Source organism: Lytechinus pictus, chromosome 6, assembly GCF_037042905.1.
Source record: "Lytechinus pictus isolate F3 Inbred chromosome 6, Lp3.0, whole genome shotgun sequence".
Taxonomy (NCBI): domain Eukaryota; kingdom Metazoa; phylum Echinodermata; class Echinoidea; order Temnopleuroida; family Toxopneustidae; genus Lytechinus; species Lytechinus pictus.
The window spans coordinates 12561008-12705186 of record NC_087250.1 but is presented as its reverse complement, the minus strand read 5'-3'; the positions used below and the strand labels follow the sequence as shown (position 1 = coordinate 12705186).

The following is a 144179-nucleotide window of genomic DNA, read 5'->3' as shown; positions in this document are numbered from 1 at the left end:
CTAAACTTTGAAATTCAATAACTTTGTTATTTATTATCCGAAATTTTCGGCATTTTGCTCAGTAAAATCTACTCTATTTATTAAGCTATAAATACTTTCAGCCCGGATCATCCCTTTAATGGAACTTCCAAGCAGGAGACGAAAACTTGCGCCAAACAATCTCTTGTATCTATTTTTCTTATCAACATTACATCTTCATTTTTTACAGTATAAAGAAGACGAAAGTCTTCTTCAGATAAATTGATTTTTAGATTTAGACTTTTTGAAGACAAATTTACTATTTTGGCTATTACAAAAACCTTCCTTGGCGACTTATTTGTGGTTTAGGGTTATGCGAATTTTAAGTCAGGTTAATTTTCGACACCATACTGACGGCCTCTTTTATTCAAACAAATGGGTGAGGGGGCTTCAGCCCCCCACTTTTTTTCCAAAACCATTTACAAAAACATAAAAATGACCATATGATTCTGATTATTTGCATGGTGCAGCCCCCCTCCCTCCCACTTTGAAAACCGTTCCGCGGCCCCTGTTTAGAGTGAAGGAGGTAGGCTGATATTTTTAAATAATAGAACCTTCCTACATTTTCGGGGAGCGGTTATTTCGGAATAACAAATATAATTATTTCGTTTTCGGAATATCAACTATTAGGAGTATTCGAATCTTATAGGTATATCGAACTTAAACGCGAGCTGCAGCCGTTATGTGGAGATTGGGTATCTACTAGATAAAAATATTTACCTCGAAGGTGCACCTATTATTACGTCACCATCTGAAAGACAACATTGTGATCCTCAGGCAAACTTGAAGTTGATCCTCGTTCCTAGCTGTACATGAATCCTAACTGTCATACGATGTTTTCGCAACCTCAATGTGGCGCGGACGGTCAATTTGAGGTTCGTGTGCAGAATTCAAGGTGCTACCATATAGTAACAGCGTATAGGCCATATTTTATTCACGTCCGTCCTATAAAATTTCAGCAGTAAGAGTCGTGGAAGCAACAGCCAATTAACGCGCTATACACGAACGTGTTTATGGAGCGCAACTCTTTGTGGTCCCATAGTTGTTGGTTTTTTCAGTCTTCGGTTATTCTGACATGACTTATTGAACCTGACTCCTACGAAGTACACGCTTTGTGCACTTGTCCGTATACAATACCCGTATGGGTAAAAATTAGCAATGCTCGATTGTCTTAAATCAACTGTACTTATGATAAAAGCTTCTTTACGAGCTCAGCCGAATGGCTTTCTTAAAACATTTTTTTAAATTGACAATAGGGAGTTTTAGCTTCCACGGCGCGCTACGTATTCAGAACATAAAAAATGTTTTTTTTTCCCCAGCTCCGAAACTTCCTAGAGGGGTTTCACACGCTCGCATTTCGCGTGATTTGAATGCTTAATTGCAATGCCGAATTGTAATGACGTTCACACGGCTCAGCTAGGAGGATTCGGAAATTCTGCGGCTTTACGTTGCACCAAGAAGAGGTGTGGCTTCTTTTTGGTACCCCGTCAATCACTCGTGCAATGGTAAAATTTTCCAGCAGAGCAGAAAATAGCTGGGGTTTTTTTTCTGCGGAAGTGGTTGAAATGTCACCGTAAGCTAGCTTCTCCCCCACAATGACGTTTTGGAGGTCAAAGCATTCACACGGCTGTTTTGCTCCGTCATTTTGGAATATCGTCACTGGAAAACACCTCGATACCATCACTTGATGCGCATTTCAAATTACGCTAGCTATTATGCATTCACACGCTCAAACTGCATCCTTCGGCTGATCATTCGAGTGACGCAAAATGCGAGCGTGTGAATCCCCTCTTACATCCCTACCGTCCATTATTTGTAATTTGACGGGTATTTTTAATATATTACTGTGTTCTTGAATACGTCGACCGTACTGCGTCTTGCAAGCAAAATTACTCCCTATTTTCACGTAAACAAAGCAATCTTCAATAACCAGAACCAAGTTTCGTGATATTTTTCTTCATGATTGTCATATTTATTTATTCATGTTTTATTTAACACAATTAATCGGGAAAAAAAGTAGAGGGTAGTCCGATTTCATTTGAAAAACTACTTTACAACGGAGCCCCCCACCAATAAAACAAGATTAACGTGATAGAATAAATAAATAACAGAACATAAACATGATGGAAGGGAAATAGATAAATAAATAAATAGAGAACATTAACATGATTGGAATAAATAACAGAACATAAATCAAAGCTGAAAACGTAAACTATAAGTAAGTGCAGTTACATGTAGTAAAGGACTACCCCTCCCCCTCCAAACCGGGCCATGTTAGAGAATGTTTTGAAAAGTTTTTAGGAGTTAAGAGTTTGGTACAGACAATAGTTATTGAAAACATAATTTTGCAGTGAATGATAATCGCTTTTTGTATTCAGATTTAGGGTAAGGTTCAGTGGACGATCGGATTCGGGGCGGAATGTCTGGTCTTGTTACAATGGGTCGTATGAAAATAATGGTTTAAAGTACTTTGGTGCAGAATTATTCCAAATTTTGTAAATTAGAATACATTTTTGGTAATTCGTCTTGTGCCAGTCAAATGTACTTCAACAAAGAATATTGTGAAGTAATTAGCAGTTGCGGATCCAGGATTTTCAAAAAGGGGGGGGGGCACATTTTTCCCGATGAAAAATTGACAAGCAAAAAAAAAAAAAAAAAAAAAAAAAAAAAAATTGAAACTCATCTCATCCGCGGAAAAAAATTACAAGCAAAAAAAAGGGTCCCCACTTTTAAAAGGGAGAGGGGCACAGTTGAGTAAAAACGGTAAAGGGGGAAAGCGGGGCGAGTCAGCCCCATTTTTTCCCGCTCTTCTCATTTCTCATTTTATTCTCATTTTATAATTTTAACTCCTCAAAATCAGTTCAGTTCATTTTATTTGTCTTCCAACTTTGAGTTTGAATACATGACAAACATACAAGTGTGTATAAAACAATAAGCAGAGTACATGATAAAACATACAGGTATATATAAAACAGAGTATGCAGAAAACATTGTTTTTAAATACATTATACAGCTTAAGACAGAAAATAAATAATTTTAAAGGAAGACGAGGAGACATAAGTGAAGCAATGCTTGTAAATTAAGGTTCCTCATTACGAATTCAAAGAACATTGGATAAACAACAAAGAAATGGCAATATAATATAATATGATAACTAAAGAGAGAGGCAGGGAGAGAAGAGGGACACATTTATGTACAAAAGGGCCGTCCTTACTTTAGCAGGAAGGTCGGGTCTTATCAGTTATAAAAGGCCTAGGTAATGTCTACATATATTTATCCTATTTTCATCGAGGACATACACACGGTTTTGAAAAAAAAGGCCGTAAAGAAAATCTTCGCTACAGGGCGAACCTGCCCCACCCCGGGGCAAGTTGGCCAGATGGGCGGGGCGAGTTCGCCCATAACAAAACAGTGATATATAAAACGATTAAAATGATGTATATAAAGGTAACAAACATTTATTTAATAGCAGCCAACAAGAAACAAGATAAAGTTATAACACACATGTATATTATGGGAACAAATGAATGAACTCAGATAAGTTGCAGGGCGTAGAAGAGTAGGCCCTAATACGCCTACTTGTAATTTTATCTTCAACAAGATTTTTTCCGGAGGTAGAAGAAGCTTTTTACCCATCAACGCAGTGAAAGCATCTAGGCCCTATATAGTTTGATTTCAGTGCTACTTTGTGCACTGCCTGATAATTTCTCTGCTTGTGTATTAATGCTATTTTTTTTCTCTGTCTAATGTCTTCACTGTGTATGAAATTATGTGATTTAGTCTAATGATTATCTACAAAGTACATATTGAGAGAAAACGAAGATATCTGCTTCCTTATTCAGTCATATCAGTGATTAAGGTTTCGAGTAACTCGAAGAGAAGAAAAACATGAAAAAAGGAAAATAGGCCTATATGTTGCAACTAGTTTAAATTAACATGGCGCCAATTTACAAAATATTGTAGTAGACAAAACTGCCAACGAAACTAGTACAATACCTTTAGATCATAATTATTCGAACATTTCTTTCAATTAGAAATCATTGTGAGCACAATAGGCCTACTCTTTAATAACACGATTAGATTAAAAATAAAAGAAATGCTCTCTGGGGCATTTTATTAAAAACAATCGTAACTGTCAAAACGTAAACTGGGTAAATGTCCCAGGGTAAAAAGTATCCAAATGGTCTCATGAGAAATCCTAATGACAACAGACAACCTACTTTTGCCATTACAAAGTGTCATTTCCTTCCAACCACATTTTCAACGATTTGATTAAATTCACTGAAGTGGAAAGATCATGTGAAACAAGCAACTTGAAAACATTCTTGTTTATACACTATACAATTCAACTGAGTTTCTTTTCTTTAAGTTCTTTTACGAAACCTTCCATTCCAAATCCTGATCATTTGTAACTCTGAAAATTTATCTTGACTAAAATGAATATCATCTGTGTCCTGATTGATCTGATAACACTAAAGACAGCACAAAACAAAAACTGATTTTTGCCAGTCAAATAATTATATTTAATTGCCTTCGAAAGCAATTTCACTTTAAATTATTAGTAACACTAGCGTGAACATAAGATTTTAAAAAATCAGATGTTATGTAAAAATAAAGCTATTTTGTTTGGCAGGTGGATCTGTTAAAATATATCTGAGAGCATTTTGTAGCTTCTTTAATCATAATTATGAAAGTAAAAACAACACTGTACTTAAGATTAGCACTAAATATTAAATGATCCTACCAACCTTAACGTAGTAGCATTGTTTTTCCACCCCAAAAAAGTTATTTATATACTGAATTCTATTTATAAAGTTTGAGGTACTTTTAAAAAGCATATAGATCGTTTGTATGTGCTAAATTTAAACTTCATGAGTATGCCTGCAGAAATATTTGATCATAAACCAAAATTGACTTTCTCAGATGACCGTTCGCTCTCCGGCAAGCGTTTAACTTTCTTGATATTGTTCCTCAATGTTGTTCGAGGTATTTGAAATATATCGGATATCTTTCTGGTGCCATCCTCTGTTGACAGATAATGATCTACTGCTAGACTCATTACATGTTGCGGAACGTGCGTGGTGCGGTCAGTTTTCCGTTGGCAATTTCGTATCATTCTGCAAACATAGGAAAAGAAACAGGCATTTTCAGTAATGGGTTTTTATTTAAACAAAAGAACTTACTAAAATTGGATAGACAAACCTGAAATCTACCATCTTTTCTGATACAGACAATATATGATATTATTCTTTCAATAACATTTAATAAACTAGCAACAAACGTATGAATTCGTTTTTACCAATGTTAATGATTATGTAAAGAAATAAACTCAAATTCATATTTGTCGTCCAGATAGAATACACAAAAATTCAGTAAATCGCTAGGCACCAAATAAAAAAGATTAAATTTAAAAAATCCATGGACAATTTTTCATCGTGAACTCTGATGAGCCCTAAAAAAATTGCCTGTTCACTTAAAAATGAGATGAAAAACTGAAATTCTGTTATAAATTGTGGTTTTCACATGAGATTCCGTGTGTTTCAAACGTATTTTAACATTATTAACCAACATCTGAAGGATGAACGTCAAATTTCCAAAAACAAATGCATATGGGTAGAAATAGCCATACTGAGTGGGGCGAGTTCGCCCCCCTGTGGCAAGTCCGCCCCCGGGCGAACCTGCCCCGTCGCAAAGTAGGCGAACTCGCCCCAAGGGCAGCCATTTTCTTTTCTCTTGTTCTACGCAAAATGTACAACGTATTTTAATGTATCAACGGCATATTTCAGTAGCTAAATATCACACCTTTCGAACAACAAAACTTACTAAAACTGCATTCATAAGTGCCCATAGGGAAAAAAATCTGATTTTTTTTTACTTACGTGGCCTCGAAATGTTTGATTCGTTGTAAGTTTCTCAGATTCCAAGCATGTGAGCTCTCGTTAACGTGTATTGTTACTTATGGATAGGCTGTCATTACATATAAGCAAAACTTATATCCAATCACAGCAAAGGGGCAAATCACGTGATGGGCGGACTCGCCCCGAGGGCCAACTCGCCCCGCTCTCGTTACATTACACAATGAGTGATTTCAAGTTCGGTGTTCGGTGTTGGTGTTGGTGTTGAGAGCGTAAAAAGGCCGCTGAACCGTCCTCCAACACCGAGCTGGGTTCAGCGGAATGATACCGATTGCGTTATCGATAGCACATGACGTCACGCCTCTGCGCTGCGCTGCTAAATCATCTCAACTTCACGCGAGAAGTCTCGACGACGAAAATGAAATCGGAGAGAAATGCATTATATTCTCATCGTACAGAATATCAATGTTTTAATTAATTCGAGAATTCGAAAGAGTGAACATTATTCTTCATCAAAATATATACAGCTCAAATGATTTGTACTCATCTTAACTGTAAAAGCTAATTTTACGGGGATGTTTCATCGTGTTCGCCGCCTGTTCACGAGCTTGAGATTGCCAACACCAACACCAACACCGAACTTGAAATCATGATTTTCCCAATCCCTTGGGGTTGGTGTTGGTGAATGGGGAAATTGCACGTAGATCGTCAACACCAGCCACAGTGCTGGGTTCAGCAGACGACATTCAACAGCAGCATTCAACACGAACTGCCGGAAATACGTCATACTTTCCGAGGTCAATTCCAACACCAACCTGATTTCAAGTACGGTGTTGTGGCTGGTGTTGGTGTTGTCACAACACCAACACCAGATTTCAACACCGTACTTGTAATCACCCATTTTGTTTGTGGCTCTCAAGGGGGGGGGGGGGGGGGGGGCACAGCCAGACCGTTGATCCGCCACTGAAGTTGAGTACTAGTATTCTGTTTTTAAAACCAATCGGATTTTTAATGGTTTTCCAGTTCGTACCATATTAAGGGCCCCACATGTATATAGGTTAAGCCACACCTCTTATAGAGTCCACTTCCAAGGGTAATGGACACGGTTATTGGTGAGTGACCCCGGGGTGCGAGGTAGGTCGATTGGTTTATAAATATTGCATTATAATTTTTTTTTCTATTAAAATGACAAATTATGTCAGTTCTACAACCCGACCTTCAATTTCCACTTTTCCCCGTTCCCTCAAATTTCTAAATGTTTAAGTTCATGATTGGTGCGCGTGCCCCCCCCCCCCCCCCCCGTCCCCCGACCCCAAATTCTGCAGCCTTACTTTATAGGCCTACACTTTACCCGAAAACATCCCAGGTCAGATTGAGCCGAAAAATCAGGTCTGATATTACCTCGTTCGGGGTTAAGATAAGTAAATTCCAAATCCGTTGGATCTGACTTTTCAACGAGCAATTATTTTATTTATATTATTGTTGATTTATTAAGACATTCATTCTTTATTCATTTATTTATGTATTTACTCATTGTTTGTTTGTTTCTTTATCTCTCTCTCTCTCTTTTTAACTAGGAACGAGATGTGAGACCGACAGGCTAACCTTGGTGTTCAATCAGACTCGGCATATTTTGTGTGATATGTCCTCATCACTGTCTTGTATTAAAAAGTATGGTTTATTTTCACTTGGTCCAATGCCATTTGGTCCAATTACCAACACGTCTACTAATTTTGGTCTACCAACAGTTCGTTCACTATCTACATGGTCTAATTGCCATTTCGTTCACTTTCCAGTTGGTCCAATAGACATTTAGTCCGTATGACCATTTGGTCTAATTAGACTAAGTGTTAATTGAGCGAAATGAATGAAAATAAAATGGATATTAGACCAACTGGTTATGAGACGAAATTGTCGCAGGCGAACTGGGGATTAGACGAAGTGAGGATTGGACCAAATGTTTATTGGACCAAATGGTTGTTAGACGGAATGGCATTAGACTATATGAAGGTACACCATGTGGTGAGTGGACCAGTGGTCAGTAGATGAATTGACAATTAAAGGGATGGTCCAGGCTGGAGATATTTCTATCTCAATAAATAGAATGAAATTCACAAAGCAAAATGCTGAAAATTCATCAAAATCGGATAACAAATAACGAATTTATTGAATTTTAAACTTTATCAATATTTTGTGAAAACAGTTATATGCACATCGTCATGAATATTTATTAGGAGGGCTGATGATGTCACATCCCCACTTTCCTTTTTCTTATGTCATTACCCGGTATATAACCTACATGAAATCATAAATGTTTCATATTTTCATACCTGTGTAAATGGTGTGTCTCTTAATTGATTATTTCATTATGATGAAATAAGTTGCGGCAATGAATAACTGATGCACTTAATCAGTTTATAATCCAATTGTTTTTAGTTCTTGGTAGAATAATGCAAATCTTTAAAATTCAATAACTTCGTCATTTGTTATCCGATTTTATCAAATTTTCAGCATTTTGCTCTGTGAGTATATTACTTAAAATATAAATATCTCCAGCCTGGACCAAAATTCACAGCGGGCCTGTGTGTATGACCGTTCAGATTAATAACACGATCTGCAGCATTGACCTGAAGATCAAATATTATCTCAAGTGGGAAGTCAACTGTTAATCGCTTCGTATCATCATGTTTCATTTGTCCGAAATTGATATGAAAAACAGGTTTATCCTAAGTGCAGAAGAGGCTTCTCAGAGGCCGCGCAACTGGAGAGCGGTGGGTTGGGCTGGGGGTCGGGCAATGTTAATCATAACGGTTTCGGAAAAAAAGTGGGGGGGGGGAGCTGAAGCCCAGCCCCCCCCCCCCCTTCGCTTCCGTGGCCCCTCCATAAGGGTGAGCATTAGCCTACCTATCATCCTGCCCGAGATTCAGTTGACGTGACCAAGGTCAAAGGTCATTCGCGGTCAGTGAAATTAGACCATGTTGGGGGAATCGACATCGAAATCCTGTCATTTTTTTAAAAAACTTTTTCCAAAACATGTACAAAAAAACGTCTGATTGTGATTTTTGTTTTGCATGTTAAGCACCCTCCCCTCCCCCTCCCTAAACTGTCGAGAGCGTTCCGCGGTCCCTGGTCCTGATTTTTGTTGTTGGTAATTATAATAATAATGATCCGCATTTACGCTTAACACATCGGAACGACGTCTCTAAGCACTTTACAGATATATTATTTTCACGGTCATCGGATCCTTGCATGCCCGCATACAATGTATGCACTTTCTCCACTCCCTGGGGAGCATTCCAACAAGAGTTCCAAAACTCAATTGCTAGGCATACTACATAGGCTTTCGCATCCTACCGGGTATCCATTTAACACATGGGTGGAGAGTGGCAAATTGTGGATTGATGCCTTGCCAAAGGACGCTAGGCCATGGTGGGATTCGAACACACGACCCTCTGATTACAAGGCGAGAGTCAGAACCTTTACACCACGGCGCTTGATGGTAGAACGCTGGAGAAATTCCTTATACATACTGAAACCCTGAAACTAAGGTCCGGGGCTTGCCTCGAATGCAATCGTGGTCTTTTCTTTGGAAGCCCCTACCCATTCGTTCAATTTCATTTATGTATCAGCCCAAGTCCAAGAAACCCAAAAGCGAGGGAGCCAAGCGACCGAGCTTCATGAGTGTGCTTTTACATTTTCGAAAGAGTAATTAATGGATTGCGTGCGAACTTTTGGTGAATTTTTATGACAATTTTCAGTAAAATGATATAAATTTTTTAATTTCTGCCATGTCCAATTTATGTTTATCATACCTTCTTTTATGGAATGTTGATGGAACTATATGGAACTCCTGTACATAGACTTATATCAGTAGACATGTTCATGATGCTGTTAAAACGCTTGTAAATAGACTTGTATCTTTACACATGATCATGTTGCTGATGGAACTTGACTGTTTAGTATGTTTGGCTACTTCATGCTTTCATCAAATAGCTTCTTTATAATTAAATATAAGTTTGATGTGTACAATTGGATCATTTTATCTTCTGCGTGTGATTCTTTGTGTGTGATTCTCTGTGTGTGATTCTTTGTGTGTGAGCGTGTACTGAATTATGATACACATTCCAAAACAACTGATTTTCTAGATTTAATGTTTTCTTTTGATATGTATCTCTTGATTACTAAACCCACACGTATTACATCTTCTAAAGCTTCTTTAATAGACAGCATTTTTACTAATTCAATTTAAAAAAGTAGATACCAAGGACTCATTTATTCAGAGCTCTCTGAGCATTTCCTAATATTCTGTGTATGTAAAGATAGAGAAAATGTTGTCTTACCGATTAATAATAAGAATCATAAAAATAGATTAGTAAATGATTGGCAGACAGTTTATAGTAACGATGATGTGAATATTTGTTAAGACTTTTTTTATTTCCTATTTTTTTATGTTACTTTATGATGAATATTTTACTGTCTGTATTGCAAACCCACGCAGTAGTAAAATACATTTTAAGAAACCCTGGATTACAAATAGTATATTGAGGTCAATGAAGCATAAACACAGAATGTATAAAGGTACGATTAATATATTGAATAGAAGGAAAAAAGGAAATATTATGATTATAAGAATAGATTAACTTCCATAATTAGAGCTACAAAGGCAAAATATCACTCTATGTTATTTTTATTAGTCAAGGGAGACATGGTTAAAACGTGGCGAGAAAATTATAATTTACTTGGACAAAATAAACAAAGTTTCACTACCACAAAAAAATTTTCATGGAAATTCATCTTTCTATTCATCCAAAGATAAAGCACAAGCTTTCAACTCTCTTTTTCTCAATATGGCTAAAAATATTTCAGCATCAATTCCTAATTCAACTAAGTCATTTAAAGACTTTTTGACTACATCCTCCATTTCCTCTTTGTTTCTGAATCCAACCTCTCCATATGAAATCATTAATCTTTGTCATGAACTTAAATCATCTAAAAGCGACAGGCCCAGTTGATGTATTAACTTCTGTTTTGAAAAAAATGTATACACTTTTTTGTTGAACCTTTGTGTTGTATTTATAATAAATCTCTTGTATCAGGAGTATTCCCCCCAAAAACTTAAGATTGCCAAAGTTATTTCTTTATATAAGAAAGGTCAAGTTGATTGTATAGAAAATTATAGGCCTATTGCACTTTTATCTACATAAAAAAATATGTATAAAAGACTTTATACATTTTTATCCAAACATAATCTTCTAGTTTCAGAGCAATTTGGCTTCCGGGAAAAACATTCAACTTATTTAAGCATATTGAATATTACAGATTATTTATCACGTAAATTTGATGAAGGTAAATTTTTCTCTGGGCTTTTTATAGATCTTTCCAAAGCATTTGACACCATCGACCATCTGCTTGAAAAATTGTATTATTATGGTATAAGAGGTGTATCTCTTGAATGGTTTAGTAGTTATTTATTTGAAAGGAAACAGTATGTGATGGTCGATGGTGTAGCATCCAATTTTTCATACATACATGTAGATACTGGTGTTCCACAGGGATCTGTGCTTGGGCCACTTATATTTTTGTTATACATATATGACATTATACATACTTCAAATATTCTCAAATTTTCATTATTTGCTGGCAATACTGCTGTCATTTCATCTCACAAAGATATAAATATTCTGATATGTAATATTAATGTCGAATTAGAGAAACTAAGTGAATGGTATATTTGTAACAAACTCTTTTTAAATGTTGATAAAACACATTACATAATATTTCATTCCACACGGAAAAAACATTCTTGTCAATTTTCCCCTGTGTATATCAAAAATGACGTTCTTAAGAAATCTGATCATATTGTATAATTTTTAGGCATCAAACTTCATGAATCACTTGATTGGTCCAACCACATTTCTCATGTTTGTTCTAAGATCTCTAGGGGTGTTGGTATCATAACACACTTTAGAAACACACTGCCATAACATATTCTATTAGTTATTTACAACAGTATTATATTACCACATATCAATTATTGTAATATGATATGCGGCAACTCTTACAATACACACTTATATAAAATGCGTATTCTTCTAAAACGTGCTGTCCGTATTATTACTTATTCTAACCACATGACACCAAGTACTCCTTTGTTTTGTGACCTAAAATTTTTGCCAGTTTTTTATCTTGTTACAGTAAACAAATTAATATTTATGTTCAATTTTCATAAACAAGAGCTCCCAGCAATATTTAATGATATATGTTTAAAACAAATTCTTGTTATCATTCTTATGAGACCAGAAACAAATACAAATTTCTTCTTCCTTTTGCACGTACCTCCTTAACCCAACATACAATAAGATTTCAAGGTGTTCATGATTGGAATTCGTTACCTTACGTTGTGAAAAATTCTTTAACTTTAACTAGATTCAAATACTTATGTAAAAATTATTGTTTAAATGTTTGATATACACTCAGTAGAGGGCATTCTTTCTCCCTCCCCTCTCGATCTCGAACAGTAAAAAATAAATAAGGTACATGTCTAACATAATCATACAGTTGTAACATCGTTATTTCTCTACAAGTAGTGATTATATTTTAAAAGAAAATCCTTAAATAATCGATTACAAACGATTACTGAATTTCTCTATGCTACTCCGTTCCAAAACCATTAAATAAACTTTCACTTTGTTACAATATATTATATTATATATATACAGTGCGTCCCAGAAAAAACGAAACCGAGATTAAGCAATGATTTATCATAACTTAATCACAAAATACAACAAACAAATGACCTACCAATGTAAAGCTTAGAATCTCCTCTTTCATCTGATATTACTTAGATTATTCCCCATTCACGCATGAGTGAGCAAAAACAATTTGAAGAAAGGATACCAAAAACTCATTTGGCGGGGGGTATCTGAATTTCAAAAAGAAAATCACATGCCTAAAATGTTCAATATCTGCTCTTTTATTTGAAACCTTAATCACAAAAAATGGTCAAGAAGTAAAAAAGTTATGTTCCCTCGAAACAATGCTTGTATTTTCATAATTTCATTAAATAAACGTGTTTTCACCGGTTTCCCACAGAAGCTATCGCATGGTTAACAAGACTTAATGCATGGCTGATCGTCAACAAGACTGAGTGTCAAGTGAGTTTGAACGCTAGCCGGTAGAACCTCTTAATTTTATGAAATTATTGAAATTCAAGCCTTATTTCAAATAACCATAACTTTGTTTTTTTCCCCTTTTCTGTAATTGAGCTAGATATCAAATTAAAGAGCAGATATTGAACTTTTTAATAACGTGGTTTTCTTTTTGAAACCCAGATACAGCCCGCTAAATGACTTTTTGGTATCCCCTCTTCAAATTGTTTTTGCTCACTCATGCGTGAATGAGAAATAATCTAAGTAACTTCAGATGAAAGAGGAGATTCTCAGCTTTACATTGGTAGGTCATTTGTCTATTGTATTTGTGATTAAGTTATGATAAATCATTGCTAAATCTCGGTTTCGTTTTTTCTGGGACGCACTGTATATATATGTATATGGGCGATTCCTCGGTAAGTCGCATTACACTTTTACGTGTCTTTTTTATACTTGGCTCTGTCAGCTTTACAGGGGTCAGTCTTTCTGTCAAGTTTATACTGTCAATTTATCTTGACATCTAAGGCTTTAGAACAATACAATACAGAATGATTGTAGCTATGTATATTGTCGACACCGTGACGTCCAAAAATCGGTCAGTCGCATTACACAAAAAGGACATGGAAAAAATACGGCTGATTACTGTTTAATAATTCTTTTAAATCAAAACACTTTTGCCAATTTCAATACCTGCAAGACATTACTTACAAATAGAGGTTTAATATAAGACATTTGTATTTGGGAAGTAACTTCAAGTTTCTCTTGTGGATAGAGTAACCCCGGTCAGTCGCATTACACTTTGTCCGGCACTACAAATTTGACCCTTTTTTTATTTTCCCGCAACCTATATTTGAAGTTTTTGTTTTAATATGATGTAAAATGATGACCTTCAGATTATCCAACTAAAAGAAAAAGTTTCCCGTTAAATTGAACAAAGTCTTACTTTCTTATAACTTTAGTAATGTCATGAAAATCATGCTCATCCTGTCGCAGCAGGTTTCAATAAAAAAATGACAAAATGGGACTTAATGCCAAGCATATCACATGGCTCATAATAGAGCATGAAGCTTAGTTTTAAAACTGTTTTAGTTTTGGATTTGGTCTAACGTCAAAGATCTATGGTGGTGTCTGATGAGCAATGAGGAGTAAGATCAGCTTTTGGACGAGGAAATTGGGTAAGTAGATCTAGATTTAGGCCTAGATCTATAAATTAGGTTTAACATTTTAACGTGTAGACTAAAGTTAGATCTAACGTTAGGCTAGAATCTAAAAATTAGAGAAATCAAACGTTTAATCTTGCTAACGACAACGTAAGTTTAATGTAAAGTGCTAACAAAACATAGTAAGATTTGGTCCTGGACCTGGTTCGACAACAGAGAGATCAGGACCACCACCACAGCACAGCCGCAACCTAACTTAGTCTGACATAGATCTAGACTGTCGATCTAGATTTAGTCATCATGTTTTATCTCATCCCCAAATAAGTTCAGATTATCTGCACCATCATGGCTCAACATGCATTCTTGGTCTGCCCTGGACCTGGACTGAACTCTAACTTATATCTATGCCTAAACAAATTTGATTTTGATTTAAAAAAGCTCATTCACTGTACCTAACCTTATAGACTAACGTTACTTATATCAGTCACTGCATGTAAACACTGGCGGATCGGGGGGGGGGGGGGGTGGGGGCACAGCCGGCCCGTGCCTCCCTCCCCTTGAGAAGCAAAATTAATGAAAAATGCCATTAAAACTGAAGTGTTTCCCCCCCCCCTTGAAAGTGAAGACCTTCTTTTATTTTTTTTCTTGTAATTTTTTTCGGAAAGGCAATCTTTTGTAAATATCTTTAACTTTGGTTCAAATCAGTTATTACTGAAAATGAAAATAAAATAACAGATTTTGCGGGGCATTTCAGGAATACCAAGTTAATTTCCAAAGTAAGAAATAAACCAAAGTCAAGCTCAAATCGTTTTATCAAATGCCGGCAAGTGCTCGAAGAGGAAGGAGAAGAAGAAGAATGAGAATTTTCCCAAAACACACACCCACACGCGCACTAGTACACGCCTCTTTCTTAACACGTCCATAAACTGGGCAGCGAATCACGAACAGTAATGCACGTAATATATTTATTGCTTTAAAAAAAATAACAAAAAAAAAGATAATAACATTGGCGGACCGATCTTTTATCCGCCAATCATTTTGTAGCAGTATCCACTTATGGCTTCTCCGTAATCTCATGTTATCTGACATCATACGTGCATGTCATGTCTATAAATATCTTAATGTTCAAATAAGTAAACCAATCTCCCCCAACCTCATTATTCAATTTCTTGTGAAGGCCGATGGTAATCAATTTATCAAGGGGGAAAATCTACGCGTGTACTTCCGCTCTTTCGTTAAAACTGACACAAATTGTAAGTTACTGCAAAAACTTTTTTGCTTGTTATATTGAATTCATATACACTCTAAAATGAAATGTTAATACTTGAAATGTAGTAGAAGTGATTTTTTTCAATATGTTATATCCAACCTTGCCTAAAGCTTAATCCAACATTTAAAACGCTGAATCGAACCATAAAAAGGGTAATTGCAACACGTGGGAAAGGTAGTCCCTTCTCCCAACCTTTTAAATGTTAATTTTACGTTTATAAGAATTTCAACAATCCATCTTTTTCACTGTACATTTACTTGAGGCTTGAATTTTTTGTCAAATTGGTGATCAGTGGCGTAACTACGGGGGGGCATGGGGGGCACGTGCCCCCCCCCCCCAATCGGCTGGCCAAAAAAAAAAAAAAAAAACGGGAGAAAAAAAGAAAAAGAGGGAGAAAGTAAGAGAAACGTAGTGGGAAAAAAGATATTATTGTTCATTATAACTTTATATTATATTATAATTATGTTATGTTATATTACATAAGAAATATTTTTTCACAACTTTTTGAAACATGATTTGCTCAGGGCCTATGTCTTCATTGTTCCTGGTGCTCGCATCGTCTGTTTAACGAGATATATAATCCTGTTGTACTAAAACCTACCGCTTTCAAGTCAATATACACCAAATATATTTCCTTGGCCTCGCACTTCGAGTTATAATTGTTTTAATTAGTGACATATGCTTCTTTTTCATGATTACTTAAAGTGATTGCCACATGTTAAGGTCTTAGTATAAAAAATCCTCTCCGTGCTTACGTTCGCATTAGTGGATTGTGAGATATGTCTGCTCTTCATGAATTCCTAAAATCAGTCCTTAAAATGTACATTTTTCTGATCTGAATAAAAAAACTTTTCAGCTCGCGCTTCGCGCTCGCATCATTTATTTAGTGAAATACGGATATGGTCTTGGTGCATTCCTACAAACAAGCCTTAGAATGCCCTCTTCACGTCTAAATTTTTAGCTCGCGCTTCGCGCTCGCAATATTTGATTAGTGAGATGCGTATGATAATCATGATTACAATGACTACAAAAAGTGCTTCATGTGTTTAGATGTAATTCTAACAAAATCAGCAAGCACTTGGCACTCGCATTATACGGCTACGGTGAGATATGTATACTCTTAATGGATTTCTTTAAAAAAAAGTCCTTAAAATATCCCTGTTTGGGGTCAATATATACAAAAATTTCAGCTCGCGCTTCGCGCTCGCATTGTTTGTTTAGCGAGACAGGTACGTATCGTGATTACAAAAAAATTATTATAATGTCCCTTTTTAGGTCTGAATATTAAAAAAATTCAGACCGCGCTTCGCACTCGCATTATTTGATGATACATATTCGTTTAATGGCACTGTCCTTTAAATGTTTCTATAAGGTCAGTATACCTGGCAACAGCGCGCTTCGTGCGCTCACTATAAGTGACTATTTTTTTTTGCTGGTGCCCCCCCCCCCCCCCAATGCTGCGACCCACGGTACGCCACTGTTGGTGATTATAGTAAAATCATATAGGCCTAAACCAGTGTTAAGCCTGCCCTTACCGCCAGTCAAGGACCGGAAACCTAAGGGCCCGGGCTAATACTTTAAAGGACAAGTCCACCCCAACAAAATGTTGATTTGAATTTAAAGAGAAAAACCAAACAAGCATAAAACTGAAAATTTCATCAAAATCGGATGTAAATTAAGAAAGTTATGGCTGTTTAAAGTTTCGCTTAATTTCACAAAACAGTTATCTGCACATCCTGGTCGGTATAATGAGGGGACTGATGATGTCACAACTTTCTTATACTACATCCGATTTTCATGAAATTTTCAACATTATGCTTGTAAAATTTTTCTCTATTGATTCAAATCAACATTTTTTCTGGGGTGGACTTGACCTTTAATTAAAGAGGTATTCCGTGCAGGAAATAATTATATCTAAATAAATAGAGTAAAATGCACCCAGGAAAATGCTGGAAATTTCATCAGAATCGGGTAAAATATATAGCGGAGATATTGAATATTAAAGAGTCATGTTAAGACAGTGATATGCATGCCTCCATGAACATTCATTTAGGAGAACAGATGATGTTTATTACCCACTTCCCCTTTTCTTATGTTATTACAAGGAATCATGATTATTTCAATCTTCCATATAATTATGTGTGTATGTCATCCTTATAACAAAATTATTTGCAGCAATAAATATCCACTGCATTGAACTAGTTGTCAATCAATTTTTTGTTTTATTCTAGCTGGGAAAACTTTGAAGAAATATAATTTCATATAATAAAAAATAATAAGTTGGCATCTGACATAATCAGCTAGCTCATTGACTTTGCTTTTTTTTCGGCCAAACAATTCTATATGAATATGCAGTAAGCAAGCTGATGTCATATTCCAAATAAATATTTTTTATGTCATGAAATCATGTTCATTCAATTTTTTCCTAGCAATCATGAAAAAGAATTTGATAAATAACTGATTTCATCGTTTCTGCAACTTAATCTGTTATGGGTATAATGCATATTATACACAAATGTATAAACAAAAAAATAATAATTATGATTTCATGAAAAAAGAAGTGGGGACATGGCATCAACAACTCACGGTGTACACATTACTGTCTTCATAAAATATTACAAAATTTCACAATTTAATAACTTCGTTTTTTCATCATATTATGATGACATTTTCAGCGTTTTGCTCTGTGAATATTACTGTATTATGTATGATATAATTATTTTCATGCTGGTGTACTCCGTTATTGCCGACGATTTGTTAGGATAATAACCGTGTTTCTGTTGAGTATATTTACATTTGGCCTATACGTGCGATATTTAAACATACTCTTTGTTAATCATTGATTGATCACTTGTAAGTTACATTAAATCTCCCGGCCCATTATGTTATCGCGATTTTTTTTATGATTGCAAACATTCAGTTTCATTTCATTAATGCTATCTTCTATTGCTCTGTACTTATGTTTCCTGAATCCGGTGGTAATTGACAATATATATCTTATGAAAGCGTTTAGCAAATTAACCTTCAGACTGAACAACTTTATTATGCTACAGTAAAACATCAAAGTTCTTTTCTAATTTTCTTGAGAGGGGCCCCAAAGTGCGGGATACTGACTCGATTTAAATTGTATATACCCAACAATTACTAAGCTGCAGGGGGTGCACTCTCCTGCTGAGACAAAGTAGTTCCGACACTGGCAAGCAAAACGAAATTTGTACCTCTTCTTCTGCTTTCAACAGCTGATTTTCCAAATGTTAGTTCCACCTCCCTAAGATGTGCACCCCCATAGTGTAGTGGTCCACCTGCATTCCCCCAACCAGTTATCATGGTTATCGGGAGGAGAGACCTGTGGGTCACAGTTCTGTGTGCGCGCCCTTCTATATATGGATTGGCTGGCTCCTCCAATGCGCCTTTAATGTCTTTGACAGATATATGGCGCTATACAAATGCTGTGCATCATCATCATCATCATACCACTTTAGGTCCCCCTCCTCACCCATGCTCAGACCAGCCTACACCCTTGTTTTGTACCATTAAAACTCTTTGTGTGGGGATGGGGTAGTCTTCCCACTCCCCTCCCTTTTCCCCTTCCGAATGAAGATCATTAATTTTGAAAGTAATCTTATCCGATTAATGACTATTGCGTTCCACAACTTGACACAATAATTTTGCAGAAATATTTGCTATATTTTCTCTTTTCGTTGAAATATCACAAGCCTTGCTGTCTGAACTAAAGTGTTAGATAAAGATACAGAAGTACAAGAATGGACAAGTTTTCTTCGATCTTTTTGCTGATGTTACTCCTTGCGTTCGGTAAGTCTTATTTAAGTCTTAGCCGGGGGAGGGGTGACGGGCGCACTTGAATTAGTGTATAATCTGAAACCTATGTGACCTACGTGCTGCGGCAAAGTTTTAATTCATAAATGGGGTTGTCTGGAATTCCTTCGGGATCAAAGATAAATGATGAAACTGAAATAAAATGACCGTGACACCGAAGATCACAAACACATAAGCACATGTCATGTGGAACAGTGCATTATTATTGCATGGAAAATCTCCCGACATCTTTCCCATGGTTGGTTTTTTTTATTTTTTTAAAGCAATGAAAAATTTTCTATCGGTATAATTTGATTGATTGATTGACTTTATTCTTCTTCATTTCAAACAAAATTACAAAGTAAGTAGGAAAAAATCAGAATATGAATAACAGAAATGAAAAGGGGAACTCACTGGAAAGCATCGCTTGTTTATGTGAGTCCCCTAAAAAATATAACGGATTAATATCTATCAAATACAAATAGAGATTAACAATGTTCAATTTGGTACATGTTCTTTCTTCGTACATATAAGCACTTTGGTGGTCATTTTGAGAGATTCATAATTATATTTTTGAACCACAACTGGTATTTGTGTTAAGACAAACACTTTTAAACAGTGCTTAACGTGTTCAACTCCTTGCAACAGCATCTTGATCATGGTTACAAAATGAGTGCTTAGGATGTCGACTTTTCAAGTCAGATTCGAATATTAATAATTTTCAGCTTGCTTTTTGCGCTCCCATCATCTGGTTGGTAAGATGGCGTATCATCTTCACGAGTCAAGGTGTCCCTATTTCGGTCAGTATATTAAATGGGTACTCCGGGCTGAAAGTAATCATCTCCAAGCAAAATGCTGATTATTTCCTCAAAAAATGTGATTACAAATGAAGAGCTCACTTGCAAAAGGGGTTAGGTCCAATATTCATCAATTTTTTTTCCTCAATGTATAGATTTTTAGTAGCTCTATAAAATGAAACCAAAGAACAGTTGAAATTCACATTAAAAAGTGAACTAAAATGGCAAAGAAAAATCACTTTTTTTCAAAAGGGGTTAGGTCCACATAGATCTTTTTGGAAAAGAATATTAAAAAAAATATAACGACAGGTAGTTTTTCTCTTATACCCAATTTTATGCTCTCATGGTAGGGTATAAAAATTTAGTTTCGCATAAGAACATTGCAATATGGGAGAATTAAAAAAAAAAGATTTTCTTGGAGTGGACCTAACCCCTTTTGCAACCTAACTCTTCTGAAGAGCTCATTTTTCAAAAGGGGTTAGGTCCATTTTTCATAAATTTGGTTTTCTGTCTCAAAACCTTTGAATTTTTAGTCGCTCTGATGATACCAAACATGAAAACGTGAATAAAAGTGGCCAAGAAAAATCACTTTTTTAATCAAAAGAGATTGGATGCATTTCACTTTGCTTACAAAAGAGATTAGGTCCACAGTAATAATTTTTTAAAGAATATATAGAAAAAATGAAGACAGGTAGATTTCTTTATACCCAATTTTATGTTCACATGATAGGGTAGTACATGATGACAATTTAGTTTCTCATAAGAATTTGGCAATAAGTTAGAATAAAAAAAGGTTTTTCTCTGAATGGTCGAAAGTGGACCTAACCCCTTTGGAACCAAACTCTTCAAATAAAGAAGTTATTGAATTTTCAAACTTAGCAATGTCTTATGAAAACATGCACGTCGTCATGAATATTCATTTTGTAGGCTGATGATGCCACATCCCCACTTTCCTTTTTTATGTTAAGTCCGGGAGCAAGGACCTGTGAAAAATTAGTTCGTACGACCCACACCACACAAAAGGTTTGATACCATAGGTAGTCAGTATGGACCCTCTACAGTGCGTCCCAAAAAACTATACACTTTTGAAATGGCTGCCAAATAAAAAATATATCACTTTGGGGGAAAAGACTTATATATATGGAAAGCCAATAAAATAAACTTTCAAATGACAACAAAAAGTTAGAAAACTATTCATGCTTGAGCGAGCACTGCCCACTGAAACAAAAGGTATGAAAATTAGGTTGGGCCGGAATTAGCCTTCCAATTTCTTTCATTTTTTTTTGCTTTCAAAGTTGAGGGTTTTGTGATGAATTAATGATGAATTGTGATCAGTTTGTTGTTTGAGAAACTTTCATGAGTTATTAAATTGAAGTTTGATGCATGAGTGATCATGAATTGCAATTTTTAGTGAAGCATTTTTAATTAACATTGATGATCTCAGCAATGTGTTCAGCATGAGAGTCGTGAGAATAGGGGATCAGATAGGACTTAAGTAGGTGAAGTACGTTGATGGGATAAAGGTCAACAGAACATTTAGCAACCACTCCCTCCATCTCTACCACCTCCCCCACTTCTCTCCTCCTGAGAGACTAAGCTTGGCTAGGTTGGGCAGGAATTAGCCTTACAGTTTTTTGAGAGGTTAGTCCTTTGGAACTTGCAAAGCTATGGGTGTTATGCTAAATTAATGAGTGAGATAAGTTATGGTTTCTTAGGCAAATTCCACGAGTTACTAAATTGAAATTTAATGCATAAGTGAACAGGAATTGTAACTTTAGTGTAGCATATTCATCTTGTGGACCTCACCAGTGTGTTCGTGAGAGTCAGAGTAATGTGATGGTACCCGATACAAGCAAGAGGTATGGTAAGACTTGGTCAAAAGGGCATCCCTCTTCTTTGCGTCCTTTTACAAATTAAAGGTCATAATTATGTACCCCCTCCCCCTCCATTTCCCCGGCTTCTTCTCTCTCTCTCTGTCTCACTTCCTGGATTGTACCCTATTCAAAACTTAACTGCCAAGTGACCGGGGGCTGATGGTCAGTTTTTTTTTCATTGAATGATTACCAAGAAATTGACTGATTATGATGATTTATGAAATAATTAATTGAAAAAATGAATGATTGATTGGTCACATCGCACATTGAATGAGTTTATTTATTGATAAATTGTTGATTAAATGATTGATAGGAATACATTGATGCCCAATTCAGAATTTATCATTAAATCAACATTCTGCTCTGGACTTCATGTGTACATGACAATAGCAATCAGTCTCTCAACAAGAGGGGAGGGCGGGAGAGACGGAGGGGGGGGGGGGGCTACATGTTCTGTTGACCCTTATTCCATCAACCTCCTTCTCCCACTTCAGTCCTATGTCACCCCTATTCTCCTGACACCCATGAACACATTGCTGAGATTAACATGATAAAGTTGAAATGCTGCCCAAAAAAGTGTAATTTGTGTTCACTCATGCATTAAAATTCAATTTGATAATTCATGAAATTTGCTTAAACAACCAAAATTGGTCACCGTTGGTCATCAATTTATCGCAACACCCTTAAACTTTGCAAGTTCCAACGGATTTGCCTTTCAAAAACTGACAGAATTTGGAAGGCTAATTCCAGCCCAGCCTAATTTTCATACCCTTTGTTACAGTGGGCAGTGCTCGCTCAAGCATGAATCGTTTACCAATTCTTTGGTGTCATTTGAAAGTTGACTTTATTGGCTTCCATGATATATAAGTGTTTTTCCCAAAAGTGCTATATTTTTTATTTGGCAGCCATTTTAAAAGTGTATAGTTTTTTGGGGACGCACTGTAGATCACTGCTAGGTAGGTAGTAGTCTCAAATTGTGGTATCACTTTTCTACTACCGTTGAATTTAAAGAAAAATGTAAAATAGCAAATAATGAAAAAAAATCAACAACTTTTAAGGAGAAGGTGAAATGTAACTTGCTATATTTCCTCTTGTATTATGTAATAAATACGTCATTCATGTAGCAAAATGTTGCTGGGTGACAGCTCTAATGTTACAGCAACATTTAAAAGTAAAATTGAGATATCGAACCTTCAAAATAGGAATAAACTAATGGTTAGTGTCCATTTCCATCTCAAGTAGATATGAAAAAAATGACACGATAACTTGATTTTTGTGTTTAAATATGTGGCGCTCTATCAAACTGTACTTGGATTAAATATGCGTTATTCATAACAAAATGAAGATTTCAAAACATTTCCAGATATGTTCTAACTAGCCTACGGGCTACTATATTTACAATCTTGTAGTGCCGTTAGTTTGGGATCCAACGCTGCTTATATCAATTAGAATTAGATTTACTTTTTACTGGCAATATAATCTGATCCAAGCCAAATTCATTACCACTGGCGTAGGACCCCGCCCTCAAAAATTAAAATGATGGGGCCAGACATGGAGTATGGGGCAAAATGTCTAAGGAACTGTGCGAGACCGAAGCTATTGAGACAAAAATTACGTTTTTAATACACCATCTGGTTTTTTTTTTACAAATTATGACATATTATCCAGAAAATATAATATTTCTTTCCTTTCCTTTTCTTTCTTCTAACTTCATTTTTTTAATCGCAAAATTCGTTTAGGGGTCAACGGCCCCAAGCCCTCCATTTTTGCAGTATTAATTACTGAACATCATATAAATGTTGATATTTCCAAGTCGTTTTCCCCATAGGTATAATGATCTCCGCCACCTAAATAACAAGTATCAAACTGATATTAAATGATAGGCCCAGTGATACGACAAACATTTCGAAGTGAAAATCTGTATTTCGTGATAATTTTCAAACGAAGTTTATATGATGATCAAGTTCAATTATCAGATGAATGTTACTATACTCAGTACTCCCAATCATTTGAAAATGAATAAAGTAATTGAAGGAATGTCTCAGGTTGTGTTGTTGTATTATTTAACTTCATTCAATTCAATTAAACATCTATTTTATTCCAATTGTTACGATACTGCAACAAATAGCAATGAAAATTTAGTTTTAAATTTGATTTCCTTTTCTTTTATTACAGGAAATAGATCAATCATACACTAAACAAAATATAAATAATATTCTTACATCTCTTGAATTGTCAGTTCTGATAAGTCCATAAATATTCCAAATGATTATGTCCAAGTTTGCTGGCGAAGGCTCCTTAAATTAATATCCACAATGCTGGCGATGATGAAATTGATGTTGAAACACGATGAAAAATAAGAGTCACTGTAACGAGTTGAAATGTCTGCGAAGACGATGTTAATGGTGATTAACAGTCAATTTCAGAAATCCATGGGTTGAAAAGCGTTCATTAAAGCAGGTTGATGATCTCGATGAGAACTGAGAATTCCTCTCTCAAAGTAACTGCAAACAGTTCATTGATGGCAGGGGCGGATCCAGGATTTTCCAAAATGGGGGGGGGGGGGCAAATTTGTCGGAGGAAAATTTTTACAAGCCACAAAAAAAGGTTTTCAACCACACTACAAATTTTAATTTTGCTTTTCAAGGGGGGGGGGGGCACGTGCCCCCTGTCCCCCCCCCCCTGGATCTGCGCATGGCGTTTAAATAATTCCACAGAAGATGAATATTGTATTCCAGTTGGAAATAAACTATGCTCCGACATAAAGTCTGGTGTTAAACTGAAGAAACTGCCAGCTTATAGTAGTAATTCATCACTTTATTAACATTCAAATCGTTCAAACAAAGGAATAAAATATATGCAAACATAGAAGAAAGGAACGCCCAGGACATATCTGAGTAACAGAACAAGCAGGGCATACATGAATAACATAGATTATATTAACATAATAGCATATACAATACATTACTATAATTACCCCGAGTCAAAATATTAAAACAAGCATGAAGTACAGTATGTAGAAAAAAAAACGAGAACTAAAGCAGTTAAGAAAAGAGAGGTGGAAATAAAAGAAGGGAGAGATGGTACATACAAAGGTGAAATAAAAATAGAAGTGAGAGAAGGAATGAGAAAGAGGGGAGAGAGAGGGTGGGGGCTGGTGGGAGAAAGAGAAAGGGGGGTGTGAGAGAGAAAGAGAGAGAAAACAACATGTGACTTCCAGGGCATTAAATAAATTCAAATGATTGCACATATACCCCGACACAGGCAAGTGACCAGATTTCAACTTTTCTTCCTTTTTAGGATACATATAAATGGATATTTATTTCCTTCAACACATCATACACTCTCAAAAAAAAAAGTATTGGGCTGGTCAACACATGAACCCAACCAACCGCTGGACAAAGAAAATTGCACACGAAACGAATGCATTTCATCAATCAACAGTCGGAAGGCCCATACGCCTACCAACTATGCCAACGGCACTATGTTGAGCAAAATATTTCTGAGAGTGTATGTGATGGGGGGGGGGGGTCACATTTTGGAAATCCTCACAATAAGTCGTAATATTTTTTTTTATTTTATTATTTTTTTTGTCTTACGGTATTTGGTTATTATTACATTATTTCATATTACATTAGTGGGTTATGACATTCCCATACGGGTTCCTCCTTGGCCGAATATATTACAAATGAAGAAGTGATGGCAAGTGACGCAAGTTTATCCCGAAAGGTCTTGAAAGGCACTGGTTTCCCACATAACGAGAGAAATTTCTTCAGCTTTTGTGAATTGTCGCTACTGATATAGCCCCTGGAACCTATTTCTATAGGAAGGAAAACCACATCGAAACCATTGGCATCTATGTCCGAAATCATAGGTGCATATTTATTTGATTTTCGTTCATTTGCCCTGATCAGATTTGTTTCGAAAGGAACCGTGAGTTCAATAATTGCAAGTTTCTTATCCCGTTTCCAAAATATGCACATATCTGGGATTAAGTCTGTTTTGGTTTAAATTTACACTATTCTGGAAGCTTCTAGTATTATCTTTAAAAAGAACATTATCCTTCTTTCTACAATAGTCCACTTCTAGATCTCTTGAATGACCTCAGTAAAATTAACAACGTAAATAACATAGCTAATCCTATCGTTCTTTTCACTGCAGGCAGGTTCTATTGTCTACCTTTGGACATTCCAGAAATAACAAAAATTATACCATCTCATTAAATAGGCATGCCTAAGAAAGCTTTAATGAGACATTCTGGAATATTCTTAATCATTATATGCTATGAATATCCTTAAACAGGAAATAACTAAATAAATGAATGTAATTGCTCTACAATTCTACTTATATATAACACAATTGACATTTAATCAATTTTAATGTTTACACATCAATAATATCATTAATATAGTAGAGAAAACAATGAATGTAAAATACAGTAATAAATTTTACATGGAAGAATGCGTAAGAACCCAGAAAGCAGGTGCCTTTGTCGGAAATATGGATAACTTTAAAACCATGAGTAAACAACAATTAAAAAAGAAAGGGAAAGGTAGAGAAGAGAAGAGAAGAGAGGAGAAGAAAAGAGCATAGATGGGCAAGCAAGCAAGGAGAATAAGAAAAGGCATGAACTTAGGATGCAAATGACCTAGGAGTAGATTTAACGCATATTTCAGTGAAGCAGATTTTTTTTTATTGATCTCCTGCAAATTATTGAGGACATGTTTGCTCAAAATATTATCCTGGTTACAGGAACCTGTTAAAAGTTACCTCACCCTTTTTCGACCTTGACATGTATTTGGAAATATCGTATTTTGGCATCCCCTTTGGAGCAAAATGGCATTTTTGCTGTATCGGAAACAGCGGAAGCAGCTTTTTACCTCAATAGGGCTTCGAAATTACATATTTTCCCATAAATAGGCAATTCCAGTTCAGTTTGGTTTATTTTCATATTTCATAAAATATCAAATACAATGTAACGTCCATCAAAAGACAGTAAATCATTAATAATAAAAAAATACAATACATCAACATTATTCATAATAAATAAGACAAATGTATACAATTGAACGTTCAGATTGGAGACAGATATATCAATAAGATGAAGATATGAAGGGCAAACTATTAAAAAGCAGAGCTTGTAATTTATAGTTTCCCTATTAATGAAATTATAAGTAGTTGTCAACTTGTTTTAATATCAATATGTTACAAGAAAAGAAAGAGAAAGAGAAAAAAATATTTCCCCCAAAAAAAACGAAAGAAGAAGGAGTGAAAAAAAAAAGAGGGAGGTGGACTAAAAATAATTAAGAGAAACACTAGGGAGCCGAGGAATTGCCATTTAGATATTTGTTTAAAATATAAGTTTTCAATTTACGTTTAAAAGTATATATAGAATTGCAATCTTTAAAGTCGGTTAGTAGATCATTCCAAAGTAATGGACCTGTGACAATAATTGTTTTATGTTAAAAAGCTGTACGAGTACGTGGAAGATGATAATAATGACTTTGACGAGTAGGATAGCTGTGAATCTCGTCATTCCTTCTAAATAGAGAAGATACGATAGTGGGTAATTCTTTTCTTGAGAGTTGAAACATAAATATTCCAAGGTTAAATGCATAAAGATCATGGATTTGTAGAACATTACATGAATAAAAGAGTGGCTTAGAATGAGCCCGGTAACTTGTATCATTAATAATTCTTATTAGTCTTTTTTGGATAAGTAAAATTTGATTAAAATGAAGTTTTGAACTGTTCGCCCAAATGATTTCATGACAATAAAAGTGGCTTTACTACATTGAAGAAATGTTCTTTTTGCCTCAACGGGGCCTCAAAATGGCAGATTTTTTACATAAATAGACAAAATACTAAAAGTGGCTGGGTGACTTTGGCACCCCCCCCCCCCTGAGCGAGAAGGTTGCCAGTACCTCTTTATTTATAAAAGATGGATAATAGGTTACTCCTTTTTCTTAAAGTGGTTTCAAATGAATAAAAGAGGGTTGACTACATATTAGAAATGCTACCCGCCTCAAAAGGAACTTCAAACATGTCAAAATAATATAACAATAACGGCATATTTACCCAGGGTACCCACTTCAGTTCCGAAAACTGTTCTCCCAGCGGGCCCTGCTATTATTATTACCCCGGCTTTAGCACGGCTACCTTTATCGGGCGCTCGAGCATTTGAGGAATTTCTTCCTACCGGCCCCGGGTACCCATTCACCTCACCTGGGTCGAGTGCGGCACAATGTGCATAAATTTCTTGCCGATGGAAATTATGCCATGTCTGGGATTCGAACCCACAACCCTCTGTTTCAAAGTCCGGAGACTAATCCACTGGGCCACAACGCTCCACATGGCAAATTTCCAAGAAATAGACAAACTTTAGGAAAAGGATGGGGTGACTTTGGCAGCCCCCCTCCCACCCCCTGGGGGAGGCATTTCGGTCAATGAACCCTATAAAAGAATTTACAATTTAAAGAAATAAAAATAAAATTGAGTTTGAAGAAAGAAAATGGAATATGGTTGGGAACTGATTATATCCCCAGTGAACAAGAAATGCTAATTGATTCATGCAGCGTTGGATCTCAAGCTAACGGCACTACAAAATTGTGAAAAATAGTATTTAAAACATATATGAAATGTTAATGATATTGCAAAAAATTTCATTTTGTTATGAATAACTCATATTTAGTCCCATTGTAGTTATACAGATCGCCTCATTTTTAACAACACAAAATCACTTTATCGTATCAATTTTTTCATATCTACTTGAGATGGAAGTGGACATTGGTCATGGGTGTATTCCTATTTTGAAGGTTTGATATCTAAATTTGATTTATAAATGTTAGTGTAACGTTAGAGCTGTTCCCAGCAACATTTTGATACATGAATGACGTATTTATGGAATATACAAGCGGAGATAAGGCTACTTACATTTCACCTTACCCTTGAAGGTTCTTGATTTTTTCAATTTGTTGCTATTTTACATCGCTCTTTAAATTCGACTGTAGAAAAAAAAAGTGATACCACAATTTGAGACTACTACCTACCTAGCAGTAATCAAGAGGGTCCATACTACAACCCTATGGCCCGTATTCTGAATTCGGGTTTAAATCAAACCCTGATATAAAGTTGTGGTTTAACTATGGAGAGCCAATTGGGGCACAAATCCTTAACAGTACACATCCAATTTATTAGCTCATATGACACTCAAATTGTTCATAACTGTTTAGGAATGATAAATAAAGTATTTTGAAGTATTTTTCTTCATTATGAAAGCAAACTATTGAACATAAGAAATATACAATAGAAACAGAATTTTTGAATATTTGGCTTCCCATAATAATTTTAGCACAGAGTTATAGACCATGATGTAGGTTAAACCTGACTTCAGAATACGGGCCTACGGTGTCAAACCTTTTCTTTGGTGTGGGTTGTACAAACTCTTTAAAAAGGGCCCCTATGAGTTTTTGTTCCCGGACTAATTATAAGAAATCGTAATTATTCCATATTTCAATAATGTGTATATGACATGTCTCCCTAATGAAAAAAATTCAATTGCAGCAATGATTATCTCTAATGTAAATCGAAAATTTGATTAAAAATTATTTCATATAATAAAATACAAAAGAACAAGTGGGGATATGTCGTCATCAGTTTTCTAATTGAAAATGCATGAAGACATGCATAGATCTGTAGATCAACTGTTTCACCAAAATAATGAGAATCTTTAAAATGTCATACTTTCCTTATTCCTTGTCCAATTTTGATGAAATTTTTAGTGGTTTGTTTTTCTTTATTCAAATCATTTTATTATCGGCCTGGAGTACCGCTTCAAGAAATTCGGCTCGCGCTTCGCGCTCAAATTTTTCAACTTCGTAAGAAATCCTGGTTACGGACCTGCATGGTATCCAGTAGGGTTTATCTGGTCAGACTACGCGTTATGAATATTCATGGAAAGAATATAAGGTAATTTTAAACGCATCGATCAGCTAGACTGTTGTGGCGCGATCAGTAAAATGATGCGTTACTGTAAGTGTACCCAGCTAAAATCATTAACGCAGTTTCGAGTCTCGCCTTGAAAGATTTTCAGAGCTCTCTGTTTTTTAATCAAATATTGAGGTAATACTCTGAAAAAATACAAGTCTAATACCCCTTTCAGAAATTCATGATTTTTTGGTCCGCACCAGGCCCGAACTAAAATAGTCCGCACAATTAACACAATAATAAATGCGTTCAGTAGCGTGGCTCTGCTATAGCTACTGAACGCATTTATTATTGTGTTAATTGTGCGGACTATAGCAGAGCCACTACTTTTACGATCACCCGTTCAAACACTCGGGCACATGGGCCCGCATTCTCAAATGTTGGCTAACTTAGCCCGGGTTAAATTTGGCCCATGTCCATGGGCGAACTATCCCCTTTGGGCTAGGTTAGCCCACCGAGCATTTCACAAACGTGTTAGCCCACGGGCTAAATTTAGCCCGCACGGGCTAACTTTATGCCAATTTGGCCCATGGGCCAAATCGACGGCTAAATATGCTTACTTGGCCCGTGGGTCGAATCGATGACTGAAGCTTGCGCTCTATTATAACACTGTAACGAGCATGCTCAGTGTAATAAAGCAGTACTGAGCATGCTCAGTGCCTTATTAAAGAGTTAAGTCTACTAGAGCCATATGAAAACATCGCCATAGCAGGATTTATGAAGCAGGACTCAACCAAACAAGTGGAAAGCCTCTGGTAGTCTCGCCTGCGTTGCGCGATTCAATATAGCAGCAGTACTGACTTTGAAAACAGCTGTTCAATAATTCATCACAAAATAAAACACATGATAATAAAATAGTATGTCCAATGACCCAACATGACAATTGACCATGATCATGTGACCAAGATGTGCGCAAAACATAATTGATTACCCTTATGTCTATGTTTCATAAACAACGTGTCGGTACAAGTAGATCCATGAACTTTCTAAGTTATGATGCCTATTCAACAAAATACCCCCAACATGGCCAAAGTTCATTGACCCTAAATGACCTTTGATCGTGGTCATGTGACATGAAACGCGCACAGGATATTTAGTGATTCACTATTACCCATCAGTTTAAGTTTCATGAACTAGGTCAATATACTTTATAAGTTATGACGACATTTCAAAAACTTAACCTTGGTTAAGATTTCGATATTGATTCCCCCAACTTGGTCTAAGTTTATTGACCCTAAATGACCTTTGACCTTGGTCATGTTACCTGAAACTCAGCTAGGATGTTCAGTAATACTTGATTACTCCTATGTTCAAGTCTCATGAACTAGGTTTTTATACTTTCTAAGTTATGATGACATTTCAAAAAACTTAACCTTGGTTCCAATGTTGACGACGCCGCGCCGCCGCCGGAAAAGCGGTGTCTAAGATAGGCCCTATAGTCTCGATCGATCTGCTATGCAGGACAATGTAATCAGCAGCATGGACATCTTAGCAAAATGGGTGTTGACAGCGAACATTGTCATTATAATTTGTTAATTTGGGCCAACATACATGACAGATGACATAGGTGCGAACTAGCGTCGCCTGCTTCGCCGTCGATCGCAAACGCACAGTCATCTTTATTTAGTTTACTTCGGATATGAAAGTAAAAATGCAATCTTTATCATCCACAGCTCGTGTTGGCGAAGCAGACAAATGTTACTCTTGTGCCTACGTCAGCGCATCGCCGGATATTCCCGGAAGTGACCCAAGATGTCAAGATCCGTTTCCAAAGGATTCCAATGTCACTGACGTTGATTGCCCAAATGGCTGTGCTGTAAGTGTTTTATTTTAGGCCTATAAGTGCTTGGGATGGGTGTTTTTTCTATTTTGATTTGCAGTTGTTGATGTGATTAGTCCGTTTTTTGCTGTGTATTTTTTCCCCCAACGAAATATTTTTTTTTTCATTCCAGAAATCTTTCCTAACTCATTTCATGAATATATAGTTAAGTACCAATGTGAGTATGAGTCTAATCATATAGGATAATATAAACCTTATATATTGCATTACTGTTTGGACGAACTATATAATATATTTATACAAACTTATAGTGAACCCCACCAGAAAATGAACTTAAAGTGCCCAAGGTCTGCTATCTTCAATATAGTTTATTATAGAGTGTAGTTATAAAAATCAACATGTGTAAAGTTTGTTTCTCCCCCCGGGGGAGGGGTACTCGACCAAAAACGTAGTATGTATGTACATGGACCTATTCGTAATAGGTCCATGGTATGTACGTGCCGCGGGCGAGGCGAAAATGTGGGCCTTGGAGCGGGCTTATTGTAAAAAGGAGGTTCCTCGGAACGGGCTTCGAAACTACAAATGTTTGTGAAAACGGGGGTCCTTGGAACGGGTCGCCTGCGTGTGAGTGCGTATGCATCCCTATGGAACGGGCATACGTGCATGCAGCTAGCCCGGCGGCACGGCCGCCGCGGGTGCGCTAGCGCAGAGGCGATAGCCGGACAGCGCTCTGCGGCCGCTTTTCACCAAAATTGCGGCTCATTGTAGCAGATCAATGCGGCTGGAACGGCGTAACGGAAAACATGCGAAGCTTTGGAGCGGACTTCTTTCTTCTTTTTTTTTCACGATAAGAAGAAAATGCTATATATATGCTTTGGAGCGGCTTTCTTTGTTCTTTTTCTCAATGAGACAAAAATGCTATGCCTTGGAACGGAAATTTGAGTGTAAAAATGGGGGTCCCCTCCGCGGCACATACCCACTATGCATTATATACTGAGTGCCCCCCCCCCCTCCGGTTTCTCCTGGCTAGCCGGACATTAAATAACCAGAATAATATTTGGTCTTCAAAAAGTAAAATTCATAAAATGAACTTTTCTGAATGAATAATTTTCCCTCTGCATACTGGAAAATTTGAAGTTGTAAAAGACGAAATAGCAGGGCCCAGTCTTACAAAGAGTTACAATTGATCCGACTAACCTCAAGTATATGGAAATCCATCAATGTCATTTTCTTTAGGAAATTTGCACAATGTCGTTTGAAGGAAAAAAGAGCAAACTGACTTGTCAAGAAAATAGTGAATGTATGAATATATTATCTACAAATTAAATATTTTGAACAAACGTCTGTTTTATAAAATTATGTTGAGGTTACTGGCTTTCCATAGTTGTGGTTGATTGGATCAATCGCAACTCTTTGTAAGCCGCGGCGCAGATACTTTTCTTTCTTTTTTAAACAATTTTTTCCTGACTGAGTGAAATTTGACCAAGTGCACACCTCGTGCTTTTTATATCCCGAATTTTCACTTACTTGATTCAATGAAATACTGCGTGTCAGCATCAGTTTTAATAAATTTTAACAAGTGTTATGTTATATTTAAAGCCCGGGATATACTTTTTCAAGCTACAAGCAAATCTCAAGATTCATTTTGGGAGACTTATAGTTGGTTTGGGGGTGACAGTTTACGTATCTGCTTCTGGTAATTATACATCTGCCGTTTTTAACCTCTATACCACTTTTTTTTTTTTTTTTTTTTTTTTTTACATCGAACAAAATGTTAACCTATCATCGGAAGCAGGTCTTTTACCCTTATGACTTTGGTTTTAATCAATGGAAGGTCAACACTTTAATGTCCTCTTTGTGTACATTTATTTTCTTTTATGATGATCACTTGTGTAATTTGATCTCTTACAGAAAGGTTCGACGGATCTAGGTGATGTACTAGGTCAAACCTGGGCTCGGGGTTGCGTTGATGCGACCGTGGACTGTCTTAACACTTGCGCGAGCGACGAGGGGATTACAGCCTGTATCCACTGTTGTGACGGTGATTTCTGTAACGGTGTCGGCACTGTCTACCCCGCGAAGCTGCTGGCCATGTTGTGTGCAACCTTCGTAGCTGTTGCTGTTTATAACTGATGGACCAACAGGACAAAAGACCCACTTAACGATCATGGGTCACAAGCTTATCAATCATCGTAGAACATATTTTTTTTAATTCTTACTGTAATATTTCTTAGAGAGTCAAAAAGGGGCCTAAGCTTTCGATCCTAGCAGAATCTTCGTCGGAGGCAAAATTACAAATATAACAAACATAATATAGACCATAAACATGCAACAACAACACTAGATACAAGGGGACAAAAAGGCCATTAGAGAGTTGCGATGACCAATCAGGTTAGAGAAGGGGATGAAAGCAAAAGAGTAGGTAGACACAAAGGGAAGTCAGTGTAAGTAATCAAACAGGATATCAAACAGGATCTGGAACAAAACAGTGATAGGGGGTGTGAGGAAATGATGAATAACAAGAGAATTAGTGAGAGGTGGGTCAATATAATATTTCTTATTAGAATGTAATTAAGACCTTGAATTTGTTTCAGGTCGGATTAAAGTGATGATGGATAATTTATGCATGACTAATCTATCCGTTGTCGCTTTAGGTGCAACAAATTTACCCTCTATTACCCTAATTCTATATTCAATTTTGATATAAACTCTGGTCTCAAGTTTTGGTTTGAATGTGTATAGCCTGGTGTGACATCAAGACCCGACCAACACAGATTCCATCTATCAAATCATTTGATACAAATCACACACAGCCTTAATGGAATAATGACTGCAATTCTAGGATTTAAGTAACACCACGGTTTGGTTTTGTTTATCACATCTCACAAAATATCAAATACAATGTAACGTCCATCGAAAAACATTAAATTATCAATAATTAATAAAATAATACAATACATCACCATTATTCATAATGATTAAGACAAATGTTATACAATTGAACGTTCAGATTAGAGAGAGATCAAGATGAGGGTATGAAGGGCAAACTATTCAAATTCAAATTTCAAATTCAAATTTATTTACTTCACTTCCATCAAACAAAAACAAATTGTATACCATAATATATAAACATAAATATTTGTATCCGTTGCAAAAAAAAAATTAATAATACATATGTTGTGAAAAAAAACACCTAGACAATTTGGGCAACACATTGTAGGTTTTCAAATATGTATACTATTTTTTCAATAGAAATTAAATAAAGATGGAAATGAAAATGGAGGGACCCACTAATGCTTGTACAATGTGGGCCCCTCAAAAAAAAAGCAGAGCTTGTAATTTATAGTTTTCCTATTAGGCCTAATAAAATTATAGGTAATTGTCACTTTGTTTTAATATTAATATGTTACAAGAAAAGAAAGAGAAAGAGAGAAATATTTCCAAAAAACGAGAGAAAGAAGAAGGGAAAAACACACAGGAGGGTGGTCTGACAATAGTTAAGAGGAACACTAGGGAGCCGAGGAATTGTCATTAAGATATTTGTTTAAAATAAAAGTTTTAATTTACGCTTAAAAGTATTATAGAATTGCAATCTTTAGAGTCGGGTAGTAGATCATTCCAAAATGGACCTGTGACAATAGTTGTTGTATGTGAAAAAGCTGTACGAGTATGTGGAAGATGATATTATACAACTCCCAAGAAGATTGGTCCAAATCGGATCACATGATATTCAGCGAATTGCACCATTGCATCCAAAATGCACTATCCTGCACTCTGACGTCAGAGTGCGGGATAGTGCGAGGTCTGGAATTATCTAGAATTATCTAGAATTTAGATAAAAATATAGCATTCGGGGCAACTCAGTAACATGGGGGAGGGGTGGGTGTATAAAACAAACAACGCACGCATTCTTGTGCATATAGAGGACCTATATAATGAGCTCGACTCGCCAAATGGATATACCGCACTCGGTCCTGCGGACCTCGGTGCGGTGTATCCATTGGCTCTTCTCGCACATCGCTCATTATTTGGCCCTGCATGCCCGCGCTTACGTGCATTATTTGTATAATAATGCCTCTGACGAGTAGGATAGCTGTGAATCTCACCATTTAATAGAGAAGATACAGTAGTGGGTAATTCTTTTCTCGAGAATTGAAACATAAATATTCCAAAGTTAAATGCATAAGGATCAGATTTATAGATCATTACATGAATAAAAGAGTTGCTTAAATGAGCCCGGTAACTTGTTTTATTAATAATTCTTATTAGTCATTTTTGATAAGAAGAATTTTATTGATATGAAGTTTTGAACTGTTCCCAAAAGAAAGGATACCGTAATTTAAAGGACAAGTCCATCCTAAAAAAAAGTTGTTTTGAATAAAAAATCGAGAAAAATCCAACAAGCACCACGCTGAAAATTTCATTAAAATCGGATGTAAAATTAGAAAGTTATGACATTTTTAAATTTTAGCTTAATTTTAGAAAACTGTTATATGCACATCCTGGTCTGTATGCAAATGAGGGAACTGATGATATCATCCACTTACTATTTATTTTGTATTTTATTATATGAAATATGAATTATTCTAATTTTCCCCTTTTTGTCATGTGAAAGAAAGTTTTGTTTCTTTCTGAACATTTGGTATTACCATTGTTTGTAACATTTTATGGTTCAATCAAGTTGGTCCCTATTGTCAAATTTGTTAAAATTGAAATGTTGTGTAATTCAAACAATAAAAAACAAAATAAATAGTGAGTGAGGGACATCATCGACTCTCTCATTTGCATGTTGCTGACTTGTGCATATAACTATTTTGTGAAAAATTTGCGAAACTTTAAAACGCCATAACTTTCTTATTTTACATCCGATTTTGATGAAATTTTCAGTGTTATGCTAGTTGGATTTTTCTCAATTGATTCAAATCAACATTTTTCTGGGGTGGACTTGATCTTTAAATACGGCAAAATTAGAGTGGACCATAAACATAACAAGACACGGGTGGGAAAGGATGACTTAAGTTTGCAGATGACACCAGTATTTCTGGATATAATTTTACTAATGTGATTAATGTGGGCTTTCCAAGTTAATTTACTGTCGATATATACGCCAAGAAATCAGTTGTCGTGTCAACCTTTACAAGAGGTGTGTTGTTTAAAAATACAGGTCCGGGTAAGTTAGCGATCGTATTACTGAATAAGATATAATTTGATTGATTAATATTAAGAGGCAATTTATTAGAATGTATCCAATTAAGAACAAAAATCTGTTCATGATTTAGTGTATATAAGAGAGTTTGAGGATTTTTGTGAGAGATAAATATATTGGAGTCATCTGCAAACAGAAGGAATGAAAGAATATTAGAACAATATTGAAAGTCATTAAATGTAAATGAGAAATAATAAAGGGCCTAGTAAAGACCCTGTGGCACTCCGCATGTAACACGTTTGTTATGAGATTCTTGATTGTTAATACATACAAACTGCTGACGGTTATATAGATAACTTCTGAACCACTTCAAGGCCTTTCCACGTATTCCATAATGTGATAATTTGAAAATAAGAATGTCATGATTAATTGTATCCAAAACCTTGGAGAAGTCCAGAAATAAACCAACAGTAAGAGAAAAAGCGTCAATAGATGTAGCTATTTTTATCTATAAACATTAATAATACATGGGTAGTTGAATGTTTCTTTCTGAAACCAAATTGAACCTTCGATAAAATATATTTATTTAGAAAATTTACATTGCGGGAGTATACAAATTTTTCGGTTAAAATTGATTTTAAACTGAATTTCAGAATAAAAGCATAGGCGGATCCAGGGGGGGGGGCCTGAGGGGCCCGAGCCCCCCCCCCCCCCCCCCTATTGGCGGAGCAAGAAAAAGAAAAAAAGGGGAAAGAAAGAAAAAGAAGGGAAGAGAGAGGAAAAAAAAGAAGGGGAAACAAAAGAGGAAGAAGACGAGTAAATAAAATAAGATGAGGGGAAGACTTGGAAAATAATTAAGAAAATCTTTCATGTCACTATATAAAATTTTCGCTCGCGCTTCGCGCTCGCATTGCCTTTTAGGTGATTTACATATCTTGTTCAATATGGAGTTTAAATATCAAGTTTGGAAGTCAATATACAAAAAAACATATTTCATTTCGGAAATCGAACTTTCATTATTTTGTGTGATTTACAAATTGATTTATAAAAAGTGCTCTGTAAAAATGTCAGTTTTATGGTCTGAATATTGACATTTTCTGCTCGCGCTGCGCGCTCGCAAATTTTGATTTATCAGGTACTTATTATTTTCGTGTATTCCATAAAGTTTTCAAAATATCCCTTTTCAGGTCTGATTGTCAAAACTATCAGCTAGCGCTGCACGCTAGCATTTTGATTGGCGAGTTATGTATGTCTCAATATTGATTATAAAATAAACTACTTAAAATCCCCTTTTCATGACAGTGTATAAAAATTTAGGCTCGCAATTTGCGCTCGCATTAATGGTTAATAATATATTAACTGATGCATCCTAGTTATAATTACAAAAAGTGCTTGAAATGTCAAGTTTTCAGGCTATCATATCACCAGATTTCGCGCCCTCACTAGGTATTAATGAATAAGATATTAATTTAATAATTGAATTGTCCCTTTTGTTTCATTTCGCGCTTAGCAAGAGGAATAGGAAGACAGTCTTCAAACTCTTCATTTTTATATGATGACATGTCCTAAGGATGTGCCGGTCCAATGTCTAAACTCAAAGTAATAATGCTGAAAAATATCAGCTCTTTATTAAGTGCGATCTACATGTATATCCACCTCACAATTTTTCTACAAAGTGCTTGAAATATAGAGCTGAAATTGACTCATTTTTCAGATCGGAATATAAAATAGTTTAAGCTCGCGCTTCGCGCTCGATTTGATTTTCACAATTAAAGATGTATTTAGAATGCCTTATTCTAGGTCTAAACATGAAACACGCACGCGCATGTTTATTCGATACTCGACTTGTTCTCTATTTAAATCATTATCCAGATTCAGATCACAATATCAAAACTTTTCTGCTCGCGCTGTGTGCTCGCATTATAAATGTAAAAAGATCCCCTATTACTAATTCTTTTCATGATTTACAAAACATGGATAGAGTGTCCCATTTTTTCAGCTCGCGCTTCGCGCTCGCATCAATTGTTTAGTTATCATATAGCTATCTTGTTCACGATTATAAAAATTGATTAAAATGTTTCATTCTTTATGTAGAAATGTAAAAAATGTTCAGCTCGCGCTTCGCGTTCGCATTATATGATTGTTGAAATATGTAACGTCTTCATGGCTAAGTGGCAGTCCTTAACTGGTACCTTTTCGATCAGTTCAAAACGCATATGAAAATTTTCTGCTCGCGCTTTTCGCTCGCATTATCAATGTAAAAAAGAGCCCCAATTACTCATCTTTTTCATGATTTACAAAACATGAATAGAGTGTCTCGTTCAGTAGGTCTAAATCTCGAAATTTTCCGCTCGCATCAATTGTTTAGTTATATACCTATTCTGTTTAAGTTGCAAAAAGTGCTTAGAATTTCCATTCTTTGGGTAAAAATGTCAACAAATTTCAGCTCGCGCTTCACGCTCGCATTATTTGATTTTTAAAATATGTAACGTCTTCAAAGCTAAATGTAATGCAGTTTTTAACAAGTATTTTTTCGATCAGTTGTTTTCTGCTCGCGCTTCGCGTTCGTAGTAAATATTTAATTGCATACACATCTTTTTCAGGTTAACAAACATTGTCCAGAATGTTCAAATTTTTAGGAAAAATACATAAGATTCCCAAAAAATTTTACTCGCGCTTCGCGCTCGCATTATTTGATTTTTAAAATATGTAACGTCTTCATGGCTAACTGCATGCAGTCTTTAACAGGTACCTTTTCAAGCAGTTCATTTCTGCTCGCGCTTCGCGTTCGTAGTAATTATTTAGTTGCATACACATCTTTTTCAGGTTAACAAACATTGTCCAGAATGTTCAAATTTTTAGGAAAAATACATAAGATTCCCAAAAAATTTTACTCGCGCTCCGTGCTCGCATTATTTGATTTTTAAAATATGTAACGTCTTCATAGCTAAATGTAATGCAGTTTTTAACAGGTATTTTTTCCATCAGTTGATTTCTGCTCGCGCTTCGCGTTCGTAGTAATTATTTAATTGCATACACATCTTTTTCAGGTTAACAAACATTGTCCAGAATGTTCAAATTTTTAGGAAAAATACATAAGATTCCCACAAAATTTTACTCGCGCTTCGCGCTCGCATTATTTGATTTTTAAAATATGTAACGTCTTCATGGCTAACTGCATGCAGTCTTTAACAGGTACCTTTTCAATCAGTTCATTTCTGCTCGCGCTTCGCGTTCGTAGTAATTATTTAGTTGCATACACATCTTTTTCAGGTTAACAAACATTGTCCAGAATGTTCAAATTTTTAGGAAAAATACATAAGATTCCCAAAAAATTTTATTCGCGCTCCGCGCTCGCATTATTTGATTTTTAAAATATGTAACGTCTTCATAGCTAAATGTAATGCAGTTTTTAACAGGTATTTTTTCCATCAGTTGATTTCTGCTCGCGCTTCGCGTTCGTAGTAATTATTTAATTGCATACACATCTTTTTCAGGTTAACAAACATTGTCCAGAATGTTCAAATTTTTAGGAAAAATACATAAGATTCCCACAAAATTTTACTCGCGCTTCGCGCTCGCATTATTTGATTTTTAAAATATGTAACGTCTTCATGGCTAACTGCATGCAGTCTTTAACAGGTACCTTTCAATCAGTTCATTTCTGCTCGCGCTTTGCGTTCGTAGTAATTATGTAGTTGCATACACATCTTTTTCAGGATAACAAACATTGCCCAGAATGTTCGAATTTTAGGAAAAAATACATATGATTTCCAAAAATTTAGCTCGTGCTTTGCGCTCGCATTATATAGATAAGGATTATGATATTACATATTTATGTTGATTCATAAGAATAAAGCTAAAAAGTGACTATTAGAACTACCCCTTCAAAGAAACCAAAAATCATCTTCGAGCGGCCGATCGGGGAAAATATGCCCGCCCGGCGGGAAAGTATGGCTGAAAAAAAATCCGGCCCCCCCCCTATTGGCGAAGGCTGGATCCGCCCCTGAAGGGGCCATACGTTTACTACTATCATCTTAGCCATTATTGTCTCGCCTGCATAGCAGAGCGAGACTATTATAGGCGCCGCTTTTTTGACGACGACGGCGGCGGCGGCGTCGTCAACATCAAATCTTAACCAAAGGTTAAGTTTTTGAAATGTCAACTTAAAAAGTATATGTGCCTAGTTCATGAAAATTCGACATAATGATTATTATTACTGAACTTCCTGCTAGGGGTTGAGGTCACATGATCAAGGACAAAGATCATTTAGGTTCAATGAATTTAGACCATGTTGGGCGAATCAACATCAAATCGTAATCGAAGGTTAAGTTTTTTAAAACGTCATCATGACTTAGAAAGTATATGAACCTCGTTCACAAAACTTAGACATAAGAGTAATCAAGGGTCAATGAACATAGTACATGCATGTATTTTGTCATCATATGAATGGTGTTTTTGTGAATGATTATTCTACAGTTGTTTTCAAAGTCAGCATTGCTGGTATATTGAATCGCGTAATGCAGGCGAGACTGCATGCTAGAGGCGCTCCACTTGTTTATTTTTAAGAGTTTCAATACCTCAATTAAAAAGTAGATTAAATTGCTCGTTCGGTCCACATGTTTTTTTTTTTATTATTATTTGTCTTGACTATTCCTTTCTCATGAGCGCCACGGAACGACACCCATGTACCCATAATTACTATCAAAATTATTATAATTTGAATCGTCAATGGCATAATTTTTATTATTACTATCATTATCATTATTGTTGATTGATTGATTGATTCTTTATTTACATTCCAAAAATTGACCATACAACATAAAATATATTGACAATATTTTTACGGTAAAATAACAAACAATCATTGCATGGGAGGGGACAGTCATAAGCACAAAGGCTTGAAAAAGGACGCCCCTCAAGAAAGACTACGGCCCTCAATATAAATCAATTTAAGTCCATATTTGAAAATTACAATAAAAGCAGGGCCAAACGGAAAACACATCAAGCACTAAAATAATCTAATGATAATAACAAACCAGCCGCTTATCGATTTTTAGGTTTAATATAGATACTATACTATCATTATTATTATTATCATTATTATTACTATTACTATCATTATTATGATTATTATCATTACCTTCATCATCATCATCATTATTTTAATACACCGTGCTTTTATTATTATCATTACTACCGTCACCATGTAATAATATATTTATACTGTCACTCGATTTATTGAACCGAGGGCCCTAATTTGCCGGGCTGACTTAATTTGGAAATAATCAACGTACGTATATATTTGTCAATAAACTAGCAAAATAAAAAGGAAGGTAGTTAGGAGAAATCTGCAAAGTGAATTCTTACAATATTCAAAGACAGTTTTAAAAACAGACGATGAATATCTGACAGAATGGATTTAATAATGGGAGCCTGCCCTCACTCGGTATCAGCGATTATCGGGGAAACCCCATGTACATGTACCAAAATGGGATCTTGCTCATCATAGCATAGCTACATGTAGTCTACGTACGTACCTATGCAAACTCGCAACGGATCAAAGTACACCAAATCGCGTTGCACCAATATAACAAATACCACTGCATATCATTCTGATCTGGCACGAAATCTCCAGCTTTTTCACTTACTAGGATATGTTCTATAAATTTGGATTCCGGATTATGTGCACAGGCAGTGCAAGGCAAGTATACATCATGTTTTTCATTTTATGCTGTTAGTGTTAAAACTGAGCTGTACATTTGCCAAACGCAACTGGTCTGATTATCATACTTTGACTGGGTCATTGTTAATGCATGGTATATTACAGAAGGTATAAAATCGCGACACTATAGTTGTAGTAGTAGTACAAGTAGAGCAAGTAGTAGTAGCTAGTAGCAGTAGAAGTAGTAGTAGTAGTATAGTAGTAGTAGTACTAGTAGTAGTAGTAGTAGTAGTAGTAGTGTAGTAGTACGTAGAAGTATAGTAGTAGTAGTAGTATTAGTAGTATAGTAGTAGAAGTATAGTATATGTAGATCTAGTAGTAGTAGTAGTATAGTGGTAGTATAGTAGTGGAAGTAGTAGTGGTAGTAGTGATAGTAGTAGCGTACCTACGGGGGGGGGGGGGGGCAGGGGGGCAGTCTGCCCCCCCTGGCCTGACGAGCCACAACCAATGCAAAGGACGTATCCCTGCCCCCCTGACGAGCTTGAAAGACCTTTTTTGCCCCCCCCTGACGAGCTTGAAGACCTTTATTGCCCCCCTGACGAGCTTGAAGACCTTTTTTTTTTCTTTTTTTTTTTGCTTGTCAATTTTTTTTAATACGAAATCCTTTGTTTTGTGATTGAACTTGAAGACCTTTTTTTTTTTTTTTTGCTTGTCAAATTTTTGGCGGACGATTTTGCCCCCCCTGTGGAAAATCCTAGGTACGCCACTGGTAGTAGTAGTGGTAGTAGTGGTAGAAGTAGTAGTAGTAGTAGTAGTAGTAGTAGTAGTAGTAGTAGTAGTAGTAGTAGTATAGTTGTACAAGTACTAGTATTAGTAGTAACTATCATGACTATGTATGTTATACTGCTAGGCCCAGACTGCTAATACGACGAGAGCATATATACTGCGATGCTACTACTTCTACTTTACCACTACTCGTGCTACCACTACTAATATGCTACTACTTCCTCTTCCTCTTCTACTACTACTACTACTACTACTACTACCATTACTCTTATTACTACTAATACTACTACCAGTGGCGTAACTACGGGGGGGCATGGGGGGCACGTGCCCCCCCAATCGGCTGGCCAAAAAAACAACAAAAAAACGGGGAAAAGGAGAAAAAGAGGGAGAAAGGAAGAGAAAAGTAGTGGGGAAAGAAGAAATACATGTACTTGTTCATTGAAATGTTATATTATATTATGTTATGTTATATTACATGAGAAGCATTTTTTCATAACGTTATGAAACATTATTTGCTAAGGGCCTATGTCTTCATTGTTCCTGGTGCTCGCATAGACTGTTTAACGGGATATATGATCCTGTTGTACTAAAACCTCCCGTTTTCAAAACAATATACACCAAATATATTTCCTCGCAATTCGAGTTATTATTGTTTTATGTAGTGACATTTGCTTCTTTTTCATGACTAATTAAAGTGATTGCCCTATTTTAAGGTTTAATTTAAAACATTTCCTGTCCGTGCTAACGTTCGCATTAGTTGATTGGTGAGATGTCTGCTCTTCATAAATTCATAAAATCTGTCCTTAAAATGTCAATTTTTCTGATCTGAATATCAAAAATTTTCAGCTCGCGCTTCGCACTCGCATCATTTGGTTAGTGAAATACGTAAGGTCTTTGTGAATTCCTACAAACAAGCCTTAGAATGCCCCTCTTCAGGTGTGAATTACAAAAAAATTTCAGCTCGCGCTTCGCGCTCGCAGTATTTGATTAGTGAGATGCGTATGATAATCATGATTCCAATGACTACAAAAAGTGCTTCATGTGTTTAGATGTAATTCTAACAAAATCAGCAAAGGATTGCACTAGCATTAGATGACTATGCTGAGATATTTATACTCTAAATGGATTCCTAAAATATAGTCCTTAAAATGTCCCTGTTTGGGTCAATGTATACAAAAATTTCAGCTCGCGCTTCGCGAATCGCATTTTTTTGTTTAGCGAGACGGATCATGATTACAAAAAACTTGCTTATAATGTCCTTTTTTAGGTCTGAATATCAAAAATTTTCAGCTCGTGCTTCGCGCTCGCATTGTCTAATCAGTGAGATACATATCTGTTTAATGGCACTGCTTGTCCTTAAAATGTCTCTATTAGGTCAGTATACCTGGCAACTGAGCGCGCTTCGCGCGCTCCCTAAGTGACTCGATTTTTTTGCTGGTGCCCCCCCAATGCCGTGACCCACGGTACGCCACTGACTACTACTACTACTGCTACTACTTATATTAATACTACTACTACTACTGCTGTTACTACATTACTACTTCTACTAGTAGATCTACTACTACTATTCCTACTGCTATACACTACTACTACTAAGACTACTACTACTACTACTACTACTTCTAACTAACTACTTCTACTCTCCTACTACAACTCTCCCTATTACTACCAGGGGCGTATCAAGGATTTTTAAAGGGGGCAGTGATGTATATAATAATTTTTTTAAAATCTGCTTTACAAAAATTGGGATCTATAGGTCGGAGAGTATACCACAGGACTTGTACCATTTATACAATATAGCTTACTATTTTTTTTCACAAATAAATGTTTGTAATTATAATATTAAATTTCAGATTGAAGCCTATAGATGATTCTGACTGCCTAATCTCTTAAATTCAGCAATGGAGTTCACATCGATGATGCGGATTGTGAGTTATATTTGTGCAGCGATTTTCACTTTTGGTAAGACCTATAATTATGTCTATTAAAAATATTGGATTAGTCAGGGCCTTTAATGTTCAAATACCCTGCTGAAAATCTTAAGTATCCGTCTAAACATTTTATTCCTTAAAGGGGAATCCAGCCTTGGCCATAAAATGTTGTGTTGGGAAGGAAAAAAATAAATTAAACAGAATGGTGAAAGTTTGAAAGAAATCGGACAAGCAATAAGAAAGTTATAGCTGCTTTAAAATTGAGATCACTAATAGTATGTAGATTTCAAATTGGCAACTGGGTAAGTAAATTATGACAAGGGGCAAGGACAACTTTCCCATAGGCCATGTACTTTATTATCAGGGATTTGTGGTTTTCTCCTAAGTACCCATTCCCCTGGGGCAGTAATCTAAATATAACCCAGGTAGTATATTGTTTTATGTCCTCATGAAAGAAAAATACAATTTGAAATAAAACTTTTGGGAAAAATGACATTTTAGCCATAATATGTATTGGAGTACATAGAAGAGTAGTCCTTGCCTTACATCACTATGACATCCCATATGCGGCCAATTTGAAGTCTCCATGGGTATAGTGATCACCAATATTTACAACTTTTAAAAATTCATAACTTTCTTGTTGTTTGTCCAATATTGTTCAAACTTTCACCTAACAACTTGTCTGATTTTTCTCTTTCTTATAAAAACAAGTTTTTATTTGGGTTGGATTCCCCTTTAAATTGTAGCTATCGGCTTATTATGAAAATTGAATATGAAAACAAAAATATTTGTTAAGTGGTTTAATTAAAATAACGAGAATAGGAAATTTGTTGGTTATCCGGATTTTTTATATACAGTATATTTTCAATATTTATATTTTATATGTTTTCTTAATATTCATATTCTATATTTTCCATTTATTTATTAATTGAGATAATTTTTTTACTCAGGAGTTTGTATATACCGCATGCTTTTGTTGAATAGTTTCTACATGGACTCTATATTAAATCTACTATAAAGTAATGTATGCAAGAAAAAAATCATAAACAAATGGAAATAATCAAAATATTGATAAAATTTAGTAAGCTCTGTAGAAAGAATTTATTGCCGCGGGTCAAAAACTAATGCTTCATTTGTTTTGACAAACATTAGAAAAAAGAATCAACATGTGTGAAGGTGATGATTTTTTTTAGTCTTGGAAAAACCCAAAACACTTCCAGCTGTGACCTCATTTTGAATGGGAATGAATTTTTCAAAAATGTTCAATTGAGAGGAACGTTTGTCGGAATATTTAGCTTACTCAGTGGAGTGGAATGTGAAAATGTCACTAATTTTTGTGAGAGATTAGAACGAGGATTAAAATTAATCCATATTTTGTATAGTTATCCCAATTATGAACATCGCTGAGAACATGAACTTTGTGCGTGCGTAATTGATTTTTTTCTGACGTGTATTATTATCAATCGTGACCATTTACTCTATAGGGTAAATTCAATGCAACCATCGAGAGAGACAAGACCAACATTTTCGTCTGAAAAGTTGTCAGATCTGACATCTCTCCTCAGATCTTACATCTCTCCTCGGGCTGAGAAGCACTTTTACTTTGCTAAAGCCCGAGTTAAACCAGGGAGATATCCCCTTGGTTAAACCGGAACCGAATCAGCTGCGAATCCACCCGAATACACGTATTTGGGTACTTTCGGGAGTATTCTGTTCTCCCTCCGCGAATGCGAGAAAATTCAGGAAGGAGTCGGGAACATTCGAATCCACCGAAACAATCCGAATTCGGCTAGAATCAGTCTTTTATTCGGGAGAATTCAGTTTTGGTGTAACCCTGGCTTAAAGGGGTGGTCCAGGCTGAAGATATTTATATCTCAATAAATATAGTAAATTCACAAAGCAAAATGCTGAAAATTTGATCAAAATCGGATAACAAATAACGAAGTTATTTAATTTTAAAGATTTGCATTATTCCGGTGAAACAGTTCTAGGCATGTCGTTATGAATATTCATTAGATGGGCTGATGATGTCATATCCCCACTTGTTCTTTTGTATTTTATTACATGTACTAGTATATGAAATTATGTTTATTAAAAATTTTCTTCCAAGAACTAAAACAATTGGATTGACAATTGATTAAGTGAATTGGTTATTTACTGCCGCAACTTATTTCATAATAACGGAGACACATCATTTACACATGTATGAAAAAATGAAACACTTATGATGTCATGTAATAACATAAGAAAAAGGCCCGGACCATTCAGCCCGGAGGATGGTCCGGGCTGAAAATGTTTATATCTAAATAAATAGAGTAAAATTCACGGAGCAAAATGCTGAAAATTTCATCTAAATCGAATGAAATTTTTAAGTTTATCAATAATTTATTCGATTTAGACGAAATTTTACTCTATTTATTTAGATATAAACATTTTCAGCCCGGACCATCCTTTAACTGTAGGGCAGGCTAAACGGGACTTGTCGGATAAACCATCCGACATTCCTTTTATGAAACACTCCTCGATCATGCAGGGCTCGAAACCTCTGCATCAATTTGTAACTTCTCCCAATGCACCTTTTGGATTACAGGTGCACACCTGTTTAATATGCATTTTATTATTTTGGGTTTTTTTTTCACTGTACAGACCCGCATGTACAGGCAATGGCTACACTCTAATTTACTCAATATTAATAATAGCTGGATTCATAAAGCGTTTTTTTCCCGAGGATACAAAGCGCTGCTTTATCATATTACCCCGGCTTTAGCTCGAGCTACCATCACCGGCGCTCAGTGCATGCAAGGTATTAATCCTGCTGGGTACCCATTTACCTCACCTGGGTCGAGTGCAGCACAGTACGGATAAATTTCTTGCTGAAGGAAAACACGCCATGGCCAGGATTCGAACCCACGACCCTTGGTTTGAAAGGCGAAAGTCAGAACCACTAGACCACGACGCGCCCGCATAATTACTGATGATTTATGAATTGAAACTCGCAATACATGAACCTCTACGGACTCTCAATCTTAAGAGCGATAAGGGGAAATTGACCCACTATAATTAGTTAGAGCATGCACGCATGAATATTTGTCTTTAATTTATCAGGCAAATCATTTTGTTCAGTAAAACATAGGAGAGAAGACATGTTATCAATAAATAATGTACACAACATGGTGTAAAATTTACACATCATTTAAGTGGTGTCGGTTTACCCAATTAACCAACAAAAATGATGTCTCTTGACCACATATTTTGTGTAAACTGTTGTCATTATATTAATGATGTTAAATCATCATTTATTTCCTCTTTTTCGAAATATATTTTGTTTAGCTGGAGCACTTGTAAAAGCTGACTACTGCTACCATTGCACTCATTCCATTACACATGAAGTGATGACCAGTATGGATGAGGTCTGCTCCGAGACAGGGGTACATGTGCATTGTGCGTTTGGCTGTCGGGTGAGTTCATTCAATTCAATTTCAATTTATTTGGTTATAAAAATCAATACAAAAAACACTACATATACAAAGCATCGTATTAACAAAATAGAAAAACAACAACAACAAATAGAAATACACATTGGATTGAATATGAGAGGGGCAGCAAGAAAGGAACAAGCCTTGTGATTAGCTGACCCTATAACATAATAATTATACAAAGACTTCAATAACAAAGATAGAAAAACAAAGTCACTAAACTACAACGTAAAGGGGGGGGGGGTGCCTATAATGCCTGAATAAAATTTATACAAACAAACTTTATGAATAACTATTTAAAATAAATTGCCTTGATTTTGACATAACAACATTTAACGAAACTGATTGCTTGATATCTACAGAAACATAATTCCAGAGTTGTGGTCCTTGAAATGAAATTGAGTTTTTAAAAGATGAGAGTCTTGGCTTAGGTAGATGAAAATCCTTTGCATTTCTTGTGTTGTATCCATGGAAATCACTATTGAACTTAAAGAATGTTTTGATATAATCTGGCAAGAGGTTATTGTTACATAAATACATAAATATAAGAATTTGAAATGCATGAATATCATAAGATTTTAATACATTCAATTCAACAAATAGAGGATTCGTATGGGCAAGGTAAGGAGCATGAAACATAATTCTTATTGCACGTTTTTGTAAAATATATAATCTATAAATGTGAATGCTACTTGCACTTCCCCAGGCTAGAATACCATAATTGAGGTATGGATATACAATGGCATAATACATCAGTTTTAAAATCTCCTTGGGAAATGATCTTAATCTATACATTATTCCTATATTTTTGGCAAGCTTATTGTACAGATTATCAATATGATTTTTCTATGTAAACTTATTATCTATTGTTATTCCTAAAAAATTTACTGACGATACACACTTAATATCTGTATTGCACATTCTAATTAAAAGACTATCTATCTATCTATAAAAAATAAATTACTAAAAATCATATAATTGGTTTTGGCAAGATTAATTATCATTTTGTTTGCATAAAACCACTCAGATATTAATTCAAGTTCAGAAATTGAATAATTGAATTGTTTGTGTGAGATAAAAACAGACTAGTGTCGTCAACAAACATAATACAATGTAACAAGTTGGATACTTTACTAAGATCATTAATAAAAAGGAGAAACAACAGCGGTCCTATAATAGAACTCTGAGGAACCCCACATGAGATAATCTTAAGCTTTGATTTGCATTTGGATATTTCAACATATTGTTTTCTGTTGGATAGATAACTTTTAAATAATTTAAGTACATTACCTCTTATGCCATACAATTCTAGTTTGTTCAATAAAATAGCGTGATCAACTGTATCGAAAGCCTTCTTCAAATCTAAAAACATTGCTATCAAATATTTCTTATTATCAAGAGCGTTGGTAACAGTATGGACAAAATCAATAAGAGCCGAAGAAGTTGAATGACCAGCACGAAAACTGTATTGATGTAGAGATAATATATTGCACTTGTTAATAAAATCAAATAATCTATTATATATACACTTTTCTAAAATCTTTGAAAAAATTGGCAAGACTGATATTGGTCTGTAATTTGAAACATTTTCACTCGGACCGTTTTTATATACAGGAACAACACGAGCAATCTTTAATTCATCAGGAAATATACCGAGCTCTAAACATTGATTGAATATTGCACAAAGGGGTTGACATAAAATATGTATTGATTTCTTTATAACCTTGATACTTATATCATCATACCCAGGACTGCAATCACTTTTTATGTTTGCCACAATATCGATTATCTCGGTACAAGTGATTGGTTTGAAAAAAAAAACAAGTCCTTGGATCTCTATCGATATTGAAAAAAGAATGGATAGAGCAATAACACACTTTTTTTTTAGGCCACCGGAAACACTTAAAAGTACCCCAATATCAAGCGCACACAAAGTTCCACACCTTTTGTCGTTTCTTACCATTTGGTATAATTGTCTCACCTGATAGCAGAGCGAGACTATATAGGTGCCGCTTCCGACGGCGGCGGCGGCGTCGGCGTCGTCAACATCAAATCTTAACGAAGGTTAAATTTTTGAAATGTCATCATTGACCTAGATTATGAATCTTGGACAAAAGGATAATTAAGTATTGCTAATTAAACATCTTGCCTGAGTTTCAGGTCACATGACTAATGTCAAAGGTCGTTTAGCGTCAATGGACTTAGACCATGTTGGGGCAATCAACATCGAAATCTTATATAACCAAGGTTAAGTTTTTTTAATGTTATCATATATAACGTTGAAAGTTTATGGATCTAGTTCAGTAAACCTGGACATAATAAGGATAATGGTGTATCACTGAACATCCTGGCTGAGTTTCGGGTCACATGACCAAGGTTAAAGGTCATTTAGGGTCAACGAACTTTGGTCATGTTGGGAGTATTTGTTGAATTGCTATCATAACCCTGCAAGTTTATTGAACGAGTTCATGAAAAGTAGACATAATAAGAGTAAGTAGCATTGAATATGATACTTAAGTATGATACATAGGTATCATTGAATATCTTGCATGAGTTTCAGGTCACATGACCAAGGTCAGAGGTAATTCAAGGTCAATGAACTTTGCAACGTCAATAAACTTTGAAAATGTTGGGGGTATATATTGTTGAATTGCCATCGTAACTTTGAAAGTTTATGGATCTAGTTCATGACACGAGGACATAAGGGTAAACAAGTCTCACTTATTGTTTTGCACGAGTCTCAGGCCACATGATCAAGGTCAAAGTTCATTTACGGTCAATGAAAATAGTGTTTTAATATAATATGAATTGTGTTTTTTGTAAGTACTTATTCAACATCCTGATAATTATAACAATAGATAACAATAATAACAATGACAATGATAATATTGATAATAATCATGCATTACTCAAAAGTAAAGTGTTCGGTCTCGAGAATAAAGAAACAAAAATAAATTGACACCCCCCCCCCCTCCCTTAGAGTACTTGACTACTTTGTATAATTTATTGTTGTGTATACAGGTAACAAGAACATTTGACGCCCAGAAGATGGAAGCTACCATTCACCGGGGTTGTGCAACTACATCAGATTGTCAAAAGTATTTCGCAATCAAGGGGAAATCTTTGAATCTAAGTATCTGCTGCTCCGGTGATTTTTGTAACAAGCAGAAGTATGAATTGATGATATTGATAAGCTTAGTGGTAATATTTCTTAGCATCCTTTTACAATTCATGTATAATGTATTTATTAGGCTTTTATATTTTCTATTGTTCTTGGTCCTTAGTATTATTATATTATGTTTAGCATTGTATTATTTTCTATGAATGTGACCGTTAATTTGATAGCTCGTGATAGCATATTTTGATAGTTTGGTAGAGTCTGTGCAAATTTACGAAAGTTTACTGTTCCTTATGTAATTTTTGGCTTGATATAGATTACCAAGAGGCCCTGTTTCTATTTTTGATAGCTCATTGACATTTTGCCTTATCGGCACCGTCATACTATGTTCATTGTTTTGGGTTTTATGGCGTTTCCAATAATTTCTTTTGTTTATTTTTATTCATTTATTTTATTTCCAGGCAAGATAATAACAAACATGGCATATAAAAAATGGCAAATACAGTAGAAACATGACAAGAGAAATTTAAGAATTTGGCATCAGCCAAATGATTGTTTCATTGATGATTGATTGATGATTGATTGATTGATTGATTGATTGGTTGATTGATTTGATTTGATTGATTGGTTGATTGATTGGTTGGTTGGTTGATTGATGATTGATTGATTGATTGATTGATTTGATCTGATTTGATTTGATTGATTGATTGAATTTATTGATTCATTCATTCGTCAAGTGAATAATCAGGTACGAGCTAGGTGCGTTTATTACTTAAATAGTCTGCTTCGGCATATGGAATAAATAATCACAAATGGTTTTAGTAAATGCCGTGTATATATATATATATATATATATATATATTTATTTATCAATCAATCAATCAATCAATCAATATATATATTTATTTATTTATTTATTTATTTTGTTTTATTTATTTTATACTGCAGGGTAGGCCTGTTCAGTTCTTAAAACTGCTTTACAAAGGCGCCCTGCAGTTTAAAATACATGTCAAGATAACTATGAACAACAACAACAAACAACATCAAAAATACAAAATACAAAATATCTAACATCAGAAACAATTAACACCAAAATATAGAGTGGGAAGTGACAATTTAAACATACATAGCATTGTAAATCAATGGAATATCATTTCGCTCTTTATCAATTCGTATGAAAGGCTTTGCATATTTTTTTTAAAACTAACAATGAGGTACAAACTTGTAAATTTGAAGGAAGTGCATTAAATAATTTGGGTCCGACATATGCGAAAGATTTTCTTTTATGATCAATTCTAGCTTTGGGAAGCTGAAGGGGGCATCGTAAAGAATACCGTGTCCTGTATTTCACGGGCCGTTTACATACTAAAGGTTTTAAATAATTTGGAACTAAATCATTCATTATTTTATATACAAGAACACAATACTGATATTTTATACGCTGATCTACTGATTGCCACTTCAGTGACTGCAACAAAGAAATTTGTGATGTATTATAATCTTTTTTCAAAAGCATTCTGGCATATTTATTTTGAAGTTTTTGTATCTTATCTAAATGTATTTTTGCACTGCTTCCCCAAGATGTAATACAGTAATCAATGTAAGGTAAAATAATAGAAAAGTACAGCTTCTTCATAATACCAAAGGCCAGTAAGTGCTTAATCCGCCTTACACAACCTATTGCCCGAGATATTTTACAAACGATATTAGTAATATGTTCGCACCAAGTCAAGCCCGGATCGAGCATGACACCTAAGTATTTAATCTTTTTTACATTTTCTAATTGTATGTTCCTGAATTTCACTGACAAATGAGCACCCCTCAACTTTTTCTTTTGACCAAATACCATGGCTTTTGTTTTTTGCGGGTGTAAATGCATAATATTTAAGTCTAGCCATTTACTTATTGAATCAAAATCATCTTGCAAATACTTTTGTACCTCCTTAATTGATTCACCGTGATTAAAAATGGTGGTATCATCAGCATAAAGAGACATTTTAGAATGTACATGCAATTTCAAATTACACATGTCACTAATAAAAATACGAAATATCAATGGACCCAGTATAGATCCTTGTGGGACACCTGATTTTATCTTCAAAAATTCACTGCGACAACTGTTAATCATTACAAATTGCCTTCTGTCTGTTAAATACGATTCCATCCAGTTGTATTCATTGCCAGTAATACCATAGTACTTAAGTTTTGCAAGTATAAAATTGTGAGGAATAACATCAAAAGCTTTGCGTAAGTCCAAGAAAATACCACCAGTAACATGTTTTCGGTCCATTTTATCATACAAAAAGTCTGTATCTCAGTTAGACAAGTGGCAGTAGAATAAGACGGTCTTATTATATATATATAATGTATATATATTGGTTAACATTGTCATTTAATTTACTTCACATGTAATTTTCATTGGTAATTGCCATGAAGTCGATTTTTTGTTAAAAGAAACAAATAAAACGTTGTATTCCAATCATTATGGATTCATTGCCTTGCATGGGAAACGGATTTTGCTACCGGTGGCGGGAGGGGGGGGGGGGGTGCATGCTGCGTGTGTTATTCTCCATTAGGCAGCACCCCTGGAAATATGGTAGATAGGCCTATGCTAAATAGCAGATTTGTAACGAAAATGACCTACAGTTTGTAGTGAAACCTTTTTATTTTTTTTTGAAATAATGCTGTATATATATATATATTTTTTTTTTCCCCCTGGGGGGGGGGGGGGGGGCTTGTCCTAGACCAAAATCACCGTCATTTTGTAGCGACCCTCCCCCTTTTTTTTTGGGGGGGGGCTTGTCGAATTGAAACCAGGACCCCAAGGCCCTGAATGTATTACTGAGCCCCGTCATACAAAGAGTTACGATTGATCCAATCAATGTCAAGTATATTCAAATCCATCAATTTCATATGTTTTTTCTTCAGAAAATTTGCACAATGTAGGCCTGCATTGTGAACAAAGAGAAGCACACTAAATTCTCCGGAAAAGAATGAATGTGTAAATGTACATCATTTCTAGAAAATATTTAGAACGAAAATGTCACGCATAACAGATGTTAACATTACTGGCTTTCCATAGTGGTCAATCGGATAAATCGTAACTCTTTGTAAGACGGGGCCCTGGTCTTTCAGGATGCATAAATCCCCCCCCCCCTCCCCATCCTTAAAGGGATGGTCCGGGCTGAAAGTATTTATAGCCTATTAAATAGAGTAGAATTTACTAAGCAAAATGCCGAAAATTTCATCAAAATCGGATAACAAATAATAAAGTTATTGAAGTTTAAAATTCAGCAATATTTTGTGAAAATAGTCGTCATGAATATTCATTAGGTAGGCTGATGATGTCACATCCCCACTTGTTCTTTTGTATTTTATTATATGAAATTAGGTTTATTTCAATTTTTTCCTCCAAGAACTAGAAAAATTTGATTGACAACTGATTTAGTGCATTAGATATTTATTGCTGCAACTTATTTCATTATAAGGGAGACATATTATTCACACAAGTATGAAATAATGAAAAAATGTGATTTTATGTAATAACATAAGAAAACGGAAAGTATATATTCATGCGGCTGTTTTCACAAAATATTGCTAAACTTTAAACTTCAATAACTTTAATATTTGTTATCCGATTTTGATGAAATTTTCGGCAATTTGCTCAGTGAATTCTACTTTATGTATTAAGATATAAGTTTTTTTAGCCCGGACCATCCCTTGAAATATAGTGATGCGTACATACTGCATTGTTATAATGTGCGAAATTTAAATTTGACAGTTGCTGCAGTGTGTAATTTTGTTACAAGGTAAACGGGGAGGGGGGGGGGGGGTAAATGGGTCATATGCATGTATATGATTGAACATTACAAGCACAATTATATTTGTCTACATTTTCATTATTCGTTTTGTATGTTTGCTGTTTTAAAATACTCGATTAGATGATTCTTTTCGTTCTATAATTATGTTGAACTTCGTATTTTTAATCATTATTCATCTGTATATAATGGTGTCATATTTCTCGGTTTGCTTGTTTTCAGCATTGCTAGATAGATATGGCCCTATAGGCCGCCGGCATCTTTTGATCATGTCTCGTTTATTTCATTTGAGCTATTTCTCAAGAGCATGATTATTTGTCTTTATTTTGTCAATTATATGAGCCTGTTGCCATGTTCGTATTTTCTTTTTGTAAATAAAGTACATTCATTTTTTTTTAATCCTCATTGTTTGGCGTGTTTTGTGATAAATTCGTATCTTTGAAGGTGGCTTACTTTTTTCAATTCAAGAATTTATTTACAAATTAATTTAAATGAACACATTGAGGACAATTTTATTTATAGACAAAGAAAATATAAATAAACCAAAACAAAGGTATTAACAGTACATTAACGATACAAGAGTGGTAATAGTAAAATAATTATTGGCACATAATTTAGTTCAAACAAATGGATGGAAATAGGGCATGCACTAAAAACCATACAAAATGTTTGTAAAAACGCGCAATATATTTATATCTTGGACCCTTCTATGGTCCTTGATATATACAATAATCAGTATATAGTCGCATTCCGACACAAGCCCCTTCTTTCCTGGGTTTTATCGCCTAATGCCCTACACATAATGCAAATCATGTATTCATATTCATTGTTTTGTATAGTATATAATAATAAAAATAAAGGTATATTTACCCAGGGTAGCCACTTCAGTTCCGAACAACTGTTCTCCCAGCGGGCCCTGCTATTATTATTACCCGGCTAGGCTATAGGCTACCTATTCGGTGCACACAGCTTTTTTGAGGATTTTTTTCCTGCCGACCCATGGCTGGGATTTGAACCCACGACCCTCTGTTTCAAAGTCCGGAGACTAATCCACTGGGCCACGACGCTCCATATATGAAAAATATAGTAAATGTCAATTAAGGACGTTCCACAGTTATGTTTGTGCGCATTATGATCTGCGCATATTTTACACTCTGCGCGCTGACGTCACAATGGATGAACAGGCGATTAATTAGCTGTGGTTATGAGCTGATTTTTCTCATCATCTGCATGCTAATTACAGATCCGATGCGTTATTTTATGAAGCTAAAAAATTGAATTATTCCATGGACCATTTTTAAAAATATGTCTACAATTTTGAAATACTTTACTCTGTAATGCTGCCAAGAATCACGAATATGACCCCGAGTTTGAATAAATGGTAGAGTGGCTTTGTTTTTTGTCTTCACATAGATACAAAGCATTTGGCGCATTTTTGGTGTTTTAGAAAGCACATTTGCTCTAATAAAAATACTGATAGTTTGAAAACAAGCACATGAACCCCTATTTTTTAATGTTTGCACCTCTTATGTATACCTTCCTCTACAACTTTGCAAATTTTGGTGAATATGACATGGATTTTGAATAAAGTGCAACATTTTTTGTACTTTTGTAGTTTGTTATTGTAATTTCACATTTTTGAGATTTGGTTTTTGTTATCTCTTACGCCATTTTTAAGAACTGACAGTGCTGTTAGACTTAAAATTGCAAACAAATAGCACTATAAATAGATTCTCCATTCTAACAATACAATGATTAACTCTTTTGCAAAATTTGATGACTTTTTCATGTATCTTGACTGAGTATTATAGGTTTAAACTCATTGTAGTGATATTGCGAGGTCTAAAAATGCCAAATTCTTTTGAATGCGCAATTCTTAAGAACATCCATTTAGGTGAACTTTGAAGCTCTATAGCAAAAAATCAAGCACATGGACCTATGTTAATTTTTGCATATTTCGAATATTCAGGTTCTAAAGTATCTATGTGCAAAGTTTGGTGAAAATGACATGGATTTCACTTTAACTGTGGAACGTCCTTAAGTGGTGTACAGATGGGGGCAAGAATTTTTCACGACCAAGTAAAAATAAAGAAAAGGAAAGAGAAGGGTGAAATGTGATATCAAAATTTCTGAATATCATGTCAAAATATATCACATAACTGGAGTTTTGTAATGAAAAAAAAAAAAAAAAAAAAAAAAAAAATCGAAATTTTTGCTCACTCGCAACTTTTCAGAAATTATACGCGATACATCAAATCTAGCCCCCTCAAAAAATATTTGCTCGTTATATGCCACTTTGTCATTTGGAAGAAAAATAAATGTTTTCTCTATACTTGAATTAAATTTCGATAATGATTCAACAAGAGATGGCGCTCCCCAATCCAGGATCACTAATAACAGGACCTGTAGGCCCTATAGGCAAAATACAGTGCATTTGGTTTTTCTTTTGCCTAAAATCCAAGGGATGGCTGCAGAACAGTTTTGATTTTTTTTTAGGAGGCGAGCTAGTGTCTGATGTCTTAATTTTTTTAGATTGAAAGGGAAAGGGGATTGGGTGTTAATCCACACCCCCCCCCCCTGTATCCCGGGCTTGTATTTTTTTTTCTTATCTTATTTTTTTGTTCACGTTCTTCTTTACCTGTAAAATTTTAAAATTATATTTTTTCATTATTAGATTACTTTTGAAGGGATGGGGTTCGCAATAACACAATGAAGATATCCTCCGTTACATTGATTCACAATTATCTCTTTTCACGAATTATTTTACATTTGTCCTTTGCACTCTGCCATTATTCTACCTCTACCATTTTTAGCTCTGGCATTTTTACTCTTGCCATTTTACTTTTACATCTTTTACCTGTGTTATCTCTTCCTGTACCCTATATCCTCTGCAATCTTTACCTCTGTCATTTTTTCCCCGTTGCCACATGAAATCTTCCTCTGCAATTTTAACCTATGCCATTTTTTTTTGTTTCCACTACTTCCTCTGCAACCTTTACCTCTGCTACCTTACTCGATCTATACCATTTTCCCTGGCGCCGTATTGAAAGGGTACCCCAGGTTGAAAATAATCTATAGACTTAATTTTACTAAGCAAAACGCTTCACCAAAATCTGATAACAATATAAAACAATTGAATTGAAAAAAAAAACAATAATAAAAAAAATATTGAATTAAGTTTTAATTGGCCCTGATCATGTCGAGTTAACATGGTATATCATTCTGTGCTTCAGTCAAGTCATATTCTGTAAAACTTGAAATATTTGTAGGCCTATAATTCAAACAATATAAGAAATAGTGAGTGAGGGACATCAGCAACAATTTCACTTGCATATCTGTTATGCATAATACATTGTTATGTGAAAAAGAGGCGAAATTTAAAAATGCCATAACTTTCTTATATCCGAATTTTATGAAAAACATCTTTGTGGGGTGAGCTTCACTGACCGACATGCAGCATACAGCTCTTTTTTCTCTCTCTTCCCTTTTCCCCTTTTGAGTATTTTCCCTACCTTTTTTTTTCATTTGTGGATAGGGCGGTTATAGCCCCCCCCCCCATAAAGATAGGCCTCCCCATATCTGAATTCTGAAAAAAGAGTTCACCTTGCCATGCATCCAAATTCACTCGAAGTGCAGCGGAATAAATGTACCCCTCTAATAAATAATGGAATCGTCGAATGTCATTACGGATGCAAATGAGATTACGGGTCACGCCCTTTGAACTCGATCAATTCAATTGAAGCGTATTGTTGAGGTTTTTCGCTGTCAATTTTGCGAGAGTCGGAACGTAAAACGTCGAGAAAAGGTCTGTTTTTGGACGATCCTTCGATTAATTTGTTGATCTACTAGTGAAACAACGACCAGACATGTCTACTGATCTCCTTTCTGGTGAGTCCTGGTATTTTTCTTATCTAATACATTTGAAAACAGCATTTTTATGCCCTGTCGTCGGACTGATTTTCGCCCAATTTCGGTCGTCTCAATGGCTTGTGCGTGTATAACGGCTCGGCGTCCCTGTTGAAAAAGTGAAGTTAGTGAAAAAGAGAGACCATATTTTGCGGTGTTTTCTCGCTTTTTACAACTGTGTATCATTAGAAGCTACCCGAATCTTGAAAATCTAATATTTTAGCTACATGTTCCTACTAAACTTATTGTGTGATGCATGATAGATAATTTATATGCAGTGTTTTTCTTTGATCATGTTACTTGTTTTTGGTTATATTTTCGACAGTCTTGCGGCGCTGCGCGCTGAGCCCGATCTGACTGAGGTTGATTGAGGTAAAATAAAAAACGATTCGGCGTCCCTGTTTTGAAAAAAAAGAGGTAAAATCGTGAAAAAGGGAGAGTGGGAGCAGTGGCGTAGCTACGGGGGGGCCTGGGGGGGCACGTGCCCCCCCTGAGATTTGGTGTGCCCCCCCCAAGTGCCCCCCCTGAAAAAAATTGGCAGAGCAAAAAAAAAAGGAGAAAGAAGAAAAAAAAGGAAAAGAAGAAGAAAGACAGAAGAAAAAAAAAGAAGAGGAAAATAAGAGGAGGAAGACGAGTGAATGAAATAATGTGAAGGGAAGACCTGCAAAAAAAAAAAATCTTTCATGTTACTATATAAAACTTTTGCTTGCGCTTCGCGCCAGAATTGCCTGTTCGATGAAATTCATATCTTGCTCAATAGGCTGATAAGTGATATGGAGCAAGTTTTGAAGTCAAAATACAAAATATATTTTAGCTCGGACATCGAGCTCTCATCAATTCTTTTTCATTAACAAATTTAAGCGTTCTAGCTGTAAAACGTCCCTTTTATAGTCTACATATCAGCATTTTTAAGCTCACGCTGCGTGGTCAAATTGTTTGATTTGCCAAGTTCCTATTGTCTACGTGTATTTCATAATGTTCCATTAAACAAATGTATTCAGACTGCCCAGATTCTAGGTCTAAATCTAAAACATGCGCGATAGCCTGCATGTTCTTTATATTAAATGTACTTAAATTATCCAGTTTCACATCAGAATATCAATAATTGTCTGCTCACGCTTCACGATCGCATTATTAATGATACCCAATTAACTATATCACATTTATGATTTACAAAATATGAATAGAGTGTCCCGCTTTTAGGTCTAAAATCTCAATTTTCTTCCTCTCGCGCTTCGCGCTCGCATCAATTGTTTAGTTACATACCTATCCCATTTATTAATACAAAAAGTGCTTAGAATGACAATTTTTTAGGTCGGAATGTCAAAAAAAAATTTGCTCGCGCATCCCGCTCGCATTATTGAAATATATACCGTCTTCGTGGGTGTGTGTATTTGAGTTTTGTCAGACGTGTATCAATCAGATATGATTATTTACGTCTGGGACCGACCTTTAACGTCACCCTCCGAAAGACGTGACCAGGGCTCGAACCTCTGCATCAATTTGTAACTTCCCCACATAGCTTGGATTACAGGCGCACGCCACAACGCCCAGTCTTCGTGGGTAACTGTAAGCAGTCCTTAACAGGTCCCTTTTCGATAATGCTAGAACAGTTAATAAAAATTTCTGCTCGCGCTTGGCCTTCGCAGTAACCATCTAGTTACATACGAATCTTGTTCAGGATCACACATAACATTGCACAGAATATTACATTTTCAGGACAAAATACATGAAAGTAAAAATAAAAAAATCGCTCGCGCTTCGCGCTCGCACTTTTTATAAGGCTTATGAGATTATTTTATGTTTATGTTGTTCTCTAAGAATAAATCTAAGAAGTGACTGATCGGGGGAAATATAGGTGAAGATAATTTCGGGCCCCGTCCCCTATTGGCGAAATCGGATCCGCCCTTGTGACACATACACACACAACGGAAAAATGGTGCCCCCCCCCAGAAAAAGCAAGGACCCCCCAGTGCCCCCCCAGGAAAAAAAATCCTAGCTACGCCACTGAGTGGGAGACCATTTGATTACAGTGTTTTCTCGCTTTTTTCAGCTGTATATCTGATCATATATTATAATACACTGTAGTATACAGCTGGCAGCCATGGCAGCCGTCTGTTTCGAGGAGTTTAAACAATTTTTAAAAAGTTTCTCGTACACAGTCGGTTCGCGATCGAGCATCCACCATTTTAGGGGTTAACAATGCAAATTCCCCCCGACGCGGCTCATCGATTTTTGTCTATATTTCATATAAATATATCTAAAGAACTGGACCAAAATAAAGATTATTATTCCGTTTTGGCCTGATACGAACCAAAACAGGAAAAACAGTTAAAAGGGGGAAAACAGTGACTAACTTCAGCTGTCGCGCAACTCCAGAGTCCCACTTTCCTGGTAACTAGAGTGGATCCGAACTTAATACAAAAACATATGGCCATTGTCATTGAGTCCCTGTAATGATGGGGTGTCCAAACTTCGCGGACTTTTCAAAAATATTCTTCAGGCTTAATTTTGTTTACAATATATTAACAATTTATACAAAATGAATTTAAAAAATAGTTACCACATTGACGGCAAGATCGTAAATTATAAAATCATTGACGAAAATGTGAAGTAGGTCAAGGGGTTTCGTCGGTATCGCGATCTCAAAATTCCAATCCCATCGACGAATGCGCACTGTGCTGGAAAACCGTTCTGAAAAAGTGTGACCTAACTTAGCGGACCAAAGTTTTTGAGGAGATTTAAACAAAAACTCAAGCTCAAAAGATGAGATATTTATATCAAATTGACGACAAAATGCTATAGAATCAGTCAGTACCACATTTAACTCACATTTTTGATGATATCTGCTTGCAAACTGATGATATCGTGATGCTTGTTGAGAATATCAGATTTCTTCTGAACGGGCGATAACGGTGACAAATTTGCCGATCTTTTGTCAATATTTTCATGAATACTGAACTCATCCTAAAAAAAATTACGCCAAAAGGTAATTTTAAGTCGCTTTTCACGTTGATGATTGATGTCATATTTTAAGAATATTGTCTAGTTTTTTAGATAATGACCGTCCGCGAAGTATGGACACACGCGAAGTTTGGACTCACTGCCATACAGTTCGAGTTAGAACTTAGAAGAGAGAAGAAAAAAAACTATCCTTCAAGAACTGTAGATTTTCAACATTTCCATGATTTGTTCATTGATTTCTTACATTCGGTTTGTGTGTTATAGACATTGAGTAAGATCTTCCTTCCTCAGTAAATTCTACCTGAAAGGTTAATCAAGCTACCAGCTCTGCAGTAGCTGGTAGATCGCTTCCCCTCACCACTTCACCACTTTTTCTCCACCTTGCGAGCAATGCAAGGTTTTCTCGTCCAAGTTCTGCAGGGTTCATGCGTTATATATGATTGAGTGAGATCTTCCTTCCTCAGTAAATTCTCCCTGAAAGTTTATTAAAGTTTACCAGAGCTCTGGTAGATTGCTTCCCCTCCCCTGCAACTTCACCACTTTGTCCTCCACCTTGTGAGCAGTGCGAGGTTTTCTCTATAGTTAGAAGCTTTTTCGGTATTGATATCATATTTTCAATACCGGTATCACTAAATTAATTGCTTCAATACCGGTATACTGACTACCGGGGGGGGGGGGGGGGGGGAGGGGTAATACCTTGTTAAATCCCACTTCAATATGCAAACAGCGTCAAATTTTGTTTAGCCCTGCAGCCCCTGCTATGGCCTCGTATAAAGACTGGATGCTTGCAGTAGGCTGAGGCATGTTCAGCACGATCTGTTCTCATGAACAGAAACTCTTATCATCCTAGCTCTGCAAGGTTAACTTTTTTCATCCATCATGCCTTTCATACTGCGAGTTTCGCTGGCTTTCCCCACTGAAATTTAAGGCGAAGGAGCTCATTAAAAAGTATGAAAGGAGTATAGTTTACAGCAAACTAAAGCATGGTCCATGTTCTTGATGCAAATACTTTTTTTCATTTTTTTGTTACAGCTCCCATTGCTTCGAGGGGGATGAAGAAGCCAAAAGCAGAGAAAGAGGTAAGTTTGTAAACATTTACATTTTTTAGACCTCAAAATAAGCATTATCAACCCTTTACCCCACTAGAATCAAACAACATTCGTTGATAACCAGCCTACTTTGTTTATTTTATGTTTCATTATAAAACCTGTATGGTCTGTCATTTAAAGAATTGTTTTTTAAAATGCATAGTTCTCACATTTTCACTTTTCAGTCCCTCTAAAGTACTATGCTGTTTTTGCTGGTAATAATTCAATTCGTCTAAAGTAGTAATCCATGCATGAACATACACCATAGAGCACTAGAGAATGTTTTGAACAAACATGCATAAAAGATGTTGACGATGCTGGTTGTCCATAGTTGCGATTGATCGGATCAATCGTAACTCTTTGTAAGACGGGGCCCAGGGGGCCGTTGCAGAAAGAGTTGCATTTAAATGCAAGTAAAAAAATAAATCGCAAGTCCCAAATGTGCGCTGATGATTGGTTGAAAATCAAGTTGCGCATGATATTTAGAGTTGCGATTGATTTTTAGAGTCACGATTGATTGCAACTCTTTCTGCAACGGGCCCCAGATGGTTGATATCTTAATATCATTCATTTCATGTACATTCTTATTCACATTTGAATCTATACTCGTATTCTATTAGGATTTGGTGGCCAAGCAGCCTGTCCTGACTGATTTCAGTACGTTCTGTACATGGGTTCTCGACTATGAAGCATCTCTACACAACGGAGACATACCCTATGTTCCTAAAACACCGGTAAGCATCATCCTGTTGTAATACATTACATGTAGATTCTTCAAAGCTCAGGTTTAATACATGTAGATTTGTTTGATCCTAAGGTAGATTAACAGGAACTGGTAAAGTGGTTCCATGAAAGTGCTCCGGCAACAATACCTCCACTATAAATTCCACACACTAATCAAATGACTAGAATTTAAACCCTGGATTATAGTTTATACTGTACCCTTCCGTACATGTAAATCTAACCTTACACCTAACATAAAGTTCCCTCATACAACCCCAACCCTACATGTACATTTTATATGAAATAACGCCTGGAGCAATTGTGGCAGGAGCCAATGTTTTTTCACCTTTAATTTTGCCCATAAAAGTTGAGTCTAGTGGGGCTGCTTATTAAAGTCGACCTTACATTAGTTGAAAAATCCCTAAGTCTACCTTTTTCAGATGAAGTAATGCAAACACATCTGAGGTTTTTTTTTTTTTTTTTTTGGGGGGGGGGGGCAAAGTTGAAGAGATTTTTGCAGATTAGCCTGCAAAAGATTTCAATCTACTAATTTGAATATATTAGAACATTGAATAATGGAATGAAATATTTCATATTGATTGGCAAATTTTGATCATAAAGCACCTAAGAATCAGTGTCTGCCAGGGCTAAAGTTATCCCTTGTCACCAACAATGATGATGATCAATGTAACTATAATTAAAAAAAAAGTGGCCATCTAAAGAATTGATTTATGGTTAGATTTTCACTTTTGAAGAGTTTTATTTTTTTCTCAACCATTCAACCATAGCAAGTTCTTTGAAAACTGACATGTATTTAATCCACTTCCCTTGAAATCATGAATATTCATTTTCAATAGGTCCTTATTTACATATGACTGGTCTTTTCAGTGCGCTGGCCTCCCTGATTATGATATTGAAATTGAGAGAAGATAGCAAAGAAGACTGGTAACTTGTCTGTATGTCTATTATAATGCCATTTGCTCATTAGGTATCACAGAGTTGTGTTTATTCACCACTCTGTTTACCAAGAGCTCTCCCACGCACTGGGTCATGCTTTCCATATTTGGGATTGGGGGCATGACATCACAGGAAAGATGGAACAGTTCATTTTCTTTACAGGGGTGTGGGATCAAATGATAGTGGAGGGTGAAATATTGAATATAGATAGTACATTGAAAACTATGCATGTTTTTTTATTGATAATATTTATTGTTTATATTCATTTGATTATTAATTTGTTTATTTAATATTTATTGTTTTACTTATTAATTTATCTATTTATTTATGTATTCATGTATAATTTATTTTATTTATTATTCATTGTATTGTTATATATCCATTTCGATTAATTAATATGTATATAGATGAATTTAAAACTACATGTATGCGTGTTTGTTTATTGATAATATTTATTGTTTATATATTCTTTGATTATTAATTAATTAGTTTATTTATTTATTGTTTTGCTTATTAATTTAAATATTTATTTATGTATTCATTTACATATATATAATTTATTCATTTTATTTATGATTCATTGTATTGTAAATATATCCATTTCGATAAATGAATATATATGTATGTAGATGAATAGATTAATTAAAGTTGTCTTATAAATTTTAGAAAATGATCCAATTAATGTATATTTAATATATAAATTTATTTAGAAATATTAATTTTAGCAAGTGATGCGAAAGTATCAATTATTTCATTTAATTGGAAAAGGCTGTAATTGAAGAAATCAATTTAATCCAAATTAATGAACTAACATGAAACATGATATTTTTTTCTTATCAGGAACGTGTGAAGAAGAGAAGTATTAGTCCCTTAGACAGCGAGGGAAACAGCGTTGGAAGTGGAGCAGATTCAGATATCAGCCCGAGAGAAAGATATTCCAAGAAAGGAAAAATGTCAAATATACGTAAGTTGATCACTTGATATTTGTCTTTTTAATACTCTTCCAGGAGTAGGCATGATATGTAAAAATAACTTTCCGTTTACACCAATGAAGAAACACTATGTACACGGGCTATTTACCTGGTTATAATAGAGTACTGCAATGATGACATCACAAAAAACTTTGTTTGCATTTCAGCATTTATGATGTATATTTTGGTAGAGCATGATGAAAAACCCCCACGACCAGAATTTGGTGGGAATCGGTCCATGGTGGCCTTAGATATGACCTCGTGAATACATACATGTTTATTAGCCCCATTGAAGTCAATGTACACAGGTATATTAAATACTGGGGCCCGTATTCTGAAGTCGGGTTTAACTTAAACTCAGGTTTAAAGTTGTGGTTTAAGTATGAACAGCCAATTGTTGCATAAATCACAAACAGTAGAGATATCATACTTCAGCTCATTTGGCTCTAAAATCATTCATAATTGTCTAGGAAATATGAAAATATTATTGTCTTCACCATCGATGAATCAGGAAAGAGCACAATAAACATAAGAAACGTTCAACTTAATTAAAAATGTTGATACTTGTGGCTTCCCATACTTAAACCATAACTTTAAACCTGAGTTTAAATTAAACCCGACTTCAGAATACGGGCCATTGACTTCAGTGGGGGTAATTATGGGCAAATTCGGGTTGTGGTGGGTTTTCATCATGCTCTACCAAAATATACATAAAAAACGCTAAAAAGTATGCAAAAACGGAAAATTGATGACAAATGACTTCACACTTCGGTACTCTATATCATTTGGTGTACAAGCAGTCGGTCCACTTCTCAGATAGTCAAATCATGTGACCTAAACAATGTGATCTACTATATCTGTACATCTGTGCTTGGCTCCAAACGTTAAGCCTCTATTTGTTTGACAATCATTTCTTGGATGTGAATTTCAGTTTTCTGGAGTTCTTAGATCGTAAACAAAATTATTCGAAACGAGCAACAAAAGGTAGGCTTTGAAACAGGCCGTGGGTTTGAATCCCAGCCATGGTATAACCCCCCTCCCCCAAGAAATTGATGGACATTGTGCTGCACTCAATCCAGGTGATGTGAACAGGTGGTAGGAATTGAAACACAGTGGCCCGTATTCTAAAGTCGGGTTTAACTTAAACTCGGGTTTAATGTTGTGGTATGGATAGCCAATTGTTACATAAATCACAGTAGAGATATCATATTTCAGCTCATTGGGCTCTCAAATCATTCATAATTGTGTAGGAAGTATAACTAGATAATTGTCTTCACCATCGATTAATCAGGAAAGAGCACAGTAAACATAAGAAACATACAACTTAATAAAAATGTGAACACTTTTGGCTCACCATAATTTTAGCACAGAGTTAGACCATGGTCTAAGTTAAACATGACTTCAGAATACGGGCCAGTGTCCTTAACAGCCAAGGTAGTCATACTACATCACTGTAGAGCCCTGAGAGACTTCTGATGAAGTACATGTGATGAGTGCTGTGTTTTTTATTAGCAAGTATAATTACTATTTGATTCTATAAGATTGTGTTATGCATTTTGTTTTGTTTCAGGTGAGAGAGACGAGGACTGGAACCTTATCACATGTTTCTGCAACAAACCCTTCGCTGGTCGTCCGATGATCGAATGCAACGAGTGCATGACGTGGGTCCACCTTTCCTGTGCCAAGATCCGTAAAACGAACGTGCCAGATATCTTCATTTGCACTCAGTGTAGAGACACTCGAAGCAGCATCCGCAAGTCGAACCGGCAGCGGGAGCCGAAGAAACAGTTCTCAGAGCTCTACGGTCCCGGTGAAAGCTAGCAGGGCAAAAGCTCCAACTTTATCCTGAACATTGGCAGTTATAAACTTTGTAAGTTTTTGTGGAGATAGTGTATCTGTGAGGTGGACAAGTGGCCATTAATGGTTGGTCACAAAATGGTCTGCAGAACATCTCACAGATGCTGAGGATCCTTCAACTTGGTTGTACATGTATGTAGGAGGATCTTCAACAGTATCATCTCTTCAAAAAACACTTTTGCCAAGAGGTGGACAGATGACCATCGACACTTGGTCGCAAACCGTTTGCGGAACAGCTGCTCTCCTTGTGGGATGAACGTGTAGGAACCTTCAACAGTTTCATCTTGTCAAGAAACAATGCTGCCAAGAAGTGGACAGATTATCATGAAGGCTTGGTCACAACCCGATATTCCGCAGAACAGCTGCTCTTCTTGTGGGATGAACGTGTAGGAACCTTCAACGGTTTCATCTTTTCAAGAAACAATGTTACCAAAAGGTGGACATACTGTAGGACCATTGATGTTCAGTCACAGGCCGATATTCTGCAGAACAGCTCCTTTCCTTGTTGGATGAACACGTAGGAACCTTTGCGTCAACAATCTTACAAGAAACGGTGTTGCGAACTGGTGGAGAAATTACCATTGGTGCTTGGTAACAAAGACTGTTATTCTGCAGAACAGCTGCTCTCCTCGTGGAATGCACCACAATTGCGGTGCGAAGAGATGCAGTGTGAAACGAAACCGGGCTAAGCATTAGCCAATCACAGAAGTTGAAATTGCAAGTTAATCCCGCTCTGTGTAGCAAAATCTTCATTATCCATGAGCTGTGCGATAGTCCAGGGTTAAGGTTAAGTATGGGGATAAGAAAGGCGGTGTGAAACCAAAAAAAGAAAGTATGGGTTTAAAGATAGTCCTGGTTTAACTTTAAGGATAATATGGTGTTAAGAAATTGCAGTGTGAAAAGCATATTAGCAAACTTTTTTTTCAAACAATGTTACCAAGGGTGGAGAAATGGCCAAGTCATGAAATAGGATCAGAAGTAACAATACTTGTAATATGAAATGATGTTTTATGCGATATTTAATACACTATTCAAGAAACGTGTCATTATTATTAGAGTCATTTATTAGATACTGATAGCAAACGGTTTTACCTTTCTATTCACACATTCATTTTAATTAACATCTTTTTTTCTTTCTCTCTTGAGGATGGTACTAGAGGTTAAATTTACAAAAACATAGCATTTTTTTTCCCCCCTATTTTTTTTTTTTAGTATACACATGTAGAATGGAAGTCTTTCATGGTGCTGCTCTAGTGCTGTTAATGCTCAAACTCTTTTTGTATATTGTATGTTTTCAAATATCCCGTAAAGAAATAATTTGTATTTATCTTTTACTTCAACATTTTATAGAAATAATGAAAATTCATTGGACATTGTTTTGAAGTATTTAAAAAAATTTGTGAAATATTTATGGTGGTTTTTTTTCTTCAATAAAGTATATGTAGAGAGCTTTAATATTGATAAATTGATTCGGAGAGTACAGTTAACCATGCAATATTTCACTACATCGTTTTGACAAAAAAGTGACAATTCATGGAGAATATTTGTGATTTTCTTCCTATCGCTTCACAATCATGCCTGATATCTCACATTTTATCAGAAAATTATGTATAAAGGTCTTAAAGTGGAAATTCGCTCTGACGATACTAGGTACACTGTACATGTATTTATTAAAAGCAGAAGAAATAGAGAACGATATGGATGAATGTTTATGAAAATCCTACTTTACAGTCATTCATTTTTAAAGTTTTGATTTTGTGACATCACATCCAAGCAGTTCGTCCATAAGGCCATTTTCTTAATGTATTAAGAGCAATTTTATCTGCGGAAGATATATCATCAGATACAATACCCTCTTCTATAAAAAAAAACAACTTTTGTTTATTTTCCCCCAAAAAATTGGATTTTTCAGTGTTATGCTAGTTAGATTTTTCTCTATTTATTCGAATCAACATTTTTCTGGGGTGGGCTTGACCTTTAAACAATTTTATGTCTCATTTGTTTTAGGGTAAGAGTGTTTTTTGTGCTTCAGTGCATCATTCTGTAAATGTGATGTTGGCCGTATTTAAGTTCCATTTCTGTTGTGCTATTAACAAAATAAGGTTCAGTCCTGGACGCATGATGTTCTGATCCTCTATGTCCTGCTCCTGGTGATATACAGTGACGTCTGAAGAATTGGCATGGTCTAGGGCAGGGACCTAACATGTAAATCAAATTTGCATTACGCCACCACAAATCAATCCTGTTCAATTTGTAAAAGATCCGTAGACTCCGATACATGCTCAGGAAGACTGTTCCCTAAGTTACAGATTCTCAAGAGTAAAAATTTATTTTATCTGTATTCAGATTAGCTCTAATCTTTGTGTAGATTTGTAATTTGTTATTTTAAATATTTTCATCATGCTCAATTTCAATACGCAGGGACTTTGGGGTAGCGACTAGCGTTTAGGCAGTTTTTAAATTATCACTTACAGTACCTTGATTTTATTTTTGTAACGCGAGACTAAGCCATTCAGCAACGCACAATATCATGCAGTACAGGGGAGCATTTCACAAGTAAAAATCACTGTCTGACTTGTTATAAGCTATCAAAGTCCCTGCATCTGACTGGATCAGAACAAATTTGTCAGTGAAAAGTGCTATTTGTTTCATGAAAAACTCCCCAGTTGTAAATTGTATGGCCCGTACTCTGAAGTCGGGTTTAACTTAAACTCAGGTTTTGAAGTTGTAGTTTAAGTATGGATAGCCGATTGTTACATATATCACTAACGGTAGAGATAACATATTTCAGCTCATTTGGCTCTCAAATCATTCATAATTGTCTAGAAAGTATAAAAAGATGATTTTCTTCACCTTGGATGAATCAGGAAAGAGCACAGTAAACATAAGAAACCTACAACTTAATACAAAATTTGACACTTTTGGCTTCCCATAATATTAGCACAGAGTTAGACCATGGTCTAAGTTAAACCTGACTTCAGAATACAGGCCTGAAAGTCTATACATGTAGTTATAAGGAAACTTGGAGTATACACAAGCATGTTAAAACTAGGATTGGAGACCCCTTGTGTGTGTACATTTACCATCATTTGCAAAAGTTTAAACATATGCAATACACACAAATTTTCAGATGGTCTTAAACTTTTACAAATGACGATATTTAAAAAATCATGATTGAGATTCCATTGGAAGAAACATTTTTGTTTTTACATTTTTCTTCGGGGGGGGGGGGGGGGGGGATGGTCATTCTTTGTTCAGCTCAGCACCCCTCTTAAAAAATCGTTCCCAATCAACCATGAATACGTTTGAAGTCAATAATACTACATGTCCATGTGTATTATCTTAAACATTTTCCTAATTAAACTGTGGGAACTGAAAGAAGCATTTGAAATACATTTGTACAAATTTGTTTTTTAAATTGTATGTACATGTAAAATGGTATGTAAATTAAGATATTGAATTTTGAATATTGTACAGAAATTGTCATCATCTTATCTCAATATTATGGAGGTCTATTTCCAGTGGTCTTAGTATGAAACTGCCATTTATATTTTGTTGCATTTTTCATACTTAAATTACCATGAAAACTGTAAATACAAAAAAAATACTTGTATATAACTTGTATAAAATAACAGAAGTGAATTTTCTCTTTAAAAATGTATGTAGAATTTAATAAATTATATGAATTCAATTTTTATTTTTATGTGTTTCTTTCATGTGACTTTTTGAAATTTTGGAATTATGACTTCAGAAGACATAAAACATTGGTAGCAATATTGGCGACACATGAAAGGAGGGCGCCCTTTGATTTTCCACGTTGCAGAAAGGAGAAGAAAAGAGGGAGAAATGAATGATAGGAGAATGAAATATACAAGAGGTCCTACTATTTAATTGAGAATATAAAATGACGTCACCTCGGGTCATCTTGCCTCCTCCCTTCACTGGCATACAGGGGGGGGGGGGGGGGGGGGCTTGCCTTGGACCCTAAAAAAAAAAATCATGACCAAGAAAGGGAGAAGTAAGAAAAAGGAAAGGAAAAGGGGTGACATATGGTGTATTCTGAATATTTCAACTTTATCATAACAAGATTTTTGTATTAAAGATGTATTTTGTTTTTGTTCACTCGCTTGCAGCTTTGGGGGAAATTTGCCTCATGCCATACAAATTTTGTCTCATGCTACCGCCCCCTCTAATAAATATATTTGGGCATCTCTGCAATGGTATAAAGGGTCTCCACTTTTTTTTTTATCAAAGGTAATTAAGATTGACAAGGGAATGAAAATGCCCTTTCCCAGCTATGTTTTATGCAGATAGACCTTACTATTTTTTTATTCAGAAAGTTCTCAGAAATGGTTTTCACTTAATGTTCGGATATTTATAGTATTAAAAGTATTTTTTACATGTTTCATTCTGTGGTTTAATGTGTCCATTTCACTAAACGTTTTATCAACGCTGTAACGTAAATGTTACACAAAATACTTTCCCTTTTCTTAGTTTATCAATACAAATAATGGTACTATGTATGTGCACCGGCCGTTGACTCGGATAAATTGAATTTAATTGATGGATTTTTTTTTGTTGGAAATTGACTTAATTAGAAAGAGCAGGCAGGGAGGAAGTTTGAGGCTTATTAGCCAGTGCTGAAAAACTCTAAAAATTATGAATAAATTGAAACATTTTTAAGTATGAAAAAAAAGTTATGGCATTTAACAAAACAACGAAATATAGTAACAAAATTCAAGCAAATAGATGCAACAAAGAACACGGGGCCTATATCAAACTTAATTTTTGTAAAGAATAATTACAATGCCTGATTCCCATTGATATATTGTCATCTAGAAAACCGAGAGGATGAGTCGCGGGTGAGAGGGTATTGATTAGTTTTGCTTGACTTCGAACAACCCGATAAAAAAAAAGAACTTAAGAAAGAAAAAAATAATAATTGAGCCACCAACTTCTTAAGAGCTGTCCGCATTGATTATCTTGTTATCGTCGAAAAGAACACCAAACCAACCCCCTCCCCTAAAAAGTGACCTCACGTTTTCTCTCCTACATAGGAGAATATTTTGTCTGAACCCCCCCCCCCCCCCTCCTTAAAGGTCAAGTCCACCTCAGAAAAATGTTGATTTGAATCAATAGAGAAAAATCAGACAAGCACAATGCTAAAAATTTCATCAAAATCGGATGTAAAATAAGAAAGTTATGACATATTTCAAAGTTTCGCTTATTTTTAACAAAATAGTTACATGAACGAGCCAGTTACGTCCAAATTAGAGAGTCGATGATGTCACTCACTCACTATTTCTTTTGTTTTTTATTGTTTGAATTAAACAATATTTCAATTTTTACGAATTTGACGATTAGGACCTCATTGCCTGAACCACAAAATGTTAAAATAATGGAATTCTACGTGTTCAGGGAGGAATGAAACTTCATTTCATATGACAATGACGAGAAAATCAAAATATTTCATATTTCATATAATAAAATACAAAAGAAATAGTGAGTGAGTGATGTCATTGGTTCCCTCATTTGCATACCGACCGGGATGCGCATATAACTGTTTTGTGAAATGAAGCGAAACTTTAAAATGTCATAACTTTCTTATTTTACATCCGATTTTGATGAAATTTTCAGTGTTATGCTCGTTGAATTTTTCTCTTTTTATTCAAATCAAGTTTTTGTTGGGGTGGACTTGTCCTTTAAGTTATTTTGCTGTCCCTTTTTCTCTTCTTTGATGTACCGGAATACAGATACAGAGATACAGTATGTCACGCGTGATCTTGGCACTGTCACAGAAGAAAGTGCGTTGACCTTTCATATTCTGTATCTGCGGGTACGTGAAGTAGAAGAATCAAATTATCTGTCGCCGTATTGCCTTGATTAAGCACGGAATCGTTATCTTATCTACAGTAACTGGTAATTATGACCAAACTCCCTAATTTGAATAGTATGATTTCGATCATCTATTGTGAATATTTATGTTGAATGAGTTTTAAAACCGTTTGATTGTTTGTTAGTTTTTCATTCAAGTCCCACGTATTTATTTCTATGTCATGCTGGTTGGAAAATTGTATGAAAGGGTAAAAAAACTCAAATATCGACTACGCATCTATATTTGAACTGAGGATCAAATCTGAATTTCTCTCAATTTACACAAAGTTTCGGGTCGATATTCTTTCATATATTCCAAAGAGTAAGTTTGCAAAAAAAAAAATCAAAATATTTGACTATTTTGAGCAAAATATATGATTTTCTTGCAAAAAGAAAGTAGGCCTAAAAGAAAATCTTTCAAATATCGGACACTTGACTTGTCTTAAGCATAATTGGACCAAAAGTTAAAACAACAACCCAAAAATCATGTGTGTTTCCGTAGTACAAATGTTGAATATTAATGTAAAAATTTTGAATTGAAAAAATTATGGTAAATGGACTTACAATGTACTACTACTACCAGAACTTCAGAAGCTTGTTTTTTGCCAAATATTGGACCCAGTTTCTCAATATCGGGCACGCAAAGTTGTGCGATCAATTTCGGTGATTTAAATCGCGCTCTAAACCCCAAAATAATTGCGTGATTGTTGAGAAAATAACTTATATCAGCTGCGCAAATGCCGATTTAAAATTACAATCAATAATTTGATATTTAAATTATTACAATCAATAATTTTGATATAGAAATCGGTATATAAGATTATAACTATTTACTTACCAAACGGACCTCTTTCGGCTCTAAACGTTGGACGTCTTCGCTCAGCTGCGCGCCTTTCATATTTCAAAAGAATGGAAAAAAAAATCCCAAAGAAGTTCATTCATGATCTGTGACATCAGATTCAAGGTGGGGGGGGGGGGTTGATGAAACAATAGATCATCCCCCCCACCGAAAAATAGGTTAGCCAATTGGATTTATGCCAGTGATTATGTACACTGGCTAAATCATTCTGGTGGGTGTTAAATAAAGCAGTTTGTAAGATACGAGTGACTTTACGCACGACTGGTGATCCTTTCTTGTGCTAAGTGATATATCCCTACATAATTGATTTAGGACCTAAGGACATGTAACATTCGTGCATAAAGTCATGCATAATATGAAACACCCAACTGGTGGGTGTTTTATATAGCTTTTCGTAAGTTACAAGCGAATTTACGAATGACTGGTGACCCTTACTTGAGGGGAATTATGCGCACCATATTTTCATTGCCTTGGATGTAGCACATAACAAAGGATCACCAGTCGTAAATAAAGTCACTCGTAACTTAACGAATAGCTTTATGAAACACCCTTCCGGCGGGTGTTTCATATAGCTGTTCGTAATTTAAGAGCGACTTTAAGAACGACTGGTGAACCCTTCTTATACTGTGTTTGATAATCACCAATGAACATTTAATGGTGAATATCCACAAGAAAGGATCACCAGTCATTCTTAACTTACGACAGCTTTATGAAATGGCACCCCAGTCACACTTTCTAATTGACCCCATTATTTACTAGTGTTTCATGTACCAATAAATCATTGCCCCACTTTTTCCTTCCAGATACGATTGAAGATCTACATCATTTGGCTGAATTAAAGATCTACACCGATTGGCTGAATTAAAGATCTACACTGATTGGCTGAATTAAAGATCTACACCGATTGGCTGAATTAAAGATCTACACTGATTGGCTGAATTAAAGATCTACATCGATTGGCAGAATTATAGATCTGCACCGATTGGCTGAATTAAAGATCTACACCGATTGGCTGAATTAAAGATCTACACCGATTGGCTGATCTGTGCCCATGATGGAGGAACCATCTTCGATATCGGACACTGTAATCGAGCAAGGAGTTGTGGCAGAATCTCCTAAAGAGACCACGGCGACGTGCAGTTCAGACGAAACACCAAGCACGGACAATTCCATAGGAAACGATATAACTGTCATGGCAGATTCCTCGCCGGTTGAGAAGTTGGAGGATGTTCAGACAGTGGAACAGCAATCAGAAGAAGAGAAAGGGCCAGAGCAGGGGGAGGGTGTGAAATTGAAGGATCAGCCAATGGACATGAGTGAAGTACAGGACGCAGGAGCAGGTGCAGCCTGCAGTGCGATGGACACTGAAACCGGGGAAGTGAGAGGAGCAGAGGGAGGCATTCCAGAAGAAAGCACAGGTGCTGCTGTAGCCGTGATGTGTAAGATGGTCTCATGTACTTCTCAGTGTGTCAGAGAATTGCTTACGTACAGAGAAGAGCGTAGCCTTGGTTTTTCACCTACCTGTAGTTACAAATCAGTAATGCTTGAATGATAATGGCTAATTTATAATTTCTTATAAGATGTGATATGATATCTTCTAAAAATATAAGAAGATGTTTGATAGTTCAAAATAAGAAATTTAACCACATGAGTACACATAAATGAAAGGAAAAATGACACAAGCCCAACTATTGATCAAATTCATATTTTTGTGTGTAATTCATATCCCAATTCCACCCAAAAAGTGCCTGAAATTAAAGAAGTAAGCAAATTGATACTTGAACATGTATACATAAAAGTATATACTATTTACTTGAATGAACTATAATGGATTTTGGTCATTCTTTTAATATTCGTTCTCTATTTTGTTTTCAAATGAAGCCGATGCAGTTGCGTCGGGTTCCGCCACCGCCAGCCCTCGTTCTGCGGCACAACCGGTCCAAGCTTACCATGTCAAGTGGGTCTCGTGGCGCAACCAGAACACGCCGATCATCACGCAGAACGAGAATGGCCCGTGCCCTCTAATCGCGATCGTGAATGTCATGTTGCTACGAGAAACCATTCAGATACCACAGATGGTGGAGATGGTGTCGGCCAGTCAGCTCTTTGAATATCTCGGAGACCATCTGCTTTCAAGAATGCCAAAGGTACCCTTTTTAACAATTCAGTAGACGGCGCATATGTAGACCTTCCATGAGGCTGATATTCGTCTAATTCAAAGCATTATTTCACAACAGAACATTCAAAATATGAATAATCATATATCTCCTCAGGTGATCTCTGTATATGGTTGATCAGATTTCCTTGGTCACCGGAAGAGTCACCTGTATGCACAAGAATTTGTTAGATTAATTTTTGAGTGACAATTTTCAAAAAAGCTACATGTAGTTCTGTGGACCTGACAATTCATGCTTCAGAGCACTTTACAGATCATCATTTATTATTTGGGTGTTGGATTTTTGCTTGCAATGTATGCATTTTGTCTGATACCTGGGCAGTGTTCTAGCTAGAGCCTTTTTTAGTGGTGGTCGCAATTTCACGCCAATACATATTGTTTTAGGCCAAGCTAGTGACATTAGCAAATCTTTCAAAATAATTCAATATTTATCAAATATCTAGGAACGTTTATTGTAAATTATGCAAATAAAACAAGATTAAAGAAGGAAGTCAATGCGGCACAATGCTTCTTTGCAAGGAGTTGTCCTTGAAACTTCATTTGAAAATAGTGACGGACGGAAATGATGTTTGTCATGATGAGTTGTGGTCAGAAATATTCTGTGCCAGTTTGGTTGACCACTGCCGACCACTGTAGCTACATGTATAACACTGCATGTAAGTTACCAATCTCAGTTTATTGGCTTTTCTTCTATTCCTCTTTAGGATGCATCGGATGACATTCAGAAGAATTACGAGCAGAATATGCATGATGCCATGGAAATCATGTCACGTCTTCAGACTGGGCTAGATGTTAATGTTAAATTCACAGGGTAAGTCCAACTTTATCCAGAGATAGGGTCAGGGGATGATGATGATGGTGGTGGTGGCGTTGTTAGTGGTGATGCTGGTAGTGGCAGTGATGATGACGATGATGGTAATGGTGGTGATGATGGTGGTGATGAATGATGATGATGGTGATGATGATGATAGTGATAATGGTGGTGGTGATGATGATGGTGATGATGATGATGGTGATGGTGATGATAATGATGATATTGATAATAATGATAATGATGATGATGATGGTGATGATGATGATGTTGATGGTGATGGTGATGATGATAATGGTGATGATGATAATGAGTATGATGATGATGGTGATGGTGACAGTGCGGATGGTGATGATCATAATGATAACCTCACTCATCATGGTAATGATCAAAATCATCCTCATCAGCTCCATCATCAGTATCATCACTATAATTATCAACATCTGATCAGCACCACCATCATCAATATGACCAATTGTATTATCATCATCATTGTCATCACCGTCATCGCTGCCACCATAATTCTTAACATCCAATTATCACCACCAACATCATCATCATCATTACCACCACTATCATCATCCCATCATCATCATAATCTCCATCATCATCGTCATCATCATCATCGTCACCAACATAATCATCATCATAATCTCCATCATCATCTCAATCATCATTATCATCATCACCACCACCATCAACATCATCACCATCGTCACCTCTATCATCAATATTATCAATTTTGTCATGATCATTATCATCATCATTTTCATCTCCATCTCAATCATCATCATCATCCCCATCATCACCACCATCGTCATAATCATAATCATCCTCCTCACCAGCCTTGATATCCTCATCATCATGATCGCTGTCATCATACAGTGTTTATAAACATATAAGTGCTTTGTTACGTTATCAACGTCTTCTCAAATAGGAAAACAATCATTGTACCATTTCCTCATTGAATATTATGGATATTTAAAAGAATGTTAACAATTTTTGAATAGCATCGTATGTCCTCTTCCTTCGTATTTCTCGCATCTACCAGGGTGAAAGATTTTGAGTACACACAGGAGTGCGTGGTCTTTGATCTACTAAATATCGCCCTCTACCATGGCTGGCTCTACGACCCCCAGAACCTCGAGGTGGTCTCCGCTGTAGGGACATGCAGCTACAACCAGCTGGTGGAGCGCATCATCGCTACCAAGTCATCAGCAAATGACGAAGACGTGAGAAAAGGTGAGCTCGAGTATCAAGAGTATTACTGTGTAGTACTTAATAGAAGTTGTCTAGCATTTAAAGGGGAACCCAGCCTTGGTCATGAATGTTGTGTTGGAAAGGAGAAAAATAAAGAAGACATAATGGTGAAAATTTGAAAGAAATCAGACAAGCAAGAAGAAAGTTATGGGTGCTTTAAAATTGAGATCCCTCAGACTAGGTAGATTTCAAATTGGCAACTTGGTAAGTAAATTATGACAAGGGGCAAGGACAACTTTCCCATAGGCCATGTACTTAATTATCAGGGATATGTGGTTTTCTACTAAGTACCCATTCCCCTGGGGCAGTAATCTAAATATAACCCAGGTAGTATACTGTTTTATGTCCTCATGAAAGAAAAATATAATTTGAAGTATAGCTTTTGAAAAAATGACTTTTTAGCCATTGTATGTATTGGAGTACATGGAAGAGTAGCCCTTGCCTTACATCACTATGACATCACATATGCGGCCAATTTGAAGTCTCCATGGGTATAGTGGTTACCAATTTTCACACCTTTAAAAAATTCATAACTTTCTTATTGTTCAGACTTTCACCTATCAACTTGTCTGAATCCCCTAAAAACAACTTTTTATTTGGATTCCCCTTTAAATATGGATTGGTCCCCGACTACAGAGTTGGCAGATGAGATGTGCGCACTGTACCATCTCGGTGAAAAACTAATCTGCAAAAATTGATGTCAAGGAAATGCTAAAATATCTTGTCTTTTATTCCACTTTACAATGTTGGTAGTATAAAGAAGAAGAATAACTCTTTCAGAAAAGTTCATTTTCTAATCATTGCTTTTCAAAAACAAAATTACTATTTTGCCTATTTACAGAGAAACTATCCTGGCGACTTAGTCGGATTTGGGGTGGCTGGTTTTAAAAATGTCGGGGGGGGGGAGGAGTTTCTTCTTTGGGGGGGGGGAAATACTGATCATTTTCATTGGATAAGTGGTTGTGTCCACCCACCAACAAAATATGTTTTTCTCTTTTTCTTATTTTTGACACGTAGGTCTTCTCGCAGAGCAGTTTCTTGCCAGCAACGCTTCTCAGCTTACATACCACGGACTGTGTGAACTGAACTCGACTATAAAAGAAGAAGAGCTGTGTGTATTCTTCAGAAATAACCACTTCAGCACGCTCTATAAACACAATGCAAGTATTAATAATAGTAATGATAATAATAATAATGATAATAATAATAATATTAATAATAATAATAATGATAGTAATAGTACAATAGTAATAGTAATAGTAATAGTAATAGTAGTAGTAGTAGTAGTAATATTGATGATAATAATAATTTATGTAGCGCTTCATACTTTGTGTTGTAAACGCTTTACATGTAATTTTAATTATCATGGTGGTTTGATCCATCACTGTTCCAACTGAACTCGACCATAAAAGAAGAAGAGCTGTGTGTATTCTTCAGAAATAACCACTTCAGCACGCTCTATAAACACAATGCAAGTATTAATATTAATAATAATGATAATGATAATAATAATAATAATAATAATAGTAATAATAATAGTAATAGTAATAGTAGTAGTAGTAGTAGTACATGTAGTAGTAGTAGTAGTAGAAGTAGTAGTAATATTGATGATAATAATAATTTATGTAGCGCTTCATACTTTGTGTTGTAAGCGCTTTACATGTAATTTTAATTATCACGGTCATTTGATCCATCACTGTTCCATGCATACAGTCCACCATCTTCACTGCCTTGGGATTGCCATCCTGGTTAGGCAACCGTCAATCAGTTCACACATGCCAATCTAATCACATCGACTTTCAAATCCTACTGGGTACCCTATTGGGTAAAGACTACAATGAATTTACTTCTTGCAACTTTATATACGTGTACACAAGATTTATAGATTATGAAACAGCATTCTGTTATCTAAGAGGGATAAAACTCTATGACCTGTTGATAAATTTAAACTTTGTATTCAAAGTATCAATGATATTTCCTCCACCCGTTTTCTTTTTATCTTGTACATTGTTTCTTTAATATGGCTTTGTTCATTTTTTTGTCAATCCCTTTAACGTTTTGATGTATACTCTATCTTCTAAAATATCAATATGAATTATATATTTTTGTGAGAACTTATATTTTGCATAGCCATGCCAGGCTTTTCCAAGGGTTCTCCTTTTCCATTATTAGTCTTTTGTAAATGGGGATGAAATACATCTGTAAGGTGGCTCAGTGGTAGAGTGCCTATCTCATGAACAGGAGGTCATGGGTTCAATACCCGCCCGAGTTATACTAGAGACTCATAAATATGGGACCTTCTGCCTTCCCTTTAGGCACTCAGCATTTGGATTGGAGAAGGGTAATAGTAACATATTTTGTTAGGAAGGGCCCACTGGAAGACCAGTTTTCTAATTGAATTGGCACCCTTGGTAAATAAAACGTTAAAATTATTAATGTCATTAATATTATTAGGTGATCTGTCAATCGACAGATCAACTATTAATTTCGTACAAATTTTCTTTTTTATTTATTTATTTATTTATTATTTATTTTTATTTTCCACCCTTTTCTTGTTAGCACAAAATCTCCAAATCTATACCATCAAGTATCTTCAAAATATCATCAGATATGAAGACTTATCATGTGATGTGTATAAGACAAGTTCAAGGTCAAAAGGTCATCATGACGTCATCTAGACGCCATTTTGTAAAATCACATTATCAATCATATCTTCATCATCAATTATCAAAAATTAACAATATTTACATCACATTAACTTCAGGTTAAGGGTCAACTGTCCATGTCATTAAAGGTCATGTAAAGGTCACAAAATTTTAAAATGCTCAAAATCACTTTTTGACCAAAGTAGAGTACGAATCAGGTCATTTTAAGCATTTCAAAAATTTGCGCGCGCGCACGGTTACGCGCGCGTTCTCGCGCGTAACGGCACTATAGAGCATAGGGTTGCCATTTTCTTTATATCAATGCATTGATAATATAATTCTGAATAATTTGATACCTTGATCAACCTTTTACGACAAGTAATAACGGAATAAGCCTCCATCAAAGTTGCCAGCACGCACGTGCGCGCGCACTAACCATAGACAATATATGTGCAAAAACATGCCTATACAAAATTCATTATAGCTCTTTAGATAGTCCGTTGACCCCCGATTTTTTTTTCATATTCCAATAGTGTATAGATGGGAGATATGATTTCATGTCACATTTGACCCTTAATTTTATCATGACGTCATCAAAGTGGCGTCGAAACTCAAAATTCCCACTTTGCTACCTACATGTATGACGTCATCATAGTTATGCAAATTTGACACTAACTCCTCAAATATTGGCCAATTTTCGCTCAGTTTTCAATATATTGTAGCTGAGGACATACTCTTTTTAATTTGATGGCTACATTTTCTTTTAAAGGAATGAATCATCCTGAAAAATGGCAAGTTATAGAGGCATGTCATTTTCGCTCATTTTGTGTGCAATCTCTATGGGAAATGACTTTTTCTCAAAACTGGATTTTACATTCTTCTATTTCGCGAGCCATATCTCCATTTCTTTTTGTCGGTTTTCTCTGAGCTTAGAGTATGTTGTAGCTGAGATTGTAAGCTATCGCCAGTGTGGTCTCCATTTTCCAATCAGATGCCGAGATCATGCCCGTATTTCACTTGCAAAATTGGATTTGAGATCCTCTCAATTTGCTATGTGTAAAGTCTATGGGAAATAGTGCTTATGTGTAAAAGTCTATGGGAAATAGTGTAGCTCAGTTGATAAGGCATCAGACTTGCAATCCTAAGGTCGAGGGTTGGAACCTCGGGGTGAACATTTTTTATTTATTTTTTTTTTCTTTTCATCATTTCACAAATGGTCCTTCATGACCATTACAAGGTATATAAGTTAAAACATTGCACAATAAAATAGTTTTAAAAAATCCTTTTAATATAACATGTACATGTACCATGTGTTTCATTTACACCTATTTTCCAAAGTTTCTCATTTCTTTCTTTTCAAGAGTATTCAACACGTTCTTTTCGTAAGAGAAGTTCAGTTTTCATCATAATGATCATATTGATGTCAATAAACATGCTGATTGTCTTCCTGATCATGAAATCAGAGACAGATCACCTATTAAATTCGTCCTCATGACGAATTAAAATTCTAGTTATTATTATCATTATTATTATTGTTATTATTTTGCTCAGAATCTTTATATAAAAAGTCAGAATTATTTGTGTTTTCCTTTTTGTTTATAGAATGAACTTTATGTGTTAGTGACAGACCAGGGCTTCTTGACCGAAAGCAATGTCGTTTGGGAGACACTGTCTAACGTAGAGGGCGATAGCTACTTTGTTGATGGCACTTTCCGACGGAGAGCGGTTACGTCTGGACCCCTGAACCCACCCCCTCCTATGAGTACATCTCAACAAATAGACACAGAGTGAGTAATTGATGAAAAAAAAATTATTTTCCTTTTTCTTTGTTTTCTTTGCCCTTATCTTCTTCTTCTCACTCTTTTCCTTCTTCTTCTTCTTCTCCTCTTCCTCTTCTTCCCCTGGACCTACATGTACTTCTTCTTTAAATATCAGCTGTTTTATTGCAGAAAGGCCCTTCAACACATATTGTATCATGCCAAGCTTCTATCAAGAAGGGAGAAGGCTCTATTTTTGTCTGGGTTGCATAGTAGAGCGAGACTATAGGTGCCGCTTTTCCGACGGCGATGTCGTCAACATGAAATGTTAACCAAGGTTAAGTTTCTGAAATGTCATCATAAATTAGAAAGTATATCGACCTAGTTCATGAAACTTGGACACAAGGGTAGTGGTGTATCACTGAACATCATGCGTGAGTTTCAAGTCACATGACGAAGGTCAAAGGTCATTTAAGGTCAATGAACTTTGGGATGTTGGAGGGGTATTGTGAAATTGCCATCATAACTTTGAAAGTTTATGGATCTAGTTCATAAAATGTGGACATAAGGGTAATCAAGTATCACTGATCATCAAATGTCATTTAGGGTCAGTGAACACAGTATTTTATCATCATATGAATGGTGTTTTTTGTGAAAAATTATTCAATAGTCATTTTCAAAGTCAGCACTGCTGCTATATTGAATTGCGTAATGCAGGCAAGTATGCCAGACTCGTTCCATCTGTTTTTATATTAAAACAGGTCTTTATTATGATTATCTTCCAGCCCACAACTTCTGTACGTAAGGCAAGCATTTTACTGTGGTCAATGTGTATATTCGTATTCCTTTCCTCTGTTTCATACAGCCTACTTTTAGCATTGTCACTGCAAGACACCAATCCTCAAGGGGAGGGTGCGTCAAACAATCAACAGCCCAAAACAGGGGAAACCCCTCCAGCAGATGTGAAGCTACCCAAGGACATGTTAACAGAGTAAGTTTCACATCCCCCAACTTTCCCGAAAAATGCCCAACTCTTTGCATGCTTAATTAATTATGGGGAATAGCAATGAAAATTGTTTTCGCGATATTTTTGAGGTAGTTTCAGGAATGCAGCGGGAGAGGCTTTTTTATCTCAACAGCCCAAAACAGGGGAAACCCCTCCAGCAGATGTGAAGCTACCCAAGGACATGTTAACAGAGTAAGCCCAAAAAAAAATGCCCAACTCTTTGCATGCTTAATTAATTATGGGGAATAGCAATGAAAATTGTTTTCGCGATATTTTTGAGGTAGTTTCAGGAATGCAGCGGGAGAGGCTTTTTTATCTCAACAGCCCAAAACCAGGGGAAACCCCTCCAGCAGATGTGAAGCTACCCAAGGACATGTTAACAGAGTAAGTTTCACATCCCCCAACTTTCCCGAAAAATGCCCAACTCTTTGCATGCTTAATTAATTATGGGGAATAGCAATGAAAATTGTTTTCGCGATATTTTTGAGGTAGTTTCAGGAATGCAGCGGGAGAGGCTTTTTTATCTCATATCTTTGTAATGTTATGGTTCTTTGTTTGCTGTTTGAAATGCTAAATAATTAATGTGGCAGCTTTTCTAAAGAATGGCTACGGGGAGAAAACTAATTATTACTATTCTTTGATTTAAATTTTATGATTGCAGCATTCATTTTCAAACGGTTGATTCAGGGGTAGCAGCTCTTAAGCTCCTTATGTATAATGCAATACGTGTATCTGGAGCATTGGAAATTATAAACAAATATATTTAACAAAATGAATCATATTTTGGACTAGAAACCCCAAGACTAATTTCACAGTCTTGGCCATTTGGCATTTCTCTGACAAGCGCAGGCTCACTTGTCTTTTGTGTCCCACGGCAAATTAATTTGAGTCTTGCAAGTCAGGAGGGGGGGTGGTGGCATTGTGGCTCCCCTCATATCCTGGCTGCAGACAATGATAGAAAATGATGCATTCTGTGCAGTCAGAGAGCTTACATTTCTTTTAATCAGATTTTATATTCTAATTAACCTGTAAACTAAAAATTATGCTTGAACTTTAAAATTTTGTTTGTCTACTCCTTGTTGGATTCTAATCAAGTATATGAATAAAAAACAAATCAGAAAAACATATACATGTATTTTAATATTCTTTCAGCAGCAGTAGTAAATTTAGTATTAGCAACAGCATGAGTAGTTTTGGTATTATTATTATTATTATCATGATTATTATTATTATCATCATCTTCATTGTCATATTTATTCTCATTGTAATTATGATGATTATCATTGTTATTGTTTTTATCATTATGATTATTATAATTATTAACATTATTATTATTATTTCTTTTATTATTATAATAATTATTGTCATCATTATTGTTATTCTTATCATTATTATCATTATCGTTATTCTTATCATTATTATTTTTATTTTTATTATCATTAGTATTGCTATCATCATTATTATTATTTGTTCTCTCCAGCCACCAATTAGCAATGCAGCTGCAACAGGAGGAAGATTACAGAATAGCACAACAGATCAGCCAAAATGAGCAGGAACAGCAACAACAAGGACAACAGCAGCAACCTCGCCGTAGCCCTTCAGGTCAGGTCGCTGCTCGGCCAGTAGGTCAAAGGTCAACTAGGTCGTCGCCGAGGCCGCAGGGTCAAGGTGCTCCTAATGGTGATGGTGATGGCGAAGGGTCAAGAAGAAAAGAGGTAAGCAGGTTTTGAATTTCAATATTTTTAGGGGTAAATTGCCAATTCGTCTACTGCCAACTCGTCCACTCACCACATGGTCTACCTTTATTTAGTCTAATGCCATTTCATCCATCAACGTTTCGTCTAACAACCATTTGGTCCAATCATCACTTTGTCTAATCACCATTTCGTCTATGACCATTTCGTCTCATAACCAGTTGGTCTAATATCTATTTCATTTTCATTCATTTTACACATTTAATACTTAATCCAATTAGACAAAATGGTATCTGGACTAAATGGCCATTGGACCAACTGGTTATTAGAGTGAATGGCATTAGATTAAATGAAAGTAGACCATATGGTGAGTGGACAAACTGATGGTAGACCAAATGATAGAAGACGAGTTGGCAATTGGACGAATTGGAAATAAATATTTTTAGGGTAGGGCCATGCTTTTCTATATGGGACCTGCCACCCTAACACCAACGATAAGTCGGCAGGGAGGGATCTCTGTAGATATCCAAAATAGTAATTTAGTCTTTAAAAAGAGAAAAAGAAGCTTATTCTGAAGGAAAGATTCTTCTTCTGCATACTGTCAAAATGTCAAATTGTTACAGTTGAATGAAAAAAAAAATACAAGAGGTCTTTGAAGCCACATTTTCCGGACTGCTTTGAAGTTGCATAGATCGTACAGTGTGTACAGCTCATGCTTGTGTGAATCCCAAACTTAAAACTTTTTGTTTTTTTTAATGATGGTACAATTGAAATAATAATAATAAGGGTAATGATACATATGATTTTTATAGTCTTTTCCATTTAAATGCTCAAGGTGCTTAGAAGAGAGCAAAACATAAAAGTAAAGAGAACTTAGAGATGTACAAGACAGGTAAATTACAAATGAGGAAAAACCTCTGTCTTCAAACCTGGTACCTGCTGGTGAACAAATGCAATTTCTTTTTGTAAATTCAGGCCCGAATGTTGACATTACTTTCTTAATTTTGATTTTGATTCATTATTTTGGTTCTTTTTTTCTTTGCCCCTACAGGAGAAAAGTTGCAGCATACTATGAGGATTCCCATCGAGTGGCTAGATCATCCTACAACTGAATGAGTATAACTTCATGTTATAATATTTGCTATCCAACACGTTCTTATGGGGGTGTTGCCCTGTCCCGACACGGGCCTTAATAAAAAGGTCATTTCCTTAGCATTGTATAGGTATACGTCTTTCGGATGGTGACGTTAAAGGTCGGTCCCAGAAGTAAATAATCATATCTGATTGATACACGTCTGACAAAACTCAAATACACACACACACATTGTATAGGTATCCAGATATGACTATTGTGTATTTTTTATGAAATACATGTACAATAATAGTTGCTATCCAATGTGTGCTATTGGAATATTGCCTTTTCTAAACAATGGCCTCTATTTAAACAGAGGTGATTACTGTGATTTATGGGTAGCCATTTATTACTATGTGTATGCTATAATATCAGGTACATGTACAATAATATTTGCTATCCAACATGTGCTCATGGGATATTTCTGTACCCAAACACTGTCCTCTGTCAATGAAAGGGATCACCTCTGTGATTCATGGGTAGCCATTTATTACTATGTGTATGCTATAATATCAGGTACATGTACAATAATGTTTGCTATCCAACATGTGCTCATGGGATATTTCTGCACCCATGCACTGGCCTCTGTCATTGAAAAGGATCACCTCTGTGATTTATGGGTAGCCGGTTATTACTATGTGCATGCTATTTTATCAGGTACATGTACAATAATATTTGCTATCCAACATGTACTCATGGAATATTTCTGTACCCAAACACTGTCCTCTGTCAATGAAAAGGATCACCTCTGTGATTTATGGGTAGCCATTTATTATTATGTGTATGTTATTATCAGGTACATGTACAATAATATTTGCTATCCATCATGTGCTATTATGGGATATTACCCTGTTCCCCAAATACCCCACAGTAATCAAGATAATATACCTCTCTGCTGTATATGTGGCCAGTTATTTCTGTGGGTATGTTATCTTGAAATGCATGTACAATGATAATTGCTATCCAACATTTGCTAATAAGATATATACCTGCCCCAGCGATGGCCTGTATTAACAAATTTCATTTAATACCACGCTACTGTTTTCATTTTTTTATTTTTCATTTTTTATGGTTCCTGATGACTTACTTTTGTTTTCTTTTCATGATCTGGTAAGAAGTGATTTGTCAATCGATATACAAAAGCTACAGGAAAAACCATTTTCAATTTGCTGAGAAAATTACATTATTTTCATTGATTTTTTTACCATTCGCTATGTAGGAATGCTGCTCGCATAAGACGTCACAAATCAAATGACTAATTCTAATAATTGAATTCTTTGATGGATTTTTTTCAAACTTTCAGCATTATTTTTTATTGTTTTTTTCTGATATTTTTACAAAAAAACTTTTTGTCGGTGATTTTCCCCTTTAATAGCGTGAGGGCCGAACTAGGCACCTTCTCAAAAGTCAGAGCTGCATCCTTCCCGCAGGAATCATGCAAGCAGTTTGTCATTACAAATCATCATAGACAAAACGATTGGGACTGCCGAAAAACTGCAATGAATAGACACACAGCATCCCTATAGCTGCGGGATCTCTGCTAGAAGACGTGACAGACGTTTGACAAGTTGCTGAATACAGGGATGTGAGAACTGAGATTTTTTAGCTGATTTCAGATTTTTTTGTTTTGATTTTCAACTTACTATCAGCTTATTTTTGGCTTTCCTCTGTACAAGAAGTATGGGAGCTCTTTCTATTTCAAACTTTTTTCAACACTCTTCATTTTTTTTTCAGAACTTTTTAATTGTGACCACTCACACCCCTGTGTATACATGAGCAGAGAATGAAATAGAAAAAAAAGAGTATACATTTCTTCATCATCTTAATTCTCTTTTTGCTGAAGGTGGAGGATGGTTTGAGTTTAACATTTTAGCTCTTAATGGGAGCGTTTCATCAACATTTACGTCCGACAAGTTGTCGGGTCTGACAACTTTCCTTTATAATGGCTGGTTGAGAGGCACTGCTACATAGTAACTATCGGATAAAACGTCTGACAAGTCCTTTCGCGAAATGCTCCACGATACATTATGTAAAAAGTTCAAGAAAAAGAAGAGTTAGACTTTCATCTTTTGAAACACTTTCCATTTTGAAGTTGACTTTCCTGGGGAGTATTTCACGAAGCAAACAATCAGTGATTTTACACCAGCTGAGTCAATCTTAGCCAATCAGATGCAAGGATTTTGGTAGCTTATAACAGTTGTCATTGAAAAATCACTGACTGTTTGTTTCATGAAAAGCTCCCCTGATGTGGTTTATTTATATTTTGTACATTACATGCAATGTGATTGTGATACCTGTGCGGCGTAATCGACATGTACATGTAAATTGTGTACAGGGACTTTCATATTTCTTGTTTTAACGATATACCGACATGTGCAATTCTTTCTATTATCATTATATTTGAAATATACATTCTTACAGTATGTTCCACTGTGTGTACATGAGTAGGAAAATGTTCATGATTATTGTATTATTCAATGAACTATGTTGTATAAATATAAGTTAATATATCTAGCAATTACTTGTATTCCTATTGTGTCAATGAGAAATCACTTTCGTAGTACAGACCTTTTTTTTTCAAACTGAAGATGGATGTGGAATTTGCGGTTTTCAATTCAATTTCATTTCATTTTCCACAGTGTGGAAGTTTTTTTTGCTCATATTGATGTTGCATAAAATTGCATAGGTAACACATAAGAACTGTATGCAGTCAAACAGAATGACATGAGACAATTTTAGCACATTAATGCCTCAGAATAACGAAATTACCATACTAACGACAGGCTCAATGATTTCACGCTTGAATCTGTGATGGGCTTTGCCGAGGTCTATGACCCTTGGAGTCTAGAAGTAACTATCAACCATTTAGACAGCTGAAATCTGTCTACTTAGAGGAGTTTCTAAACATTTTTTTCTATAAAAACCTGCTGGTTTCTCCTGGTACACAGATGACGAGTCATCTTCCACAGTGTCAGAGGCCTATGCCCCATAGGCTCAATGTATTATTCTCCCAAAATTTGGGGTTTTGGTTCTAAGGATTTTCAGAATCGTTACAAAATTGCAAATTGCACAATAGATGGTGTTGAATACTAGATTCTGATTATTTCCAAAACTTAAATATAATCATATATTTCAGTGAAAATTGTTGTATTAATGGTAAATATCAAGTGTTACATCCATGACACATGTTTTGGTTTTTTTAAGTATGAAAAAGAAACAAAAATTAGCAATTGTCAATTCTAGGAGCTTAGCCTTCGGCAGTTGGGCTACAAGCGTCAAATAAGACTGTCTGCTTAACCTGTTGAATACTGAATTGAGTAATTCCCATAGACTTTGTACAGGGATCACCCGGTTCCAGTCGGCAGCGGGTTAATTGTACGGACCTCTGTTTCATCTTCTTCATCCATCAAATATATTCATTTGAAACATATGTATATGATTCATTTTGATGTAACCCACTTTATAAGGTTAATACTAAATATCAATGTGTTATAATATATGTTTGTCTAAAAAGATATATGATTATAGATCACAAAATTACCATTACCAGATATCTTTGTATGTATGAGTTGTATTTTGTACATTTCCCTTTTCTACATGGCTTATTTTATTCTTATTTATGATTATTGTAGGTATGTATTCAACTCCACAAGGTCTCAATTAACAGGAAATGATGAGCTATAAGCAAACAAAAAGTGTATATATCTGAATGGTTTGAAAAGTTTAAGGTCTGCCTCATTGTGTGAATAAAAAGAATTATCAGGGGGGCTATTTTACAATAAAAGTAAAACTTTACCGACAAAGGGACCTAGATGCCAAATTTGAATTCTAATGGCTAAAAAATGCCAGATTGGTGTTCATGATTTCCAGTTTTGTGACATCCCAAATTCTACATAACTCCCGGGACGACACGGGTGTCATTGAAAGCAGCAATTTAGTCATGGAAAAGTCCTGGAATTCTGTTTTCAAATTTCTGTGGGAACCTTGTATTCTGTTTCTGGATGAGTTTTGACTTGTATTGATGTTGATGTAAGTTTTCTTCACCCCTTTTTTCTCTGTGCTGAGATACGTTTTGGTATTTCAAATACACAGGTCCGAAGTATAGTGAAATTAAAATTAATATATATATGCATATTACTATCATGATAAATGTGGTTGTTATATACAATAAAACAACAAAATCATTACAGTCAACTGAATGTGTTTGTACTCTTATTTTTTTTTCTATATCATTAATAATTATTGTAGCGGCATAAACCACAAGTGGGCTGAAAGTCAAGACTATATATTTAACCTTCATTAATTCATGTTCTGTTTCCCAAATAAGGTAAAGTCATTGCCAGTTGGTCACTGGGTATGTTTTCTGGCCTAGTAACAAGGTTGTTTATGATAATGTCAATTCTGGTTGGTCAGCCACACCCTGGTCAGACCAAGGGTGCAGCATAGTAACAATAAACCCATTGGTCAAGACTTAGGCTGATATGCAAATTAGCCTAAGCATCTCAGAAGGGTGATAAGCCCTTTGCATCTTCCACCTCAGAAGGAAGAAAAGTTTCATTGCAACAAGTTGTGCTGTTATACATTCGATCAAAAGTTACTGATATTGTGAAACCAGGAGGTCAAACAATTGGTAAGTTCTCATATCTGATATATAGAATATTGTTATGTTTACTATATTAATATTATACAAGTTATGTCAAGTTTGTACTGTATATATATATTTCAAGTTTCAGAGGGATAAGTTTATCTTTGTACTGAGTCTCTCACTCTCTCTTTCTCTTTCTCTCTCTCTCTCTCTCTCTACCTCTCATTCTTTCTTTGCTACGTCATACCAGAAGTTGTATATGAAGTTTATTGTTGAGAATATTTAAGTGGGTAACAAGTAATATTTGAGTATTCATTTATGTATTTTATATATGTTTTACATCCATAATTCTATATGTTGCTAATTAGTTTTTGACACTACACTGGTTAGAAGTATACTGTAGGGAAGAATAGGGTATGTGTAATCCTCACTGAGAGTATACAAGCTGTACAGCTAATAAGCAAACAAAAGTGCTTTGTTGAGTGATGGTTTCAATGCCACTGTTACTGAGAGTTATTAATGTGTATAGGCCCATGGTCAATGCTATCCCAAAGGAGATAGTCTTGTTTATGGCACAGCTTGAGTAGAGGTGTGTTCAGACGGGTTATTAGTTATACAGAATTAAGTTTATTCTTTTAGCATTAGTTATGATTAATTGCTATTGACTTTCATGTTATTATGTATATATCTATACCTTCTGTTTTTTACTAGTTTTATTATAACAATTAGATGAATACCGACATGGTTATAAGATGATAATAATCTCTTTATCCATCAGAATATTATGATCATTCTTTCATGTAAATTTCTCTATGTTGACGACATACTAATTTGCAATTACACTTTCATTTTTATTGCAGCGAACCACCAATTGCTCGCTCACTCACGTTTGTCAATCACTTCAAGTTATTTATCGTTCTGTTCTACTTCGCCATTTCTTATGTATCATCGATCATTTTATTTTCGCGTTGTGTGAACACGCCGTTATTTCGTCCGCCAAGTTTACTGTTATTATTAAATGGATGTCTTAACCTACATGACTGTGTGATTGGTCATTTATCTTTGGAGTGTGCTGGTGCGTTCGGATATTGACTATCCACGAGCCTAAGTTAATCCTTAGCTGTAGCTTAACCGTGCAAGAAGCTACAATTATGATATTAAAAATATAGTAGATAGTAATAATTATGATGATAGTAATGATAATATTAATGATATAATGATAGTGATGATTAAAATGATGATAATAATAGTGATGATGATGATGATGATAATAATGCCAATAATATTGATAAAATTAAGAATAAAAGTAATAATAATACAGGGGCCACGGGCAGGGGGGGGGGGGCTTCAGGTACAAAAACGTAAAAATGACCATATGATTGTGATTTTTTGCATGGACCCCCACTTTTGGCTCTGTCCCCCCTCTTTGAAAAACGTTCCGCGGCCCCTGTAATAATGAGTATTATCATTATTATATTGTTATTAGGCCTACTCACCTGTTAATGATTTTGGTAGAAGTGATTCACATTTTTACCAGTATACATGCATAGGAGACAGGATTTTAATAGGCATTACCTATAAGAAATTAGGGGGTGGGGATTTACAAAAAATAAAATGAAGACCAGGATGAGGATAAAAAGAGATAAAACATTTAATTGGAAACAAGAACGAAGAATTATAAAGAGTAAAACGGGATGGAAAATCTTTTCAAGAAAATGAGGTTGAATTAAATTGAACTGCTCCAGATCAAAATGAGAGAGGGACCCGAGAGGGGTTGCATGGCGGCCTGGTGAAAGGAAAGGGAGCTTTAATGAGTGAGGCTGCGAGGGAGCTATAGGAGGAGAATGAGAAGGTAATAGAAAAGAAGAAGACTAAGAAGAAGAAGCTAAGAAAGAGAGGGAGGAGAAGGAGAGGAAGAAGAAAAAGAAATAGGAGCTGGAGGAGAATTAAGAAGAAGAAGAACGTCACTGAGGAGAAGAAGGAGGAATAAGATACTAGTAATAGGCATATATAATTTTATGTGATATAATGGGGATTAAGGAATGTAAAATTATTTTTAACCTTTCATCGTACTTTTATGAGATATATGTATTGGGGATGTAAATAATGTAAAATGAATGAAAGGCCAAGTCGACTTTCACACAACTGATGGATAGAAATCCCATGTCAAGTTGAAAAAAATATATATATTTGTCGAGAACTGTAGGCCTAATTCTTGTTTCCTCCACTCACGTACGTCCACGCGCGCACGATCGACAGCGCCAATCAATTATAGCGCGCGTTGCATCATGGGACAACGACTATAACAACCGTCCAAACAATATGGCCGCGCACTGTAAATTACAAAAAGCTCAATCCAGTATCCGACGGTGATTTAAAGCACTTCAGCAATTTTTGATGGTCGTATTTGGATGACAGACTTTATCGTGGTAAGTGAATTAGTTTTACTGTAGGTAACGATGTGTGGTTGTGTGACTGTGAACTTGCCTTTATGCCTAGTTAATCATGTCAGTTCAAAAAAAGTAAGAAAAATTAACAGAGTCCGCGCGGCCGCGGAGCAGTCTGTCGTTTCTCGGGCAAGGATTAGCCGTAGCCTTTTTACTAGGGAGATCCGCCGCCGTGGGAGGCTGGGGCGGAGCTCGTGGTCTCGGGGAGGGTATGCGGTCACCTCAAGACGCGATCGCGAGCGCGAGGTCTATTTTCGAATGAAATCAGTGGAAATAACAATTTGCATACCTGTCTATGACTATGGCCATCTGATTCTGACCCAGGCCAGGGCCAGGCATGATCTAGAGCTAGACCAAAAGCTTCGGTCTCTGTTCAGCTGTTAATTATAGAAATGATGATTGATACAATGTCATGTCATGAATCATTGAATGACTTGACTTTGTCTTTGGACTCTTGAGTCTTTGCCTTTTGGAGTTTGGGGAAAAACTCAATTTGCATTGCAGCCATTGATTGGATTTGAAAAAATATATATATATATGTTTTAGCACTTTTGGGCTGTCATGCACTTAAACTAAGGACAAGTCCACCCCAACAAAAAAATGATTTGAATAACAAGACTCAAGTCAAGAGAGAAATCCAACATTAAGCATAACAAATTAACACTGAACATTTTATCAAAATCAGATGTAAAATAAGAAAGTTATTGCATTTTAAAGTTTTGCTTAATTTCACAAAAACATTATATGCACATCCTGGACCTGATTGGTATGCAAATGAGGAGACTGATGACGTCATCCACTCACTATCAGTAGAGGCGCACGGCCAATATTGGAGACTGTCTCCAATGTGGGAGATTATCTCCAATATCAGAGACTTTTGTAAAGAATTTGGGTATCCAATTTCAGAGACAGTCTCCAGTTTTGGATACCAATTTCCTTTGTTTACATTTGCTGCAAAAGGATTACCTTGGCGGCAAATAAAAATGTGATTAGCAGATTCCTCATGAAAAATTACCCCTTTTCACCGTCTACTTTAAAAATTCACCATCTACTTTTGTTTTGATAAGGATTTTTGTTGTCAATCACACACAAAACAAATGGGCTTCTGACCTCAGTGAGACAAAATTTTGGGTGGAAAAAATCATGCTTTTGTTGGTGTTGTTTCTTTTGTCCTTTTGCAAAGCAAGTCTCCAATGTGGGAGATTGTCTCCCCTATTGGAGAGAGTCTCCCATATTGGCCGTGCGCCTCTACTGACTATTTATTCTGTATTTAGTATATGAAATCAGGCCTTAAATTTCGTCATTTTTAGGGCAAGGCCAGTTTGGCCTTGAAATACCTCATATTTTTTAGGGCACCAAGGCCACTACAAAGGGCACCAAGGCCAAAATCTTTTTCCAAGAAGGGCATCAAAGGCCATTTTTTTCGGTATCCTTTTTTTAGATGTCGAATGTATTTAAACTTGTAAAGGGTGCTACATAACCTTTTTTATTTCTAAATAGTTGGACAATACTTGCCCGAATTATTTCACTTGCCCCCCAAAAAATATTTCAAAACAAGATTTTCCCGGGGATCAACGTTCTCGCTACCACGCGTCACGGTTGGCGGGCGCCGCCAAGCCTGAAAATTTTCAGGGCAAATCCGCCAACCCTGAACTTCCCCGACAACCGTGGCCGACAACTGTAAAGCAGGCCTAGATCTACACAAAAACTGAATAATATATAAAAATAAATAATCTGCTTTTCAGATCCTAAAATAAACTTGTCGATTATTTCGTCCACGATTTCTTCCCGGGATTTCTTTGACTCACTCACTACTAGTCTATACGATACGACCTCGACTCGAGGCCCAATCTCTTTTGTGGGAAGCGCGAAGATGTTTACCTCGCATTTGCGTATCGCATTGCTCACATTATTTACGTCTTTAAAATGGTAGTAAATACGCTCAAAAACAAGTGAGGGGAGAGGGGGTATCGTGGGTTACTGGCTTGGGCAATGTAATTTAGATTAATACGAATTTCAGTTGATATTGTCACTTATTATGTCAAAAATAAAGTGTGTCAAAATTACTATCAAAATTCGATCGAAATATAGTTTCATCTCGTCCCAGGCCCCAGCCTTTATAGCTACATCTACATGAATTCATTGAATGCATTTCTGATGACACTGTCGTAGAGCGAATTGAGAAAAACTATTCAAAGATCACGTTAATAATGACAAAGCCAATGGAATGGATTGATATAATGTCCAACTCATTTACTTACATCAAAAATGATTTATTCACATTTAAATTCCGATTTTATTCCATTATTTCCAAAGTCTTGATCTCTACGTCGATCTTTTGAAACTGTTGATTAATTTCGCGACGGCGTGTCTACCAAGTTCTGTGCCACTGCACTCGCGCTCGCAACGGTCACATTCATAATACAAATCGCACATGGCATCAAAATCCTTGATCCGGGGATCCGATAGTCTTCCAAGATTAGATGGGATCCAAAACTAATTTAATTTGATTTTTTTCATATATTCATTGAATCTGTTATAATTTTCATAATTAATAATCTTTATTAATATTATTCACATTTTTTAACATTACGACTCATTTTTTTTATGTGAGTTATACGTACAGTGTATTTTCATTTGTATTGTCCTTTATTACTCTTTGCCTGCCAATTAAATAATGAGCGCACCTGTCACGGGCCTGAGAAATGTTTTTAGTCATCACAGTGAATGCTTTATGAATTTGTTGTACAATTGCTTAACTACGATTTAAAACAAAATATCATTTGAAATTAATTTGTGTAAAGGAAAAAAAGAGAATGGGGGTGGCCGTGGGCAATGTAGATGAAAAGATGGAATGTTTGTGACTTTGTGGGGAGGGGATTAAGTTCGTAGCGAATGAAATTGATATTCATTTATGGATGTGTCTACTGTGATTATGGCTGCATAATCTTTATGGCGATCGGAAAATCCACCTTGGGTCGGGAGAGGTACGTGATTCAATAGATTTCGATAGAAGTACACATTCAACAAAGTGGAATTGGCAATTCATTCACAGATATTCGTTTCAAGTACGAATTATTGAAGTTGATATGTGTGAACGTTTTAGAGGATATCGGATGTATATCGTTTTTTCACGCCCACAATGAGTTGCTAGTATAATTTTAATATCGTTGGATGAATTTTTCAAGTTCACTTATGTCTTTATGTTTTATATCGGAATTGTGCTTTTAATATATGAGTTATATCTTGGCAACGTCGTTAGCCTAATTATACTGCGAGTGGATGATATTTATGAAATGAGTTGGAATGTGAACGAGACGCCCCAAAGCCGATGGCACGTGATCTAATTAGTATTCACTTTCTGGGTTGAGCCAATCATTGTGCTTGAAAACGGGTTTCCCCGAATTCCCGCCCTTGGAATGTGTCCCACGTGTGTGACCTGTTAACCTGTTGTTTGAGTGCGAATCAGCTGATTTCGTGACCTCAAAAACTCTTCATGGTGTTTACGCTGGATGGGGGCTATGAAATTAAGAAGATCTTTCTCTTTTATTCATTTTTAATAAACTGTTCGTGATTTTCAAACTACACCTATGGTGATATTGTGATGCAATTTATTGAATCACGTACCTCGATCATCCCACTCATGGTGCAAGAAAATATTTTTTAAATTCACCAAAATATACATGTAAGAAAGATTATTCGGCCGTCATCATCGGTAGAAGTATAGACACGTCTATAAAAATGTATTCGCTTCGAATATTGACTTCTTCACCAATCCCACACACACGATCTCAACATCCCCTTGTCATTGTCCACGCCACGACCCCTCCCCTATCGCTCTCTCCCTTCGACCATCCTACAACCCCACCCCTCTTCCTCTCTTTCACACACGCTGTATTTGTAGGCCTACATAATGTATTATGTAAAAATAGAAATCTTATTTCCTGTCAATTAACCTATACTTTCAAAACATTTTAAATCGCAGTTAAGAAAAACAAATTCGTAATATTAGAGTATAATGAATGACTAAAAATATTTCTCACGCTCGTGATGAGCACAGCACATTCATTATTTTATAGGTGAGTAACGAACAATACAAAGGAACACAGCAATAATTGACTGTGATAAAAGAATCTCGATTGGAAATTATTAGTATAAACATCATCAACAGAAGTCTTATAAGAGTTATAGTTTCAGTGAGTATCGAATAAACCAAACAAAAAACCATGCAAATTATATAAGTTGGGGACCCCGTCTCATGAATACCGATGCCCATTATTTGGAAGCCTCGGATTTCCAAATAATACTTCGGTCACATTTGCTCTACGGCGAGTCGAAAACAGCCGTTTTATTCATTTTTATTCAAACCACAGTAACCACCTATATTCAGCTGGTACAAAAAATGTTAAAACGGCTGTTTTCGACTCGCCGTACGGCCGCCGTAGAACAAATGTGACCGAGGTATAAAGTCGGAACAATCTTTGGATTTAATAAGGGCGTGACGCAGCGCAAGCTCAAAGGGCTACGCATGCGGTCCGTAGATGCAGTCGGTCATTGACATAAGAAACAACACGCATTCACAAAATTAATCGCACTTTCTAAGAATGTAGCGATATCGATCTGAACATTGGAAAGTATGGAGTTAATTCATCGATGTAAATAGTCTATAAACTGTAAGTATAAAATGAGATTGACTTCAATTTTTAAGTTATCAGTAATTGCCTTTCTGCTTTAATCGCAATTCGCGCAACCGTTACGGCTGTGTGGCCGGAGAAGCATTAAATAGACATAAAATGTGGTGCATTTAGCAGCAATCTAAGCTCGTCGATATTGATATTTTCGATAGCTACCGCGCTTTGCGCGGGAGGGGGGACACCCCCCTCCCGAACCCTCCCCCCGTGCGTGCTTTGCACGCACCGAGGCCGCTGTGCAGCTTGCGTCGCTTCGCGCCGCCAAGCGTCAGAGTGAACCTGGCGAGAACGTTGCCGGGGATTGATCTTCTATGTACATGTACCATTTCCTCTTTAACATGAACTGATGTACCTTGACCCTTGTACAGTATTTGTAAATTTTTTTTTTTTTTCAAAGTGATTTTATCTTGCCGTCCATGACCAAAATTAGTGTGTTGATATGCCATTTTAATGATTTCCTCTCTCATATATTTTCATGTACTTTTGTGACCGTGGCACAAAATAAAAAAGGGAATCACTGAAAATAATTATAAAAGAAGAAAAGAAAGAAAGAAATATACAAAGAGAGGAAAAAAAAGAAAGGAAGGGAGGGTGAACAAATGGGTGAAATAAAGAATGAAGGAGAGAAAGAAAAGAGATGAATGGAGAAGAAAGAAAGAAAAAGTGTAGGGGAAAAATGAAGTAAAGAAAATGAAGGGAAAAAAAATAAAAACAGTGAAAAGAAAAGTTAGAATAAAGGAAGGATGAAAAAAATAAAGGAAAGAAAAAAAGGTTCCTTCATTCTTTGAAATAAATAAAAAAGAAAAAGGAAAGAAAAAGAAAGGAAGGGATGATGAATGAATGTTTGAAAGAAAAAAAGGAGAGAAAAAAAAAAGAAGGTAAGAAAAAAACAGGATGAATGAAGGAATGAAGGAAAGAAAAATGTTTCCTTCTTTGAGAAAAAGAAAGAAGAAAAACAGGAAGGAAGGGAATAGCAAAAAGGAAAAAAAAAGAAAAAAAAAGATTTAAAGGATAAAAGAGAGGAAGGAGAGAATGAAAAAAAAGAAAATAATAGAAGGAGAGAAAGAATAAAAAGAGAAGGGAGAGGAAGGGAAAAGGAAGCAAAGAAAATTTTAAGAAAAGAAAGAATGAAGGAAATAAAAAAAGAAGGAGAGTATTAAAGAGAAAGAAGGAAAGAAAGAAAGAAAAAAGAACAATGAGGGACATGTAAAGAAGGAAAGAAGGAAGAAAATAAATGAACACAGAAAAATAGGAAGGAAAGCTAGGAAATAAGAAATAAAGATAGATGGAATGGAAAAGGGAATTCAGAAAAGATAGGACGAGAGAGAAGGAATGGAAAAAAGAAAGAGAAAAAGAAAAATCAGGAAGATAAGAAAGAATAAGGGAAAGGAAAAGAAAAGGAATGAAAGGAAGAAAAGAATGAATCAAAGAGAGAGTGAAAGCAAGAAAAGAATGAAAGTAGGAAAGAAGAAAGAGGGAGTGACAGAAAGAATGAAAAGAAAAGAAGAGAGGAAGGGAGCAAAAAAATTAGGAAAGAAAGAAGAAAGGAAATAAAAGAAGGAAGGAAATAACAAAAAATGAACAGAGAGAAATGATCAGGAAAGAAAGCTAGGAAAGATCTGCAATAAGATAGAACCAAAAAAAAAATCAAGCAGGAAGGATAGAAGAAAGGATGAAGAAAAAAAGGATAAAAAAGAAAGAAAAATGAAAGAAAGAATGCAATAAAGAAAGAAATGAAGAAAGAATTAAAGAGGAAAAAATTGTCAAACTTCAAGCAAACAAAACAAATGTAATCATCTAACAAAAATCTTACTGATATTTGCTTTTTTTAATAATATTTCTAAAAATTGTTAGAAATAGAAAACTAAAATGTATTTGAAACGAATAAAATTTCAAAGTAAAACATTGTCAAACTTAAAAATTAGGTGAAACATCGCGGCATCACACCTACACAGGATAGGCATCTCTCTTCCCATCGCCGTGTCTTGTTATCGGTGCGAAGAAGACTCAAAATAAAAGCTGAACAACGAGACCGATCTAGTAATGAAAACTCAATAACTTGCTCCTCCGATTACATCACCAAATGATTAATCTGAGAATCTATTACATGTAATTATAAAAATTTCCTGCCGATTATGTGATTATTTTGTTGGAAAAACTGTTAATCATGTGAGATTGTTCACTTCATTCAGAGTTAGCAAATCTCCTCCGATCATGCAAGCCTGCCACACACAACACAGGCAGGCAGGCCAGGCCACGTGCAGCAGCTAGTATGTATGTACACTGCATGCTGACTTTGCGTGTGTCTGTGTGTAGATCCAAGAAAATCTCGGAAAATGGCTTGCAGTTTGAATTGAGAGAAGTTGTTAACTTTGATTTTTTTATCTCTCTCTTCTGTATTTTTGCTTGTGAAATATGGGAGAACTTTTTAAACTTTAATCTCACACTGAGAAAGGGCATGACCAGTTTTGAAAAAAGGGCACGTCGGCCAGTCAGAAAAAAAGGGCACGGCCTTGTTGGCTATGAATTGATAATTTTTTGTAAGGGCATCCCGGCCAGTTATCGGGGCATCGACGGCCTGGCCGTCGATTAATTTATGCCCTGTGAAATATTCTAATTTTATCCTCATTGTCAAGTGAAACAACGATTTATTCCCCCTGAACATTAGCATTGTTCATATGGTTCAGTCAAGTTGGTCCTTGTTGTCAAATCTGTAAAAATATTAAATATTGTATTTTTCAAACAATAAAAAACAAAAGAAATAGTGAGTAAGGGACATCATCGACTGTCTCATTTGCATGTCACCGAGTTGTGCATATCAATGTTTTGTGAAAAATAAACGAAACTTTATAAAATGTCATAATAACTTTCTTATTTTACATCCGATTTTGATGAAATTTTCAGTGTTACGCTTGTTTGATTTTTCTCTATTTATTCAAAGATTTTTTTCTGGGGTGGACTTGACCTTTAAGAAATGTTGTGTAATTTTGACTGACGTTGCCAATTTTGGAACTTGTGTGAAAAAATGTGTTATTACTTATTTTGGAGTGAAAATAATTATGATTTTATTTAGGGTCTACAAGTACATGTAAATTCCATCAAAAACAGAATACATGATTTCATGGTCAATTGCATCCCATACTTGTAATTTGAAAAACAGATGAATGATAAAGGTCAAGCTCTGATGGAAGATATTAGCACATACAATGCAGTGATAAGCCTGTGATTATAGTCTAGGAGATGGGGGGCTTTATTCAGAATTTTTGGTGGGGAAGGTTTGACAGGCTTATCCGGGGTAAAATTGTGTGCTGATTCCAAAAATGTCAGTCTTATTGACCGTACTCACGACATTTTAGCCATTTTGGCCAATTATTGACCAAAAATGACCAATTTGACCATGCTTTGGAAAATGGTCCCTTAACAGAATGCTTATGTGCCCACATCCAATTAAAAGGGTCTATCCTAAGTAAAAATTCACCCAGATTTGAGATAAAGTGGTTTCATTTGCCAAATCACAATAGAAGTGGTCATTTTGGCCACGTTTTGACCAAAAATGACCATTTTCCTGAATTTTTTGTCCGAAATGTGTTACACATATTAATCAGAATTACGATTGGATGTCTTTAGAAATCCACATTTATTTTTAAAATGTGCGCTAGATCATAACAATCAACCTCATGTAATTTATTCCGTCAGTTTTGACATATGAGGGTCATTTTGGGTACTTTAGACATAACTGACCATTCGCTCAGTTTTGCATAATAAACTGTGCAAATCGGAAGGAATTTGAGGTCTTCAGCTTGTTTTATATTCTTCCCTTGTAAAATGGGAATGCACTTAAAGATCTATCTTGTGTAGAATTCTATGTTGATTCCAAATATATCAGTCTTAATGACCTTATCCAAGAGCTTATGTCATTTTGGCCACTTATGGCCCTCAAAATGACCAATGACATCAGTTCAATAATTTATTTAAAAATATTTTCAATGTTACCAGAATCGTAACAAGCCTGTGATGTGACACCAAATATTGATGTGTTAATTCTTTAAATTGAACATCTCAAAAAGTATTTTGATCTCATGTAACTTATTCCATCAGTTTTGACATAATTGTGAGGGTCATTTTGGGTATTTTAGACATTACTGACCATTCGCTCAGTTTTGCAATATAAACTGTTCAAATAGGCAGGAAATTTAGGTCTTTAGCATGTTTTTCTTCTTCCCTTATAAAATTAAATGCATTAAAAAGTCCTTCTTGTGTAGAATTTTATGCTGATTCCAAATATATCAGTCTTATGACCCTATTCAACAGCGTGTGGTCATTTTGACCACTTCTTGCCCTCAAAATGACCAATGACATCAGTTCAGTTTATCCAAAAATACTTTAAATGTTACCAGAATCGTAACAAAGTGTGTGCTGTGGCACCTAACATTGGTGTATTAATCCTTTGAATTGAACATCTCAAAAGTATTTTGACCTCATGTAAGTGACCTAGGGTCATTTTGGATACTATAGACATATATGTATCTGACCATTCGCGCAGTTTTGCATAATAAACTGTGCAAATAGGTGGGGATTTTAAGGCCTTCAGCGTATCTTTTCTTCTATGGAAATGCATTTAAAGGTCAATCTTGTGTAGAATGTTATGCTGACTCCAAATATATCAGTCTTAACAAGCCTATTAAATAGCTTATGGTCATTTTGGCCACTTTTTGTCCCTCAAAATGACCAATTCCATCAGTTCAATACTGAAATTTATCCAAAAAAAAATTGAATGTTACTACAATCGTTACAAGGAAGTGCCGTGACACCTATCACTGGTGTTTATGAATCCTTTAAATTGAGCATCCAAAAAGTATTTTGAACACCTTGGTCATTTTGGCCACATTGACCACTACCCAATGTGTATACTAATTAAGCCTATATCGAACATGGCGAGGAGACATTCAGGATTGCGTTAAAATTAGCATCAATTATTGTTAAATGTGAATAGTTTGAAAGTTACGGGGTGTAAATCAATGCAATGATTCCATATAAGCCAGTGTTATTGGCCTATTACTATTGGACCCTGTGGTCATTTTGATCATTTTTTCCTCAATATGACTAGTAACCACACATTCTTTGGTTTGAAAAGGGCTCAAATGTTGCTTAATATCATTATCAGCGTGAGCTACGACAACAATAATCAAAAGTGTTGAAAAATATGATAAAACCTTCAAATCGAGTACCTATACATAAGGTTGTTTGACCATGCACTTTGGTCATTTTCATGATTTTAGGCTCACTGACCTCTTCGTAAATATTAATGGAAACTTCAATTATAGCGGGTAGCAAATTCAGGAATTAGATATTTTTACATAATTTAATGCTAGATAGGACATATAACCAAACTTTCTGAAGTAGATTAATACAATGATTCCAAATATATCAGTCTTAATGACTATTTACAAACTAGTGGTCATTTTGGTCGCTTTTGGTCCCTGCAATTACCAATTACAATTGCATGAATAAAAAAAATCAAATTTTGTTGTGTATTTTTGAATCAGTGACAAATCGTTTAATTCAATATGGTATGATCAATGGTACATAATCAAAATTTGACAATTTGGGTCATTTTGGCTACTTTGACCATTTATCCAATGTGTGAATTTTGAAATAAACATGATTGAGCAGCAATTGTAGGTCTATGAAAGTGCGTTCAATCCCTTTTATTGGAAATATTTAAAGGCTCACCTTGAGTAAGAATTGTACCAAATATCTTGCGACTGTTTACCGTGGCCCCTTTGGTCACTGTATGGTCCTAAAAAGCCAGCAATATTTACCTTCTTTAAAGTCAAATTATACTGAGAATCTTTACAAAGCAATATTGGTCACAGTGGACTTCATGAAGAGTTTTGACCATCATTCATTTTGACCATCTTGGAGTTTTTTGTACAACGCTTCAAAAACCTCATATTTACCCTGAATTCTTTTGAAGAAATGCTTGGTAATAAAACACATTCTATATGAAATTATTCTCTGTGCCGATTTTTGGCCACTCTAACAATTTAGGGCAAGTTTTCCACTTTCAACTTCACCAATCATGCCAATGTGAGGTTTGTGAAACATTATACATATGGCAAAGGTGGTAGAATGCATGATAGTTAAATCTATTCATGAAATTCACTTTGACCAATTGCTTTGTAATGACGCACCTTTGAATTGAGGATTAGTGCCTTCATCCAGAACATATGGAATGATGTTCTGGCTGTTGAAGGAGCAGGCAGTGACCAATTGGGCCACAATAGACCGTAGATAGGTATTTGGAAAAAAAGTTACTCAATGTGAGCTTGTAATATTTCTAATCGAAAGGGATTGAACGCATTTGCATAATTGCTCCACAGTCATGTTTATTTACTGCTAAAGTTATACACTGCAAAAACTCTGCATGGTGTTGATTTATCATTAGCCCGGAATTTATATATGTCCACACCAGATAAGTATTGAAACAACACCAGTTTTGAATCAAGCCGATGCTGTTTTAATACTAATTGGTGTTGTATAAACACCTTTCTGGTGTTAGACCAAAACGTAACTGGTGCTGTTTAACACTTCTCTGGTGTGGACATATATAAATTCCGGGCTGGTGTTAAATCAACACCGGAGTTTTTGCAGTGTACATTATATAAAATGGTCAAAGTGGCCCAAATGACCAAAATGGTCACAACATTTTGATTACGTACTGTTAGTAATATTATATTGAAATCAATAAGTAATTCGTCACTTATTATAATTGATATAAAACATCTTATTAACAACACAGAGCAACAACAACATTTGAATCTTTTTTGATACATTTAGATGTCATTGGTCATTGTCGGGACCAAAATGACCACTAGCTCATAAATGGTCATTAAGACTGATATGTATATATGGAATCATTAAATTAATCTACTTCAGAAAGTTTAGGGTTATGTCCTAACACTGAATGATGCTAAAATGTCTCATTCCTGAATTTGCTGTCCCATATATGTGAAGTTTCTATTTACATTTACTATATGGTCAAGGTGGCTAAAATCATGAAAATGACCACAGTGCATAGTCAAACACCTTATATGCTCGATGTAAAGGATTTTATCACATTTATCAACACTCTTCACTGATTATTGGTAGTTCTTGCTGATAATGATACTAACCAACATTTGAGCCCTTTTTTAATCATCAAAGCATGAATGGTCTCTGGTGAGGATAAAGTGGTCAAAATGACCACAGGGTCCAATAGTTAGGCCAATAACACTGGATTATGTGGAATGATTGTACTGATTTTCACCTAAAAGCTTTCAAACTTTCCCCATTTAACAATAATTGAAGCTAATATTAACGCAGTCCTGATTGTCTCCTCACCATGTTCGCTACAGGCTGAATTAACATTCACATTGGACAGGGGTCAAGCCCAGGGGTCAAGGTGGCCAAAATGACCAAGGTAGTCAAAATACTTTGGGGATGTTCAATTTCAAGGTTTCTTACACAAATGTTAGATCCTACAGCACACCCTTGTTACGATTCTGGTAACATCCGAAGTATTTTTTGATAAAATGAACTGATGTCATTGGTCATTTTGAGGGCAATAAGTGGCCAAAATGACCATAAGCTGTTGAATAGGGTAATTAGGATTGACATATTTGGAATCAGCATAAAATTTTACAAAGGTTAGAACCTTAAATGCATTCCCATCTTATAAGAGAAGAATATAATACACGCTGAAGACCTCAAATTCTTGCCTATTTGAACAGTTTATTACGCAAAACTGCGCGAATGGTCAGTAATGTCTAAAGTACCCAAAATGAACCCATATGTCAAAACTGATGGAATAATTTACATGAGGTCAAAATATTTTTGAGATGTTCAATTTAAAGAATTAATACACCAATATTTGGTGTCACAGCACACCCTTGTAACGATTCTGGTAACATTCAAAGTATTTTTTGATTAATTGAACTTATGTTATTGGTCATTTTGAGGGCCATAAGTGGCCAAAATGACCATAAGCTGTTGAATAGGGTAATTAGGATTGACATATTTGGAATCAGCATAAAATTTTACACAAGATAGACCTTAAATGCATTCCCATCTTATAAAGGAAGAAAATAATACACGCTGAAGACTTCAAATCTTTGCCTATTTGAACAGTTTATTACGCAAAACTGAACGAATGGTCAGTAATGTCTAAAGTACCCAAAATGACCCTCAAATGTCAAAACTGATGGAATTAGTTACATGAGATCAAAATACTTTTGAGATGTTCAATTTAAAGAATTAATACACCAATATTTGGTGTCACGGCACACCTTTGTAACGATCCTGGTAATACTGAAACATTTTTAGATAACTTGAACTGTTATTGGTCATTTTGAGGGCCATAAGTGGCCAAAATGACATAAGCTCTTGGATAGGGTCATTAAGACTGATATATTTGGAATCAGCATAAAATTCTACACAAGATAGACCTTTAAATGCATTCTCATTTTATAAGGGAAGAATATAAAACAAGCTGAAGACCTCAAATTCCTTCCGATTTGCAGTTTATTATGCAAAACTGAGCGAATGGTCAGTTATGTCTAAAGTACCCAAAATGACCCTCATAGGTCAAAACTGACGGAATAAATTACATGAGGTTGATTGTTATGATCTAGCACACATTTTGAAAATAAATGTGGATTTCTAAAGACATCCAATCGTAGTTCTGATCAATATTTGTAACACATTTCGGACAAAAAATTCATGAAAATTGTCAATTTTGGTCAAAACATGGCCAAAATGACCACTTCTATTGTGATTTGGCAAATGAAACCACTTTATCTGGAATCTGGGTGAATTTTTACTTAGGATAGACCCTTTTAATTGGATGTGGGCACATAAGCATTCTGTTAAGGGACCATTTTCCAAAGCGTGGTCAAATTGGTCATTTTTGGTCAATAATTGGCCAAAATGGCTAAAATGTCGTGAGTACGGTCAATAAGACTGACATTTTTGGAATCAGCACACAATTTTACCCCAGATAAGCCTGTCAAACCTTCCCCACCAAAAATTCTGAATAAAGCCCCCCATCTCCTAGACTATTACATACATGTTGACATATCAAGTATTTGAGAGGCAGTTTATTCTAACAATTCATTTTCACGTTTTTTGTTTGTTTGCTTGTTATTCTAAAGGTACTGGATGGAAGTAACGGATAAGCCATGGAGACATCTAGGACAAAGCTGAGGAGGGAAGTGAGGGAAAAGAGACTTGCCTACTTTGAGCAGAGCTTGGCTTCACATCAACCCGAACATCAGGAAGATGTCTTGTACCATGGGTTTCATCAGTCCAAGAGTCCGTCAACAGATTCTTTGCAAGACAGGACTAAAATGGGGAGTGGAACTACCAGAAAAGGCAAAAGCATACATCAACAGCAAGTTTTCCATGACAGGACAAGAGGCGACAAGTCGCCGAGCGTCAAGAGTAGCCGTCCATCATCTGCTAGATCTGGTAATCCTCGACATGGTCACCAATATCCTCAAGGCCCTTCTGGCGATGACTACATGAATGTGACACCTCTCAAAAGAAAGAAGAATAGGCCATCTAGTGCTATTCCCTCAGCCCGTGGTGATCATTACAGATTAGATATAGGAGATAGTAGCAGGCTTACTAAGAATAATCTGAGGCCTTCCAGTGCCAAGGCTGGAGCCAGACCCAAACAGCCACAGAAGGCTCAGGATCGTGAACAAACTGCACAAAGACCATTGACAGCCAGTGTGTATCGAAGTAGTAATGCAAATTCTAGGAGACAGTCGGAATTTGAGGACTTCAGAAAGAGAGCCAACGAAAGCTCACGTTATGTTGTGGAAGATACTTCAGAGGATAAGAGTACGCGCAGTGATAGGGAACTGCAAGATTTCTTCCGATTGCGTGAAAATCGCAAGCCTTCTGTCAATGATATGTCCCCGTCATCTACTGAAAGTGGGAAGGATGCCCGAGGGACACAATCATATAGTTTCTTCAGTGATCAAGGAAAAGGCCATCATTTTCAAGTATCATCAGAAGGTAGACCAGAGCTGGAGGATGGCTATGCGCTAAGGAGTAAAGCCAACCTGGAAGAGGGTATATCAAGGCGCATCCAATCGCAGTTGGGTTCACAGGTAGAAAGTGAAGCCCTCCAGGCATCCGAGTTTCACAGTGCCTACTCTGCAGAGAACATGCTCCAGTCCTTGCTCAGTATCCGCAAGGTCAAGGCAAAGCTGCATGATGAACTGCTGTCATCCTTCCTTGAAAATGAAGACTATAAATCAATACTTTCTTCTAAAAGGAAGAGTTTGCAACCAAGGGACGACACTTTGAAACAGAGACGACCAGACATTAATGGGAATGAGGTGGATGCAGACATGGCTCGGCTGAAAGAAGGGGCATCCAACCATGAGAGAAAAGAGGACATGTTATCTCCTGTACCGTCAGCATCAGATGAGGTTCTTCTACAGAGACCAACCCAACCAGAGACACAGGAGAGCGTCACTGAACAATCCTTTCCAACCACAACGGACGAGAGGGTTGATCATGACGAATCTGCAGGAAGAAGCAAGGATGAAGGAGAAGAAAGCGGGGTAGAAATGGATGATCTGAGCTTTGATGTGGGGGCTTTGTGTAATGCTGCCAAACAAGGGGATGATATACTGAGGCAGTACATCAGAGGGTTGACAGAGAAGGTCAAATCAAAGAAAGACAAGGAAACTCACCCTACCGAATTTGCCGTTGAGGATCGGTCTTCCAGAAGTTCTGGAAAGATTGATTCGCTGTTTGCGCCGAAGATGCCAGAAAGAAAATTTGAAGAGAAATCAATAATTGCTTCTGTGTGTGAAAACGAAACTGTCCCGCCATTAAATCAGAGTTCATTACTATCATACAGTGTACATGATGCTATAAAGAAGACGGAAGCAGAACTCAGTGCCGAAGAATATGAGCTCGATTTACAGAATGGTTCAGCGAAAGCATTAGAGGAGAATGATATTGTTCCTTATTCGGATAAATCAGTGAATCAGTTCGATCCTGTACCTTTTGAAAGCAAGGAAGCAACATACAGCTCTGGAGTACTTCCTTCTGGCCGAGAAGATGGTTTGCACCAAGGAGAAAAGGAATCAGAATATGCTTGTGAAGAATTTTCTGTTAGAGATGTCCTCGAGGAGGAAAATTCCAGTGTAGTTGGTAAGGTTAGAGAACCAGCAGTTACTGCTGATCTCTTAGAAAAGCTTGGATTGTTTGACTCCAAAGAATCCCCTCTGACAGATCCTATGAGATGTTATAGTAAGGGATCCAGTGTTCTTTTGAGCCATGATGCTGATTCTTCTACTGATGATGCCACTATTCAGGTGGCGAACAGAACACTCGATTCTGACCTGGGGCTTGAAACTTTTCGGCCTGATAGTCGAGCTATTTCGCCCCTCAAGGAAGTGAGGGACTACAGCAAGGCTGGTGTCTTGACAACAAGTGACCTAGACTCCACAGATATGATTGAAGAAGTACTGGATGCAACAACAATTTCAAGACAATCGAGAGCTGAAACTGAAGCATTGAGGAGAACCTACGATCTATCTGAAGATGTTAGTGAAAACAACCTGGCAGATCCCAATGTCAACACTCCGTTCCATTCTCACATTCAACAGTCCAAATTTGGTGTGTCCTTTGTCTTTGATCCTCAAGACACTGAAAGTTATGTTACTGGAACTAAAGCTAATGCTGCAATAAATGCGATGTCCCAACCTAAACAAGTGCCAGGAAATGCAAAGCAAGGTGTTGCTTTTGAAGTGGACCTGACATCAGCCAGGAAACAACCTAAGCCGCCTCCATCGTCTAAGCCAAGTAATACTAGGCTAACAACACCAAATAGGGGTTCTCCAAAGCTTAGGCGGAACTCTCCACAGAGATCAAGACCCAGGAAGAGTCCTAGGACACCAGATGCCCACAGGGATGAAATCAGACAGTACCATGAAAAGGACAGGAGAATGAGAAAGCTTTCCTCACCAAGAGCTATAGTGTCCCCAGTGAGGAATCTAGCATCAGAGTCTTCCTCAACCAGTGAAAACCAGCCATCACTGAGACTGAGTTTATCGTCCAGCATGCAAACGGATAGACCAGACGCTGATGTACTTGCCCAGCTTGAAGACAGCCACGATAGTCTTATAGACATTGAAGTCGGGGCCCCCTTCATGCATTCACCAAGGTATGAAGCACCCTTGGAAGACGAGAATGAAGTCCTCGACAGAATATCTAACTTCAACCCTCCCGCAGCATCCAGTTTTGTGGTTCCTGAGGGCCAGGACACTGTTGGTGAAACGTTTGACCAGAACAGAGTGAGCTTCTCAGTCTCGAAAGATGATGTAGATTCTCGCGAGCAGAGACAGGATTTCCAAAAGACAAGCAAACCAAGACCAAGCAGTGCCAACCCAAAGAGAACTGCCACTAAGAAAGGTAACGCCCGCCCCACCAGTGCCCATTCAAAGATGTATTCCTCCCCAGACAAGAGCTATGACAGGAAGTGGCCCCAGTCAAGTATGGCATGGATGACCCAACACAAACTCACCTCTAGTCTCTTAGAAGGCGACCGCTCTATCAGTGACCTTTCAGCCTCAGGTTCAAAGGTCAAAGTAGGTCAGTCGAGGGTCAACAGAGAATTTGCAAGGAAGAGCAAGCCTCCAGTTGCAGGTCCGATGTCTAAGAGAGATGGGGAGTTTGTCAGAGTACGGTCTTCTAAGATATTTGGTAAGCAATTGTTATGAATGTGCAATGATATCACTAATTACACATTTACATATAAGCAGACATTACTATTTAAAAGCATGCCAATTTGATAACAGTTTACAAGCAGGATTTGTTCATTCATTGGTATAAACTCATTATTTTCAGACAATTTGCTCAATTTACATTTGTTCTTCATTTTGCTTTCATTATAAATGCTCTCCCGTATGAAATTGTTGTCCTACCTTGCAATAAGTCAATGAGTGTTAGAACACTCATCTGATTCATGTTTTAAAATATAATTGCTCTCATTGATGGAGAATTTCAATTTTTGCATATCACTATAGGTGTCAGCAGTATTCAATGTATGAATTTGTGCTGCCTTAAGTAGCACCCACACCCAGAAAACATTTTTTATCTATGATTTTCTACATTCTTCCCCAATACCTGTAGATGGCACCGTGTCTAGGGTGTTAGAAGGACGTGGATCTGTTGGTGTTCCCCCGTTAACTTTACAACTCATTCAAGATGTAAGTAGGCACTAAAGTGTTACGTAGTGGAATGTTTTGACCTTACTAAAGATGGGAGGGGCGGGGCAATTTGTATGTTTCATGAAACAAGCGTGCAACATACACTCTTCTTGTGATGTCGCCCTTTCGTCTTAATCCTGAGAGATTCGTCGACCACATGAATTCATGCAACACCATGAATCAATCAATATCGTTACTATTTCTATTTCAAAATGAGAAGAGTGCCCGTTATTGGTCTTTTTTGGTCCTCCTTTCTACCATTTACACTGTAATAAAATAAAATATGTTGGTTCCATCACTTAAAACAGTTCTATTCCAACAATTTTCCTCTTGGGTATCCCCAATAGAGCTCTTGGCAACATTGCCATACTAATGAGGGGAGGGGGGGGGGAGCAAGGTGCATTTTTGGAAGAAACTGGGTGTTGAGAAAGCTTGACATAGGGCACTTTTGCATTTTCTAAAGGGAAATTGTAAGATTTGGTGCACACTATGGTGAATTTTGTGAGAATTTTTGGTAAAAACTGTATTAAAAAAATGCTCAACTTATGGCCATGAGTCCAAACACAAAAAAGACAAAGTGAAGTGTTTATTGACCAAGTAGTAGTTTTACAGTTGAAACTATTTTCTCCTGTGGCCTCAATTTTGACCAAGTGGCGACGTACCCTTTTATCCTTTCATTTCTGCTCAGAGTCCTAGAGGATCCGAGTCACTGTCAATCTGGCAGCTCCTGCCCGATGAGATCCTGCTACTTATCTTCTCCCATCTTCCACAACACATGCTGGTCCAGTGTGCGCTGACCTGCCAACGCTTCCACAGGATTGCAATGGACGACTCGCTGTGTAAGTTTGCCTCATCATTAATGGTTATACGGTAGGATGCAGAAGACAACATCAGTGTTTCCACAGATCTAAAACAAATTTCCCATAACTGAATCCCGAATTTCGCGAAATTCATAGACATTTCCTGGAATTTTCAAGTTTGAAAAAAAAAAAAAAAATATTTGACAATAATACAGAAAGCCTAAACTTGGTCCAAGTGATCAAAATCAAGAAATTTGACCTTTTTTAGTTCACACACTTTAGGAACAAAATTAAAAAATGCATGCACTGAGCATGAGCAGAAAATTTTGAGCTACGTATGACTGTAGGCATAGCACAGCGTATGCGCACACAGTCTGCTTGAAATGCTAAATTCATCCATTCCTGCGTGAACATAATTTTTTGTTACTTTTTAAAACATTCCTGTGAGTTTAAAAATAAGTATATAGTTTTAATTTCTTTACCTCCATTTTTATTGTATTGTCAATATGCTCTGTCTCGCTTCTCACCTTTTTTCATGAAGAATTCATATTTCTAATCAATATTTAACTCCAAGCACACCGCCGGTATTTGGGGGGAAATGACGCGTGGCGCTTAACTTCGCGTATTTTTGAAAACGCCCTGAAAATGACTAAAAACATCCCCTCAGAAAAATCAACGATCCTCACATGTTACACTCTAAATATGTGCATGAAATTTCCATATAAGGATATCGTGACCTTTCCGATCATGACCCTGTATTCTGCTTCCGTGGAAACCAATTTATGGTCCACGTACGTGCAGTCGCCGCTGGCTAACGTCAGCTTAATGGACGACGCCATATTGCCAGATTCAGGCAGATTTGGCCCGCGCCCTCTCCGGCTAAAGCTCGAACGCCATTCACCCATACACTAATTCCCCTTGATTACCGTTGTTAAAAACCTCTGTCATATCTTTTCCAGCATTTTTATGAATTAGCGATTGATGTTTTTCCGTTTATCAGATATCCTTCATTATACACATATTTTTTTCATATTTATAACATTTTTATTTTAATCACAATTTTAGTCCAAACGCGGGTCAGTTTTTGTTAACCCACGTTGTTTGTGCATGCCCACGTATATAGCCTTACGCGTATTGAAAGGAATGATGTTGGGTCGAAAAACAGAATTGTTATTGTTTGTTCCTTGTTTGTTGGGGATGAAACTATGATGGCGACCAGTCACGTTTGACTGTACCGCCAAATAGTTAAGATTAATTAATTAAGGTCAAGGTGAGATAAGAGAAATGAGCAAGGGGCATTGTGGTGGGGGAGGGGGAGAGGGAGAGGGGGGGGGTTACGAGCAGGGCCGTAGCTAGTGGGGGGGTATGGGGGGGTGCGACACCCCCCCAACATTCGTGGCAGTCGGCAAAATCATGTACCAGTTGGCAAAATGGAGGATAGGGGAGAAAAAGAAAGAAAGAAAGAGAGAGAGGGGGGAGAGAAAGAAAGAAAGAAAGAAAGAAAGAAAGAAAGAAAGAAAGAAAGAAAGAAAGAAAGAAAGAAAGAAAGAAAGAAAGAAAGAGAGAGAGAGAGGGGGGAGAGAAAGAAAGAAAGAAAGAAAGAAAGAAAGAAAGAAAGAAAGAAAGAAAGAAAGAAAGAAAGAAAGAAAGAAAGAAAGAAAGAAAGAAAGAAAGAAAGAAAGAAAGAAAGAAAGAAAGAAAGAAAGAAAGAAAGAAAGAAAGAAAGAAAGAAAAGGAAAATAGGGGTACTAACTTTGAAGAAGGTTACGACTTTTAGAGTAAAGGGGAGTAAAGACAACCAATTGGCAAATCCAAGTCCATGTAGCCAGACTTAGAGCCCTACTAGTCAGCAAAATACCAAGTACAAAACAGATGGAGCTATAATAACACACAGAGTAAGCCCCCAGTCCTCCCCCAATATGAACAAGCTTGTTAGTTTGCAAATTATACCACAATTATTGACGATTTAACAAACACATTAGTTTTGTAAAATTAGAGGCAAGACTAGGTACATAAATATTGGGTGGGATGAATTTCCAAGGTTTAAGTTGAATAATCAAAGCCAAAGTATAGTTGGCAAATTATAAAGTGGGCCTATTAAAGTGGCAGAACACTATACGCTCTACCAGTCAGCAAAGTGATGTACAAGTACTGCCCCGTTTCAGATCTGAAAAGAACAGAAGACAAGACTTAAAAAACTGGTAACTCTGCAGTTGGCAAATTCATGAAGACAAGTCTACAACTTGTAGACTTGTCTACAAGTTTGCAGTTGGCAAAAAACACAAAAATGTTCTAAGTTATTTTTACTAAACTTTTTTTTTTTTATTTATGGTGTCAGAAGGTGCTTAGGATGGGGATGGGGGCAGGTTGGGTTGCATCATTCCTGGTGCTCGCATTGTCTGACTAATGAGACATATAGTCCTGTTGTATTTTAAGTCCATAAAGATTATGCAAAAAACTATCTCCTCGCACTTCAAGTTATCATTGTTTTATGTAGTGACATATGCTTTTTTCATGACTATATACTTAAAGTGATTGCCCCCTTTTAAGGCCTTAATAAAACATTTCCAGTCAGTGCTTACGTTCGCATTGGTGTGGACTGTGGACCGATATAGATACCGGGCTGGTGTTAAATCAACACCGGCGTTTTTGCAGTGCACGAATTCCTAAAGACAGTCCTTAAAATGTCCCTTTTTCTGATCTAATTATAACAAATTTTCAGCTCGCGCTTCGCGCTCGCATCACTTAATTAGTGAAATAGTAAATTCCTACAAACAAGCCATAGAATGCCACCTCTTCAGGTCTGAATTTCAAAAATTGTCAGCTCGCGCTTCTCGCCCGCAATATTTCATTAGTGAAATACGTATCATGTTCATGATTACAATGACCACAAAAAGTGCTTCATGTGCCAGTGTAATTCTTACAAAATCAGCAAGCGCTTGGCGCTCGCATTAGATGACTATGATGAGATACGTACGCACTTCATAAATTCCAAAAGATAGTCCTGAAAATGTCCCTTTTTAGGGTTAAGTTATACAAAAAATTTCAGCTCGCGCTCGCATTGTTTGTTTTGTAAGACAGGTACGTATCATGATTACAAAACTTTGCTTATAATGTCCCTTTTTAGGACTGAATATCAAACATTTTCAGCTCGCGCTTCGCGCTCGCATTATTTGATCACTAAGATACATATCCGTTTAATGCCACAGTCCTTAAAACGTCTCCGTCTATCAGGTCAGTATACCTGGCAATTGAGCGCGCTTCGCGCGCCCACTTAATGACTCTAAATTTTTGCTGGTGCCCCCCCCCATGCCGTGACCCACGGTACGTCACTGTTTGCAGTAGCACTCTTGAAATTTTAGTTGAGACATCTTGCACAGAAGGTCAATTAAAAATCAACAAATCTTTGATTTTGATATTAGTAATGCATAGGGTATATCATTATACTGCAAGTTAGCAACTACGGCACACTAGCCTTTATTTTTAAAGTGCAAATATCTTTGTATATCTTTGTATAATTTACCTTAAAGTATTCACCAAATGCCACCAATTCAATTCTAAAAATTCAAAATCTTTTAGCATGTGATTATTGTAGGGGGGGGGGCACATCCCCCATCAGACTCCCCCTGTGCTCACGTTGGCGCTGTCACGCCAAATTTAGTTGGCAAATTTAGCTGGTACACCCCCCCAACAAAATGCTTCTGGCTACGGCCCTGGTTACGAGGGCCGAGTGGGGATACAGTTTCATCATGCAGTACAGGGCGTCGATGAACACTTTTATTTTTTTCTCCAAAATATGGAAAGTGACAGAATAATCAGAAAAAGGTTGATTGGTTCTGATTTTGAAAAAAAATAGAATTTATCAAGATTGCTGTTATTCTTCATGGTTGTAGAATTTAATTTAGTTTCTCTGATAAGTATAATTCTTTCAAACAACTCAAATTTTGATTAATCGTATTTAATTTATTTCACTCTTTTCTTTCGCCTCGTTTTTTTTTCTTCCAAAAAACCAGGGAGCTGAAAAATATGAGAGCTAGAACCTAAAGATATGGGGTAGCTATGACGTTGGAGGGGGCGCAGCCTCATGCACTTGCAGATCCAAATAAATTTTCACAGGGGACACTTAGAGTAGCCCCTATTTCTTTAATATTATTTTTACAAGCAAAAAGAAGTCAATGAAGACATCAGGCCACCGACAGCTGCCTCGTCAAAGGGGGGGGGGGGCGGTCGATTATTTTGAGTATTTTTTTTTTCATTTTGTCCTCAATAAGGGGGGGGGGTTCAATTAATTCTACACTTCTATTGTCTTTATATATGGGGGGGGGGTCTGCTACTGAGCATGTTTTTAAAAGGGCTTAATAAGGGGCTTAATACAACAGAAATTGTACGATTTAATACAACAAAATGTATCATCGAGGTTAATACTAAATTAATACATAATTAATAATTGTTTTAATTGAAAATGAAAATAATAAAGGCACCCATAGATCTTAACATCTCATAAATACAGGCCTAAACCTGTATTGGAAGTTGAACAGGCATAAAGTATAAATGTTTAGCTATATAGCTGATGCTTTGATCCCGCAACCAAATAATGTTATCATAAACTAGTAGATGTTATATCAGTCATGTCAGTGGCGTAACAAGTGAAAATAATTGAGGGTACTACGATATGGCGTATCAGGCAAAATTTATAAAATATATAGTTGCAAGCAAGCGACATAAGCATAATTTTGACTTTTGGTTACAAAAATCCAATTGAACAATTTCGCAAGATTCTCTTACCTTTTCCTTTTTTTTCTTGTTCGTGAATTGGGGACCCATCCCCCCCCCCCGGCCCCCCCCCCCCCCCCCATACAGCACCACTCTTTGTTGTCACTGTCTAAAATTTGATTTAAACTTTGAGAATTTGAATTTCTTATCTAAGTAATCCAAAGGGATAAGACAAAAATATTTGCAGATTACTTATTTCAAAGTATTTTTATACCTATAACTCCCCAACTCTGCTCTAGCTGCACTGCACGTTGCCTAACGGCCTTCCACCAAAGGGCCAGGCCGACTCGCCCCGTGAGCAAGTGACCGCGTTCGCGTAAGTTCACCCGAAGCCATGACTAAATTCTGACCATAAACATCACCTAACTAATCACTCTCTGACAATATTTCAAAGTATCTTTTATTACAGTCGATCCTTTGGGCCATTAAACGATAATATTTCCAATGTTATCATGACAAACAATTTTAATGAGATAGTGGCATTGTAGAAAAAACAAATTTATAAGCACGAAATGGCACCAGATAAATCATCTAACATACAGCGCAGCGTTCGGGACTGGTGAGTGGTACGGCTCTCTTGGAGTTTTCGCCCCGACGAATTCGGCGAAAACGCTACCATTGCGCCGTGCGAATGTTCAATCTGCGGCTCTCAATCAGAGACTTGAATGTCTCTTTTTGCATTATCGAAAATGTATCATAGACTTTGTTTGATTTGTTTACAAGTAAGTTGCATATCCGTCGTGATAATTAGGAAAATCCATGATGTCTTCTTCTAATTCTGTAAAAATTACCTCTTCAAAATGCCTGTGTCAGAAAATTGCCGGAAATCGTAAAAACTTGCCTAAAATGTCTCTTTTTGAAAGTTCATCCATGGTCTGGAAAAAAATGTTATAATTTATGTAGACGTATACCGTAAACAAATACATCCTCGATCACTGAAATGAAGTGTTTGCTAAGCTTTTATATCTCAGACCGCGTTACCATAGCAACTTGGGAAAACCTTTATTTTTTACTAATAAAATTCTGGTTTTAAGGGTCATTTTAGAGACATAAAACTAACCATATTTTGAAGTATTGGGTTTAAATTTCACATAAAACTGAATTATCTATGTTTATACTTTCGTATATGAATATTCATATTTCTTGTAGAATCCTAGTTTTTGATTGGTCAATGTTTCAGTCATGGATAATAACTGAGCGTTAAAAAATCTGAAAATGCGCATTTTATCGGCAACCAACAAGCAAGATGGCGGAACACATTAAGTTGGCGCTATGCACGTACGTGGGTCACACCGCAGGCGATTTTACCGTGTGGCTTGGATTCTTCATATCTCCGGTATTCAAGTGTATTTCCGAAGAGTGAAGTACTTGTTGTAAAGGTTAGGAGTTACATTTTTTAGGGATGATATTATTTTGTCCTGAAAATGAGTGTAACTAGCAAGGAAATGGCTTTGAATTGAGCAAACCAAATTTTGGTTCACGATTTCGAGGTACTACGCGCTTGACTTCAATCATGGCGCATCCGCTGACTTCAGCGCAGAACATACACGAATACTCCAACTCACCGGATGGACTGCCGATGAAATTCACTCTCTTGTACACGAACGGAAATGTCCTGGTGAGTAGATTTGTGCCGATTACGTATTCTTAATACCCGATTGATTGGATTTTTATTATGAAATGATGTGAAATGGTTGTGATTGTGACATGAAATGTGAAAAATGTCGATCTTTTTCAAATATCTAATGAACAATTTTGCCGTGATTGTGCAGAGGGAGTGCGCGCAAAATTGCACAGCCATTTCTCCAGTCGACCGGCCACATTCGCCGACCGAATTTTTCTTTTCTGCGCATGCGCAGTTTAAGGTATGGATATTCCATTGCCTCTCTCCCTCCCTCTGGAACGACTGTTTTCATTTTCCTCGTACGTTTTTCAAATCAATAGTTGTGTGATGTCAGGCAATTCAAGAAATTAGACTTGAAAGTCAAATTTGTCACTTTTAATTAATTGTTTGGTCATATTTACTGAATTATTTTGTCTCAATTGTGCCCATAACCAATTCTTTTCCTTTATTAATTATTTTTTTTTTAGGGGGGAGGGGGAGGGGGTGGGGGCCTCAAAGAGACATAATTACAAAAGAAACAAATTATACTTTCAAATGGGCTTTAAAAATTATTATAAGCTGCTCTTTTTGTAGTAAATCAAGATTACTTCATCTTTTGCAATACATAAAAACATTGAATTGTAATATTTCCTGCCATATTGAGACACTAGTTTGTGGTACATATAATATGAATGTCTTTCAAAATTTTGTACCAGTCCACCAATTAATTTTTTACTCTTACACTTTATACAAACCTGCAATCAAAAATCTACCAGGCAGATTTTGGAAAATTCTAATGAAACAGCATCTGTTATATTATTGTTGTGCTAAAAAAAAAACTCAAGTTCAATGAATGAGGTAGAATATCTTATGCAGACTGTCCAATGGCTTTTACTATGCCTTGAATGCCCTCTTATCCCTTCTCATCAGGTTGTCCGCTCATTTGTGTCTGGCTGCAGTTTCCCCTTTCTCGATTTGATTCCCTTGGCTGTTGCTCATTGTCCTTGTCATGACCTACTTGAAATGGGATGAAGATTACAGTTATTTTTTGTTAAATTGTTTGAAGTCAGAATTCATAGAAATGTATTAAACATCAATGTTATTAAAAATTCAATTTATTATGCTAAAATTGGGAATATATTAAAATATCTAATGAAACAGCATCTGTAATATTATTGTGATACTTGAAAGAAAACTCAAATACCAGCCTGGATTGACTTGTGCAGCAACTGATCATTCAATTTCAGAACTGCCAAGAACAGATATGTGCTGTCTTTGGCATGTTAATAATAATATCCTCTTTCATTAAGGTTATCTGTCCAGTGCTGTTCTTAAACTCATTTTCAGCACTGTATAGGTAAAAGATAAGTGTTGTGAAATCATAAAGTTTATCAACCTTGTATAACCCATATGAAAGAGACAATTTGTAGGATGGTTTGATTGTTGCCGATGAATCTTTGATGAATTATGTATTAATAATTATGCATAAATTAGCTAATTTGCATAATAAATGAGCTAATTTGCATATTTGTCAAATAAGATTGTACAAAAGTGGTGAAAATTAAAGGTCTTAGTGCAAGAAAACATCTTGCCAAGTTTCATTGCGTGAAACCTAATATAACTGGAGATATTGCATTTACGCATATTAATTAGCTCTCATTTGCATATTTTGAAGGTTTTTCTGTGGTTGCGGATGGGTGATTTTGAATTAATAGGTCCCACTCTGACGACTATAATTCAGCAGTAACTTACTCATGTGATCCCGTTTTTGCAGACTGTGTAGAACACAAGTGCTATAGCTATGTTTAATTGTTTTTAGACACTATATAATCATATTTTTCATGTGACAGATACTTGAATTTGCCCAAAAACGCATTTTTTGCCTTTTTAGGGCGATTTTGATGATTTCCGGCAGGTTTTTACCCTTTTTCCGATAACTTAAATCGACCATAACTTTACCAAACATTGGTCAATTTACATGAAGTTGGTATCAAAATAAAGCTCTCACAAAGCTCTATAAGACAGAATGGATTTTGAATGGATATTAGCTAGTTTTAATTTTTGTGTGCTAGACGGTAACACAAATATTAAATGTTTATACATTTAATTGTTTTTTAATTGTAATTTTAGAATTTCCTGGAATTTTCTCATTTTCCGAACCTTTCCAGGAACAAAGCAAAATTTCCTGAAATTCCCTGAAATTTGGGAGAAGTAAAAACAATTGACAACGTACATGTAGTGGTACTAGCTATTTGGTTAAAAAGCTCTCGTTGAAGTGCTCCCCAAGGAGTGGGAAAACTGCATTCATGTGCATTGTGTGAAGACGTGCATGAATCAGATGAGTGGTGGTAATGGGTAATAATTTATGTGTGAGCACTCTAATAGAAATGTATTTAAGCAGTATATAAAAATGGAATAAGAGTGAACCTACCAGTAACATCGAGTCTTGTACAATTCGACTAAAAAGAAGTTAATAACTAATTTGCATATTCTGGTGGGTAATTCACAAAGATTTAATTGTGACCTAGAGTCGCACTTACATGCACATTGCAGTTATGTCCGGTATAAATTAGATGTGCGTGATTGCATTTAAGCAGGACTATAAGTCACACTAAACTCTCTATAAAACACCCCCACCCTCCCCAAAAAAATGCTTCTACACTTTAACCCTTTCCACGCGTACTTCGCATCAATGCACACTTGGGGCAGCTCGAATTTTGCATTTCACGCTCAAACAAGCAATCTCCTGTAAATTTGTTTCCCTCCCTGAAAATAATTCAGCACAGAGGGCTTCATAGCTCAGCGTACAAAGAGTTAAGGTCGACTTGAGCAAAGTCAACTGTTTTAATTAATTTAATTTCCTTCCATACAAACCTCAGGGCGTTGCATTCGACTGGAGAGTAGGGATTTGACAGACTTCTATCTGACCCACATCGGAGAGAAACACCCCGTCAGTTTGACCCTTCATAAATGTCGTGGAAATCTGGTCACGGAGAATGGATTGCGCAACCTTTTCAGGTCATGTGCTGACTCCTTACAGGTATATTAAAGGCGACATTACAATTGCTCTCGGCTTTATTTTGTCTAAGATACAGGGTTACATGTAGGTTTAGAGTTGGAGTTTTCTGTTATATTTAGGATAGGGTATGGTGTTAAATGCAAGGTTGAAGTTAGTCATTCCCATATTGCGTGGAATTACAGAGGAGCAATTGTCGCCAGAGAAAATGTCATGGAACCATATTTACAGCCTATTTTCTGTTCTGATAAAAAAGCGAACACTTTTCCATTTCATTGCTTTATTATATGGTTCCATAACATTTGCTCCGGCGATAATTTGCTCCGCTCTGAATAAGATGATAATGATGAAGATGAGGATGATGATGAGGATGGTGATGAGGATGAGGATGGTGATGATGATGAGGATGGTGATAATGGTGATGATGATGATGATAAGGAAGCGGATGATAATGATGAGGGTGATGATATACTCCTTTCAGCCGGATTTATTCGCCATTACCACTGCTCTCATATCCTCTTAATATTTCTTTCCAGGAGCTTAACGTGACAGGATGTTCCAAGGGCGAGCTCCAGGGAGATTCCATCCTACTCCATGTGTCTAGATGCTATAACCTGACATCCTTGGACACCAGCTGGTGCGCCGTCACCGACAATGGTCTCTCTGCGGTACTTGACGGTTGCCCCAGGTAAGCTGGTTCAAAGGTCGTAGGGGTGCTTGTGTTTCTTAGGTTATCAAGTTATCTAGTTATCGATCTAGTAAGGTTAGCCATGACTGGTCACCCATTCTTGTGCTAAATTACGTTGGATAGCCAAAATTTCCCGTCAGTTTGGGCACTAGCTGGTACGCTGGCACCAACAGCGGCCTCAATTTCAGCATTACTTAACGGGTGTTAAAGATAAGTGGGGTCAAAGGTTTTAGCGTGTACGTGTACCGGTGTGTAAGGTTGTCATGTCACATAATGCAGGAAGCTACCTATGACTGTACACCCTTTCTTGTGCTAAATTGGATACCCTAAAAGTTCCCCTCCTGGACACTAGCTGGTGCACCGAAAGTGGTCTCTCTGCGGTACTTGACGGGTATCCCAGGTACATGTAAGAGATCATAGGGTTAACCCTAAATAGACTGGGCTATTTTGATGCCTATGAAGACTGGGGGGGGGGGGCTGATTCAGCCCCCCCCTATGATCTCGGCCGTCGACCGCGCGATCGCGACGAAAATTGGCACGTGCGTTACCCATGGCATAATCTCCAAGACTGTAGGATCAAATTTTCCGAAAAATCTAATAATTCATTAATTATGCTAATTTATGCATAAAATAAAAGATTTGCTCTAATTAACTAAATGAGGCCTCTAAACTGCTAATTTTTTATTCACAGACTCTTTGTAGAATTCTGATCAAATGTACCTTAAAAAAAATTCAATATCACAATTCTTTTCTTACGTATTTTATTGTTTTTAAAATTTCTTATGTATTTCATTGTTTTTTTACTTTTTGTTTTTTATTGTTTTTTCAATGGAAATCGTCCGCTACTTTATTCTGTCCATAAACAAGATGAAATTAATTGAGTTTGATTAGTAAAATTGAAAATAATGATACATTTATGAATTTTGGCTAAAAACACAATTTGCATTGGATTTGTACACAAATTCACGTTTTTGAGCAATTTCGGGTCGACATGCACTTACAAAATGTTGCGTGATTTAGGAACCACGTACCCGGGCGTCGCAAATTTGTTCTCAAAAGTTGCGCAAGACTTGAAAAAAAGAAGTCATGGAATGGCGCGGCGCCAGCTTTTTGCGTTACAGATTTATCGCGAAAAATATTGAGGGGGGGCTGAATCAGCCCCCCCCCCCCCCCCAGTCTTTTTAGGGTTAAGGGGATCAAAAACTAAGTTGAAAACTCCTATGTAATTTACCCATTGCCAAAGAAAATGATGTAACAAAATACTTTCATGTTGAAGTCCTTAAACCAAGAAGTTTTACATCCGCTTGTACCTCAAACTTCAAAGCTTGATATTCTCTTTAGTTTTTGAAGCTCATACAGAATTTCTTTCTTCGTACATTCATTCAAGCGATTTAGTGGGTTATTGTTAATTAGTTTTGTAAAGTTAGATACCATTTAAAAGATTAGGATGTGCATTTTCCAGCTCAATAAAAATCTCAAGTTTTTGGGGGCAACCAAGTTTCAGGCAGTGTTATTCCCCCCCCCCCCCCACTGAAAGTTTACTGCCAGTAACAACCCTATTAACGTCATTTTTGTCTCTTTTTTTTTTGCCAGATTGGAGACTATCTGCTTGAATGGATGCCAGTCTGTCTCAGATCAGTGCCTTCGTCAAATTGTCAACAAATATGGAGCTAAGTAAGAAAATTTGCATGCAATTGTTGGGTTTTATTATTTGTTTTATTAAACTGTATTCAGAGTGAGTCAAAATTATTTTTCTTATTTTCCAAGTGAACATATTTTTTCTGTTCCGTTATGATCTTACATCCAATAAATAAAGTTTTCAGGGCAAAATTCCAATATTCTCTTTAATATTCCTGTTTGTTTGAACATGACAATTTCATCTGGGTTACTGTCTCAATTTCACACTCTGTGGCTAAAAAATAACCAGTTTATTATCTACTGTTTACTATAAGTAAATTCTGCATACTTATTCTTTCTTTTTTCTTTTTAGTTTGGAGGTTTTAGTGCTGTGTGGCTGTTTAACAATCTCCCCCTCGAACCTCGATGCTTTGGACCATTACATTTAAGATTTTTGAACAATATATATATTTTTTGATCTTCTTGACAATTTACTCTGGGTATATTTCCAATTTGTCCAATGCCAACTTGTGCAAGTGCCAACTCGTCAACTATCATGTGGTCTACCATCAGTTCGTCCACTCACCACATGGTCTACTTTCATTTGGTCTAATGCCATTCTGTCTAATAACCAGTTGGTCCAATAGCCATTTAGTCCACATACCATTTGGTCTAATTAAACTAAAGTGTTTATTGTGCAAAATGAATGAAAAGAAAATGGGTATTAAACCAACTGGTTATTAAATGAAATGGTAATAGATGAACTGGTGATTAGATGAAGTGATGATTGGACTAAATGGTTATTGGACTAAATGGTTGTTAGACGAAATGTTGATGGACGGAATGGCATTAGACTAAATGAAGGTAGACCATGTGGTGAGTGGACGAGTTGGCAGTGGATGAATTGGCAATTTACCTCTACTCTGAGTTACTCTCCTTATTTTGTACTCTGCACCTTAAAAAAACCCAGATTATTTTTTGTAGTAAGCTCTGCAGTGTCTTTTTGAAATTGAATTGAATTGTTTGGAGGTTTTAGAGCTATGTGGCTGTTTTAACCTCTCCTCTCAAACTTATTGCTTTATGCCATTGCAATAAAGATTTGTGGAACAATATTTATTTTTTTGATCTTCTTGACAATTTCATCTGAGGTACTCTCCATATTCCGTACTCTCTGACTTATAAGTAACCAAATAATTATTATTGGTAGTAGTAGTAGTGCCAGTAGTCGTGGTAGTAGTATTATTAGGAAATTGTGCATGTCTTTTTTGCTTTTCAGTTTGGGGGTTTTAGAGCTATGTGGCTGTTTCAACCTCTCCCCTCAAACCCTGATGCTGCTTGCAGAGACCAGCAACAATCTCATTACACTCAACATTGCACAGTGTTATAAGGTATGGCCATCGACTCATGATTGAGTTTAAGGCTAACTTCCAGTTTTGGTGTAGAAATTTAATTTTGTTAGGAAATGGTTGGAAGCAGTCCTAAAGTGTTTATCACATGCCAGAATGTTTATTTAGAACAACAAGGTTTGATTTAAATAATTCAGGCTGCTTGAAATTATATTACCACATGCTTTTCTTGGTGTAGGAAACAACAAAATATTCATAAGATCATTTTAAGAACTAGTACATACCTGTACCTAATTTGTAAACAAATTTTCGGCATTACTCCTATGTGTTTAAGATCGCATGCCCGATCTGTAATGAAAATCATAAGTCAGAAAAAATTTGAACCAGTGGGATTCGAACCTGCCATCTACTGCTTTCCGGGCAGCGACTTAACCACCAGGCTATTCTGGTTCACGGCTAAATCACAATGAACTGGAATTCAAATACCTTCAATCCTCTTCTTTCTGACTCATTAACGTGCAAACGCAGTCCGCCGTGGACAATATATAGTAAATAAAGAGGCTTTGATAGGAGGTAATAATAATTTGTAAACAAATTTTCGGCAACACTCCTATGTGTTTAAGATCGCATGCTCGATCTGTAATGAAAATCATAAGTCAGAAAAAATTGGAACCAGTGGAACTTAGTTCATACCTGTGAATTTTTCCAACTGCCAGATCACCGATGAATGTGTCGCTTCGGTCGCTCCCAAGTTCCGCTCTCTGCAGCACTGGCACCTCAAAGGATGCAAGGATCTGAGGGACTCCGCTGTCAAGAAGATTGCCCGACACTGCAAGCAACTGAGGACATTGTCCATCGCTTCCTGTCCTCATGTTACAGACGTAGCCCTGATTGAGATTGCTACTTACCTCAACAGTATAAGGTACGGATAATAGCCTTTAAAAATGCTGGAATGTTTCGATAATAATACTACTAATAATAAATTGGACATATGTTTTCTGTGCTGTGATTTGTCCATGGCGCCCTTAGATATGACCTCATTTACATAATTAGCCCAATTGAAGTTAATGGATTATTGATGTTCCTCACAACTAGAACCAAAACTAAAGACAAATTTTAGTTCCAGCCAGCATAGTTCAAACATCTCCTTTTACGGTGGTGTTATGTACAGTGTAGAAATAATTCCTTCACTATTCAGGGAATCACGTTTTTCTTGCTTGTTTCCTATTTACTGGTCAACACATCTTTGTAAGATGTCCAGTGATAGTCCAACATAATTCAGCTGATTAGGAAGTATTTTTTTAGACAGATTGGGGCGATGGCTGAATTTGTGGGGCTATTTCTTTACTTTGAAAGGCTACTTTTTTCCGCGCCAAATCCACTCTTTAGTATGCTGAAGGCACTTTTCATGAATGCTTTTATTATTTTTTTTTCTTCAAAGTTTCAGAAGTTTACCATGTTTTAGTGTCTTTAGGAAGGCTGTCCTATAACTCAGAGGACAAGAGAACAAATGATGCCCCTCCTCCCCAGGTTTTGGAAACTAGGGTCCCGTTTGGGCTGTTTTATAAAGAGTTACAACTGTTTTGCCATTATAGCAACTACCATGGTAACTTGGGTTGTTTCTTGGGTTGCTCCACAAACTCAGACTTTTTTTTGGTCAATTGATTCCTTAAATAATTAGTTAAATCGTGTAATTCATTTTTATCAAATAATACTCTGCATTATTCCTTGAAAAATATCTGTTTCAAAATGAATTTATGATTTTCTTTTTTGTCACATTTATTGACAGCATTATTACAACCACAAAAAAGTGTAAAAGGAATTGATTTTAGTGATGGCTAGAATTGATTTTCCCTATTATTATATTCTTTTGCGTCTAACAGGAGCCTTGATGTTTCTGGTTGTCGGAAGATAGGGAACGAGGGGATGCGTTGCTTAGCAACCTGCTGTCCGTATTTGGAAAAGGTTGGACTAAGTTCTACATCAGCCACACACAAGAGGTAAACTGGTCAATGCTATCCGTTCCTCAGATAGGATGTTAAATGTATGGCCCTTTGTTAAGTACAGGAAAAATGTATTTTATCTGGGGGGATCCCCAATGAACATGCCATTATTCCAATTCATTAGGAGATTACATGAAATGTATATATCATAAAACGGTCATGTGCAGTATCTGAAATAGATAAATTTATTGATATGACATGAAATTTTATTTTGATCAGGTGCCGTATTAAATAAAGTATCTACATGTATGTTCTTTATTATTATTATTAGTATTTATTCGGCAAATAATATACAAAATACATTTCAGCGTAAATAAAACAAAATAAGAAATATCAACCATTGGAACGCCAGGAGCAGAAAAAGTTAACTTAATTACTGTGGCATGAAGCCTCCTGTCCCAATTCCAGTGGTTGATTTACAATATATATCAATAACTAAACAATAAAATACTAGTAATTGTAAAGGGGTGTAGCATGCGATTAATAAAATATATAAACAAATTTAGTTACTTCTAACTGAAAATGAGTGGAAATGATGGGGGAAAGAGAAGAAATTAAGCTGAAGGTAAAAAAGAGAAAGGAAATGAGAGAGAGAGAGAGAGAGGGATGGGAAAGGAAAAGAAAAAGAGACACAGGCAAAGGAATTGTGAACACACCCAAAATGGTACAATAATACTTATAATAAGACTTAACTTCTAAGGGATTAAACACTAAACAACTCGTTTAAATCGGGCGCTGGCGGAGGTAACGCGCAAGCGTTCTCAAGTATGGTATGAGCTGAAACTATCGGGATATAATCTTTGTCAGTTGTTTTCTGATATTTAATTACGAATATAATATGGTAATTTCTCCAAGGGTTTTTTTAAATGAAAACTAAAACACCACTGAGAGAAGGGGCTAGACAAGCAACAATTCCAAATTTGAATTTTAAGAGCTAAAATATTCAAAAGCTATTACACTTTTTGCAAGACTGGAATGTTAGCATGATAATAATAATAATAGCCATTTTTTCTGATGCACACATATCCATTCCAATGAATGCTCAAGGCGCCTGACAATAAAAATTAATCATAATAAACAAGTAAATTAGAAAAATATTAAATCTTACATTAATAATAATTACACTCAATTTCATGAGGAGAAGGGGTTATTATGTATTATGAGACGTTCAGATGCTTAATAAACATAATTCCAATTATTGACCCTTTAGCTGGGCTTTAAGCATCTGAACAAATCCTCACTGAGCTAAATCTGGTTTTCTGTATATCAAAGTTCTTTGTACATTTTCTTTTTCAGTGTGTCGTCCTTAGCCAGCTATGCAAGTCAAACCCTCACTGAACTCAAGCTGAATTGCTGTAGAGAGATCACTGAAGCTAGTGTCATCAGGTTACTCAAGCATTGCAAGAAGTTAGTGTTCAGATCCTTTTTTTAAGATATCAATCAGAACTAATATTTGATCATCATTGTCAACCTTATTTTTCTCATCATCATCATTAGTAGGTAGATGATTTTTGTAAAGAAGTAATTATATGCCAATAATGCAATATCTCATTCACAAAACTTTGTATTGCACTCCCTTACTTCTTCTTATTCCTCTTTTTCTTCATTTTCCTCCTTCTCTGCCTTCTCCTTTTATCCTGTTTTCCTCCTTCTTTTCGCTTGTCACACTTTTTCTTCCTCATATCTCTTGTCGTCAAGTTCACTCTTTCTATCTCCCCTTTATCCTGTCTTCATTTGAGTTGTAAGGGTGTGTGCTTGATCTATTTCAATTTTCTTTTCTGCAATCACCAATGTATAATCGGTTTATGTAAATTTGATTGTGATTGTTATATATCATTTATCTGTAATTATTTTATTAGTCCTGTACTTCAACCTAAGAAAACGAGTAACCTGGACTTATTTTCATTGTTTGTAACTTCCCTTTGTTTTGTTTTGAATAAAGGTGATATTAAAAAAAAAAAAAAATAGTCATCATTCTTACCACCCCCTCATATTACTATCATCATCATCATCGTTCTCATCATCATCATCTTCATCGTTCTCATCATCATCATCACCATCATCACCATCATCACTGTGATCATCATCAACATCATTATCATCTTTGTGATCATTATCATCATCTTTATCATCTCCCCTTCATAGTTGAAATTATCCTCATCATCATAATCTTCATGGTCATTTTTACAATTGGTTTTTTCATCCTCACGATCATGATAATTTATCATCATAATCGTGTTTGTCGTTAATCATTATCAAAGGCAATGACTATCTTTAAATATGTTACTGTCATTATCATCCTCATCATCACCATTGTTAACATCATCATCATCATTACCATCCCCATAAACATTACTATCATCGTTAGCATTATCATTACCACCATCATCATCACCACCATCATCATCATCACCATCAGCATCACCATCATCACCATCATCATCACCATCCCCATAAACTTTACTATCATCGTTAGCATCATCATTACCACCATCGTCATCACCACCATCATCGTTAGCATCATCATCATCATCATCATCATCACCATCATCATCATCATCATCATCATCATCATCACCACCATCATCATCACCATCATCACCATCATCACCATCATCATCACCATCATCACCATCATCATCACCATCATCGTCATTATCATCACCATCATCACCATCATCATCACCATCATCATCATCACCATCATCGTCACCATCATTATCATCATCACCATCATTATCATCATCACCATCATTATCATCATCACCATCATCCAGAGGCGTCGATCCTGGGGGGGCAGGGGGGGCGATCGCCCCACCAATGAAAATATTGGGGGGGCAAACATATCATTTTGCCCCCCCAATAATTCCGGATATGCATTAAAAAAAAACAAGATTGTAATGTTCAGCAAGCGAGATTGAGATACACAACTCGTTCTTTATTTAAAATCGTGCTCAAAATGTCCGCTTTTCAGATTGGAATATAAAAATTTTCAGCTCGCGCTTCGCGCTCGCATCATTTCTGTAGCAAAAACCCATACTTTTCATGATTAAATTGGTGAATGTAAATGTCCCATTTTCAGTTCTAAGCCTCAAAAGAACTGCTTCAATTTGCAATCATCTTTTCTTGGATATATAGCTTGTTCTTTATCAAAAACGTCCAGTAAACTGTCATTTTTTCAGATCAAAATTTTCAGCTCGCGCTTCGCGCTCGCATCTATTATCTTTTAGATACAAATCTTAATCATTGGTACCAAAAATGCTTACAATATCAAGTTTTCAGCTCAGAATATAAAGAAATTTGAGCTCACTCTCGGCACTCGTACTATCTGTGTAGTGAGATACGTGTCTGTGTCTCATGAGTCATACATATATATAGATATATACATATATATATATATATATATATATATATATATGTGTGTGTGTGTGTGTGTGTGTATATATAATATATATATATATATATGTATGTGTGTGTGTGTGTGGGTGGGTGTTTTGTACGATCGAGCGCCTTTGGAACGTTAATGATTTCGCCCCCCCAATCTGAAAAATGGATCGACGCCCCTGCCATCATCATCACCATCATCACCATCATCATCATTATCATCACCATCATCATTACCATCATCATCACCATCATCATCACCATCATCATCATCATCATCACCATCATCATCACCATCATCATCATCACCATCATCACCATCATTATCATTGCTATCCCTCAACTTACATGTAACTATCATTACTATCATCATTATTATCATTTTTATTAGTGTCATTATTTTTATTTTATAAATTGTTATGATTTATATTATACTATTATAATAATATTACATTAACTTGTTATGCAAACTGTCTCTTTTTTTTTTGGCCTTTCATGCTTGCATGTGTATATCTCTCAATGATCCTTAAAAGAAAACATATTTAAGCCTTTTTTTTATTTTATTACCTTTCTGTTCACAGGCTGAAGACTCTTCATCTGTACGGAGTGAAAGGTCTGAGAAACCTCGGTATCTTGAAGGTACAGTATCCTTGCATAGAGTACCTGGAGAAAGTCCGACCGCCTTAGGGGGCGCTGCAGGTTAAAGTGATTGGCTAACATTGATTTGACTTTAAAAAATCTGAGCTAGAATATCACACTTGTCACCTGTGTCTGTGACACGTTACAAAAATTAAGCCCAGAAAAAATTGCGTCCGAAAACCATTATTTAGTGCTTCAAAAAGTGAAATATAAAGTGACCGGAAACACCATCTTAATTTCATCCCATACACTTATGTGTTCTATTTAAGCATCTTCAAGACACCTAACTACAAAATTGGGGTTTGCCTTGTATTTTTAGCTTTTCATTCTCAATAATGGTTGTTTTCAGGGTTTTTTAGTTCTAATACGTGTACTTGTACACCTGTTTCATCTTGGTTTGAGAATTTTTTAAATCGGCTGCTCACAAAGTTAAATAATACCTTTAATTGCAATCGATTTCAAGTCAAATGTAGGTTTTAAAAATAAATCATAGGTCCAGCAACCAATTGAAAATTGATTTTTTGGCCCTGTCTTGCGAAGAATTGAGATTGATCCGATCAACCACAATTACATGGAAATTCATCATTGTCATTTTTTTTTTCATACAGGGACATATTCTACAAAATGTCCTTTGTAAATAAAGAGGAGCACACCACATTGTTAAGACAATAAATGTGTGAGTCTACATCCTTTCTAGAATACAATATGAACACTGCATTTTAGATGTCGACGTTGCTGGCTTTCCATAGTTGAAGTTGATCAGATCAATCACAAGTCTTTGTAAGAGAGGGATCAGGGTCCCGTTTCATAAATTCTTGTTATAACAAATGCACAATTTCTATAACAAATTTACTATTCGCCAATCAGATTAAAGGATTTCAGTAGCTTTTAACTGTTATTGCAAATTTGTTATTATAACAAGTTTTATGAAACGGGACCCTGGTCTGCTACATGATAGGAAAATAAATCACAATACTTGAAATTAAATTTGATTACTTGATGCCTTCAGGGGTATTGCAATAATATCCAATTAAGCGGATAGGGACGCATTTGGCAGTGATATGCGCTATATAAGCATGTTGGTATTATTGCAAGATAAATGCAATCGATTTGAAGTCCCTTGGGGTTCAAAATCAATTTTAAGTCTTGCAAGTATACATAAATTGATTGTATTGCTCTGTGTTCTGCTTATGCAGAATAAAGTCTGATTTAAACTTTAAAATCTAAATTAATAACTGAATCAATAGTGCCATTGGTACAACGAAGGAGGCGCCTTGGAAATTATAGGTTTTATTTTAATGTACAAAGAAGAGGAGAGTATATGTTGAATACATCGATTCACATGTTGTCATCGCAACAATCGTGAATAATTAGTTCGATAATGTTTGTTTCATTAACATGTTTTGCTGGCTTCATGCTATGGTCTTAATTTTGAGTGAAAGAGAAATTAGACTACAAAGAAAGATTTTTTTTTTAAGTGAATAGAACTCTGTACTAGTATTTGTTTTTATGCAGTGCCATTTTCATCACTTTTGTGATATGTATTCTGAAATGTGATTTATGTCTTTCACTTTTAAGTATTCAGTTAATCAAAGATGTGTGATTTATAAAGGATTGATGCAATCCATGGACAGCAGAAATTTCTGGTCGGACACCACCACACACCTTACCATTGGTTTGCGACCTGATTTTGGAATAAAAGGTATTAATAGTTTCTTCAGATAATTACTAAGAATATCTTACTGCTTAAACTTTTAAATCATTGTACAAATACTTATATTCAAATCTGTGATTACGCTACCATCCGTGATAGAATAAAAGTGAATTGATTATCTTATCATGACGTCATAGCAATCATGAGATTGGCTACGATTTAAAACCAGTTTTGACTTTACTTCAAAATAAAGGTTTGCAATCATCCAAAATTGTCATATTAGCCTTCTTAAAGTTAATTTGAACGTCAATTTAAAAGATACTTTTCATTCACATTTTTTGGAAAATAAGCAAAATGTGATTCGATTCAACATGTGATCATTGATGACATTGAAAAGTCATAAGGTCAGTGGAGGCTTTTTGGATAATTACCCCATTCACCTCTCAGTGTGGGGAAAGTCATAGAAGCAACTACTATGTTCATGTACAATACATATTTTCTGTTCATCAAGCCTTTCAAAAAAAGAGAAAGAAAGAACTGTTTCATGCCATGTGTGACATGATGATGGCCCTTTAATAAAGGAAACCAAAATACAAGGAGAAAATCTTTCTTATCAGAAAGAATAAAATGAGAGGAGCAATCTAAAACTTGTTTTATCAAAATCGGTTATAGAATAAGCGAGTTGTGGAAGTTTGAAAACTCTTGTACTTTCTATGGGGATCCTCAAATTGGCAAACATGCTTCAAAATGGCTGATTTTGTGGACAACTCTCCATTTGTTTTGTACACAAATTTTCCTTATTATCTTTTAAATTGCATCTTGCCTCCTTCTGAGCACAACATATGTAATGGGAAAATATAATTCACACCACATATGTCAAGGTCAGGAGGAGATAATGTGAAATATTTAAAATAAATGGAAAAATCTGAAAATTTGTGTACAAAACAAATGGAGAGTTGTCCACAAAATCAGCCATTTTGAAGCACGTTAGCCAATTTGAGGATTCCCATAGAGTACAAGAAGACTTTTTAAATGTCTATAACTTGCTTATTTCATAACCAATTTTGATTTAACTTGTTTTAAATTGTTCCTCCCACTTTACTCTTTCCAATAAGATTGATTCGCTTCTTGGGTTTTGGTTTCCTTCAAAAGTATCAAACCCTTTTGTTTTTCCTATATATATTGCTATTCCTCCTTTTGAAATTGTGATGTTTTTATTTGTCTAGACTTGCAATATTTTGAATAATACAAATTCTATACAACATTCTTATGAATTACTTGAATTGTTTTAATGAGTGTGGTTAAAAAGCATGTATCGCTATACATGTAAGTCTTTCAAAGTGTGTGATTTTTGTAGAATGTGTGTGTTCTGTTTTTCTTCTGTGCAATTTTTCTGACTGTAATACAAACTATGCAGATTGATTGAGATTTAATACTGCCACAAATTTATGGATACTCCTCTTTAACATTGCTTTGAAAATGAAGTCCACCTGAACAACAAGATTTGATTGGAAAATAATTTACATCATTTGGTGGCTCTGAAGTACCGTCGATCCCACACGACACATGACATCAGACGTAAAGTTTGCAATATTCTTTGCAAACTTTGTAATTTGAATTGTGAAGTTCGTGATTTTTTTTGCAAACCTTGCAACCGATTTCACAAAGTTTGCAACAAAAAATTGTGATCTCCACGACTGAAGTTGTGTGTATTTGTGTGATCATCCGCACTTCAGAAATTAAGATAAGAAATCTATGGTATTCTGAAGTTCTGCTTATTTTCACAGACAATTTTTTGCACATCCTGGGCAATATGCTAAGGAGAGAATCAGTAAAGTCAAAACCGCAGTATTTTTTTTTTCATATTATAGAACATTTCAGCTTTGTAGATATAAAAATTTACTCTTCATTGACTCAAAATATTTCATAAAAAAATATCGCTAAGGAATTAAATTGTCCTTTTCTTTATTATACAGACGACAAAGTATAATATCAATTTCCAAATAATAAAGTAAGAAATAGTGAGTAGGTGACGTCATTGGTGCCCTCATTTGCATTCCATCTGTATTGTATGTAATAGTTTTGTGACCTGAGTAAGACTTTGCTATGCCAAAACTGTTTTTATTTTACATTTGATTTTGAGGCCTTTTTAAATAACCTTGAATCTAGATGCTTGTTAATAACAAGAAATTTTGATCCTCACCTGGAGCTAGAGCTGGGGTAGATATATGCAACTACATGGTCAGCTTCTTTTAGTTCCTATATATTTCTATTATCTACTCATCTCCTCAGTTTTGAATTCCGACCTGGGGCCCATTGCATAAAGGACTTACAATTGTTGTGACTTTGCCATTATGGCAACTACCATAGCAACAGGGCTCAGCAGCCAATCATAATCAAGGTTACCATGGTAGCTGCCATAATGGCAAAGTTACAAAGTTGTAACTCTTTATGAATGGGCCCTCGATTGGAATGAAAGTGAATGAGAAAATCTAATTTGGCATGAGAACTTGAACACCTGGGGCTCGTCTTACAATGAGTTGCGATTGATCCAATCAATCACAACTATGGTCTATGGAAAGTCAACATATACAATGCATGTTTGCTCAATTTTTTTTCTAAGTTCATTGATTTCTTGACAGTTTGGTGTGTTCTCAATTTTGCACATTCCCTATAGAAAAAATGATGACACTGATGGATTTCCAGATTTACGATTGATTGGATCAATCGTAACTCATTGTAAGACAGGGCCCAGTTTTGTGCTTACCGACTGCTTTGTGGAGCACCACAAAGGCCTCACAAATGTTCACTGTCTTCTTGATTTTTTGTTTTTATCTTGCAGTTTGTGGTTATGCATGTATTATATTGGCTTGCTATGTAACATCTACTGAAATAGAATATAAGTCATGAGAAACTTTATAGTTGTGTAAATATTTGCTTCTGAAAATGTACATGAAGGTCATTTATGAAAGAAATAAGTTGGATTTTATATAAGTTAAAGTTGTAATATGTGACAGAATAATAGTGTAATTTACCTATAGATATTCCAGAAAAAACTGCTATAAAATGTATTTCAAACTATTCTTCCAATCAACGAGTGATAGTCCTCACTTGTATAGAATAGTGACTACTTTTCATCTTTAATAAAACAGAAATGTTGAAAAAATGATTGTGTAGACATGAATTAATTATACATTCATTGTTTAAAATCGTTTAATGAAAAAAAGTGATTTGAATGAAAAATATTTCACCGCAAAATTAAAGGTATACTTACTTTACTTACTTTGTCAATTATTTGTCGATTGGAACTCAACAGAAGTGTTTTTTGATATACACTGTTAGAAAATTTATCCTTAAAATAAAAGAAGTTCCTGCAGCAGAGTCCCGAGAACCTTGTAATCTTACCAGATTGCGTAATCTTACAGGAAATTGGTATTTGGTGTATGGAACCTTACAAATTTCCTTTAATAAAACACCCTTTTCCCCTTTCTAAACAGACCTGTTCTGTTAAATTGCAGAAAAATTTCTGTTTGATGAATTTACAGAATGATTCTGTTATTGCTTTTTGCAAAATCTTTCTTTTTTCTGTAAAATCAGTTTTTTTTTAAACAGTGTATGTTAAACAAGGGTTAATCTAATAGCCAAAGAATTTGTAAAGGGACCACTCAGCTCCCATAGTTGTGAAAACTCCATTTATTATTAGTCTTGATTTAAAGAAATATATTTATGTTATAGACAGGCAGTTTAATTTTAAAATCGAATATCTGTAAAAAATAGATTTTAATCTGTCCAGCAGAATAAAAAAGTTGATTTAATATTATACTCTTGACGTCCATTTATTATATGCATTCCCGTTGTGAATAATTTGTTTTACTGATGATTTGTTACAATTTCATAAATGAGATTTTGATGTGTCTCACATTATATGAAAAGGATCTAAGAGAATAATCATCTTCATACAAAAATTAATACTGTAGTCTTTTATGTTTTCTGTTTTATGGTAACTCCCGTAGGAGCTTGGCAGGACAACTTTTTGCTGGTAAATGCCAAGCTGGTATCTGACCAATTACCTGGGAAACTTTTTTTTTTTTAGGTCTAGGTTAATCAGTCATAGTGGCTGACCTTACAGACGACAGGTATTATTTTTCTTGTTATCAAAGTGGAGAGAATGGCAGAGTAGGGATTCGAACTCATGACCTTGCGATTATGAGTCCAATGCTCTAACCACTGGACCACACGACCCGTGTTGGTCTTTGTTGGGGTGTGATTTTTGGTGTGGGATGCTGTGGCGCTGTCTGCAAGCATAGGCGGCGGAAGCGGGGGGGGGGGGGGGATGGGGGGACCTGTCCCCCCCCCTAAATTTGAGGTGGGGAGGATGGTCCCCCCTAATTTTTTTGTTGATTTTTTTTTGGCTTTTCTTTGGCTAGAATTTGACACTTGAATCAAAACCATGTCTAGAATGAAGACTAGACGCCAAAGGCTCTCTGTCAAATAAGAGAGCCAACCACAGTACACAGTGAAGCTAGTCTTCATTACTTTAGACTCTGCATTACACACGGGTCTGTGCCTGAAAACTAGGCGCTAACATGGGGGAAAGAGTGATTGCCTCTTCTATGAATCGAGTGATTTGGGAAACATTTCACCGTGACGAAAAGTTTATTGTACATGTATTGGTAAAAGGTAGAGGAAAATCCATCAAATATTAATAAAGTTATTAGAATTAAAGTTTGATTTGTGACGAGCAGCTGCCCCTTATGTTATGTAATATAATATGCATAATTTTTTTTTTAAATAGTTCGTAATGACTAAATTTCTTCTTTCAGGTGCGGGTGAGAGAAAATATTTCTGTTGATGTACTGAAGGTACAATGATATATATATATATTTTTTTTTTTAGAAAATAACATTTCATTATTTCTTCAAATGCATGACCCGTGTGAAGCTGCTTGCTTATGACGTCATTAATACAAAAATATAAAATTCTCATAACTTAAAATTTTTGAAGGATTTTACTTAAAACTTCACTAATATTTCTTATCATTTTTTTATTTTTGTTGCTATATGTTTAGAATTAACTTTTTTCAGTGGCGTAGCTAGACTGCTTTTCCTGGGGGGCACCTGGGGGTCCTTGCTTTTTCAGGGGGGGGGGGCACCATTTTTTCTGTGTGTGTGTGTGTGTGTCACAAGCAAAGACCTTATAATATCAAAGGTGGATCCGACTTTCGCCAATAGGGGATGGGGCCCGAAATTATCTTCACCTTTATTATCCCCGATCAGTCACTTCTTAGCTTTATAACATAAATATGAAATAATTTCATAGGCCCTATATAAAAAGTGCGAGCGCGAAGCGCGAGCGAATTTTGTTGTTGTTGAACTTTCATATATGTATTTTGTCCTGAAAATTTAACATTCTGGCCACTGTTTGTGATCCTGAACAAGATGCGTATGTAACTATGTAATTACTGAGAATGCCAAGCACGAGCAGAATTTTTAAATAAGTGTTCTAGCATGATCGAAAAGGGACCTGTTAAGGACTGTTTACAGTTACCCACGAAGACGGTACATATTTCAATAATGTAAACGCGAAGCGCGAGCTGAAAGTTGTTGACATTCCGACCTGAAAAAAATGGTCATTCTAAGCACTTTTTGTAATCATAAATGAGATACGTATGTAACTAAACAACTGAAAAATGAGGACCGGTATATTCTAAGGACATATTGTCATAAAAATGATGATTATCTTCCTATTATTCCTAAAATGCCTAAGCTTGTCGATATTCCATTCGAAAAGACCCAATTTAGTTAATAGGAATTCAAAATAAAATTTAAGTGCTCTATAAAATGTCCGTTTTATAGTCTACATATTAACATTTTAAGCTCACGCTGCGTGGTCGCATTATTTGATTTGCCAAGTCCCTATTGTCTTCGTGTATTCCATAAAGTTCTCAAAATATCAATTTTCAGATGTGATAGACAAACATAGGCCTATAAGTTAGCGCTGCGCGCTCGCATTTTGATTGGTGAGTACTCTAGATATCAATTCTATAACCAAACAAGCTCCCCTTTTCATTACATTTCATTAAAAAAATTCAGCCCGCGATTTGCGCTCGCATTAATTGTTAAAAATGTACTAACCATTGTGTAATGCGAATTCATAATTACAAAATGCTTAAAATTTCCAGCTTTCAAGCCTTAAAAAACAAAAACTTTCACGCTGTCATTTCGCATATTAGATTAACAAATAATAAAATAATTTTTTTTTGAATTCCTATTAACTAAAATGAAAAGGGGAGCTTGTTTGGTTATAGAATTGATATCTAGAGTACTCACCAATCAAAATGCGAGCGCGCAGCGCTAACTTATAGGCCTATGTTTGTCTATCACATCTGAAAATTGATATTTTGAGAACTTTATGGAATACACGAAGACAATAGGGACTTGGCAAATCAAATAATGCGACCACGCAGCGTGAGCTTAAAATGTTAATATGTAGACTATAAAACGGACATTTTATAGAGCACTTAAATTTGTAAATGAAAAAAAAAAAGTAATAAAAGCTCGATGTCCGAGCTGAAATATGTTTTGTATATTGACTTCAAAACAAGATATGAATCTCATCGAACAGGCAATTCAGGCGCGAAGCGCAAGCGAAAATTCTTATAGTAACATGAAAGATTTTGTTTTTTTTGCAAGTCTTCCCCTTACATTATTTTATTCACTTGTCTTCCTCCTCTTATTTTCTTCTTTTTTCCATCCGTCTTTCTCCTTTTTTTCTTTTCTTCTTTCTCCTTATTTTGCTCCGCCAATTTTTTTTCAGGGGGCACCTTGGGGGGGGGGGGGGGTGGAGGGCACGTGCCCCCCAGGCCCCCCCCCCCCCCGTAGCTAAGCCACTGACTTGTTTGTCATAGTGAACTCCCCCTTAAACAATAAGTGCAGTAACAGGTAGAGAGAATGGTCTGTCACAAAGGGGAAATTTGTGATTGGTATACGTCCACTTTCTATACTTTCCATTTGGTCTCACCAGGGATGTGGCTAACTCCCATTTCCCTGGTCACCCCCCCCCCCCAAAAAAAAAAAAGTTTTTTAGTACTTCATCTTCAACCAATTCGTCTACTGGGCGATTCCATGCTAGAAAAATCAGTCATTTTCACATTTTTCAACCTGCTCTCCAAACAAATGAGAAACTTCAGTATTTGTATAGCGGTGATAATAACTTACTACTGGGTAGAAACATAAAATGTCAACCAACATAAAAATGTCGTCCATGCGTGAATTAGAGGCGAAGATGTTGCGTGTCGTACGGGACATTTCTGATTCTCGTACGACACGCAACATTTTCATCTTTAATTCACCCATAATAAAACATTTGACGTTGGTTATCAATTTTTCATATGACTATATACCCACTATAACTTCATCATTGACAAAAGAGAAAATTGCATTGCTCAAACATTCAGCTAAGAGACTAAAAATTGTTGTCAACATGTCTCGTATGGAATCGCCCTACTAATCATTAGGTCTTATTGTCATTGGCCCCATTAATACCATTTTGTCTAATTGTAATTTAGGCATCACCCATGTCATCTATTATCCAATTGATATGGCCTCGGTTCTATTAGATGAACTGCTTATGTATCATGAATTCATATGAAAAAAAAATGTAGGCGAAGGGGAAAGTTATTTAGTTTCCAACATTGATCCAACATTGACTTTTTGGGTCTGCATAATATCTTGCACCCATTCTAATGTTATTATAACAGAGCAAAAATATCCCCCTTCGTATATGTCTTTCTCCTTGAACAGTCTTTTTGTTGGTATAAAAAAAATGCAAACGTTAAAATATTGACGACGTCATCGGAGCGGGTAGAGCTGAAAGAAAACACATATTCAGGGCATTACATATTTTCGAGGCATATTAAACAGGCTTTTTTACTTTGGGGTGTACGAAGCAAATCTGTCATCGTGGACATTTCAGCTGAAAGACAACGTCGCGATTAAGCTAATCGCATCATGGTAAGTTCAATTTCAGTTTTATTTTTTTGACATTGACCATTAAACGCCAAACGTGATTTAAACATGGGATAATGATGAAAACACGGTATTGGTCCCCCCGGGGGGGGGGGGGGTGGGGCGGCACATTTTTTTTTCAATAGAGGGTGGGCATGCAAGTTGTCAACGCTACTTTTTATCATTTTAATAATTGTGAGTTTTTGCACCGCTACGCAGAACGTTTTCTAGGACATAGAAAATGTATTGTCAAATGTCCTCCATGACAATGAGCAACCAAAAAGTCTTTGTCAAAAACTGAAGAATCAAAACTTCAGTTTCGTCTTGAACTCGGGACAACGACAAATTTGCAATTATTCGTCAGCTCCGGAATTTGGGACGAAGTGCTGTTCCGGTTAGCCGATTTTCGATAAAGACCTCACAGCTCTTCTTTGTCATTTGACCGGCATTTTTAATACATTTACTGTGTTCCGGGATTCAATACTCGCCAATATGTGCGTTGTGGAGTTTAAGGGAAATGATACCCTTTGGAACAAGTTGGCTTTTGTGGAAACAGAAAAATCAAAGAATAAGAACAAATCAAATTTGAGGAAAATCGGACAAATAATGAGAAAGTTATGAGCATTTGAATATTGCGATCACTAATGCTATGGAGATCTTCCCATTAGCAATGCGACAAATATTTGTGATGTCAAAAGGGAACATCTTTCCCATTGATGGACTATAAAATACCCCGAAAATGTTTATATTTGCTCTAACTTTCTTGGGGCAATACAAACTCCTTATTCATAATGTATTTTTTTGAAAATCTGTATTACATGCCCTCCTATAGAAAGAATACCTGATCTAATGATATTTGTGATATAAAAGAGGCAGTTAAAGTAAAATATATAAAAAAAGAAATGGGAAAGTTGTTCAGATGTGACATCGCACATCTTTGTCACATTGCCGATTGGAGGATCTAGATTTATACAATATTTATCTAAATTTCTAATGCTTATAACTTTTTTATTATTCATTCAACTTTTCTCAAACTTTCGTTTATTATGTTTCTTTGATTTTTCTGTTTTTGCACAAACTATCTTGTTCCCAAGGTTTCATTTTTCCTTTAATGACCAAAACTGTATTTTGTGTTATTCTTCATTCTCTTTTCTTCTCTTTTTTTTCTCCATTCATTTTTGACTACTTATAAAACCACAGGGTTGACGCCCCTGCTTAAGTGAATGCGATATGCACTATTCATTAAAAGTTTTGTGAAAATGTATTTGGCAGGGGCCGCGGAACCGGGGGGGGGGGGGGCTTCAGTCCCCACTTTTGTCCAAAACGTGTACAAAACGTAAAACTGACCATCTGATTGTGACTTTTTTTGCGTGGTCAACCCCCCACTTTTGGCTCAGCCCACGCCCTCCACTTCGTTCCAAGGCCCTGCTTGATAATAAAAATGCCGCTGCTGATGATGATAATGATAATTGTCATCATCATCATCATCATAACAAATGCATTTTATAAGGCGCTATTTCCAGAGAGATGCTCAATGCGCACAATAAAAGGGGAATGTAAAAAAATATAAAAGAACAGATAGATATTTATTTTATTTCACAATTTTAATGAAAACATCCGTATTGCCTTGAAAGTCGTAATCTTGGCTAGGCATGTGAACTTGGCCACTTTTTCTTTTCTTTTTGGGGTATGAATGCTCCACTTATATTTGTTCCCCCTCTCTCTGCCTCTCTCTTATTAATGCAGCATATAAAGGTGGTAACCATCATCGCGTATATCCTACAGCTCCGGCACAGTAAGTATTTACGTAGAGGTGTAATATAGGGCCTGTTTCATCAAGAACTCGATTTAAATAGTAGTTCAATATCATTGTGATCGATTTTCCATGACCGCTGTTATCACATGCAAATTTTAACTTATATACTTCAGTAAGGCTTGACCAAATCGTATCTTTTTTTTTGGTCTGATTATTTGGTTCTTTCGTGTAAATTCTTGCCAAGCTAATGAATTTATAATCATTTCCTATTAGTAACCGATTATATTATATAGCACTTTTGTTATTTTGTTTGATTTACTGTATATGTTATGCTTCTTTCATATGTGTTTACTTTTTTGTATATGGACCACATGGAAGAACAGTATCGTCATGTTGACAAAACTGAATATGGGCTATCCATCAGTTTTGTATTTTTATGCGGAAAATAAATACTATACTATACTATTCCATCTCTCACCTGACAACTTTGAATACATAAAGATTATAAAATGAGAAGTGTAGAACTTAATAAAAAGTATCAAGGTTGCCAAATTAAACAATAAAATGAGCTCA

At 35.9% G+C, this 144179-nt stretch overlaps 4 protein-coding genes and 1 long non-coding RNA gene across 5 annotated transcripts in view; all 5 read left to right on the top strand.

The window, feature by feature from the left end:
* The first annotated feature begins 42350 nt into the window (after nt 1-42350).
* On the top strand, nt 42351-54346 carry LOC135154412 (uncharacterized). The gene is made up of 4 exons (XR_010293806.1): nt 42351-42554; nt 45155-45263; nt 48563-48690; nt 51730-54346. It is a non-coding gene; the product is annotated as an uncharacterized LOC135154412 (long non-coding RNA).
* Nucleotides 54347-59300: 4954 nt separating this feature from the next.
* Nucleotides 59301-69025, top strand: LOC129263799 (PHD finger protein 13-like). The gene is made up of 5 exons (XM_064100934.1): nt 59301-59532; nt 63547-63593; nt 64223-64336; nt 66123-66246; nt 67824-69025. Exons 1-5 carry the CDS (start codon nt 59511-59513, stop codon nt 68072-68074), a joined length of 558 nt encoding a protein of 185 aa, XP_063957004.1. The 5' UTR covers nt 59301-59510; the 3' UTR covers nt 68075-69025.
* Nucleotides 69026-73905: 4880 nt separating this feature from the next.
* Nucleotides 73906-92944, top strand: LOC129263802 (ubiquitin carboxyl-terminal hydrolase MINDY-1-like). Its single transcript, XM_064100933.1, has 11 exons — nt 73906-74029; nt 75647-76282; nt 76725-76990; nt 77724-77830; nt 78882-79072; nt 80108-80250; nt 83338-83522; nt 84358-84483; nt 85979-86213; nt 87244-87308; nt 88700-92944. Exons 2-10 carry the CDS (start codon nt 75895-75897, stop codon nt 87265-87267), a joined length of 1665 nt encoding a protein of 554 aa, XP_063957003.1. The 5' UTR covers nt 73906-74029; nt 75647-75894; the 3' UTR covers nt 87268-87308; nt 88700-92944.
* Nucleotides 92945-108125: 15181 nt separating this feature from the next.
* On the top strand, nt 108126-133638 carry LOC129263803 (uncharacterized). The gene is made up of 11 exons (XM_064100932.1): nt 108126-111815; nt 112245-112321; nt 113010-113160; nt 122377-122537; nt 123050-123201; nt 124795-124875; nt 126095-126206; nt 126881-127086; nt 128048-128164; nt 129464-129574; nt 132133-133638. The coding sequence occupies exons 1-11, from the start codon at nt 108266-108268 to the stop codon at nt 132236-132238; spliced, it is 4824 nt and encodes a 1607-aa protein (XP_063957002.1). The 5' UTR covers nt 108126-108265; the 3' UTR covers nt 132239-133638.
* Nucleotides 133639-142826: 9188 nt separating this feature from the next.
* The window catches only part of LOC135154411 (fibropellin-1-like), a 10422-nt gene continuing 9069 nt past the window's right edge, over nt 142827-144179 (top strand). The window contains exon 1 of the mRNA XM_064100557.1: nt 142827-143645. Coding sequence (XP_063956627.1) covers nt 143540-143645 — 106 coding nt within the window. The 5' untranslated portion in view covers nt 142827-143539. The remainder of the gene's footprint in view (nt 143646-144179) is intronic.

Coding starts and splice junctions, on each gene's coding strand:
- LOC129263799 (XM_064100934.1), top strand. CDS start 59,511: ATGTCTACTGATCTCCTTTCTG. Junction 59,533..63,546: donor GTCTACTGATCTCCTTTCTG/GTGAGTCCTGGT, acceptor TTTTTGTTACAG/CTCCCATTGCTTCGAGGGGG. Junction 63,594..64,222: donor AGCCAAAAGCAGAGAAAGAG/GTAAGTTTGTAA, acceptor GTATTCTATTAG/GATTTGGTGGCCAAGCAGCC.
- LOC129263802 (XM_064100933.1), top strand. CDS start 75,895: ATGATGGAGGAACCATCTTCGATATCGGACACTGTAATCGAGCAAGGA. Junction 83,523..84,357: donor TCTCAACAAATAGACACAGA/GTGAGTAATTGA, acceptor TGTTTCATACAG/CCTACTTTTAGCATTGTCAC. Junction 84,484..85,978: donor CCCAAGGACATGTTAACAGA/GTAAGTTTCACA, acceptor TGTTCTCTCCAG/CCACCAATTAGCAATGCAGC.
- LOC129263803 (XM_064100932.1), top strand. CDS start 108,266: ATGGAGACATCTAGGACAAAGCTGAGGAGGGAAGTGAGGGAAAAGAGA. Junction 123,202..124,794: donor GTACTTGACGGTTGCCCCAG/GTAAGCTGGTTC, acceptor TTTTTTTGCCAG/ATTGGAGACTATCTGCTTGA. Junction 129,575..132,132: donor TTACTCAAGCATTGCAAGAA/GTTAGTGTTCAG, acceptor TTCTGTTCACAG/GCTGAAGACTCTTCATCTGT.